Source organism: Scyliorhinus canicula, chromosome 13 (assembly GCF_902713615.1).
Source record: "Scyliorhinus canicula chromosome 13, sScyCan1.1, whole genome shotgun sequence".
NCBI lineage: Eukaryota > Metazoa > Chordata > Chondrichthyes > Carcharhiniformes > Scyliorhinidae > Scyliorhinus > Scyliorhinus canicula.
In genome coordinates this window covers 28,119,280-28,249,161 of record NC_052158.1, presented here as the reverse complement: position 1 = coordinate 28,249,161, position 129,882 = coordinate 28,119,280, and the positions used below count along the sequence as shown (strand labels likewise).

The 129,882-nt window shown below is 46.5% G+C and overlaps 1 protein-coding gene across 3 annotated transcripts; it reads left to right on the top strand.

Moving 5' to 3' along the window:
- Positions 1-28,860: 28,860 nt before the first annotated feature.
- Positions 28,861-128,184, top strand: abcf1 (ATP-binding cassette, sub-family F (GCN20), member 1). 3 transcript variants are annotated; one of them, XM_038816629.1, is made up of 29 exons: positions 28,861-29,089; positions 34,011-34,051; positions 36,583-36,651; positions 39,579-39,717; positions 40,313-40,315; positions 41,770-41,801; positions 45,832-45,945; positions 51,730-51,807; positions 56,649-56,723; positions 59,825-59,902; positions 62,202-62,291; positions 75,536-75,631; positions 80,113-80,226; positions 82,922-83,044; positions 84,932-85,032; positions 86,775-86,860; positions 87,602-87,741; positions 93,034-93,182; positions 93,893-93,976; positions 95,767-95,891; positions 98,672-98,784; positions 104,615-104,786; positions 107,694-107,768; positions 114,367-114,437; positions 120,254-120,286; positions 122,062-122,230; positions 123,294-123,358; positions 124,475-124,547; positions 127,200-128,184. In XM_038816629.1, the coding sequence occupies exons 1-29, from the start codon at positions 28,999-29,001 to the stop codon at positions 127,364-127,366; spliced, it is 2,766 nt and encodes a 921-aa protein (XP_038672557.1). In that variant the 5' UTR covers positions 28,861-28,998; the 3' UTR covers positions 127,367-128,184. The 3 variants fall into 3 exon arrangements, with proteins under 3 accessions (XP_038672557.1, XP_038672558.1, XP_038672559.1); XM_038816630.1 differs by lacking the exon at positions 40,313-40,315; XM_038816631.1 differs by lacking the exon at positions 56,649-56,723.
- The last annotated feature ends 1,698 nt before the right edge of the window (positions 128,185-129,882 follow it).

Below are 129,882 nucleotides of genomic sequence, written 5' to 3'. Positions count from 1 at the left end.
GCAGTGCATCTTGTAGGTGGTACACAAGGCTGCTGTTGTTCAGTGGTGGAGGGTGTGAATGTTTGTGGAAGTGGGAGCAATAAAGCGGACTGCTTTGTCCTGCATGGTGTCAAGCTTCTTGAGCGTTGTTGGATCTGCAGTCATCCAGGCAAGTGGAGAGTATTCCAGGGGAGGAAGTGGCATAGTGGTATTGTCACTGGACTAGTAAAGCAGAGCCCCCAGAGTAATGCAAAGGATACCCAGGTTCAAATCCAACCACTGCAGATGGTGAAATTTGAATTAAATAAAATTCTAGTATTAAAGGTGGAACGGTAGTTAGCACAGTTGCATTGAGGTACAGACCATCTGACATACCGAGCGCATCTGGTGAAGACCTCCCGCCCCTTTGAATACCTCAGCATGGACTTCAAAGGGCCCCTCCCCTCCACCGACTGAAACAGGTACTTCCTGAACGTGGTCGGTGAATACTCCAGATTCCCCTTCGCCATCCCATGCCCCGATATGACGTCCGCCACGGTCATTAAAGCGCTCAACACCATCTTCGCCCTGTTCGGTTTCCCCGCTTACGTCCACAGTGATGAGCTGCATCAGTTCCTGCTCAGCAAGGGCATTGCCTCGAGCAGGACGACCAGCTGCAACCCCCAGGGAAACAGACAGGTGGAGAGGGAGAATGGGATGGTCTGGCCCTGCGGTCTAAAAATCTCCCGGTTTCCCACTGGCAGGAGGTCCTCCCCGATGCGCTCCACACCATCCGATCACTACTCTGCACCGCGACTAATGAAACCCCCCATGAACGTCTCCTTGCCTTCCTTTGGAAGTGCCCCCCCCCCCCCCCCCCCCCCCCCGGGTTTCACTCCCAACGTGGCTGGCAGCTCCAGGACCCGTGCCGATCCACAAGACAGACCCGTTGGTCTAGAGGGTACAACTGCTGCATGCAAACCCGCAGTACGCCTACGTGGTGTAGCCCAACGCCCGCCAGGACACGGTCTCCCTCAGGGACCTGGCACCAGCTGGATCCCCACACCACCCCCCCCCTCCGATTGCCCCGGCACCACCCACCCTCCCCCCAGCACACCTCACTACAGCCCCCGCCCCAGGATGATCCGTCCTCCCACTGGTTCCACCCGGGGATGAAGATGAGGACAACACGCTCCCGGAGTCACAGGCGACCAAGCCGGCGCCTGCATCACCACCGGGACCGAGGCGCTCACAGCGGAGGATCAAGGCACCCGACCGGCTAAATTTTTTAAATTTTCACCAGACTTTAAACCTTAAATTCTCACAAACCTGTAAATAGTTTTCCACCACCCTCGCTGGATTTTTTTTAACAGGGGGTGAATGTGGTAGTCACCACTGTTTGTATAATACTTGTCTTAGAGGTAATACGGTAAGGCTCCTGTACTACAGGTACGGGGGTAGATCCCTGCCTGCTGGCTCCGCCCAGTAAGCGGAGTATAAATGTGTGTGCACACCGAGCTGCTCCCATTTCTGGTAGCAGCTGCAGGAGGTAACACATCTCTGCTTAATAAAGCCTCGATTACTCTCGTCTCGTCGCGTCGTAATTGATAGTGCATCACTGGGGCCGGGATTGAACGTGGGTCGTCGATGCCTTGAGGAAGTGTTAACCACTGCGCCTTCGTGCAGCCCTCACAGTGTTCTTTCTAAGGGCCAGTGCAGACTTGAGGGGCCGAATGGCCTCCTTCTGAACTGTCAATTTTTTATACATATATGTCTAATAATGACCATGAAACCAATGTCGATTGTCGTAAAATCCTATCTGGTTCATAAATGTCCTTTAGGGAAGGAAATTTGCCATCTTACCTGGTCTGGTCTGCATGTGACTCCAGGCCCACAGCAATGTGGTTGACTCTTAACTAACCCTTCAAGGGAAATTCGGGGGTAAATAAATGTTGCCACAGCCCGTGACGCCCACAGCCCATGAATGAATAAAGAAAAAAATTACAATCCAGACTTATGCCTTGTAGATGGTTGACAGGCTTTGGGGGGGGTCAGGGGGTGAGTTACTCAAATCAGCATTCCTAGCCTTTTAACTGTCCTGGTAGCCACAGTATTAATATGGCTAGTCCAGCTCATTTTCTGATCAACCCCTATGATGTTGATTGTGGAGAATTCAGCAATGGTAATGCCATTGAATGGCATTACTATCGGCCCATGTCAAGGAGGAGTGGTTAGATCCTCTCTTGTAGGAGATGGTCATTGCCTGGCACTTGTGCGGCACAAATGTAACTTGCTATTTGTCAGTCCAAGCTTGGATATTGTCCAAGCATTCGGACATAAGTACTTTTGAAGTGCAGTCGCTGTTGTAATCTAGGAAATGCAGCTCCTACAAGGCGCAATGTGAAGATAATCTGCTTCCAGTTGTGTTACTGAAGCTCTTATGAGTGCAAGAGGAATTTGTATGGCCACTTGAGAGAGAGAGAGAGAGCTGTCACATCAAAAGCTACCATCTTTGACTTTGCAGTACTGACGTTGGGCGCTATTCCAAGAGAATCAAGTACAGAGGAGGCCATTCAGCCCATCAGCTCCAAGGCAAATCTCTGAAAGAACAACTTAGGTCGTCAGTCCCACTCCATTGTTCTTGCCCCTATTTTCCTTTAGGTACTTATTCAATCCCCATTTGAAAAGCTTAATTGAATCTGCTGCCACTACGTTCTCAGGGAGTGTTTCCCTGATTTAAACCCTTGCTGCATTAAAAAACGGTCTTCACTACATTCACTCCTTGTAAAATAAACATTTTTGTGCTGGGGAGGGGGTTGGGGCTCCCTTCGCGGGGATGCCATCTGCTGGTCTCCTCTTCCCACTCCCTAAAAAAAGTTCTTCCTCATTGTGGTAAACCACTGTTGCACCTATATTAGGTGATGTATGGTGGGACCTGTACTACAGGTACGACGGTAGTCCCTGCCTGCTGGCTCCGCCCAGTAGGCGGAGTATAAATATGTGTGTCCTCCGTGCAGCAGCATTTAGCCAGCTGCTGTGGGAGGCCATACATCTTAGAGCAATAAAGCCCCAGTTGTATTCAACTCTCATCTTCGTGCAATTGATTGTGCATCACTCATGTCGACTTTGGTTCCATTAACAGTCACCTTCAGTTTGTATCCTCCAGGGCAGCACGGTGGCGCAGTGGGTTAGCACTGCAGCCTCACGGCGCTGAGGACCCAGGTTCGATCCCGGCTCTGGGTCACTGTCCGTGTGGAGTTTGCACATTCTCCCTGTGTTTGCGTGGGTTTTGCCCTCAGAACCCAAAAATGTGCAAGCTAGGTGGATTGGCCACGCTAAATTGCCCCTTAATTCAAAAAATTGATTGGGTACTCCTGCCAATGGTAACAAGACCCGGTTTGATTCCCAGCTTGGGTCACTGTCTGTGTGGAGTCTGGGCCGGGATTCCCCCCTACCTGGTAGGGCGGGGGGTCCCGCCGTGTTGGAGTGGCATGAACCACTCTGGCGCGGGGCCACTCCAAAGGTGTGGAAGTCTCACATTGAGGGGCTAAGCCCATGCCGGAGTGGTTCCCACTCTGCCGGCTGGCTTGAACGGCCTTTGGCGCCATGCCAGCCAGGGCCGAAAGGACTTTGCCTCCTCCATGGTGAAGACCATGGCAAAGGCGGAAGAAAAAGACTTCCCCCATGGCACAGGCCTGCCCGCCGATCGGGCCAGTGGGGGCACCCCCCGGGGTCAGATCACCCCGCGCCCCCTCCAGGACCCCGGCGCCCGCCCGCTCTGCCTGCTCCCGCCGGTAAGGTAGGTGGTTTAATCCATGCCGGCGGGAGAGGCTTGTTAGCAGCGGGATTTCGGCCCATCGCGGGCCGGAGAATCAGCGCGGGGGTCCGCCGACCGGCGAGGTGCGATTCCCGCCCCCGCTGAATCTCAGGTGGCGGAGAATTTGGGACACGGCGGGGGCGGGATTGACGCCGGCCCCGGGCAATTCTCCGACCCGGCGTGGGGTTGGAGAATCCCACCCTGCATGATCTTCCTGAGTCTGTGTGGGTTTCCTCTGGGAGCTCCGGTTTCCTCTCATAAGTCCCGAATGACGTGCTGTTAGGTAATTTCAACATTCTAAATTCTGTGTCCCCGAATGTGGCAATTAGGGGCTTTTCACAGTAACTTCATTGCAGTGTTTATGTAAGCCTTCTTGTGACAATAATAAAGATTATTATTATTATTACTTTGGCTCCACATTTCTTACTATTATGGCAGTGTGGCTCCGTGAAAGGGGCACAGCCCCCCATGACAGTCTCTGGGCCTATTGCACGGGAACATGTGGACTCGGACCAATAGGGAGAAAGCACGAGGCCCTGGGAGCAGGCAGCCCAGCCAGTGTGCACCCCAGAGCCAGAGAGTTAAGACCTAAGTATTGTTGTTGTGTGCCAGTACATAGTTGCCGTTGCCTGTTGTTAATAAACCCCCTTGTTCATTACTGGAAGTCTCCAGTTTATTGTCTCGAGCCATTACATTGCCGATGAGGTAAACCAAATCGATTGCTAGTCCTCTTCAAGGGATGATGTGGGGATCAAGGGAGGAAGGAAGAAGCCTCCAGAATAAATGAAAAATTGGGAAGCATTGACAGTAGCATCAAAACAGCGAGAGAAAATGCCAAAGATCGGGAAGTTAGACCAGTTCGCCCAGTAGGCCGAAGGCTGCAGCCAATACGTCGAATGGCTCCAGTACTTTTTCACAGCAAATTAAAGAACAGGGGAGCACAAAGAGAAGGCTATACTGTTGACAGTTTGTAGGCCACAGATCTATAATCTAATAAGGAGTTTAATGTTTCCACGGGCTCCTTACATCAAAAAATTTGACCAGTTGGTGCCACTGGCTAAGAAGTATTTTAACCCAGGCCCTTGATCATCCTACAGCAGTACAAATTATTTTTAAAAAATAAAAATTTAGAGTACCCAATTTATTTTTCCAATTAAGGAGCAATTTAGCGTGGCCAATCCACCTACCCTGCACATCTTTGGGTTGTGGGGGCAAAACCCACGCAAACACGGGGCGAATGTGCAAACTCCACACAGTGACCCAGGGCCGGGATTGAACTTGCCGCCGTGAGGCAGCAGTGTTAACCACTACGCCACCGTTCTGCTCCCAGCAGTACAAATTCAACACCGCTGTCAGGGACCCAGGAGAGTTCATCGCCCCCTTCATTGCCAGGTTTTGCCAAATGGCTGAGAATTGAGAGTTCAGTACAGCGCTCAGTAATATGCTGTATGACTGTTCCGTGTGCGGAATTAACAACCTAAGCACACAAAAAAACTCCTGGCTGAAAGGAAGATTACATTAAACAAGTCAATCGAGATAGCTCAGGCGGGCAGCACGGTGGCGCAGTGGGTTAGCCCTGTAGCCTCGCGGCGCCAAGGTCCCAGGTTCGATCCCGGCTCTGGGTCACTGTCCGTGTGGAGTTTGCACATTCTCCCCGTGTTTGCATGGGTTTCGCCCCCACGACCCAAAGATGTGCAGGCTAGGTGGATTGGCCACGCTAAATTGCCCCTTAATTGGAAAAAATGAATTGGGTACTCTAAAATTAATTTTAAAAAAAAGAGATAGCTCAGGCAGGCAAATGCGCCGAGAAAGGCACAATGGAGCTCCAAAGTTTGCCAGAAGGGGAAGTAACCCAGTTGAGGGGTGCTTTGGCGATGAGGTGCGTGGCCTTGCCGATAGGTAAAGAAGAATAGCGGCCACGGTCCTTGGGGCAGGATCCTAGTCAGCGGTCGAGGAAGAAAACGGCCAAAGAGAGATGAGGATTGCTACTGATGTGGGGGTAACCAACCCAGGAGTCATGCCATTGTCGAGAGTTTGTCTGTTCTCGATGCAATGCAAAGGGCCACATCCTGGCAAGTTGCCGCTCCAGACAGAGTGCGACAATTATGGAAACAGCAGCAGCAGCAAATCATGACACTGGTGAAGCAAGTAGAGAGGAATACTGATGAGGAAGACAAAATGGACCGAGGAAACGCCAGCCCAGTGAATAAAACATTCCCAATCGAGATAGATCTGCAGGTGAATGGAAGACCCCTGAAGATGGAGGTTGACACTGGGGCATCGGTCACTGTTGGAGACATTCGAGAAGAGGTTCAGTCATTGAATTTGAGCAACACGACGGCCAAGCTGTCAACCTACATGGAGAAACCCTGAAAATTTGGGGTGCCACCAGTAAGTACATCAATTTCTTACGTGAACAAGAAGCCCAACTCATCTTGATCATCATAGAGGAACATAGACCAAGCTTAATGGGATGGGTGGCTGCAGAAAATTAAGTTAAATTGGATGGAGATCTTCAAAATTTCAAGTAGTGTTTTCCACAATCATAGAATTTACAGTGCAGTAGGAGGCCATTCGGCCCACCGAGTCTGCACCGGCCCTTGGAAAGATCACCCCACCTAAACCCACACCTCCACCCTATCCCCGTAACCCCACCTAACCTTTTTTTTGGACACTAAGGGCAATTTAGCATAGCCAATTCACCTAACCCGCACATCTTTGGACTGTGGGAGCAAACCGGAGCACCCAGAGGAAACCCACGCAGACACGGGGAGAACGTGCAGACTCCACACAGACAGTGACCCAAGCCGGGAATCGAACCTGGGACCCTGGAGCTGTGAAGCAACTGTGCTAACCATTGTGCTATCATGCTGCAATGTCTTATGTAGTTACAGGGGTGTCTTCCAGAACATTTGACCAAATAAAGAGAATAAAGGCCAAGATTTATGTTGATCCGGATTCAATGCCACATTTTTCAGGGCCAAACCAATCCCTTATGCCCTATATTCAAAAAGTAGAAGCCGAACTCAAACACCTGGAGGAACTGGGAATTACCAAACAATACAATTTTCCAAGGGGGTATCCCCCATCTATCCCATAAAATGCAAGATGGATCAAAGAGGCCAATTGCCTTTGCCTCCAGAACCCCCTCAGAAGCTAAGTGCAAGTGTACCCAGATCGAAAAGGAAGGACTTTCTGCAAACAATGGCATTAAAAGTTCTATAAAAAGTCCACAGGTGAAGTTTTACAATAATAACCGACTACAAACCATTGTTGGGACTCTTCAGAGAAGATAAGCCGATAACCCCAATCGCCTCTGCCAGAGTACAACGATGGGCCTTGTTGCTTGGAGCCTTCAGTTATGCCTTTCAACACAGGCCAGGCATCCAAATCTCTAATGTGGGTGCACTAAATTGACTCCCCTGAGTTGACAAAAAGCCTGGCGCCACCTCCAGTACCCCAAGAAATTGTTTTGCCGCTGAACTTCCTTGACACCTTGCTGGTGTCATCAGGACACATACAAATTTTTTTTTTATTGTTATAAATTTAGAGTACCCAATTCTTTTTTTTTCCTAATCAAGGGGCAATTTAGCTTTGCCAATCCAGATATGCTGCACATATGTGCAGACACGGGGAGAATGTGCAAACGCCACACGGACAGTGACTCGGGGCCGGGATGGAACCCGGGCCCTCAGTGCCGAGGAAACATACTAGATAGGACCCAGTGAGATCCTTTCTTATCCAAGGTGAGGCGAGTGATATTAACCGGTTTGCATCATGATGAAACTAACCAGTTGAGGCCTTACCTCGTTCGCAATAATGAGCTCATTTATGAGGATGGAGTCATGCTCTGGGGTACTGGACTGGTAGTACCACCCCAAGTGAGGTACTCCCCTGTTGCAAAAATTGCACAGCGCCCTTCTGGATCAAACTGAAATGAAGATGCTCGCTCGCAGTTACATTTGGTGGCCAGGGATAGATAAAGACATTGAAAATGTGGTGCACCCTTACAACCTTTGCCAGACAGAGCAGTTGTTGCCCCCCCACAGCCAATCTCCACCCCTGGAGTGACCTGGTTGGCCATAGACCAGAGTGCACGTGTGCTCGTTGCAGGTCCATTTTGGGGCAAAATGTTCCTCCTCTTGGTAGATGCTGATTCAAAATGGTTGTCCATTCAAGAGATGGGAGTGACGATTTTGGCAACTACAGTAAAAACCATGCGCCAAATATGTGCCACCTGTGGCCTTCCCAAGACCATAGTGTCCGAGAACGGCACTCCTTTCATTCGTGAGGCATTTCTACCCTTTGTCCAAAGGAGTAGAATCTACCGTACCAAAACGGCCACTTATCACCCCGCATCAAACAGAAGTGCCATGAGGAAGCAATCAGACCGCCCAGTACCCCAAAGACTGGCCAGCTTTCTCTTGATTTATAATATGACCCCCCCCTCCCCCCACCATCCCGCTCCTCCCCATGGCTACCACAGGTGTCACATCGGCAGAATTAATTATGGGCCATCACCTCCGGATCTGCCTGCACTTAATTTCCCCAAATTTGGCAGTGAGGGTGGAGTCACGTCAGGCCTCCCAGAAAAGACTCGTGTTTCACAAAAAGGCGATAGTCGTTCCAAGTAGGCAACCTGGTTCTTGTCATGAATTTTGCATCAAGCTGCTCACAGCCAGTTGAGTACCAAGGATGCTTTCACGTGTGCCATGAAGGTCCTAGATATCAATTATCAGGGCAGAGATTAAACAGCTGAAGACTGGGGAGGTGTGTGCCACCACGATGACCAATGATTACAGTGGCTTGGGAATGAGCTGAAAACAACAACGATACACAATATATTCATCAGAGCGGAGGCAGGCCATTCAGCCCATTGAATCTGCTCCTCCATTCAATGAGATCATGGTTGATCTGATGTGATAACCGTCAACTCCACTTTCCTGCCTCATCCCCATAATCCTTGATTCCCTTTCTGATTAAAAATCTGTCTCTCTCAGCCTTGAACATACTTAATAACCCAGCCTCAACAGCTCTCTGCAGTAAAGAATTCCACAGATCCAATATCTGAAATTGAATTGTTTGGTGTATGTGTGTCATCTTTCATGAATGGAAGGATACGATGATGGCACGAATATGAGGTGGAAAGTTCACCTCAGGACCAAATGTGATACCAAGGTTTTGAAAAGTCTGGCTCGACTTCAGACTTATCTGCACATTGGTATCACGTTGATTTCTGTCACCCCCCCACATGACATCACACCCCTCCCGATGCTCCCTACCCTCACCCCACAGAACGAATGCGCAATCCACAAAAATACACAATCACGTGCTGTAGCGCTTTTAACTTGTTAAAAACTCACCTGTATGAATAATTGCTGAATAGAAATCCAGGCTTACCTATGAAGCTGTGACACTGGATTTCAAACAACACTCACCTGACTCTTCTCCTGCCCATTTTATCCCCCTCACGAACTCTCCCTCCCTCCAAAATGCAACCCAGCCCTCACACACTCTCCCTTATTGCAAGTCTGCGGCCCTTGCTAACCCCCCCCACACACTCTCCTCCCCGATTCCCCCCAACCTCACTCTTCACTCCACCCCCTCACCCCCATATCCTCCGAGTTCCAAAGACTCACGACCCTCTGAGAGAAATGAATCCCCTCATCTCGACCTTAAATGAGCGACCCTTTAAACATAGAACATACAGTGCAGAAGGAGGCCATTCGGCCCATCGAGTCTGCACCGACCCATTTAAGCCCTAACTTCCATCCTATCCCCATAACCTAATAACCCCTCCTAACCTTTTTGGTCACAAAGGGCAATTTATCATGGCCAATCCACCTATCCTGCACGTCTTTGGACTGTGGGAGGAAACCGGAGCACCCGGAGGAAACCCACGCAGACACGGGGAGAATGTGCAGACTCCGCACAGTGACCCAGCGGGGAATCGAACCTGGGACCCTGGCACTGTGAAGCCACAGTGCTATACACTTGTGCTACCGTGCTTTTAATTTAATTTAATGTAGCCAATCAACCTACCCTCCACGTCTTTGAGTTGTGGGTGAGAACCATTCAGACACGGGGAGAATGTACAAAATCCACACGGACAGTGACCCAGGGCCGGGCAGGTCCTTGGCACCGTGAAACAGCAGTGCTCACCACTGCGCCACCGTGCTGCCCCTGCGACCCCTTCTTTTTAAACAGTGACCTCCTACAAGAGAAAACACGGGCTGGATTCTCCGGTTCTCCCAGCAGCGTGTTTCTCTGTGGCGTGCTGCTTCCTGCTGCTTGTCAATGGTGTAGCCACCTAAGATGGACACTGGGCTAACAAAATGGAGAACTGCTAAGGCTGTAGGGAGAAAACAGTCTTAGCCAGGACAAGCAGTCTGCAAAGGCTAATTAGCATTCCACGTATCAAAACTAGTTTATGGCCAGGTGCAAGATCTCAACCAAAGGTGTAAATAGCAAAACGCTTTGCATAGTAATGAGGCAATCCAGATCTGGGCCCACACAATAGCAACATTTGAGTTTGAATGGATACTTTGAGTGGACGCCCAGACGAAACGGCACCAGAAGTATCCATCACAAAAGACCCTAGAGACCGCCCCACCCATCGAGAAGAAACCCTCAGATTGGGGGATTTGTAAGATATCGATTGGGAAATGACCCAATCGATACATGGCAGGTAGAGGCCCGCCCCGAAGAGGCACGGACATTGGGGGACCTATAAAGGTATATGGTTCTGTCCGTTGTGCTCCGGCTCCGTTGCTGTTTTGCTCCGGCCTCGCTGTCTGTTGTTGCTCCGGCTTGCTGTTCTGACTCCGACTCCAGCCTCCAGATCCTGTCTTCCATCACCAGCCGTTGAGCACCAGCCATCGTTCAGTAAGTGCCAAAACGACGCTCGCTACGTGAACCCGGCATTGCTTATACATTATCCGACTATTAGTGAACAGAAGGTGCAGTCCAGAAAGGAACAAAGGCCTTGTCCCCTGACCTTGCTGGTTCCTACTTAGATAAGTATTTAGTCGTTTAATAGTAGAAATAAGTATTAGTCTTTAGCGTATGCATGCGTATTTATTATATTTGTATAGTAAATATCAATCGTTTGAACTTACTAATCGGTGTATAGTTTTATTACTTTGAACCTGACCTTGAAATACTTGTGAGGTGTCTAAATACAGCACCTGGCGACTCCGAGCTGAAAATACATACACAGAGCTGTAGTAGTGTTAAGCACACGGCCTTTAAACGGAGGCGTGTTAATACACTCCAATAAACGCGTAATACACTCAAGTAAAACGTGCAACAATGGGATTTCCCATTGAAGCCACCCCATGTCGCTGGGAAACCCGAGGGTGGGGGGTGCACTGCCGGCGGGAAAAGTGAAAGCAACAGCCGGAGAATTCCAGCCATCCTCTCCACATCTATCCTGGCAACACTCCTCAGGGTCTTTTATGTTTCATTAAGTCTCCTCTTACTTGTGACAATAAGCGAATTTCATTTCATTTCATTTCATTTCTAAACTCCAGTGGATACAAAGCTAACAGCCCAACCTTTCCTCAAAAGATAACCCGCCCATTGCAGTTATCAGTCTATTAAACCTTCTCTGAACTGCACCCAAAGCATTTGCATGCTTCCTTAAATAAGGAGACGAATGCTGTGAACACTACTTCAGACGTGATCTCATCAAAGCCCTGTATAACTGAAGCATAACCTCCTTACTTTTGTTTTCAATTCCCCTTGCAATAAACAATAACATTCTATTAGCTTTCCTAAAGTTAAAGCTGTATCTATAAAAATGGAATTTCTAAATCACCCTCTTTCTTGATGGGGCCTGATTTTGTCTTGGTTGAGTTGGTACTATAGTTGGAGTGAAGGTCTTTCAGAAACAGAGGGTTCTCATGAAGCTGTGAAGCCTCTTGCAGATAAATAGCCAGGAGGTTGGTGCTCAGGTGGACTTGGAAGCTGAAACAACTACAGTACTTTGGCTGCATCGGAAGACCTCCAGCTATGATGATTCATCTGTTTCTAATGTTTACTGATGTTCCTTGCACATACAGACTTGCTCAGGCTCTGGTCAGACCCCATTTGGAGTATTGTGAGCAGTTTTGGGCCCCATATCTAAGGAAGGATGTGTTGGCCTTGGAAAGGGTCCAGAGGAGGTTCACAAGAATGATCCCTGGAATGAAGAACTTGTCGTATGAGGAACGTTTGGAGACTTTGGGTCTGTACTCGTTGGAGTTTAGAAGGATGAGAGGGGATCTTATTGAAACGTACAAGATACTGCGTGGCCTGGATAGAGTGGACGTGGAAAGGATGTTTCCACTTTTAAGAAAAGCTAGAACCAGACGACACAATCTCAGATTAAAGAGACGGGGTCTTTGAAACAGAAATGAGGAGGATTTTTTTCAGCCAGAGGGTGGTGAATCTGTGGAACACTTTGCCGCAGAAGGCTGTGGAGGCCATTTCACTGAGTGTCTTTAAGACAGAGATAGACAGATTCCTGATTAATAAGTGGATCAGGGGAGAAGGCAGGAGAACGGGGATGAGAAAATATCAGCCATGATTGAATGGTGGAGCAGACTCGATGGGCCAAGTGGCCTAATTCTGCTCCTATGTCTTCTGGTCTTATGGTAATACACTGCAGTCCCTGACAGTTCATTTCAATCACGTGAAATTCATGGTTAATACTTCTGGGGTCCAAGACCACCACCCTAGAATAGAAGTTGACAATGGTCATTCACCCTTGCCTCTGTCCTAACTTGAGCTGAAATATTCTCCTTTTAAAATAATATGGCACTCATAGGTCAACAGCCCAGAGATCCCAAATTCCTCAAACGCTGGTTCTTCCTTAAACAATTGGCTGTGAAATTCCCTTATTCAGGTCGATGTTTAAACATAGAACAGTACAGCACAGAACAGGCCCTTCGGCCCTCGATGTTGTGCCGAGCAATGATCACCCTACTCAAACCCACATATCCACCCTATACCCGTAACCCAACAACCCCCCCCTCCCCTTAACCTTACCTTTTAGGACACTACGGGCAATTTAGCATGGCCAATCCACCTAACCCGCACATCTTTGGACTGTGGGAGGAAACCGGAGCACCCGGAGGAAACCCACGCACACACGGGGAGGACGTGCAGACTCCGCACAGACAGTGACCCAGCCGGGAATCGAACCTGGGACCCTGGAGCTGTGAAGCATTTATGCTAACCACCATGCTACCCACATGGGTTTAACTAAATAGTAACCACAGAATCGCACATGGTCCACACTATAAATGTCCAAAGTCATCTGTTAAGTTTTTTATAAATTTAGAGTACCCAATTCATTGTTCCCAATTAAGGGGCAATGTTAGCGTGGCCAATCCACCTACCCTGCACATCTTTGGGTTGTGGGGGCAAAACCCATGAAAACACGGGGAGAATGTGCAAACTCCACATGGACAGTGAGCCAGGATTGAACCTGGGACCTGAGTGCTGTGAGGCAGCAATGCTGTCCAAGGAATTTGAATTAAGTTCGTGACACCACTGTGAACAAACTACTACTGGGGCGGAGAAACTACGACATCTTCTTCGCAGCCTTCAACACATCATCAATGAAGATGAACATCTTGCCAAGGTCATCCCCACACCCCCACTACTGGCCTTCAAACAACCGCGCAACCTCAAACAAACCATTGTTTGCAGCAAATTACCCAGCCTTCAGAACAGCGACCACAACATCACACAACCCTGCCAGGGCAATCTCTGCAAGACATGCCAGATCATCGACTTGGATGCCACCATTACACGTGGAAACACCACCCACCGGGTACGCGGCACATACTCATGCGACTCGACCAATGTAGTCTACCTCATACGCTGCAGGAAAGGATGCCCCGAAGCATGGTACATTGGCGAGACCATGCAGACACTGCGACAACGAATGAACGGGCACCGTGCGACAATCACCAGGCAGGAATGTTCCCTTCCAGTCGGGGAACACTTCAGCAGTCAAGGGCATTCAGCCTCTGATCTCCGGGTAAGCATTCTTCAAGGCGGCCTTCAGGACGCACGACAACGCAGAATTGTCGAGCAAAAACTTATAGCTAAGTTCCGCACGCATGAGTGCGGCCTCAACAGGGATCTTGGATTCATGTCGCATTACATTCATCCCCCACCATCTGGCCTGGGCTTGCAAAATTCCACCAACTGTTCTGGCTTGAGACAATTCACACCTCTTTAACCTGTGATTATCCCTCTCTCTGGATCTGTAATGATTTGATTACCTGCAAATTCTCGCATTCCAAGCATTGTCCGGCATCGCTGACTTTGTCTATATAAATGTTTCTGGATCATACCTCTCTAGTCACCTGAAGAAGGAGCTGCGCTCCGAAAGCTCGTGTTTGAAACAAACCTGCTGGACTTTAACCTGGTGTTGTAAGACTTCTTACTGTGCTCACCCCAGTCCAACGCCGGCATCTCCACAACAAACTACATGACAGAAACTGTTTTTTTTTAACACTTATTTTAATTAGTTGTAATAATATTCCAAATGGTGAGGCAGTCGGACACCGTGCTGTCCAGTCGCAGGCATTTTAACAGTTTGTGGACACTATCACAAAGTATGATCTTACAGCCCATAATATCCACTATTCTCATGCTTGTTTTGAGTGTGGCAATGTGAACAGGAAACAGGTAACAAGGTAATTTGCGGCATTGGGCTAAATTGAATTTGTGGCCAATTGCACATCTCTTCCAGTTTTCATTTTCACTAACTTCAATAATCAAAAAATTTAGGGGGCTGATGAATGGGTTGCTGATTCAATAATGCCCGTCATGCAATATCAGTAAAGGTCAAAATTACTCCATTATATTTGAAAAACTTTGGTTTCAGTTTAGCTGAGTTGGTTACCCTCTTGCCTTGGGGTCAGAGGGTCATGCTTCAAGCTCCCTTTCAGTGTCAGCAAAATGTTCCTGTTTGTCAGTCAGTACGGTACTGAGCGCGTATTTATTGCTTTTGTTTTGGCTGTGACCTGAATGCTCATCTGAAGTTGCAACATTGGCCATTGTTCCACTAGAACATTCCTCCCATGCTGACCACTGCTCTTTTTTAAAACATTTTTTCGAGGAGTCAATTATTCTTTTTCCCAATTAAGGGGCAATTTAGCGTCGCCAATCCACCTACCCTGCACATCTTTGGGTTGTGGGGGTGAGACCCACGCAGCCACGGGAGAATGTGCAAACTCCACAGGGATAGTGATCCGGGGCTGGGATCAAACCCGGGTCCTCAGTGCCGTGAGGCAACAGTGCTAATTACTGTGTCGCCCCTGACCACTTCTTTAGCCATTCATTGTGATGATGTTTGAGAGATTTGTGTGACAATTCAAGTACCTTTCATTTTTTACCTTCCGCCCCCAAGAACCTCACTACTTTGTCAATCAGCCTCCTACTGCCTCACCATTTGGAATATTATTACAACGAGTTAAAATAAGTGTTCAAAAAAAACCAGTTTCTGTCATGTAGTTTGTTCACAGTGGCATCATGAACTTAATTCAAATTCCTTGACACTCGAGGCCAATTCTGGAGATGGCAAAAATGTAAAAGAGCAAATAAGTGCTCATATTTCCCGGGATCCTTTGTAAGTGGCTATCCTAGATGGTTACATCCCGTCCTTTTGATCCTGAACGCGAAGCGTGGTGGATCACACTGTTGATCCTCATCCGTCCTTGGTGTGCCGGTTACCCTTGGTCAAGGACAGGTTCTACACTACTCTGTCCTATGTTTTTGGAGCACTTATCTAATTTTATCGACACATCATAAATTCAAAAACTCCAAGGGGCCATATAAAACATTTAATCATTACACATTTAACTTATTTACACAAGGGAACCTCTAAGTATCATTACCTAAGCTACTCTCATGCATCTGACAAATATCAAAAAGGGAATTATGTACAATACAAAATTTTTAAAGAAGGAAACAGCAGCATCACATCTCTACTTAATCTATTACAGTCATAGAAGAAGTACAATCTTTTTATTTTGTCAGTGAAAAAGGTTGAAAAGGTTTGTGGGGTTTGTTGGGTCCTAAGGAAAGGGGCTCGGAGTGTATATATCGGGGATCGGGAGGCTCTCTTCGCCATTTGTGGAGTCTCAGAGTCTGAACGACACAGTGTATTGCTATTACCAAAAGGACTTCTACTGTATAGGAGAGGGAATACCATTGTACAATGTTTTCGCACTATGTGTGGATATCAGTGTTTATTTTCATGTGGTGTCCGGGCTAGGGACCTCATATTGTATGGTCATGTCCGGGGCCGGTGTGGTGTGGGGTACAAAGGCTGTCAACGTGCGTAGTTGTCGGAGTCCAGCGGTGATCACAATGGAGGTCGTCAGTCCTGTCTTCATGTTGTCTTTTTGTTCTTCGTATATTCCTGAGGGTGCAAGCATAATATCTGTTATTACCGTTGGTTAACATCTCGTTTTGTTTGTCTTTCTCTCTTCAACTTCAATTACCCATTAGAATCGTCACCACGTGTGACTCCCTCATTGTTTTTGAAATAACCATTTTAGAGACAAGACATCTAAAAAAAAACTTCTGTTTAAGTGCAAGGAATCCCGCAGCTTGTGGTCGATGCAGTGAGTGGGCGGGCTATTTCTGTGTCCAGGGTCCAGAGGTAGTTCACGTTTAGCAGCAAATGTGTAACAACCAAGTGTGTCAAACATGTAAATAGCAGTTGGGGTAGCGACCAAAGAGTCGCGGAAGGTAAAGAGTTGAGTGTACAGGCTGTGGCAAAAGGCATTCTTTAAACCACACTAAAGAGCAGATAAGGGGAAATAAAGACCTACCAAGGACAGTAAGGAATGTAAAGAACTATTCCAGATTACTTGAAGTGATCGAAGCATGGGGTGCGTTTGGGCCGCGGCAGGGCAAGAATGGGTGGGATTTCCCAGGTAGGGCAGTGATCAGTGCCGTTGCTCCACTACCCGAGGTTGGCTGACCTAATGCATTGGGGGTCCTCAGGCGGGGCGGGGATTAGTGCCGTTACTACCTACCTGGGTGACCGAATGAGCGGAAAGAATTTGTGACATATGGGATCCAACAATTTGTTCCTTTAACGGTCATTGGGCAGTAAATGGCGTCAGAAGAGTAACCATGACTGTCTCAAGAAATTTTATAACTGGCTGACATTAAGTAAAACCATGTGAGATCGGAAGAATAAACTGTATCATATCTAGCTGACATTAATTAAAACCATGTAGCAATAAGAAAGAAAGACAGCTGGCAGGTTCCATCAGGAAATAGGACACCGTAATTCACAGGCGGTTCCTTTTTCTTATCATCTGGACATCTCAGGGTTCCGTATCAAAAAGCGTCGCAAAAGGGTTACTGTAACGGGAGTCAGACTCAGAGTCATCACCATCTCCCGGTTGCGAAACTAGCGTCTGTTGTTTCTGTGCCGTGGCCGCGTGGGCCGTTGTGGGATCTGAATTGTCATTCCTTACTAATCGACAAAAGGTTTTTAAAATAAATTTAGTGTACCCAATTCATTTTTTTTCCAATTAAGGGGCAATTTAGCGTGTTAAATCCACCTACCTTGCACATGTTTGGGTTGTGGGGGCGAAACCCACGCAAACACAGGGAGAATATGCAAACTCCACATGGACAGTGACCCAGAGCAGGGATCGAACCTGGGACCTCGGTGCCGTGAGGCAACAGGGCTAACCCACTGTGCCATCATGCTGCCCTAATCGACAAGAGTTGTCGTGGTCCCAATGGGGGGGTTCATTTGTCATGAGGGGCGGTAGCTGCAAAGGGCAAATTTCCATTGTTGGGCGGTGGCGGTGGCTCTGGCTGTGGCAGTGAAAGGGGGTACAGGAGGCCAAACATGTCCTGATCGTGGTTCCAGGGCCTGTCGCTGTCGTCCAAATCAAGCTCAAGATGGAAAGTCGTACCTGTGGGCGGAGACAAGGTTGTGTCTGTGGGCGTGGATGTGCTGTCCTGGCTTGGGGGGAGGGGGGGGGGGGGGGGAAGCTGGTCTAAGTTGTCGATGGGTGGGGCGGAATCGTCTGCCATTGCTAGGGAGACGTGGTGGGAGTGGCTACATTGGGTTCCATAAACTATAAGCTGGTTGATATGGAACCATTGGGTTACGTTATTTTGTACACAGGGGCTCACTTTATCTGAAATGGAGTTCATCAAGGATCGTTCTACAGCACTTTCCAAACCTACGACCTCTACCACCTAGAAGGACAAGGGCAGTGAATTCTTGGGGACACCACCACCTGCAAATTCCCCCTCCAAGCCACTCAGTACCCTGACTGGAAAATATATCGCTGCTCCTTCACTGTCGCTGGCCGAAATCCTAGAACTCCCTCCCCAATAGCACTGTGGGTGTATCTAAACCACGATGTAGCCATCTGGGATGGCCACTTACAAAGGATCCCGGGAAATATGGCCATCTGCAAAGGACCATGGAAAATATGGTCAACCCAGGGCTCAGACGCTCAGAGCTTATGTATATTGGCAACTCAGATAATTAGACGCTATCGAAACCCCCAGCTACTTTGCATTCTAATGGCCCATTTCCCCAGAACAAAAGATCTGTACTCAGGTAACAGATACAGAAACAGACTCATCGGCGCCACTTCCTTTGCTCAGGGTGCCTGTGCTCTAGGGTGCTGACCTTAATTTACTGAGGCAGGGTCCTGAGTAGTCCTGACTGGGTTCATATTTGCTTCTGCCTTCTCCTGATCTGCCTTACTATGTAGGGATTGTTCCCAAGCTTTGGAGAGTCTCTTTAAAACCCAAACTTCATTATGTGTGGCGTCTGCGGGCTCGTAATTTACACAGGCTTTTTGACCTGCTTCTGTGGGGTGGGAGACTAAAGTACGAGACCATTTAGTTGTGTTGTCGTTATCTAAGTTTGTGCAGTTAAATTCCCCAAATACCGCTTTAAAATGGATCCAAAGGCGTCCTGCGTATGCAGCCAGATGCTCTCCCTTCTTTTGTCTACATCGGTTCAAACCTACGGGATCTCCTCTGTTCTATCCAGTTGCGTCTAAAATAGCTGTCTTCATCTCCTGGAGGCTTCCTCCTCCTACATTCTGGGGTTCTAGTAAAGCTGAGCTAACGGACGGGTAAAGGCTCATGACTATAAGCTTAACTTCTTCCAGCTCGTCCAGGCCGTACATAACTGTTTGCTGTCGTACTCTCTCAAATAAATTATGTGGATCTGCTGTGGGTTCAAATGGTTCAATTTTGGCACAGGCATCTCTCAATTGGGTGATGGTTAGTGGGGTGGTGTAAACGAAATTGGGCTCCTCGCGATCCTGTGGTGACTGGATTCATATGGGGGTGTGTGCTGCCTGTGCAGTCTGTGGTGCAGGTGCTTTCCTTTTCGGGGCCTGGAGGGCTCTATTCTGAATTCTGTATCCTCCACATCTCTATGGGCGGTTTCATTTAGTTCTTGCAACCGGGGCCATTCTGCTGATCTAAATTCAGCCCAAAGGTATCTCTGAAGCCATTTTGCACTGAGAGCAGTGACTGTAACTTTGCTATTTGTTGCCTACATTTGGTGTGATCTACTTACTGTGTCTTTGTTCTGTTGTGGAACTATGGAGTGCTCGTAAAGCTGCCTTCAAATCTGCGCATTGTTTCTTCAGCTGTTCTATCTGCTGTTCCGTCTCTTCTCGTACCAAAATTGCCCGCTGTGTATCTTGGTAGGCCTTATCGTACTGGGTCTGAAAGCTGCTAAGGTAAACTATACAAGATTGGTGTGTCATTTGACATCAGCCATCTCTTTATCTTTAGCTGCCAACTGTTCCAGGAGTTGCTCATTAATTTTCTCACATTCACTAATGTTTCCCTCACTCTTCTCTTTCTCTTTTTTTTTTGTTCCCTATTTTTAAAAAAAAAATATTTTTTTGAAATAATTTTTATTCAAGTTTTCAACAACAAATGTTATCACAACAGAGAAAAACAGTAACCCCTCCCCTCCAATACAAAAACAATAAATTAACAAGAAAAAGAAATAAGCATAAAACCATGAGAACAAACTCCCATAACGAACCCGTAGCCGCGCCCCCCCCCCCCCCCCCCCCCCCGGCTACCTTCCCCCGATTCCCGTCCATTTTCCCCTGATTCTTGGCCACCTGGATATTCTTCCTCTTGTTCGTTGGCCACAAACAGGTCCCGGAACAGTTGCATGAATGGCTCCCACGTTCTGTGGAAGCCGTCGTCTGACCCTCGGATTCTCCTCTTTCTCAACTACCTGTCTGCAGAGCGTCCTCACGACCTCCTCTGTGCCTCGCAATTGTGCCAAACAGGACACGATTGCCATCGGCTTACGAACTTTCATTGCATTCTTTTTATGTACCTTTGTTAGGTTGTCCCACCAGGTTTGTCCTATGCTTCCTGGACCTGACTGCTCATTTGAACAAAACTCGGACGAAAGGGGCCATCCTTTCCCCTTTAAGTACTTTCTCAATTCCTCTTCCCATATGGGGCACTGCTCTGCTCTACTGGTCGCTGCGACCTCGGGTTCCTGCGGGTTTGTTAGGCGTCCATTGCCTTTGCTGCCATTGCTTCTATGACTCTTTTCCTACCGTTAATTTGGGACAGGGGGAATAAGGCGGCGATCCGAACAGTGGGTATGGCCGAGGCTATTTTCCGGTTCACAATACTCCCGAACAACAGAATCTAACGAGTTTACCTTATATCCCTGTTTGTACGCATGCAGGTACAACACTTCCGAATCTTGGAGATTTGATCGATACGGGTCTTACACTTGTGGTTTCTTTCACTTTTCTCTATTGGGTTTCTAATGCAAAGTTTTGTGGGTTCTCTCGGAGTGACAAAATTACTTCTAGGTCGAGTCCCATCAGATGTCACCAATAATGTTGCCAATTGGCACCGGAGACGTCAATAATGTTGCTCTTTTTAAAAAAAAATGTTGCTCTTTTTAACTGGATACTGATAGTTATTAATGATGATATTGCTTTTCAGAGTCGCCAGGTATCAAATGATTCCACCACAAGGTTTTACTGGATATCGATCAAAGACCAAACAATCAGTTAGTTAGTTCAAGTTCAATGATAGTTTATTTACACACTTTGACATGCAACATAAAACACGACAAGCTAAATTACACCTAACACTACAACAACCTGTACTTAACTTCAGGCACCCGGCTTTATGCAGAGGAACAAGGCCTTTGTTCGGATCTTGCGTGGCTGGGTCTGGAAAAGTGACTTCGTTTCTGCTGGGCTTATCCGTCTGGTAGCGATCGTTGGTCTTGAACTTGTCTTCTGGTCTTCTGAGGAACAATTCCGGCAACAGTCACAATTACAAGACAAGACCAGAGAATGGCGGGGTTTAATGTGGGTCCCCACAGCATTAATCTGGGTCTCTGGTTTATTAACCGAGTGACAATACTCACTGCAACACTGCCTCCCTTATGTACACATCCCAATCTAAAACTGAATTTCAAAACTGAAAATTCAACAACTGACTGCATCAGCTCTGCTTCTTCCCATTAACTACTTCATCCTACTAAACTAAATATAATACCTCTAATTATGAGCTTGACAATGAGTCATATGAAACGTTAGCTCTTTTCTCTCCCTATTGATGCTGCCAGACCCGCTTTGCTTTTCCAGCATTTTCTCTTTTGGTTCAGATTCCAGCATCCACAGTAATTTGCTTTTATCTCTAATTATCTGCCAGGGAACCCTCTTTATATAAACAAAATTCCATTAGCCCAACTTAGACAATACTTTAATTGCACCACTATCTCCAATAAGCCTTTCAAACCAGGATTTAAAAACAAACATGGCTGCAGCAGTCACGTACTAACTCAGGCTTTTAACCCTTTCTGCACCAACTATATATAATACAATATATCTGAAATTCCTACATTCACAGACCCCAAACGTCCTTTGTTTGCCCTTTCAACTCTTGCTTTCAATTTCACACATCCCTCCCTAGGCTGGCTGCAATGTTCCAACGATGAACAATGAGCGGCACCTCACCTCCAATTTGGTATGTTGCAGCCTTCTGGACTCACAATTGAGTTCAATGACTTAAGACAGTAACCTCCCCTCTATCTTAAACCATCTTTTGAAGTTTTCAGCTCCCTGGCCTGCCCCAACACAACCCAACCCCTCCCACCATGGCTACCTGACCCTTGCTGTTCAGTTACTCCCATTAACATATTCTGCTGCCTTAACTTTTGCCACTATTGATCCCTTAAACCTAAATGATCCCAGACTCCTTGATATGCCATCAATAAACACACAACGAGTGATGAACGTAACTGAGGCTTTAATACATTAAACAGCAAGCCTCCTGGCCTCTGGTCCTGAACTGGGTCGGAGGCGGAGACTTGCCACCTTTATACATGAGCCAGAGGGGAGGAGCCACAGGCGGAGCCAGCCGGGACAAGACCAGGCATGTACAGCACAACACAACACAACGCAACACAATACAATACAGTGGTTTACCACATTCACCCCCTGTTTAAAAAGAGAGTCAGACGGGGGTGAAATGGTCTTAAAGGTCAAGTCTGTCGGGGGCCTTGACCTTCCGAGACCTGCGCGTCCGGGAGCGTGTTGTCCTCCTCTTCACCCAGTTGTTGAGTCGGTGAAGGGGGTGGGGGCATGTATGGGCGGAGGTGGTGGTGATTGTCGCCGGTGGGCCTGCGGGTGCTAGTTCGTGAGGTAGGTGGGCAGGGATGGGGGAAGACGGTGTAGGGTGGGAGGTGGTGGTGATAGTCGCTGGCGAACCTGCAGGTGCCAAATCACGAAGGGAAACTGTGTCCTGTTGCCCGACCTGATGTGCCACGTAGGCATATTGTGGATTGCATGGAGGAGCAGGACCTTTTCGCGAGGGGGTCGGAATTATGGCTCCTCGCATGCTTCCGGAGGAGGACGGGCCCTGGGACTGCCAGCCAGGATGGGAGCAAGACCCCGGAGGTGGATTTCCTGGGGAAAGCAAACATACGCTTGTGCGGAGTCTCGTTGGTGGCTGTACACAGGAGCGACCGGATGGAGTGGAGCGCGTTGGAGAGGACCTCCTGCCAGCGGGCGACCGGGAGACTTCTAGACCGTAGGGCCAGGAGGATGGCCTTCCAGACCGTCGCGTTCTTCCTCTCCACCTGTCCGTTTCCCCGGGGGTCAAAGCTGGTCGTCCTGCTGGAGGCGATGCCCTTGCTGAGCAGGAACTGATGCAACTTGTCGCTCATGAAGGAGGACCCCCGATCACTATGGATGTAGGCGGGGCACCCGAACAGGGTGACAAGGCTGTGCAGGGCCTTGATGATGGAGGCAGAGATCATGTCAGGGCATGGGATGGCAAAGGGGAATCTTGAGTACTCAACAATGTTGAGGATCATTCATTTCCCACTTGTACATAGTTATGCGTGCATATACAGCCACATTCCAAAATTTATTTTAAAAGGGGGAGATGTCATAATATCCACTCATGTATATCATGAGATGCAGGCCGGCAATGATTGACACACAGGATAACCAATGAACACACACGACACATAACAACCAATCACCAGACAGGACACCACCAATATAAAGCCCACAGGGCATTAAGGATCTCCCTCTCTCACAGGAAACGGCTAGGGAGATAGTTACAGTGCACAGGCCAATGAACATCATCACCATGTGGTAGAGAGCTAGTCTGGTCAAGCCAGTAGGAGGTTATCAGTTACGTTAATGGAGTGTCAACCCACAGCAGATTATGTACAGCAATCAGCAGGTTCAATAAAACAGTGTTGGACCATCTCCTGTGTCGGAAGCCTGTTTCCCGTTTTACTGTATCCAGTTGCAGTCGATGTTAGACCAACACAGATAACGCATCATGGTACCAGGGAGCTATCAACTCTAATGAACCTACCTCGAGTGAATCTGCAACGACCAGCACACAGCCATCCAGCGGTATGGAAACGATCCGAAACTCCGGATCTACGGCAACCTCGGCGCCAACTGGAAAGTCTTCAAACAGAAGTTCCTCCTATATATCGAGGCCTCCGACCTCGAGGCAGCATTGGATGCCCCAAAGATTTTGCTGTTCCTGTCGACTGTGGGGGATCACACTATCCACATCTATAACTCGCTCACGGTTGCTGATGGCAAAGACAAGACGAAGTTCAAGACCGTTCTGCTGAAATTCAACAACCACTGCGACATTGATGTGAATGAGAGCTTTGAATGTTACATCTTCCAACAGAAGCTTCAGGGTAAGGAAGGACCTTTTCAGTCCTTCTTGACCCATCTCCGTATCCTAGCGCAGTCATGTATTAATGACTCGACGGCTGATACCATGATCCGGGATCCGGGATCAGATCGTTTTCGGGGTCCAGTCTGACTCCCTGTGGGAGCAGCTCCTCAAAATCAAACAGTTGATCCTCTCCGTCGCCATCGAAACGTGCGTTGTCCATGAGCATGCCAGGAATCGTTACTCCCGCATCAGGGTGGCAGAAAATGCAAAGCTAGCCTCCGATGAGGCCGAAAGGGTGCAGGCCATCGCAAAAATGCAAGGCCTGAGCATCGAGGAGAGTGGCCGTTTCGCGCGCTTTTCCCAGGTCCCTACGCATGCACGCCACGACCGGGTGGACAACGAGGCCGAAGACTCCGATGCGCATGTGCGAACGTTGGCCGACCGCACTGCGCATGCTCGATTTCGCACAGAACGCGCTGATGTCAGCGCCATGACGTGTCCAAATTGTGGGTCCGCCCATTTAAAGCGACAATGCCCAGCCAAAGGAAGGCGATGTCTACAGTGTGGAAAGCCTGAGCATTACGTGGCCTTATGCAGGTCCGCTCCTTCGACCAACAGCCAGCGATCCCAGCTGCAGAGCAGACGTGTCCACTGCGTACAACAAGGCATGCACGATTTGGATCTCGACAGCCCAATGGACTCCGATGCTGACTGCCTCAAGTCTCCATACAGGGTGGGCATAATCACCACGCGCGAGCTGGCTTCCACCGTGCCTACAAACCGCCTTTCAATCCTCACTGTGGATCCTGACGACGAGTGGTGTGCTGTCATCACGGTTAACCAGTCTCGCATCCGATTTAAATTGGACACTGGCGCATCTGCCAACCTCATATCACAGTCGGACCTTGACAGTATCTGAGACCAACCTAGCATTCTTCCACTAGCCTGCCAGCTCCTTGACTACAATGGCAATGCCATAGCTGCCAGTGGATCGTGTCAGCTAGGTGTATCTCACAAGGCAATCAAAGCGATGTTACGATTCGAGATCATCCAGCCTGACAATGCATCACTGCTCGGTGCTCGCGCATGCAAACTCCTAAATCTGGTCCAGCACGTCCATGCCATGTCCTCGACACCGGCGACTCCCTCGCACAATGTAAATCTCCAGGCTGAGTGAGATGACATTCTCACGTAATACCACAACGTGTTTAATGGAATGGGCACACTCCCATATTATTACAAGATATTGCTCAAACCGAATGCCATCCCAGTCATCCATGTACGATGCCGGGTGCCTGCTCCTCTCAAGGATCGTCTGAAAACGCAGCTACGAGAGCTCCAAGACCAGGGTATCATCTCAAAGGTCACGGAACCAACAGACTGGGTCAGCTTCATAGTCTGCGTCAAGAAGCCCTCTGGTGAACTCCGCATTTGCATTGATCCCAAAGACCTGAGTCGCAACATCATGTGTGAGCACTACCTGATCCCAAAGGGTGAAGAGTTAACCTGTGAGATGGCTCATGCCAAATTCTTTACCAGGCTGGATGTCTCCCGTGGGTTCTGGCAGATACAGCTGGACGAGTTCAGTCGGAAGCTGTGCACGTTTAACACTCCGTTCGGTAGGTATTGCTACAACCGCATGCCTTTTGATATTATATCAGCTTCCAAAGTATTTCATCGCATAATGGAGCAAATGATGGAGGTATCGAGGGGGTGCGAGTCTATGTGGACGACGTGATCATCTGGTCCACGACGCCCGAGGATCACATCGCTCACCTCAAACAAGTTTTCCAGATGATTCATGAAAACGCCCTCCAGCTCAACAGGGCCAAATGCTCATTTGGTAGGTCTGCTATCAAGTTTCTGGGTGACCACATTTCACAGCAGGGTGTGCAACCTGGTGCTGACAAGGTGCTGGCAATCAATGCCATGAAGACCCCAGAGGACAAAAAAGCGGTCCTCTGTTTCCTCGGGATGGTGAATTTTCTCGGGAAATTCATTCCCAACATGGCATCCCACACCATAGCCCTCCGACATCTCGTAAAAAAGTCGACAGTGTTCCAGTGGCTCCCCGCACATCAAGTGGTGTGGCTTGAGCTGAAGGCGAAGCTCACCACAGCCCCAGTCCTGCATTCTTTGACCCAATCAAGGATACCAAGATATCCACAGACGCAAGCCAGGACGGCATTGGGGCGGTGCTCCTCCAGCGAGACGACTCCTCGTCCTGGGCTCCAGTGGCATACGCCTTAAGGGCCATGACTCCGACTGAACAACGGTATGCCCAGATCGAAAAGGAGTGCTTGGGTCTCCTGACAGGAATAGTCAAGTTTCATGACTACGTACATGGCCTGCCAAAGTTCATGGTGGAAACAGACCACAGGTCTTAAGTCCACATAATCCAAAAGGATTTAAAGTACATGACACCTTGGCTGCAGCAAATTCTTCTTCGTCTCCGCCGATATGACTTCGAACTCGTCTACACACCGGGTAAGGAGCTGATCGTCGCGGATGCCCTATCCCATTCCGTCACCATGCCGTGTGAACAGGGTGACTTAATTCGCCATATTGAAGCACAGGTGCAGCTGTGTGCCAGCAACCTCCCAGCCACTGATGAACGAGTTATACAAATACGCGAAGAAACTGCCAAAGATCCCCACTGCAGCGCGTGATGAAGCACCTCGCCCATGGCTGGCAAAAGGAGCCGTGTCCCCAGTTCTTCAACGTTAAGGATGAGCTGACGGTTGTTGAGGGGATCTTTCTTAAACTAGATAGAATCGTCATTCCCCAAAGCATGCAAAACAAGGTACTCAGACAGATCCACGAGGGTCACCTGGGGGTCGAGAAATGTCGACGCAGGGCTCAGCAGGCAGTTTACTGGCCTGACATCAGCCAGGACATTTCCAACACAGTCCTCAACTGCATAACATGCCAGAAGTTTCAATCAGCTCAGCCCAAGGAAACGCTGCAACAGCACAAGATCGTGACCTCTCCATGGTCCAAGGTGGGGATAAACCTCTTTCACGCCAATGGGTGTGATTATGTGCTCCTGGTCGACGACTTCTCCAGCTACCCGGAAGTGGTGAAACTGTTGGACCTCACATCCAAGTCTGTCATCAAAGCCTGCAAAGAGACGTTTGACAGGCATGGGATACCACTCACGGTAATGAGTGACAATGGTCCATGTTTCTACAGCCAAGAATGGTCCGACTTTGCACGATCCCACCACTTTAGTCATTTCACATCCAGTCCCCATTACCCGCAATCAAACGGGAAGGCCGAGAAAGGGGTCCATATTGTCAAGCGGTTGCTGTGCAAAGCTGCAGACTCAGCCTCGGATTTCAACCTGGCGCTATTGGCATACAGGGCAACCCCTCTGTCGACTGGTTTGTCTCCGGCGCAGTTGCTCATGAACCGCAACCTGAGGACGACTGTTCCAGCCATCTATGTTCCAGACCTTGACCATATTACGGTGCTGCAGAAGGTGCAGCGATCCAGGGGCCAGCGAAAGATGACGTATGATGTTCATGCCAGGATCCAGACAATGTTGTTCGTGTTCAGCTGCCTGAGGGAGGTTGGTCAGCCCCAGCTGTTGTCGTCAGACAGGCTTTCGTTGGGTCACATTGGGTCACATGTCTTTCGTTGTCCAAATGGCTGATGGCTCAATTTTATGGTGCAACAGGAAGGCACTGCGTAAAGTTCCCTGCCCATCACCCGACCGCATTTCTCCGCATGTCATCATGCCTCTTCCGGACGTCTTGCACCACGAGGCCACCAATCCGGCTGCGATCCCACCTGTCCACAAGGCCACTGAGATGGCAGCCATCCCGCCTGTCCAGGTGCCGGTGTCCCCCTCCACCTCTGCGGCGATCGACAAGAATTCATCGCCCACCACAAAGACTGAATCTATAGACTTAGATTTTGTTAATTTTGTTCAGTTTGCTCTGTATCTGCACAATAGACACCTTCCCAGTGTACGTATGATCATTCATTCCCCACTTGTACATAGTTATACATGCATATACAGCCACATTCCAAAATTTATTTTAAAAGGGGGCGATGTCATAATATCAACTCATGTATATCATGAGATGCAGGCCGGCAATGATTGACACACAGGATAACCAATGAACACACATGACACATAACAACCAATCACCAGACAGGACACCACCACTATAAAGCCCACAGGGCATTAAGGATCTCCCTCTCTCACACAACACGGCTAGGGAGATAGTCACAGTACACAGGCCAATGAACATCATCACCATGTGGTAGAGAGCTCGTCTGGTCAAGCCAGTAGGAGGTTATCAGTTACGTTAATAGAGTGTCAACCCACAGCAGATTATGTACAGCAATCAGCAGGTTCAATAAAACAGTGTTGGACCATCTCCTGTGTCGGAAGACTGTTTCTCGTTTTACTGTATCCCGTTGCAGTCGATGTTAGACCAACACAGATAACACATCACACCTGACAATAAACAAATCCAAATGGCACCATTAAAGCTCCTCTTTGTCTTATGTCCATCACAATTTGTCAATCTTTCCTTTGCCCCTCCTCTGTCCCCTTTCCAAATCTACCATTCTTTACATTCTGCCTCTTCAATTCCGTAAAAGGGTCATTTAGACATCAGACATTCAATCTCTCTGTTTTTATTTCAGATTTCCAGCAACCGCGTTATTTTGCTTTTATTTGTCCAGTGCGCAGCCGCCTCACGCCTTTGGATCGTTAATACGCATGCGCAGTGCCGCTTGCTCCGCTCGTCCACCTTGCTCCGGTGCGCAGCCGCCTTGCGTTTTGGAGGTCGACCTGATTGCGCTTGCGCGGGTGCTTGGTTTCCCTCCGTGCTCTTCCCCTTCCCCACGTTAAGCCCCGCCCCTCCCACGTGAAGCTGGTTCAGGGAGAGAAAGCATCCGGGTCCTTGGTCTCTCAGCGGCGGGGTGGGCAGCACGAGAGCCTTGCAGAAGCCGCCGGAACTTTCCAGAGAGAGAGACAGGTGGCAATGCCCCGAGCCAGAGCAAAGGCCGCGGAGGCCGGCAACGGGGAGGAGTGGGTGGACGGAGAGGAGCCGATGGCCCAACCGACCCAGGAGGGTGAGACACAGTCTTGAACCGGGGATTTACAGACCTGGGGTGGGGGAAGGGTATATCTCTTTACACATTCCTGATCCCCACAGCCAGCTGTTACCCCCAATAATACTGAGGATATAAATCCCAGATCCTGATCCCCACAGCCAGCTGTTACCCCCAATAATATTGAGGATATAAATCCCAGAGTCTGATCCCCACAGCCAGCTGTTACCCCCAATAATACTGAGGATATAAACCCCAGAGTTTGATCCCCACAGCCAGCTGTTACCCCCAATAATACTGAGGATATAAATCCCAGAGTTTGATCCCCACAGCCAGCTGTTGCCCCCAGTAATAACGAGGATATAAATCCCAGAGTGATCCCCACAGCCAGCTGTTATCCCCAATAATACTGATATAAACCCCAGAGTCTGATCCCCACAGCCAGCTGTTACCCCCAATAATACTGAGGATATTAATCCCAGAGCCTGATCCCCACAGCCAGCTGTTATCCCCAATAATACTGAGCATATAAACACCAGATCCTGATCCCCACAGCCAGCTGTTATCCCCAATAATACTGAGCATATAAACACCAGATCCTGATCCCCCACAGCCAGCTGTTACCCCCAATAATACTGAGCATATAACCCCCAGAGTGTGTTTCTCACAGCCGGCTGTTAACCCAATCGCAGTAAGGGATTGATTTTTTTTTCGTCCTGTAAGATGGCTTGCGCTGTAATGGTCAGCTCTGTGTTCAGCATCACCTGGTGTGTCATGGGAGCTCCACTCTGGCATGGTGGTCTCTGCAGAAGGGTTCGAGGGTACACGATTCACTGGCCTTTGTTTTCTCTCAGCCCCTTTCTTGGCTAGCTGCTAATTTCTTTCAATGCTCTTCCAGGCACTCCAGCTCCAGAGGTCATGGCTGTCTCCCACTTCTCGGTGTCAGCCATCTTAATATCTTGCTTGCCGGTGCCCTTGTAACGGGGTTATGGACGCCCAAGAGGTTGTGGCCCAGTGGCCAGTTAAGGCTGTGTATAAATGGCTGTCCTTCATCTGATGAACATGGCTAAGCAAGTGCAGCCATCATTGGCTGAGTAATGAGTGTGCACTGATGAAACTATCATGTTCCAACACGTAGGAGTTGGTGACCTTGTCCTGCCAAGAAATGCTGAGGGTTCATTTGACCTTCTGATGTTCAATGGAGGAAATCGCGGTTCATCCAGGACTGGATCTTGGACAAGCAGGGGGAAATGAGTGGTGGTGTCGAGGTGGAACTGGGTATCATCAGCGAATGTGTGTAAGCCTGATATCTCTAGATTTTGACAAGGTGCATGTTGTGGATAAGAAAGGGGAAGGGCCAGAAATGGATCTTCAGGGCAGCACGGTGGCCTAGTGGTTAGCACAACCGCCTCACGGCGTTGAGGTCCCAGGTTCGATCCCGGCTCTGGGTCACTGTCCGTGTGGAGTTTGCACGTTCTCCCCGTGTCTGCGTGGGTTTCGCCCCCACAACCCAAAAAATGTGCAGAGTAGGTGGATTGGCCACGCTAAATTGCCCCTTAATTGGAAAAAATAATTGGCTAATCTAAAATTAAAAAAAAAAAGAAATGGATCTTCGGGGCCTCAAGAGGTAATGGTGCAACGGGAGAAGCCATTGCTAAAGATACTGTGTTTACCATTAGGTAGGTAAGGAGGGGTCAATTTTAGATGACAAAGAACAACTTTGCAGGCAGCACGTTGGCCTAGTGGTTAGCACAACCGCCTTACGGCGCTGAGGTCCCAGGTTCGATCCCGGCTCTGGGTCACTGTCCGTGTGGAGTTTGCACATTCTCCCCGTGTCTGCGTGGGTTTCGCCCCCACAACCCAGAAATGTGCAGAGTAGGTGGATTGGCCACGCTAAATTGCCCCTTAATTGGAAAAAATAATTGGGTAATCTAAATTTTAAAAAAAAGAACAACTTTGCATTTCTCTTGCACCTTTCATAACTTCCAGGCATCCCAGAATGTTTCACAGCCAGTTAAGTATTTTTGAAGTGCATTTATTATGATTTTATTTTAAATATAATTTTTATTGGAATATTTTACAGAAAATATAAAACGTAACGACAAACAATGAAATGCAACAAAATAACCCATAATAACTGTAACACCCCCAGACCGTATCGACGCATGTATCCCATCCCCCACCCCCCCCAACCCCAATGAACAACAGAGGAAATTAAAAATAAATTTAAATTAAATAAACAAACATAGTCATTGTCTCCCCCCCCCGGGTTGCTGCTGCTACTGTCCCCGTACCCTATCGTTGAGCCAGAAAGTCGAGAAAAGGTTGCCACCGCCTAAAGAACCCTTGTACCGATCCTCTCGGGGCGAATTTGATCTTCTCTAGCTTAATGAAACCCGCCATGTCATTGATCCAGGTCTCCACGCTTGGGGGCCTCGCATCCTTCCATTGTAGCAAGATCCTTCGCCGGGCTACTAGGGACGCAAAGGCCAGCACACTGGCCTCTTTCGCCTCCTGCACTCCCGGCTCCACCCCAACCCCAAAAATCGCGAGTCCCCATCCTGGCTTGACCCTGGATCCCACCACCCTCGATACCGTCCTCGCCACCCCCTTCCAGAACTCCTCCAGTGCCGGGCATGCCCAGAACATATGGGCATGGTTCGCTGGACTCCCCGAGCACCTGACACACCTGTCTTTACCCCCAAAGAACCTACTCATCCTCGTCCCAGTCATGTGGGCCCGGTGCAGCACCTTGAATTGCATGAGGCTAAGCCGCGCACACGAGGAGGAAGAATTAACCCTCTCCAGGGCATCAGCCCATGTCCCATCTTAGATCTGTTCCCCCAGTTCCCCCTCCCACTTAGCTTTCAGCTCCTCTACTTACGCCTCCTCCTCCTGCATAACCTTGTAGGTATCAGATATCTTCCCCTCTCCGACCCAGATCCCCGAAAGCACCCTGTCGCTCACCCCCCTCGCGGGAAGCGAAGGGAATCCCTCCACCTGCCGCCTAGCAAATGCCTTTACCTGCAGATACCTGAGCATGTTCCCCGGGGGGAGCCCAAATTTCTCCTCCAACTCCCCCAGGCTCGCAAACCTCCCATCAATAAACAGGTCCCTCAGCTGTCTGATGCCCGCTCTGTACCAACCCTGAAATTCCCCCATCAATGTTCCCCGGGACGAACCTATGGTTCCCCCTTAATGGGGCCTCCATCGAGCCCCCCACTTCTCCCCTATGTCGCCTCCACTGCCCCCAAATCTGTGCATTTATTATGATGATGGTGCATGAAACATGGCAGCCAACCTGCACATACAACAAGCTCCCAAAAACAGCATTGCGATATTGACCAGATAATCTGTACTCCTGGTATTCTTTGAGGTATTAAAAATGACCAGGGCAACAAAAATAAAACTACAATAATAGCTTGTGTAATTGTGTAACTTTACTTGCATGTAGAGATGAGAGAAATTGGGATTGTTCTTCTGAGACCAAAGAATGAGAAGGGGAGGTTTGATACAAATTCAGAAGCATGAGTGATTTTGAATGTGTGAATCAAGCGAAACTGTTTCCCGTGGCATGAGGGTTGGTACCCAGTGGACACCAGAATTACAGTAATTGGCAATAGAGCTGGGATGAATTTTCTTCCACAGCGAATTGTGATCGGGTAAGCGCTGTTTGAAAGGGCAGTGGAAGCAGATTCCATTGCAACTTGTGAAGGGGAATTGGATAAACACTTAAAGGGAAAAAAATATATGGAGCTTTGGGGAAAGAGCAGGAGAGTGAGATTAAATGATTCCAAGAAAAATCCGGCACAGGGTTGAGAAGCCCCGTTCTTTTTAGTATCACCGATTTCTGGAGGTTGTTCATATTGTGCTGTTGCAAAATTTATACTTTTTGGAGACTGCAGGATCATTTGCGAAGTTAGATTGTGCTCATGGATTGAAGTGGTTATGCCGTTTCAAACTAACAGTGCAGTTAGACGGTCATAAAATCAAAACTAAATGCATAGAGCTTGTGCCCCCAGGTTGGTGCCTTAATGTTGGATTTCAGGTTTTTTTGTACATCAATAGATATATCGTAAATAAAATAATTCTGAAAATAAAAATGAGGCAGTCCACCCATGTAGAATAACACAGCAAATTTATTATCTTCTTTATGGGTAAGATTTGATTGCAACCAAAGCTACTGTTAATTGTATAAATTAAAGTGGTGTTACAGGCCACTGAGGGCAGTGGTGCTGGGTTGTCGAGTTAGGGGCTGCCCATTTGTACAGTCTCACTTTGTGAATATATCTGAAACCAAATAAAGATTGATTTCTTGTCTCCTCCATCGACTGGCTGCAAGTATGGGGCCAGATGCTATGAAATAACCTAATACTTTGGCCTCAATCTAAATAACTGCCCACTCGGTCTGCCTTCAGAGGGATTGCAGAGGTACATGTACAAAACACTCAAATATCCAATCCAGGACAAGGAGGCATTTGATTATCACAACCCTAAATTATGCGAGCTTGAAATGCCAGAGCATACAAGGCTGGAAAATAGGGTTAGAGCAGTTAAGTGCTTGATGGCTGGTGCAGACACGATGGGCCGACGAGCCCCTTTTATGCCATGAAACTCTATGACTCTGTGAAATTGGATATAGACTGTCAGTGTGAGTCAACTGACATAACAGTAAGACTGAATGTGGGCTACTTCCAAAAGCTATTAACTGCAGGCTTGAATTGTTAGTGTTTCCTCGTTTTTGTACAGTAGCATCAGCCTAGATTCTGTCCTGCAATGTTAATGCCGAAGTTCAAGGTGGGGCTTGGACCCGTAGCCATCTGACAAGGGTACTTGCAACTGAATCATGTTGATATCAACTTGTAGCTTCGGGCATCCTATTGCTATTTATTTTTTTTAAAGTTTGCTTTCTGATACTGAGATTTTAATTTTCTTCTCACAGTTCTGAAGAAAGGAAAAAAAGATAAGAAGGCCAAGAAATCGGTGTGTGGATATCTATATATCTTTTCTAAATAATTAGTTTTGTATTACCTTTCAAACACTACGCCAAGTTCTTCGAATAATTTCTACCCCTGGCAGGCCATTCGTTCGAATAATTAGTCTACCCCTGATTATGGCAGTGTGATCCACAGAATTTATGTGGAATGTGCCTCCTTCCCGTCACAGCCCATTTTGAGTGGCATGTTATAGGTCGGAGTTTATTTGTAACCTTGTGATTTCTACATACGAGGCCTGCATTTGCCCCAGTTTGTGTCTGTGTCGATACACACACACACACACCCATAGATGTGTTGCTGTTTCTGTGTTCCACTCTCAGGTTTGTACTTTCATAAGACCATAAGACATAGGAGCAGAATTAGGCCACGTTGATGGGTTTGAAATTGTCCCAGTGTTTTGCATTCAATTTCTTTCTTTTTGGTACTCTTCCCTTTCCCCCTGATGTGGTCACTATTCAAGTGTGAAACCTCAGCAGTATGCATTGCCAGTCTGTCTGACTGAAAAGTACCGCAGCCCAGGCAATAGTACGCCATTAAACAGGGGCCGGTTTAGCTCAGGTGGCTAGACAGCTAGTTTGTGATGTGGCACAGCATGGGTTCAATTCTGGTACTGGCTGAGATGCCTTCTCAACCTTGTCCCTTACCTGAGATATGGTGATCCTCAGGTTAAATCGCCACCAGTCAGCTCTCTCCCTCAAAGGGGAAAATAGCCTCTGGTCATCTGGGACTATGGTGACTTTACTTATTTAAGACATCCAACAGTGGTCTTCATTAAATAACGATCAGCAGGAACAACTTTTCCGAACACTTGCACTGAAGCCAGTTGTACCATCCTGCTGCCGGATTCCTTTTTTAAAATTAATTTAGAGTACCCAATTATTTTTTTCCCATTAAGGAGCAATTTAGCATGGCCAGTCTACCTACCCCTTACACCTTTGGGTTTGTGGGGGTGAGACCCATGCAGACACTGGGAGAATGTGCACACTCCGCAGTGAGCCAGGCCGGTATTGATCCTGGGTCCTCGGCGCCGTGAGGCAGTAGTGCTAACCACCGTGCCACCCTCTGCTGCCGAATTCTTACTGCTAACTCAGCTTGTGAGAATGTAACGGACTTTTTCATCTTCCTTCCTGCTCCTGGTAAGATGCGGCATGGTAGCACAGTGGTTAGCACTGGATAAAAGCAAATTACTGCGGATGCTGGAATCTAAAACGAAAGAGAAAATGCTGGAAAATCTCAACAAGTCTGGCAGCATCTGTAGGGAGAGAAAAGAGCTAACGTTTCAAGTCCGATGACTCTTTGTCAAAGCTTTGCTCTTTTCTCTCCTTACAGATGCTGCCAGATTTGCTGAGATTTTCCAGCATTTTCCCTTTTGTTTGTGGTTAGCACTATTGCCTCACAGCGCCAGGGTCCCAGGTTCGATTCTAGGCTTGGGTCACTCACTGTCTGCGTGGAGTCTCCACGTTCTCCCCGTGTCTGCGTGGGTTTCATCCGGGTGCACCGGTTTCCTTCCAGAAGTCCTGAAAGACGTGCTTGTTGGGTGAATTGTGAATTCTCCCTCTGTGTACTTGAACAGGTGCCGAAATGTGGCGACTGGGGGCTTTTCACAATAACTTCATTGCAGTGTAAATGTAAGCCTGCTTGTGACAATAAAGATTATTATTATTATATTATTATAAGATATATTATTATGTTGTAATTCCCGACCATATTATTAACTTGCCCCTGCAGTAGTATCAAAGAACAAAGAAGAACAAAGAAAATTACAGCACAGGAACAGGCCCTTCGGCCCTCCCAGCCTGCGCCGATCCAGATCCTTTATCTAAACCTGTTGCCTATTTTCCAAGGTCTACTTCTCTCTGTTCCCCACCCGTTCATATATCTGTCCAGATGCATCTTAAATTATGCTATCGTACCTGCCTCTACCACCTCTGCTGGCAAAACATTCCAGACACCCACCGCCCTCTGCGTAAAAAAATTTCCATGCACGTCTCCCTTAAACTTTTCCCCTCTCACCTTGAAATCGTGACCCCTTGTAATTGACACCTCCACTCTTGGAAAAAGCTTGTTGCTATCCACCCTATCCATACCTCTCATAATTTTGTAGACCTCAATTAGGTCTCCCCTCAACCTCCGTATTTCCAATGAAAACAATCCTAATCTACTCAACCTTTTTTTATAGCTAGCACCCTCCATACCAGGCAACATCCCGGTGAACCTCCTCTCCACCCTCTCCTCTGTATCGCTCTCAAAGTAAAGTTATTATTTCACTGACTGATGACACTCTCCCATGTTTGACTTCTGATCCTCTTTTAGCCTGTTCTGATGACTTGAGGCCACTGATAACTTTTAATACTGTTGTATTCTCTATTGTATTGAAAGGGCATGCTTTAAACACCTGATTTTTACTTTTAGGCCTAACAACCATGGAAGACCTCAGTCTTTACTGAAACAGCAAAACAGCCTTTTAGGATGAAATGAGCTTCACTATCCAATGATATTTTTATTTTCTTTCTCCAGTTCTTTGAGGAGCTGGCAGCTGATGATAAACAAGTGAAAGCAGAAGAGTCAATCATCATAGAGCAGCAGGTAAAAGAAACATTGCCATGGTTTTGCATTCACTTGGGGTTGAAGAAAGAGAATGGAGTGCGCAGCCTTGGTCAGTATCTGGATATCTAGGTACACTGACCGTTCATTCATGGAATGAGGTGATCCTTAGCAAAGCCAGCATTTATTGTCCATCCCTAATTAACCTAGAGTAAGTGGTGTAATTGCTGAACTGCTGCAATCTGTGGTGTAGGTACGTCCACAATGCTATTATGGAGGGAATCCCAGGATTTAGACCCAGTGACTGGGAAGGAACAATTTTATTTCAAAGTCATGATGGTGTACAACTTAAATGGGAATTAAAAAATTTTTTTTTTTTTTCAGAGTATCCAATTAATTTTTTCCAATTAAGGGACAATTTAGCGTGGCCAATCCACCTACCCTTCACATCTTTTTGGGTTGTGGGGGGGGGGTGAAACCCACGCAGACATGGGAAGAATGTTTAAATGGGAATTTGGTGGTGCTGTCCCCTTGTCCTGTTCTTGCTCTTCTAGTTGGGTGGTGATGTAGTGCATCATGTTCCAGCCACAGTGCATCGCTGGTGGAGGGAGTGAAGAATCCACAGAATCCCTAAAGTGCAGAAGGAGACCATTTGGCCCATCAAATCTGCACCAACCCTCTGAAAGAGCACCTTACCTAGGCCCCCGCCCCATCCCCGTAAACCCACCTAACCTGCACATCTGATTGTTTCAAGTGATGCATTGGGTCCCAGTCAAGCAAGCTTCCTTGTCCTCCATGATGTTGAGCCTCTGAATGTTGTTGGAGCTGCACTCATCCAGGTATGTGGATAGTATTCCATCAGACTCCTGAATTGTACATCCCGATGGTCAGGCTTTAGGGAGTCCAAGAGATGAGTCACTCACCATAATATGCAGCCTCTCATCTTGTCTTGTAGCTAATGTACTCATGTGGCTGGTCCAGTTACATTTTTGGTTGATGGTGACCCTCGGAAATTGGTGGAGGACTTAGTACTGTCAGTACTGTTGATTATCATGGGGAGGTGTTTAGACTCTCTTCTGTTGATGGTCACTGCCTGTCGCATTTAAATTGCCAGCCATCAGCCTGAGCATGAATGTTGTCCAGGTCTTACTGCATGCGGCCACAGACTCCTTCATTATCTGACGAGTTGCATGTGAAACTGAATACAGCAAGCATCAGTGAACAATATCTTAGGAGTCAATCGCTTCTTGGCCTTTTGGATAAGATCAAGCGTAGCACTTCTTGGCCTTTTGGCTAAGATGAGCGTGGGATCAGGTGTAATGCTTGGATCTGGTATGTCTCTCTTGCTTTGACCATGAATTGGATTCAATTTGAATTGGATTTTGGAGCAGGCAAGGAGCTGGATTAGGGGTTTGCCCCTGTCCACACTCTGAGCTCTGGCTTTGTAACTCTGATAAAATAATGGACAAAAAAAGTCAAAACAATATCTTGGGAGTCGCGAATGGCACTGGGCACAGCCAACATCCTCACTTCTTATGTTATGGCGGAGGAAAGCCCAAGTTTGAATGTTGTCCAGGTTTTGCTGCATGTGGACATCGACTGCTTCAGTATCTCAGGAGCTGCGAACATACTGAACACTAAACATCAGCAAAGTCCCCATTTCTTCTTTTTTTTTAAATAAATTTAGAGTACCCAATTTATTTTTTCAATTAAGGGGCAATTTAGCGTGGCCAATCCATCTACCCAGCACATCTTTTGGGTTGTGGGGGCAAAACCCATGCAACATGGGGAGAATGTGCAAACTCCACACGGACAGTCACCCAGAGCCGGGATCAAACCTGGGACTTCGGCGCCGTGAGGCAGCTGTGGTTTTTTATTTTGTTTTATAAATTTAGAGTACCCAATTAATTTTTTCCAATTAAGGGGCAATTTAGTGTGGCCAATCCACCTAACCTGCACATCTTTGGGTTGTGGGGGCGAAACCCACGCAAACACGGGGAGAATGTGCAAACTCTACACGGACAGTGACCCAGAGCCGTGATCGAGCCTGGGACCTCAGCGCCGTGAGGCAGCAATGCTAACCACTGCGCCACCGTGCTGCCCGAGGCAGCTGTGCTAACCACTATGTCACCGTGCTGCCCCGAAAGCCCCCATTTCTGACCTCGTGGAGGGAAAGTAATTAATGAAGGACCTGGAGATAGTGTGCCGAGGACACTAGCCGGAGAAATTTCTGCAACAAAGTCACGTGGCTGAGAATGATTCCCCCATGACTACCGCCATCTTCCTTTCCTCCCACCATGAGGACAGGCATCTTCCAGGTATGAATCCACCCAATGGAGAGTTTTCCCCAACTCCCTGTTGCCACAGTCATATTGTTCACCTTGATGAAAAGGCAGTCATTCCTGCTGCACCTCTGGAAGTCAGCTCTTTGGTCCATGTTTGGACTGAGACTATAATGAGGTTAAGCAGCTGAGTGAGTCCATGGAAACTGACTGTTCATATGTCCATGCTACCCATGCAATTATTGACATGCCGAGTCTGTCAATTCCTCACAAATAGATGTAGGATCAGCACTTCAAAAGTAATTCACTGTGTAAAGTGCTTTGGCATCAGCGGCTGGCACTGCTGCAATGACCTTTGAAAAGGAGGTGGGGTGGGATTAAATGCACAACAATGTCACTGCAAAACAGTCAATTAAAAAATAATATCTGCCACCTGCAGCTGCCCACGCGGCTTAAAGCGGCAAAATCCAGTGAATGAGTGAAGGAGAGCTAGACCATAGAAATTGTGTGTAAAATCATTTAACAACTGCGGCCGTAAGATGTGTTGACAGCGGAATTCAACAATAATATCCATTCTGGCTGAAAATAGTGGGGTCACTGTATATGCTCCCCTTAAATGCAAATACTACTTTCTTCGATGTAGAGTCATTCTGCTCTGATGATTTCTGCCCCATTGTTTTTGCACAGCAACAGAAGAAAAAGCGTGATAAGAAAAAAGAACGGAACAAGAAGAAAAAGGATGAGGATGTTGATACAGTGATTGAGAACCTGAGTAAGCTCTCGGTGCCGGCCAGTGATGAAGAGGAGGAGGAGGAGGAAGAAGAAGGTGAGCTGTTCCAAGAGCATGGTTTTGGGTGATTCGGCATGGGTTTCTGCAGCTTTCGAAGCTTTTCGCTGGTGTTGCCAAAACCCAGGGCAACAAAAGGAGGACTAAAATGACTAGGTTTTAAAAACTTCAGCACAAATGGCATTCAACCTGACATTGAGTGTTGCCACTTTAATGAATAATTGGAATGTTTGTCAATTGTTTAAATGAGTTCACTTGTGGGCAACACACTCAACGTAATTGTTTATGTTAACCGTTCAAAATTGAGTTAAGTGGAAGGAACATTTTGAGGTGCGGGTGACGCCATTTTCAGTTGATGAATAAAGAATTTTTGAAAGTTTATTTCAAAGTGTAAAAGTCTAGAGGCTGAGATATAAACTTTCCTGTAAGATACTTAGCATTTTTTTTCGAAGGAGAGCAAGCAGTGCTTTTCTGATATCATGCCCAACTTTGCCAAAAGAAAATCAAATGGTGATTCACCTAATTTGCTATTTGTGGGATATTGCTGTGTACAAAATGGCTGTAGTGTTTGCCGTTTCAAAGAACAATGCCTGCAATTTTAGGAAGCTTGGGAGGGTCCTTGAAGATTTACCAGAAGGTTCTAGGGCTGGAAGTTGGGCTGGCAAAGCTGGGGTTGTTCTCCTCTGAGCAAAGATGAAGGGGAGATTGGAGAGAGGGGGCACAGATCATGGCAGCTTTTGATAAGGTAGGCAATGAAAAGCAGTTCCCATTCGCTGATGGTACAAGGATTATGGAAAACAAATGTAAGGTTTTGGGCAGGAAGATGCTAGGGGATGAGAAGAAGAAATTTTAAGCAGCGAGAGGCAGTGATCTGGAACCTGCTGCCTGCAGGTGGTGCAGGTGGAGACAATGTGTGATTTCAAAAGGATTGGAATGGATTTGTTTATTGTCACGTGTACCGAGGTACAGTGAAAATTACTTTTCTGCGAGCAGATCATTAAGTACATGGAAAGAAAATAAAATAAATTACATAATAGGGCTACACAATGTAACTACATAGACACTGGCATCGGGTGAAGCATACAGGGGTGTAGTGTTAATCAGGTCAGTCCATAAGAGGGTTGTTTAGGAGTCTGGTCAAAGCGGGGAAGAAGCTAAGTTTGAGTCTGTTCATGCATGTTTTCAGACTGCTGTATCTCCTGCCCGATGGAAAAGGTTAGAAGACTGAGTAAGCCGGGTGGTAGGAAGTCTTTGATTATGCTGCCCACTTTGCCCAGGCGGCGGGAGATGTAGATTGAGTCAATGGATGGGAGGCAGGTTTGTGTGGTGCACTGGGCGGTGTTCACGACTCTCTTAAGTTTCCTGAGTCTTGGCCTGAGCAGTTGCCATACCAGGCTGTGATGCAGCCAGATAGGATGCTTTCTATGATGCATCACTAAACATTGGTAAGAGTTAATGTGGACATGCCGAATTTCCTTAAGAAAAATAAATGGGCACTTGAAGGACATAGACTTTCAGGGCTAAGGGGATGAAGTGAGAAGGGGAAAGCTGGCATAGTCGATGGACCGAGTGGCATCCTTCTGTGATGCACTATCTCTCTGGTCCTTTTACATGGAGAACAGCTAATCTTTAATGGTGTGAAGGATCAAATCCCCTCAGTTTCTTAACAATATGCCAAACATGTCTCACCACAGAAGGGTTTAGGCATATTGGGGAGAGAGTTAAGGTAGCATTCTAGGAATTGAGTGGGAGTTGAGGGGAGGAGTGGTAGGGGTAGGGAGGAGTGAAGACGCAGTTACAGGACTGGAATGTGATCCTGAACTGGATTTATGGCACAGACGCATTTTGAAGAAATTAAATTATTGTTTATTGCTCCGCTAGTCTCTGCAGCAGCTTTAATTTCTGATACTGCTGCCTTGTTTAATCAGTTCATCGGATTCCCATTGGTTACCTGCAATGCACATAGTCCTGTAATCAGCTGCTGGAGATTGCTTAACTCCTGCAGGGAAATGAGGCTGGGGATAAAATTCCCTTATTTATGTGCAAGGAAATCTAGCCTGATCCTAATTCATATTTTCCCTTCTTCTACAGTAATAAAACCAGGAAAGGGATGCAAAAAGATGGTAAGTGTGGTTGACTTGGAGCAGCTGCTTGTTTTCTCTTTAAAGTCCCACTTCTGTTGCAACAGAAGAATATTTAGAACATAGAACATACAATGCAGAAGGAGGCCATTCGGCCCATCGAGTCTGCACCGACCCACTTCAGCCCTCACTTCCACCCTATCCCCGTAACCCAATAACCATCCTAACCTTTTTGGTCACTAAGGGAAAATTATCATGGCCAATCCACCTAACCTGCACATCTTTGGACTGTGGGAGGAAACCGGAGCACCCGGAGGAAACCCATGCAGACACGGGGAGAATGTGCAGACTCCGCACAGACAGTGACCCAGCGGGGAATCGAACCTGGGACCCTGGCGCTGTGAAGCCACAGTGCTATCCACTTGTGCTACCGTGCTCTTCAAAGTGAACTCCCAACTTTTCTTTCAAACTTTAGTACAAATGTACGGAACGTTGGGTGCAATGGTCTGTTTTTGTGGTGTAATACTCTCTGATTCTAAGTTGGTAAATTGGAAGGCATGCCCTTTTCTCATGGTGGGAGGATTACACCACCTAAAGGTGAGACTGTGTTGGCTACAACATCTTACTGTTGTAAATCCTGGTAATTTATTTCATTGTTCACCATTAACAGATTTGGTAGAAGCTTGTAAACTTTCAGCTTCCAAGGCAGAAGACATCAGGAAAGAATACTTTTCTTCTTTATCTTTCTAACTTTAAATGGGACTGCTGTTGTTTTTATTCGTACATGAGATGTGAGCATTACTGACGAGGTCAGCGTTTGTTGTCCACCCATAATTGCCTTTGAGAAGATGGTGTTAAAAGCCTTCTTGAGCAGTCTGAGGGTTTGACCCAGCAACTGTGATGGAAAGACAGATCTATTTCCAATGGTTTGTGTGACTTGGGAGGGCAATGTGGAGTTGATGGTGTTCCGTTGGATCTGCTGTCTCATTACCGTTACGATGGTAGATGTCTTGGGTATAAAAATGTACTGTCAAAGCAGAGTTGGCAAATTGAAGCATACATCTTGTAGATGGTAAATGGTGCTGCCACTGGACGCCTGTGGTGCAGGGAGTGAATATTTAAGGTGATGGATGGTGTGCCAATCAAGGGGCCTGTTAATTATTCTGCTTTGCTTCATCAGTTGCTCGTGAACTTTGTGCCCTTTACATCTGACAATATTCACAACAGACGGACTTCTCATTTATTGGAAACACATGAATTGTAATTTTTTTTTTTTAAATAATTTTTATTGAAATTTTTCGATACAAACATTTACCCCTACTACATTTTAAATTATAACACAACAAATCCCCCCTGGAATATCCTCCCCACACCCCCCCCCCCGCGCGCACCCCCCCCCCCCCCCGCGCTACCAGTCTAGCAACCAAACCGTTTTTTCCCTTTCTGCCGATGGCCTCGGGCAGTCATTGCCCGCGACCCCCCGCTGACGTGCTCCCTTCGTTGCTCTCCCTTCCCCCCCCCCCTTTCTCCCCGGGTTGCTGCTGTTTCGGCCTCCAGTTCCTATCTCTGATCCAGAAAGTCAAGGAAGGGCTGCCACCGCCGGAAGAACCCCTGTACCGACCCTCTCAGGGCGAATTTGATTCTTTCCAATTGGATGAAGCTTGCCATGTCGTTTAACCAGGTGTTAACACTTGGTGGCCTTGTGTCCCTCCACTGAATCAAGATCCTTCTCCGAGCTACCAAGGACGCAAAGGCCAATATTCCGGCCTCCCCTGCCTCCTGTACTCCTGGCTCCACCCCAACCCCAAAAATCGCTAGCCCCCACCCTGGTTTGACCCTGGTTCCCACCACTCTCGATACCGTCCCCGCCACCCCCTCCCAGAACTCTTCCAGTGCCGGGCACATCCAGAACATATGTACATGGTTCGCAGGGCTTCCCGAACACCTAACACACCTGTCCTCACCCCCGAAGAACCGACTCATCCTAGTCCCCGTCATATGGGCTCTGTGCAGCACCTTAAATTGGATGAGGCCCAACCTTGCGCACGACGACGACGAATTGACCCTCTCTAAGGCATCCGCCCATGTCCCATCTTCTATCTGCTCTCCCAGCTCCGCTTCCCACTTGTCTTTCAGCTCCTCTATCGATACCTCCTCCACCTCCTGCATTATTTTATAGATGTCCGAGACCTTCCCTTCTCCGACCCAGACCCCTGACAGCACCCTATCACTCACCCCTCTATCGGGAAGCAAGGGAAATCCTTCCACCTGTCGTCTGGCAAATGCCTTCACCTGCAGGTATCTAAACGTGTTCCCCGGGGGGAGCTCAAATTTCTCCTCCAGCTCTCCCAGGCTCGCAAACCTCCCCTCTATGAACATGTCCCTCAGTTGCCTGATGCCCGCCCTGTGCCAGCTCTGGAATCCCCCGCCAGTGTTCCCCGGGACAAATCTGTGGTTCCCTCTCAGTGGCGCCGCCATCAGACCCCCCACTTCCCCCCGTGTCGCCTCCACTGCCCCCAGATTTTAAGGGTGGCCGCCACTACCGGACTCGTGGTATACCTTGTGGGGGGGAGCGGCCATGGTGCCGTTACTAGCGCCCCCAGGCTTGTATTGCCGCAGGACGCCCTCTCCATACGTTTCCAAGCTGCCCCCTCCCCCTCCATCACCCACTTGCGCACCATCGATGCGTTCGCCGCCCAGTAGTATCCGGAAAGATTGGGTAGCGCTAATCCTCCACTGTCCCTACTCCGTTCCAAGAAAATCCTTCTCACTCTAGGGGTGCCATGTGCCCACACATAGCCCATAATGCTGCTAGTTACCTTCTTGAAGAAGGCCCTGGGGAGAAAGATGGGCAAGCACTGGAACAGAAACAAGAACCTCGGGAGGACCGTCATTTTGACTGACTGCACCCTCCCTGCTAGCGACAGCGGTACCATGTCCCACCTCTTGAACTCCTCCTCCATCTGCTCCACCAGCCTTGAAAAGTTCAGCTTGTGGAGGGTCCCCCAGTTCCTTGCCACCTGCACCCCTAAGTACCTGAAGCTCTTTACTGCTCTCTTAAAGGGGAGCCGCCCAATTCCCTCCCCCTGATCTCCCGGGTGTATCACAAAGACCTCACTTTTACCCACATTTAATTTATATCCCGAAAAGTCCCCAAACTCCACTAGTATTTCCATTACCTCCGGCATTCCCCCTTCCGGGTCTGCCACATACAACAACAAATCATCCGCATAGAGTGATACCCGATGTTCCTCCCCTCCCCTTGTCAGTCCTCTCCACCCCCCTGAACCCCTCAGTGCCATCGCCAACGGTTCGATCGCTAATGCAAATAGTAAGGGGGATAGGGGGCATCCCTGCCTGGTACCTCGATGGAGCCCAAAATACTCTGACCTCCTCCCGTTTGTAACCACACTCGCCATCGGGGCCGAATACAGCAGCTTCACCCACTTGATAAATCCCTCCCCAAACCCAAACCGTTCCAGCGTCTCCCACAGGTATTCCCACTCCACCCTATCGAATGCCTTCTCTGCATCCAGTGCTACCACTATCTCAGCCTCCCCCTCCACTGCTGGCATCATAATCACATTCAACAGTCTCCGGACATTTGTGTTAAGTTGTCGTCCCTTTACGAACCCCGTCTGGTCCTCATGGATTACCCCTGGCACACAATCCTCTATTCTGGTTGCCAGGACCTTTGCCAACAGTTTGGCATCTACATTCAAGAGGGAGATAGGCCTGTAGGACCCGCACTGTACAGGGTCTTTGTCCCGCTTCAGGATCAAGGAGATCAGGGCCTGTGACATTGTCGGGGGCAGAACCCCCCCCTCTCGCGCCTCATTGAAGGCTCGCACCAGCACTGGACCCACCAAGTCCACATACTTCTTATAAAATTCCACCGGGAACCCATCCGGCCCCGGCGCCTTCCCCGCCTGCATCTGGCCTATCCCTTTAACTAGCTCCTGCAGCTCTCACATGAATTGTAATTGATGACTCAGATACTGTGCATCCAATATATGTTCTCTTTAAAATATTCAGGTCTTTTATTTTTTGTATGTTCATTTTTCCTTTGAAGGGTGGAAACGTCTTCGCAGCTCTCAGCCTTGAGCAGAGCGAAGACGAAGACAACAATGAAGACCATGAAGGGGAGAGACAGCCATCCAAAACAAACAAAAATCAGCAAAATAAGGTTAGTGTTAAAATTTGGGGAGAGTAATCAAATATGAAGAACTGTGTACTTGTCCTGGTTTGAACAATAAATCAAATCAAATCAAATGAAAGGGCACGTTGACTTCTGCATCATCTCGTATAGATCAGACTCTAATGTAATCCAAAAGTAGCTGCATGCTGCTTCCAGTTGTATCAAATATTCTTTTTACGAGCAGTACGGTGGCACAGTGGTTAGCCTATGGCGCTGAGGACCCGGGTTCGAATCCCAGCCCTGGGTCACTGTCCGTGTGGAGTTTGCACATTCTCCCCGTGTTTGCGTGGGTCTCACCCCCACAACCCTAAAGATGTGCAGGTTAGGTGGATTGGCCATGCTAAATTGCCCCTTAATTGGGGATAAAAAAGAATTGGGTACTCTAAATTTATTTTTAAAATGTTAATTTTTACAGTGGTTGTTTTCCATCGAGCCCCTTGTTCTGGGACATTGCCAGCATTGCAAACCAGCAACTTCACTCAGCAGTTGATTGCTGAGACCTGTGATTTCCGCCACCAGATGGTGCTAACAATCCACAGTTTGCTCTCAGAAATCGGGCACCGTGACAGAATAGCCATGAATGATTGAACCAGCCTGTTGTTGCTTTCTGCATCTTGTGGGCGACAGTCCTTGCTCAGTGAACTTTGGTCAGTTGTACCAAAGTCAGCCAGTTATTCAGCTGTTCTTGAAAGACAAATGTATTCATGGCAGCACAGTTAAGTAGAATATAGACCATAGAATTCCTGCAGTGCAGAAGGAGGCCATTCGGCCCATCGAGTCTGCATCAACCCTACCAAGAGCACCCTACCTGGCCCACTCCCCAGTCTATCTTCATCAACCCCATCACCCCACCTAGCCACATCTTTGTACTTATGAAGGAGAAATCCTGCTTGACAAATCTATTGGAATTCTTTGAAGATGGAACTAGTAGAGTTGACAAGGGGAGCCAGTCGATGTGGTCTATTTGGACTTTTGAGAAAGCGTTTGACAAAAATCCCACATAAGAGATTCTTGTGCAAGATTAAAGTGCATGGGATTGAGGGAAGTGTAGTGAGATAGATAGAAAACTGGGTGGCAGAAAGGAAACAAAGAGTAGGAGTTGATGGGTTCTTTTCAAATTGGCAGGCAGTAACTAGTGGGGTGCCACAGGGATTGGAGCTGGGACCCCCCAGCTATTCACAATATATATTAATGATTTGGATGAGTAATAAAATGTAACATCTCAAAGTTTTCAGATGATACCAAGTTGGGTGGGAGGGTGAACTGTGACAAGGATGCAGAGATCCTTCAGCATGATCTGGACAGGTTGGGTGAGCGGGCAAATCAATGGCCGATGCAGTATAATTTGGATAAGTGTGAGGTTATTTACTTTGGAAGCAAAAACAAGAAGGCAGATTACTACCTGAATGACTGTCAATTAGGAGAGGGGAGTGTGAAGCGGGACCTGGGTGTCCTTGTGCACCATTCGCTGAAGGTAAGCATGCAGGTGGTAAAGAAGACAAATGGTATGTTGGCTTTCATTGCGAGAGGTTTTGAGTACAGGAGCTGGGATGTGTTGCAATTATACAGGGCCTTGGTGAGGCCACACCTAGAATATTGTGTTCAGTTTTGGTCTCCTTTTCTGAGGAAGAATGTTCTTGCTCTCGAGGGTGGGTAGTGAAGGTTTACTAGGCTGATTCTGAGGATGGCGGGACTCATGTATGAGGAGAGGCTGACTAGGTTAGGATTGTTTTCGCTCGAGGTGCGGCAGTGGTGAGAAGGAGAAGGGGTAGAGTGGGTTAGTTGGAGGAGGAATCTTGTAAAGGGTCTAGTTTGAGGGCTATGGTGATGGCAGCATTGCCAATGGCTCAGAGTAGGTATCCAAGGAGCCTGGTGGTGCAGTCCGCAGTGAAGGTATGGAATCAGTTGAGGAGGCATTATAGGGTGGAAAAGATGTCGGTGCTGACGCCGCTCGGTGAGAATCATGAGTTTGAGCCGGGGGGGGGGAATGGATGGATAGTGTATATAGGAGGTGGAGGGAGGTGGGACTGGTCACGGTGAGGGAGCTGTATTTGGAGGAAGGGTTCACCAGTCTGGAGGAGCTAAGGGAGAGGGTAGAGTTGCCGAGGGGGAGTGAATTTGGGTATCTGCAGGTTAGGGACTTTGCATGAAAGGTCTGGAGGGGGTTCCCTCGGTTGCCCGGATACACCCTGCTGGAGCAACTGCTGCTTCCGGATGTGGAAGGGGAGGGAAGAATTGGGGATATATACAAGTGGCTGGGGAGCAGGGAGGCAAGCAGGTGGTGAAGCTCAAGGAGAAATGGGAAGCGGAGTTGGGAGGGGAGATCAATTGGGGAGCATGGAGTGAGGCACTGCGTAGGGTAAATGGGACCTCTTGTGCAAGGATGAGCCTGATGCAGTTTAAGGTGGTGCACAGGGTGCATATGACTCGGGCGGGAATGAGTGGGTTCTTTGAGGGGGTATCAGATGGGGGTGGTGGGGGGGGGGGGGGGGGGGGGGGGGGGGGGGGCAGTGAATCACATGTTTTGTGGTTGCGAAAAATTGGGAAGATTCCGGGCGGGAATGTTCACGGTCTTAGCCAGGAGAGTGGAGGAGGTGGTGGACCTGGACTTTCGTGGCGATATTTGGAGTTTCAGAGAGAGAACTCATGGAGAGGAGGAAGGCCGATGTCTTGGCCTTCGCCTCTCTGATTCAATAGTGGCGAATTTTGCTGGAGAGGCGGTCGGCATCGTCACCGGGGGTAGCGGCTTGATTGGGTGATCTGTACGACTTCCTGCGATTAGAGAAGATAATGTATCAGTTAATGGGCTCTTCAGGGGGGGTTTGAGGAAAGGTGGTGGATGTTTGTGACCGTGTTTGAGGGGCTGTTCGTCGCGGGGGAGGGGGGGAGGTGAAAAAGAGGAAAAATCTGTACAGACTCTGTTGATTGTTGGGAAGTATGTTTCCTAGGATGTTTGTTATCTGTAACCTGTTTTGATACATGTTTGTAATAAAATACATTTCATGAAAAAAAAAAGGATTGTTTTCGCTGGATTTCAGATGAATGAGGGGGGAATCTCATAGAGACTTATAAAATTCTATCAAGACTAGATAGGGTGGCTGCAGGGAGGATGTTCCTGATGGTGGGTGTGTCCAGAACCAAGGGTCACAGTCTGACAATTCAAAGAACAAAGAAAATTACAGGACAGGAACAGGCCCTTCGGCCCTCCCAGCCTGCGCCGATCCAGATCCTTTATCTAAACCTGTCTCCTATTTTCCAAGGTCTACTTCCCTCTGTTCCCGCCCGTTCATATACCTGTCTAGATGCCTCTTAAATTATGCTATTATGCCCGCCTCTACCACCTCCGCTGGTAAAGCGTTCCAGGCACCCACCACCCTCTGCGTAAAAACTTTCCACGCACATCTCCCTTAAACTTTCCCCCAATTCAGAGTAAACCATTTCGTAAGAGATGAGGAGACATTTCTTCACCCAAAGAGTGCAAACTCCACACAGTTAGTCACCCAATGCTGGAATTGAACCCAGTTCCTGGCGCTGTGTGACCGTGCTGACCATAAAACGATCCTGCACCCATCAGGTCACAGAATTGAAACTGGAATGCAATATGAGCTGGAAATAAGTATTAATGTCTTGGAGAAAACCAAGATATTTACTATCAAGTATCAAGGAAGGGAAAGTTCATTTCCATGAGGGAATCCATTCCTAGAGCACCCTCAACCTGTTTGAAGGCGTTAAAAGTTCCGAATGCATTTTCGTTGGCCATCAAGCCCATGGGTGGGATTCGAACCCAGAGTTTCTGGTTCAGAGGCAGGGTCGCTACCCAATACTATAACACAAACTCATCATTTGGTTTAACCAGTCTACCGATATTCATACTCCCCCACCATCTCTTCACATTCCATCTGCCTCATTGTGACCTTTCAGCATATCCCTTATGTACTTGTCTAGCTCTCTTCTGAAAGCATCCAAGCTATTTTCCCCGACCACTTGCTGTGCCAGCAAGCTTCACATTCTAGCTACTCTTTGGGTAAAGAAATTTCTCCTCATTTCCCTCTTGGATTTACTTGTAACCAGTAACTAATTTATTGTCCACCAGTCTGTTCAGTTATTTCGTTATGCACAAGAACATGAGTGGTGATGGATGGCGAATCATGTTCACGTGTTTTGGGGTTGCGAGACGTTGGAGAGCTTCTGGGAGGCGTTGTTTGGGACCTTATCGAGGTTAGTGGGGGCCGGAGTGAAGCCAGACCCCCTGGTGGCGATCTTTGGGGTTTCGGAGCTCCTGAAGGGGAAGGGGACCAATGTCGCAGCCTTCGCCTCTCTGATTGCCCGGTGACGGATTCTTTTGAATTGGAGATCAGATATGCCACCAGGGCTTGTGGCTTGACTGGGAGACCTGTGCGAGTTACTCTGGTTGGAGAAGATTAAGTTTACCGTAAGGGGGTCAGAAGAGGGCTTCTCAGTATGGGGGAGACCGTTCATGATGATATTTGAGGAGCTGTTCATTGCCGGGGGGGATTAAAAGGGGAACAATGTACAAACTTTACCCGGTTTTGCTGGAATGTGGTTTTGTTGTTGTTTACGTTGGAATAAAATATCTTTTTTTTAATAAATTTAGATTAGCCAATTATTTTTTCCAATTAAGGGGCAATTTAGCGTGGCCAATCCACCTACTCTGCACATTTTTGGGTTGTGGGGGCGAAACCCACGCAGACACGGGGAGAACGTGCAAACTCCACACGGACAGTGACCCAGAGCCGGGATCGAACCTGGGACCTCAGCGGCGTGAGGCGGTTGTGCTAACCACTAGGCCACCGTGCTGCCCATATCTTTTTTTTTCAAACACGCAAGATGATAGATTCCAGTTCCCGAGCATCAGTTCTCAGTACAGATGATGCAGGCGCACAAATGTCAGGGCCGGAATGACGAGTCCCACGCAGTATTGATACTTAACTTTCTCTCGTCCCTCTCTCTCTGTCACCACACCTGATTCCTTGATGACAATGCAATTCTCCAGCATGGCCTGTTGTTTAGCTGCATCTTGTCAGCTTATGGAATCAAATGTTGCAACTCTTCATGACCCCCTTGCAAATGTCTTGCTGAACTTTGGTTGTCCAGCAGTCTTGAATTCTCTGTAACTTCATCTTCCATCTATTGGTATCTATTAGCTGTGGTAGTTTAGCTTCAAGCATTTGTGGCAGCAACTAACTCCCCACATCAGAATGCAGTAAAGACAGCGGACATGGAATGAGTTTAGCTACCTCACAAAAGCAAAAAAATTGCATATTCTTGGAATCTGAAATCAAAAAAAAATTCTGGAAGCACTCAGCAGCTCAGGCAGCATCTGTGGAGAGCGAAACCGAGTTAAGGTTACAGGTCTCAGACCTTTCATTGAACTGGAAAAAACTGAGAAATCTAATAGAATTTGAACAAGTGATGGGGCAGGATGGGAAGAAGAATGAAAGGGGCGGTCTGGGATAGAATCCCAAAAGCAGGTGTCTTGGCCAATATTTATCCTTCAACATCGCTGAAGAGAAACTTACTCATGACAATTAGCCGGGGATGGGACTGTGGAACAGAAACTTTGAAATGGGGCATGCACTGTTGAAAGTCAATCCACCTCTGCCAAATATGATTTTTTTTTTAAATGGAGAGAATTTAGATGGAGAGTTAATTGGGCTTTTCTTTTGCAAACTGCTTTTATACAAATGTGTTGATCTCTTTCTGCCCCTTACTCTTTTCCTTTCCTTTCCTGGCTTCTTTCTTCCTCGACAGATTGCATTGGACGAGCGTGTGGATAGCCAGAAACCAATCAAAAAGAAAAAGAGTGAAAATTCTGAGGGTAAACCACAGGTAACACTGCACAAGAAGCATGCATTTGGCACGTTGCCCACTGTAGCATCGGCGGGATCCCTAGACTCTTTGCTTTTATCTTTATCTGTCTTCACCCCACCACTATCACCCACCTTCCAGTGAGGGAAATTATTTAGGCACAGGTTAGGTGAGCATGTGCCAGGTCTGTAAACCAAGGCAGATGGAGCACTTTGAACTGCATCATTTTATAAAGAGAATAATAATTTGGCTAAATATTCTTGGTTCATTTTAAATAGGTCATTCTTGTCCATGGACAGAAGTCTTTGGTTAGCAATGCCCTCCCTTTTGGATTTTCTGGCGATGCTCTGTTTTCAATGATTTTTTTTTTTCTTTTTTTTTATAAATTTAGAATACCCAATTCATTTTTTCCAATTAAGGGGCAATTTTAGCGTGGCCAATCCACCTAGCTTGCACATTTTTGGGTTGTGGGGGCGAAACCCACGCAAACACGGGGAGAATGTGCAAACTCCACACGGACAGTGACCCACAGCCGGGATCGAACTTGGGACCTCGGCGCCGTGAAGCCGCAGTGCTAACCCACTGCGCCACCGTGCTGCCCCTGTTGTCAATGATGTGGGGATGAGCAGTAACTGTAATACCTTTACAATTTGCCCAAACAAGCTACAGGCTGGGTAGATCCATTTCCTCCATTGAAGAGTCAGTTTCCTGAGAGTTCACCCAATTTTGATAGCTGCTTTCACCAGAGTGGCAAGCAGGCAGGGAGAAGCTCTTTGAGATTCTCGGTACAACTTATAATGTAAAATGCAGGTAGTCTGTCCTTTCCTTTCCCTTAATCAAAGGGCAGTGGTGTTTCTAATCATTGAATGCATGAGCACTTGAAACAGCTTGCGTTTTGGCATGTCTAACTGCTAAAGCAAGTGTAGCTTGGAGAGATTGTAAAGGCCCTTTTGTAGATCCTCTTGTAGATTTTTAATAAATGAATTAGCTTTTAAAATTATGCAAAACCAACTTAACACACACGATTCTGCTATTCAAATTATTTTAACAAGCAAATGGTTTGAGGTTTCTTATGGTTTTGAAAACCCCAAAATAAAATAATTTGCCGGTTTATGGGCAAAATCTATTGTTCCATTGAATACTCATTTTTTCTAGTATGTACCTATAAAATAACCGTGGATTAGAATTTAAATGCTCTTGCTACCAGTAAGTTTGGCATGGGGTATCAAACGGTGGTATCTGGCCAGTCAGTTAGTGGAGGAGGAAAAGGTGAGGAATTGGGCAGTAAGGTACCTTGGGGCACAAGTTCCTTTTATTCGCTGGAAGTAATGAATGGGGTCATCGGCTCATGGCATGTAAAGTAAAAAAAAAAGGAAACGTTAAATCTGAAGCAGAAAATATTGGTTGTGGACGTCTGGTGAAGGGGATGTGCTGAGAAGTCGCACATCAGGAGGCTCTCCTCCCCTTGAAACTGGAAAATAGGGACTTTTTGCTTGAAAAATGGCTGCAAACGATACAAATCATCCTCTCACCACTAACAAAATGAATAAAGAAGGAAAGATGCCGAGCAACAGCCAGTCCAGAGGACAAGTGGAGACCAGGAGTGGGACGAGCCTGGACAAACAACAATTGGCTCAGACGACCAGCGCACGAGGTGGCGAAATTCTGACTTTGCCAGAGCGAGAGGAACCGACCTGCCGCACGAAAAGGCCCGCCTTCACCAGGGGATGGATAGAGGAGGCTCCTCTCAAGAAGTTAAAGGAGCACCGAGATAAGTTGAAATCGGACATACCAGCTGCGGTGAAGGGTGCAGTGGCTGAAGCTCTGGCGAATATGCAGGTGGCCTTGGACAAAGTCGAAAAGCGACTGGAGGCTCAGGAGGCAACGATGAAAGATCTGGAAAGTGCTGCTACGGACCACGACGACTGGATTGTCTCCCTGGGAAAGGAGGTGGTAAAGCTGGTCATGAAACAAGGCAACCTGAGAGGAAAGGTTGAGGATCAGGTGAAGCAGTCGAGGTGACAGAAACTACGAATTGTGAGCCTACCGGAGGGAATCAAAAGTAGGAACCCCACAGACTATGTGGCCCAATTGTTGGGTAACCTAGCAGGAAGGGACAGTTTGCCCAACCCACCCAAAATTGACATATAACGGACATGGCAGGGTAATCAGGTGAATAAACGTTGGGGGGGGGGGGGGGGGGGGTTAGCTATGAGATGGAGGGGGTGGGGGGGGAACACAACATAAGGGAGAAATAGGTGAAGAAAAATGGAGGGCATTAGACAGGCTACAACAGGCCACACGTGGCGACTTGGAACAAAATGGCGCTGCAAGCAACCATTTGGGAAGGTCCCTGGACAAAGGGAAGCCCCGAAGTGCAGGGGGGCACTCGCATGGCGAACTCGCAGTTGGCAGCCATGTTGGATGCCTCCTGGTCAAGGGGAAACTCTGGAGCGCAGGGGCCCGACCTCATGGGACGAACAATGACTGTGGTCATTTTGAACGGCCCCCGAACAAAGGGAAACCCCGCAGTGCAGGGACAGGGCACCAGTCGTCCTCGGTAACGTGTAAGCTCCCAACTGTGACGACACAGAGTTTGTAAAGAAGACCATGGCGGAAATCTCCGACGTAGAGACGCACTGACTGATCATATGGGTGGGGGGGACTTGAACTGTGTACAGGACCCACAGACAGACAGGCCGAATCCCCAAACGGGAAAGACCTACATATCGAAGGAACTCAGCCTATTCATGGAACAGATGGAGGCGGTGGACTCATGGCAATTCACCCACCTTGGGGAGAAGGAGTTCTCCTTCATCTCCCAAGTACATAACGTCTATTCACGGATTGACTTCTTTGTAGTGGGAAAATCGGTGCTTCTGGGGCTAGTAAGAGTGGAATGCTCTGCAATCGTAATCTCTGACCACATTCCACATTATATGGATGTGAGGTTAGAGACGGGCCATGCCCAATGTCCCCCATGGAGGTTGGACACAGCCCTCCTGGCTGACCAGGCTTTCTGCGAGAAAATATCACAGGCCGTAGACGAGTATATTACTAATAATCAGAACGGGAAGTCTCACCCTCCATATTCTGGGAGGCGCTGATCACGGGAGAAATTCTCGCTTTTAAAGCACAAAGGGATAGGGAAGAGTGGGCAGCTAGGCAACAGCTAGTCGACTCTACACTGAAAGTCGGCTGATACTACAAGGCTCCGACCGAAGAGCACCTAGCAGAGAGGAAAAAGCTACAGATGGACTTTAATCTGCTCTCCACGAGGAAAGCAGTGCATCAACTCCGCCAGACACGGGAGACCCCATCTGAACACTGAGACAAGGCTAGCCACCTGCCGGCTCACCGGCTGAGAAAGCAGGCAGCCACGAGGGAAATAACGCAGATCAGGGATAGCGGAGGCAAACTAGTAGAGGATCCAGACAAAGTCAGCAAGCTGTCCGATCTGTCAGGATTTCTTCAAATGGAAATTAAATTCGCCACCCAAGACCCGGGAGAAGGATTCCACAAAACGTGGGAGCCATTCACTCGGTTGTTCCAAGACCTGTTGCCAACAACTAGGAAACCGAAGTGGGCCGGGGGGGGGGGGGGGGGGGGGGGGGGGAGAGAAAGAAAGAAAGAGAGAGAGAAAGAGAAGAAGAGGGAGGGGGGGTCAGGGGAACAAGGAATTCAACCACATTCAACCAACAAAAGAACCAGGAGACACAAATGGAGGGGTGCAGAGGCAACAACAACTTGAATCAAAGGAAAGAAAAGCAAAGGGAAATCGGTGGGAAGTGAAATGCAGGGGTCCACAATCGCCACTGCAAACACTGTAAGGAAGGAATAAAAGAAAAGGGAAGAGGAAACTGATGTAGCTGTGTAAATAGACAAAACCGATCTGTGTGTAAATAGTTCTAGTTTTACTTTTTTATTCTCTTGTTTAACTCCCGCTGTTTGTTTATATTTATATTTGTTTTGTATACCAAAAACGAAATAAACATTTATAAAAAAAGAAAATATTGGTTGTGCACTGCAGGTCAATCAACATCTGTAAAGAGAAGTTTCAGGTTTTAACTTTTTTTCAGAATTGAAAGTGATTTATTGGAGTTGAGTAGAATTGGAGGAAGGGAAAGAAACTAGACATCAATCACAGAGATAATCAACCCCTCTTCCAAGTACGATGGGCAATTGCAATATTCACATGACCATTATAGGGCAGCACAGAAGCACATTGGTTAGCACTGTTGCTTCACAGCGCCAGAGACCCGGGTTCAATTCTCGGCTTGAGTCACTGTCTGTACGGAGTCTGCATGTTCTCTCTGTGTCTGCATGGGTTTCCTCCAGGTGTTCCAGTTTCCTCCCACAGTTCCCTGAAAGATGTGATATTAGGTAAATTAGACATTCTGAATTCTCCCTCTGTGTACCTGACCAGGCGCCGGAATGTGGCGATGAGGGGATTTTCACAATAACTTCATTGCAGTGTTAATGTAGCCTACTTGCGACAATAATAAAAATTGTTATTATTACTTACCCAAATTTGTTCTGTATCTGTGATGCATTGGTAGCCAAGGTAGAAGTGTGCTCCAACCAACATCAGCCTCATAAACTAAGGGGGTAAAATCAACCAGAATTGTTCCTCTGATGTGATCCTTTGACTTCTGCCGTCAGGTTTACACAAATTTAATATTGACTGGAGGGGTGGAGGATTGAGCTTGGCTGTCCTGTAAAATGGTGTGCCTGCGTCTTCAATGGAGTGGGGTATTGATTATTAATTTAGCTAGGGGTAGGTGCCAGTAATAGTTCCAAATGTTGAGATTCATCAATGTCATTTGGGTTAATGGTAATTGTATTGCATTTCTGCTCCTTAGCCTATACCTGAGGAAGATGATAAGCCAAATAAAAAAGGAAATAAAAACGAAAGAGGAAAAGCGAAAGAGCAAAAGGTACAGTTCTCTTAATTATCTGTTGGCATGACTGATTTAGAACTGTGGCTACTAACAGTTATTTAGTACTGACAAGTAGCAAATTACCATTACCTCTCCTGTGATGAAGTCTAAATATAAAGATTGTGAAGATGTTCAAAAAGAGCATGAATGAGGTGACACCAGTATGTCTGTGTGCTGATGTTCATTGAGTAATTGAATGCTAGGATGAAATATTTAGGGCCTCGCTTTTCCACCCCTGGATTAGGGAGCATGGGGATTGCCCTATTTTATTTGTCAAATGGCTTTAGAATCTTGTGGTTCATTAAATTGCCTGTCTCCTCAAGGTATTATGTCTTTGCTGTTCAGTCCAATTTGTATAAATCCTACCAATCACCTATTGTGATTATAAAAAAAAAAAAAATTTAGAGTGCCCAATTCATTATTTCCAATTAAGGGGCAATTTAGCATGACCAATCCACCTACCCTGCACATCTTTGGGTTATAGGAGCGAAACCCACGCAAGCACAGAGAGAATGTGCAAACTTCACACGGACAGTGGCCCAGAACCGGGATCGAACCTGGGACCTCGGTGCTATGAGGCAACAGGGCTAACCCACTGCGCCACTGTGCTGCCCTCCATATTGTGATTTTGATCATTTATTTTGTCTTATGGAAAGGATTTTTGGTGATATGTTGGAAAACCATGATGGGCTTAAAGAAATGAAGGCTGATGTCACTTGCACACAAAAATTAGTTCTGAATGGATCAGTCATTGAAAATGTCTATTAAAGGGCAGTTTGTGAAATGCTACAATTCCTCACATATCTCAGTCTGAGGGTGCATTTGTTCATCTCAGACTTCTTATCTGTTGTGACCAGCAGGAGGTATTTTCTTATTTTGTGTTTCATAAATAATTGGGACTAACCCCATTCAAACATGACGGGAGAATCCCCGAGAGGGCAGATCACCAGTTTTACTGACAGACTTGCTTGTGAATTGAGGGGCAGGCAACGGTTAGCACTGCTGCCTCACAGAGGCAAGGCCCCAGGTTCGATCCCGGCCCTGGGTCACTGTCTGTGTAGAGTTTGAATATTCTCCCCGTGTCTGTGTGGGTTTCACTCCCACAACAAAAGATGTGCAGGGTAGGTGGATTGGCCATGCTAAATTGCCCCTTTAATTGGGAAAAATAAATTGGATACTTTAAATTTATTTTTAAAAAGGCTTACTGATTACTCAGAGTATGAGGAAATTGCAGGGATAATGAAAATATAAACAGAAATGCTGGAAATACTCCTTTGGTCTGGCAGCTTCTGGAGAGGGAGATGTATAATTAATGTTTCCGGTTGATTGACTTTCATCAGATTTGGAAAAAGTTAGTGATGAAGCAGGTTTCTCCAGTAGTTTCCAGTTCTGATAAAAGGTTATTGACTTGAAACATCAACTCTGTTTCTCTTTCCACAGATGCCGTCAGACCTGCTATTTTCGGTTCATGTTGCTGCAATCAACAATTGCTTTAATCATGATTCCCAAGCCAGAGCTGGGTTAGAATCTGAAAGCTTATCAGGAAACATTAAGTGATTCAATTAATAGGAATAGTAAAGCTTTCAAGAAGAGAGTTGTATTTTATTGAATAATTATAGGATTTGATTACAATATTGCTCAGTATGGCCATTTGCTATTGGGAAATGAAAAATGAAAATCGCTTATTGTCACGAGTAGGCTTCAATGAAGTTACTGTGAAAAGCCCCTAGTCGCCACATTCCGGCGCCTGTCCAGGGAGGCTGGTACGGGAATCGAACCGTGCTGCTGGCCTGCTTGGTCTGCTTTAAAAGCCAGTGATTTAGCCGAGTGAGCTAAACCAGCCCCTTCAAGTAAAACAGCGTAATAGCTCATACCTGGCCTGTCTCACTAAAGGGTTCTATAGTGATTCTGAATCATGCTCATTTTGTTAAGAATTAATCTTGGCACTGTTCAAAAACTGAAACTAGTTGGACTAAGTGCTCCTTCTGTTATTTTGCTCCCTGTTTAATGCAATGTCAGTGGCACTCAATTATGAGTTGTATGATCTCATTCCAATTTGCTTTAAAAAAAAGTTAAGATGTGTGCAAAATGCAACATCCGGTTCAGACCTCATGGATCCCATTGTTAACCCTATAATGAGTTCTGCATTGTATGATCAGAAATTTGGTCTGTACCGATACAAATCACTGAAGTGATCAGGGTCACTATACCCAAGAGAATATCAAAGGTACAGCTGAAATTTATGCCGTTCTCTTTGTGCCACATTCACCGTGTTTCCATTCAGCTATTTAATAGATAGAACATAGAACAGTACAGCACAGAACAGGCCCTTCGGCCCTCAATGTTGTGCCGAGCCATGATCACCCTACTCAAACCCACGTATCCACCCTATACCCATAACCCAACAACCCCCCCTCCTTAACCTTACTTTTATTAGGACACTACGGGCAATTTAGCATGGCCAATCCACCTAACCCGCACATCTTTGGACTGTGGGAGGAAACCGGAGCACCCGGAGGAAACCCACGCACACGGGGAGGACGTGCAGACTCCACACAGACAGTGATCCAGCCGGGAATCGAACCTGGGACCCTGGAGCTGTGAAGCATTTATGCTAACCACCATGCTACCCTGCTGCCCTTAGTTGTAGTTTATAGCTGATAGTTTCCTTCAGGCTCTGCCGTGATAGCTTAACTGCTCCCAAGAGTGGTTCTCAGAAGGCCACCTGCTAACATTGAAATGCCCAAGGGACCTTGCATCCTAACTGCCAAAGGCTTCTGCCAGTTACCTGTGAAGAAATAATAAAATTGTGGTAAGCAGTTTGTTACCATAATTGCGACACTAACTTTCAGTTGGCAGTGGCTCTAGTCTACGGAAATGAGCAAGCATTCCAATTTGTTTTCCACAAGAGGTAAGTTCCAGAATTGGCCAGGCTCCTCTGATTCCTCATTTGTTAGCTGATCCTTTGACTGCATTTCATGGGAGGAAATAATCTAACTTATTTTGTACCATAAATCGACTGGACCGATGTCAAATAAATGTAAGGCACATGTGAATTGATGAGAAATTTAGTTGGATATCAATGTTTTCTGCTGCAGGTAGAATCTGAAGATGACGGCGAAGCTAAGTTGAGTAAGAAGAGCAAAAAGATGGAGAAATCAAAAGCAAAGCAAAAGGTAGACAGACCAAGCTAAAATTTTGTAAACCTATTGTTCAGCTTTCAGGTACACATATGATCAACAAGTTATTAATAAATCTAATGTTACACAGGAACAGGAGTAAACAAGCTATTCCCCGAAGCCTGTTTCACCATTCAGTTAGAATACAAACTAGTCATGATCACACAGGTGGTCCATTCCTGTTGTACATGGTATAAGGATGCATGCTGGAGCACACATTTTATTAATCTGCCTTGGAAAAACTCAATTGACTGTGTCCACGGTCCTTCTGGGGAGAGTTCCAGGTTTCCACTGTCCTTTGTGTGTAGAAGTCCTTCTTTATTTCACATCTATGTGACTCAACTCTAGTTTTAAGATTATGCCTCCTTGTTTTGGATTCCCTGACCAGAAGAAATAGTAATTACCTTACTGTACTGAACTGTTGTTCAGATCACCAATGACAAATGCAGACAAAGTTTATGCAGCCTGATCTTTAAAATATTTTTCTTCTCCAGCTTTTCCACATTTTCTTCAAAATTTACACCCACCGACAAACAATAAACTGTAACAAATACAATCCCCTTATCAACAACAGCAATCCCATCCTCCCAGCAACCCCCAAACAACAGCCCACATGTCAACATAAACATCAAATTAGAAAACAAAAAAGAATCAGGAATCACTCATAGTCACCATTAACATACAGTCCCCAAACCCCCCCCCCAATGTTTGATGTCATCCAGTTCCTGAAAGTGCACAATGAAAATGAAAAATGAAAATCGCTTTATTGTCACAAGTAGGCTTCAATGAAGTTACTGTGAAAAACCCCTAGTCGCCACATTCAGGCGCCTGTCCGGGGAGGCTGGTACGGGAATCGAACCGTGCTGCTGGCCTGCTTGGTCTGCTTTAAAAGCCAGCGATTTAGCCCAGTGTGCTAAACCAGCCCCTGAATAACTCCCACGAATTGTAAACCGTCTCCATCCTTCCCCTCACTTCAAACTTAACCTTCTCAAGAGTTAAGAATTACAGCAGGTACCCCCGCCACATCAGGGCACAGGGTGGAGCGGTTGATCTCCACCCCAACAGGAACCGCCTTCAGGCGATCAACTGCCATCTGCCTCCGCACCCGCTTCCAAACCCCAGATGGTCAGATACCCCAAATGTGGCCTCCCGAGGGCCCGGGTCCAGTTTCACGTGCACCACCTTGGAGATTGCCCTAAAAACTTCCTTCCAGTAATCCTCCAGCTTTGGACAGGACCAAAACATATGAATGTGGTTTGCGGCTTTTGATGCATTTCATTGCACGCTTGTGCTGTTGGCTTAACAGTTTTTTTTATGTAACTAGCACAAACGTAATGATTAACTTTGAGACTGCTGCAGTTATACTCAACCTAGTTTAAACACTCAGGTCTGAAAGTTGAGGTGTAGCTCCAGAGTTGAATGGGATCCCACTTTTTAAAAAAAATTTAGATTAGCCAATTATTTTTTCCAATTAAGGGGCAATTTAGCGTGGCCAATCCACCTACTCTGCACATTTTTGGGTTGTGGGGGCGAAACCCACGCAGACACGGGGAGAACGTGCAAACTCCACACGGACAGTGACCCAGAGCCGGGATCGAACCTGGGACCTCAGCGCCGTGAGGCGGTTGTGCTAACCACTAGGCCACCGTGCTGCCCTGGGATCCCACTTTTTTAACTAAAGTTGTGTCCTGACTCTGGTTGAAGCCCAAGCTCATTACTTTCTAATAATTGCATGTTTCAGGCACTCTGATGCATTCACTAAATCTGTAAAGGTTTAAATTGTATTAAAGGGTTTACAGTAATTGTAAATCATGCTTGTTTTGCTGAGAATTGAACTTGATAACCTGATCAGAACCTGCAGACAAATTGGACTAAGTGGCCTGATTACACACCTTCCTGTTTAATGCATTGTCAGTGGTGCTCATTTATAAGTTGTACGATCTCATCCCAACCAATGGCAGCAAAGAATAGCAGTTTTATGAGTCCCTGTTTTGTTAAAAGCAGTGTCCTAATGCCGCGACAGACAACATTTTTATGACAAGCATGCTATCCAACCAGATTTTCACTCCAGTCAGTGCATAGATTTGTTGCCGTGAAGCCCACGCCCGTAAACACTTGTTGAGCCACCTGTAGATACTGAAACAAGGCACCAGCTTAAATGTGAGGGAGGTGGTCAGAGAGCGTCCCACGCCCCTAAAGGCAGAATAAAAATAGCAGGTCACCCTAAAAACAACTTTCTCCTTTTCTGTTGAATGCAAAACTGCTAAATGCACTTTCTGGCTTGATTTTATCACAGGCGGTCTCTGACGATGAAGAAGAAGCGAAGGAGCAGGAGGGAAAGCGGCCGACCAAAGGAAAAAGCACAAAAGCAAAAGGAAAGCCGAAGGTAGAAGATTTGGAAAACAGTGCCTGCAGTGAATCAGGGTGATTTAGATAGGCCGGTATTCGCCATTTATATGATGGCCATTACTAGGGACAGAAGATGGGATGATTTGGCACCCACTCTCCATTCCCAGTCCATGCCTTTGTTCTATCAACATTGGGAGCAAACTGAAAATTCTGAAGACCCATTATTTCTTCCGTTGCCGTTTACATAGCTTTCTATTTTTTCATTCTTGAGATAAGAGTGTCTCTGGCATTTGATCTGATGATGGACAGTATTTCTTAATCCAGTGTTCTTCAAACTTTTTACCAACCGGCCAACCTTCGGGGCCCAAACCAGCCGACCTTCGTGACCCACGCCGGCCAACCTGCGCGACCCACCATTTTCCCTTACCTTTGTTGCTGACAAAAATAAGAGGAAATGGTTTCGGGTCCCTTTGGCCCTCGTTCACGTTCCTCCAATGGAACCTGTTGGATGAAGGTGAAGCCTTCCAGTGTCGGAATGTATGGAGTCTCCATCTGTCCAAAGTTCTGCATTTTTTTTCCCGGTAAAATTTTGTCAAATAAACCTCACCCGAACTTGCAAAAGAAAAAGAAAATGAATAAAATAAATGAAGAAAATAAAAATTAAATGAATAAAATGAATAAACCCCCCCCCCCCCCCGAACTTGTAAAACAAAAAGCTGCGACCATAAAAAAAAAGCAGCCGCACTGCGCATGTGTGCCCGATCATCGGCGCGCATACGCATAGTTTTGCGCATGTGCACCGATGATCTGGCACGCATGTGCAGTCCTGCCGCTTTTAAAAAATATGTTTGCAGCCATTTTGAAGGCCGCTTGCAGCCGGCGTTTTTAACAGCCGGCTACTGCGGCTGTTGCGCGCAGATTTGCGCAATCGGGAGCGCCGCAACGGATGGCTCCGCGAACCTCCTGACACCCGCCCGCGACCCACCCACGGGTCGCACCCCCGTGTTTTGACAATGTCTGCCTTAGACGGATCCACCTGGCTGAAATGTGCCCATTGTCCCTCCCCACTCCTTAACTGAAATTGCAGAAAGCATTTAAAAACGTTGTCAACTAAACTTAATGTAAAAGCAGCACTTCCACTTAAAGCCTACTCAAATCCTTTTTTGGCCAAAAATCCTGGTGCTTAGCACTGCTGTCTCACGTCGCCGAGGTTCACCTGAGGAAGGAGCAGTGCTCCTAAAGCTAGTGTTTGAAACAAACATGTTGGACTTTAACCTGGTGTTGTAAGACTTCTGACAAATAGGATATATTAAAATAAACTTATTATTAACAGTCTTAAAATAACTTTAACATTGTAAAGAAAATAGCTTACAATTACCAGTTAAACAAGGCTTAGCAATGACAATGAAACACTAAATCCTGTTGCACGTTTTACTATGGGCGTAAAACGCGTTTATTGGAGTGTATTAACACGCCTCCGAGTTCGACGTGTGCTTAACACTGCTAGGCTCTGTTCTATGTAATTATTTAGCTCTGGAGTCGCCAGTTGCCGTATAGGCAACGTCACAAGTATTCCAAGGTCAAGTTCAAAGTAATAAAGACGATACACCGATTAGTAAAGTTCAAACGATCAATATTTATTATACAGTTAATAATAAATACTCATGCACACACTAAGAGACTAAGCTACAACTAAACATAAGCAAACAGAATGCTTATCTAACAGGAACAGGCAAGGTCAGAGAACGAGGCCTTCGTCCTGGTTTTGTCTGCAGCCTTCAGCAAGCGTTCTGATACTTGGGAGTCTAGTGGGCTTGGATCGCGTAGCGAGCGTTGAACTTACGGTTTCGGCGGCTGGTGCTCAACGGCTGGAGTCAGGATGCCAGGTGTCAGTCGGAGCCGGAGCACGGGTTTAACAGACCGGACAACACGAGGTCCCTATCTTTTATAGGGGTTCCGTTGTCCTTCCCTCTTCTCGGGCGGGCTCTACCTATTGGATCAATTTCTTATCGATACTGGATTAATTCCCCAATGCGAGGGGGTCTCCGTGATGGAGGGGGCGTTTCTTATGTCCTTTTGTTTGGAGGTTTCTGGTGCCTCGATGTCTGGGTCTTGATTAGAATGTGTCCATTCAGAACCAAATGTATCTATTGTGTGGGTGTTCAAGTCTGATGGCCTCATTAGCATGCAAAGCGTTTTGCCATTTGCACCTAGCTAAGGTCTTTTCACCTGAGCCCAAACTGGTTTCTGCTGCTGCAGAATGCAAACTGCTCTTTGCAGACTGCTGTTCTGGCTAAACTGTCTGTTTCCCAGCAGTCTTCCATTTTAGTTTGGCTCAGTGTCCATTTTGCGTGGCCAGCATGGCTACATTCCCTCCTTGTGATCCTCACAATCATACTATTGTGAAGGATCACCTATGTACTTTGCCTTCCTTGTGTTCTGACCTCTTGCCAGTTCCTGTTCTACTCTGTTCTAAACTATGGGAAGAAGAGAAAAAAAATTTTAACTAACATTTCTACTTGGCCCTATGTCAAAAGGGACATGCATTACTACAATTGGGAACCTCTACCTATCACTATTAACCTTAACCTTAACTTAAACATTTAATCACTCTAAAATCTTAACCATTCACACCACAACATCACACTTCCCAACTCGGCAGTCGAGTATGGAACAATATAATACATGGCTGAATTTTATTTACAGAGTGTTGTAATCAGTGAGGGGTTGAGGGGTTTGGTGGAATCCGAAGATGGGGGATTGCACTCTATAGATGGGTGAGGTGCTGGAACGAGAGGCTCTCCTCTTCCATTTCCTCAACCTGAGGGTCTGCACTAGGATGATGAGGATCGCGATCACCAACAGTGATTCGATTATGTAGGACATGGAGTACCACGTCATGAATTTAGTACACCAGGTCTGAACCTCGCTGATCAGAGCTGAGCACTGGGGGTTTGTTGTACTAACATTTACGGTGGGGGTTGTGGGGGAAACGTGTCTTGTTTCCACACATATACATATGACATTAAACAGTAATAAGTGGGCTTCCATCATCTTTTGTTGTTCTTCTTCTTTCTCTTCCTTCTTCCTCCGGTATTGACAATCCTGGCTTCGACCTCTGTCTCGTCCTTTGAAACCTTTGGGATCAAGCACAGTATCTGTCAATACACAGTTTAAGACCTTTACTTGTTAGTGCATCTGTCTTTCAAATCCCAATTGACCCTTTAAAATGACTGGCTAAGTCACACCCTGTGACTCCCCTCATCATTTTTTTTTTCAAAAAGCGAATTTAAAGACCAGCATACACCTAACAATCCTTCCTTCTGCGAGCCGTCTCGCAGGCTTTGCTGATTTACCATCCGAATGTTCCCGGATGTAAATAGCATGTGGGATGGCGGCCGAAGGGCTACCTAACGTAAAATGAAACAAACTTGGAAATAAACATCCGAATGAGTTGCGTATGGGCCGCGACGGGTATGAGTTGGATGGGATCCCCGGGTAGGGCGTGCTGTGCCATACCCGAGCTTGGCTGACCAAGGGTTGGTTCTCAGACAGGGCGGGTCCTCAGTGCCGTTTGTCCACTGCCTGAGTAACCTGGAAAGAAACGGGTACGAATGTGTTGACCATGACTTGCAGCCTCTATTTCGCCGAATAGAGGGGCACCTAAAAAAACCAAGGGAGCCAAGATGCTCCAACTGAGGACATCACTGAAGTTCTCAGAGATATCTGCAGATAAACTATTTGGCGTGTGGCCTTACAACTTTGGAAAAGATCTCCAATCAAACCGAAGTTCTCAAAGGTATCTGCGGACAAGCTAACGTGTATGTGAGGTGGTCACAATCTTTTCAGCTGAAAAGAAGATGTCCATCCTCCAGCTGAACAATGTACATTCCTGAAAACAAACAAACATAAAACGAAGACAAACATACGTGCAGGTTCCATCAGAAAGGACATCGTTTCCCTCAAACGATTCCTATCTTACATCATCTGGACACCTCACTTTGATTCTGCCTCTGTGAACAGGGTCACAAAGGGGTTGCCGTGTCGGGAGTCAGACACCGTGTCGTCCTGCTCTCCCGGATCCCACACCCTTGTGTGGATCAGGCATGAAACTTTGGAGTTGTGTGACCGGGGGTCACTCTCGTCATTGCGGACAAGTCTGTAGGAATTGTCCCTGTGCCATTGTGTAGCGTCGAGTGTGTTGTCGGGGTAGTCGGGGTCGGGTGGTGGTTCTGGATATTTGAGGTAGGTGACTTCCATGGGGTCACTGGAGTCGGGGTCGTAGTTGGTGCAGTGTGGGCTGTATGGCTGTGTGCTGTCGCTGTCTTCAGAGTCAGTGTCAGTCCTGCTGTCTGTGCTGTGGCAGCTTGTGGGCGTGTCGGGGCGTGGTCTGTTGTGGTCTGTGGGCGGAGTCGTGGGCGAGTCCGTTGATGAACTGGTCTGTGAGGGGGATGGTGGAAAAGTGTCTCTGGTGGGCGGGGTGAAGTGTTCTGCTGCATCCAGCAGGACATGGTGAGCATGGTTGGCCTGTGTTCCATATGCCTTTAACTGGTTTATATGGAACCACGCGGTCTTCCCATTAGGATACTTTATCCTGTAAACGGAGGGGCTAATTTTGTCCGAAATTGAGTAGGAATATTTTGGAGCCAAAAAACTGCTGGGGTTATAAACAGATAACATTACCTGTTGCCCAACCTGGAATTCTGTGGTGTGTACGGTCTTATTGAAACAGGCAGTCCGTTGCTGTCGGCGTTTCCCTAGCTGGACTGCGGCTGCGAGCTGTGCAGACCTCACAGTCTCAACTAGATCTTTAACTGCCTTTTCATGTGTGAGGGCCGTCACTTCGGGGCTTGTCATGTCCAGTCCTAAAAGGAATTCTGTACCTTTCATAGGGCGTCCGGTCATGAGTGTGTGTGGTGTGTATCCTGTAGATGTGGAGACAGTGTTCCTTATGAACATAAGTGCAAAGGGGAGCACTGAATCCCATGTGGAATTATTCTCTTGAACCATTTTCCTAAGGGTAGTTTTTAGGGTCCGATTCATGCGCTCCACAATCCCGCTGGACTGTGGATGATACGCAATATGGAAGTTCTGTTTGATTCCGAATATTGTCAGGACGTTCCTCATGACCCGTCCTGTAAAGTGAGATCCCTGGTCCGAATCGATACTTCGGGGTAAACCCCATCTCGTGAAGATGTGGTGGGTCAGGATCTTTGCAGCTGTCTTAGCTGTGTTTGTTCGTGAGGGAAATGCCTCTACCCATTTGGTAAAGGTATCTATCACCACCAGAACGTATTTATAGCCATTCCGACAAGGGGGCAATGGACCTATAAAATCGATCTGGAGGTTTGTCCAAGGGCCGTTAACTGGGCGAGTATGCCGAAGTTGTGCTTTCTTAGAATACCGCTCCGGGTTATTCTGAGCACAAATCAGGCAATTCTCTATGTAGTGCGTTACATCATTCCTGAGATTAGGCCACCAACAGAGTTGCCTGAGATGCCTCGTTGTTGCATCAATTCCCTGATGCCCGTGTCCGTCATGGAACAAGGCAATCATCTGATTCCTGTCCTGCTGTGGGACCACATAAAGTTGGTCCTTAATGATCACACCCTCATGTGTGGTCAGTGTGTGTTTAAAGTGCTCGTAAGCAGGCACAAAGTTTCCCTTGAAAACCTCCCTGAGGTCTCCGTCCTGTTTCTGTGCTGCCACGAGATCTTTAATATCAGTCTGTGAGACTTGGACTGCGCTCACAGGGGCGCTAGCTGGTGCGCTAGCTGGGGGGGTCCATAAGTGTCCTCTCCTGGAACCTGCCTTAGCCAACGCGTCGGCCTTTACATTCCCAGGGGGTGATGACCTATGGTGGCTTCGAACTTTTATAATGCCGAAGGTCCTGTCCTTCGCTTTCTCTAGGATATGCTGGAGTAAGGGGGCTGATGGAAGGGGTTTTCCGTCTGCGGAGACAAAACCTCGTGTCCTCCACAGGGGCAGAAAATCTGTTAGGCTATTGCAGACATATAAGCTGTCTGAATATATGTCTGCTGGGCTGGGGAAAGAATCGGGGTGGTCCACTATGTACGCTATGGCTGCTAGCTCTGCTGCCTGCGCGCCTAAGTGACCTGGTAACTTAAGAGCTATCTCTTCGAGAGCGCGCCCCTGCGCGTCCTCTACATAGATGCCGCATCCTGTGATACGCTCACCATTTAAAACTGGAGGAACCGTCTACATAAATCCTCAAGGGTCCACACGTGTCTGTGGGCTGGGGGCTTTGTTTTGGGTTCCCTATCTTCCTGGGGGGTGTTTTTGCTAAAAAGGGTCCTGTGTTATGCAGGGGAGCTACAATTTCACAGTCATGGGGCTGTCCGGGGTATTGGAGGTTGTCTGCTAAGTATGTGTGTGTGCGTGTCCGTTTTACAGTAATGTCCCGTCCTTGTAAAAGTAGGGTCCACCTAGCTGCCCTAATCTGGCTAACTGAACCGTCCTTCAGTCGACCGTCTAGTAGTAGCTGTGTGGGTGTATGTTCGGTTAGAATGGTGATGGGGTTTAGTCCGGTGATGTATGAGAAATACTGTACTGCCCAGAAGACAGCAAGGAGGTGCCTCTCACAGGCCGAAAATCCTTGTTCTACTGGGTCTAACAGTCGGGAGGCATAAGCCACTGGTCTTAGCTGCTCGTGCCGTTCCTGAAGCAACACGGCCGAGAGGGTCAGATCGGTGCTCGCTACCTCGATTGCGTACGGGGAAAGTTGGTCGGGGACTAGCAGCGCGGGTGCTGCACTAAGGGCTCGTTTCAACTCTTCCACAGCGCCTGTATGCTGCGGAAGCCATTCCCAGGGGGCTCCTTTCTTAAGGAGGTCTGAAAGTGGGGCGGCTTTTGTCGCGAATCCGTCGATGTGGTTCCGACAATAGCCAACCAGTCCTAAAAACGACCGGAGGGCTGAAACATTCTGGGGAAGGGGCAATTTGACAATCGAATCAATTCTTTTGAATTCGATCTCGCGTTTGCCGTGCGTGATGACTGTTCCCAAATACATCACTTTACTTTCCAATATTTGGGCCTTTTTCGGGTTAACTTTACAGCCAATTTCAGTTAAGAGTTCCAGGAGTTCGGCCAGAAGCGAAATGTGCTCTGCCTTTGTGTCTGTCTGCAGTAGTAGGTCGTCTACATACTGTACCAGACATTCGGGTCGGGAAAATTTTTCTAATCCACTTGCCAGCTGTCGGTGGAAAATGGAGGGGGAATTGTGGAATCCTTGTGGGAGGCATGTCCACGTGTACTGCTGCGTTTTAAAAGTGAATGCGAATTTGTATTGGCACGCTTTTGCCAATGGTATTGACCAGAATCCATTACTGATGTCCAATACCGTGAAGTACTTGGCGTTGAGACCCTGCTTGAGCATGGTCTCGGGACTAGTAGCTACCGTTGGGGCTACTGCGGGGGTTACTTTGTTGAGTTCCCGATAATCGATGGTCAGACGCCATGATCCATCGGGCTTCCTCACTGGCCAAATAGGGGCATTGTTGGTGGAGGCTACCGTTCTCAGTACACCTTGGTCCAACAAGCTGCCTATAACTTTTTCTATTTCCACCTCTGCCTCGAGGGGAAATCTATATTGCTTTTGCGGTCGGGGGTCCTGTCCGGTAACATGAACTTGTCCAGTCATTCTACCACAGTCATGACGGTGACTTGCAAATGCTGTCCTGTGTTTGTTCAGTAGGGCCTTAATTTGTCGGTCGGTGTGGAGTGTAGTCAGGTCGAATGAGTACTCTCCCACTGCGCTAATCCGATTAGCGTAGTCTCCTACTGTGAGGGTGGCTGGGGCTCTGTCTGATCTCGCCATTCGCCAGACACACTGGTTCACTGGGTCGAACGACAAGCTGTGAGCGTTCATAAAATCTATCCCCAGGATGTGCTCTGCTGTCCGGGGAAGATTTACTAGAACTACGGGGTGCCTTGTGCTAATGTTCCCTAGCTGGATCGCTACGGGTGCTGTGATATGTCCCTGCTGCGAGTGTCCGGTGAACCCGCTAAGTGTGATGGTGGAGGTGGTCGGCCACGTGTCTGCGTGTGCCGTGGTTGTGGAGTTAATGGTGGTGCGGGATCCTCCTGTGTCCCACAGTAACTCTATGGGCTTCCCTTTGACTTTCGCCGTGACTACGGGCCTCCCTGATGAGTCCCATAGTGTGTCACAGACCCAAGTGGGGGAGCCCGAACACCGTCAGTTCGTCTCGTCCACATTGGTGGGTCCTGACTGTACTGCTACATTGTGGATGGGTTTTGCTTTGTTGCGGTTCAGAGTGCCTGTCTGCTGGCCTCTCTGAGATCGCTGGGGTGCATTACACTCTTTTGCCCAATGCCCTAACTGTCCACAGTTATAGCATTCCTGTCCGTTCTGTTGAGGGCTGCTCTTGCCTTCATTTACCCATGCGGGCTTCTGGTGCTCTCTGACTGCTTGGATATCTGCAGCAGCCTGAGCCTCCTCTGGGGATCTAACCTTTCCTTTTGCCTGAAGCGATTGCTCCCAAGCGCGGGACAATCTTTTCAGGACCCATTTTTCGTTATGGGCCTCTTCTGAGGGGTCATAACTATTGCAAGCGCTCTGTCCTGCTTCTGTTGCGTGTGAGATAATTGTGCGCGTCCACTTAACCATGTTTTCACGGGTTAAATGCGCTCTATCTAGCTGTCCGAAAACTGCGCTGAAATGAATCCACAGCCTTCCTGCGAATGCTGTGGGGTGTTCGGATCTCTTCTGCCTGCACTTATTCAATCCTTCTACGGGGTCACCTCTATTGTACCCGATGGCATCTAAAATGGCAGTGTGCATCTCCTCTAGGCTGCCTCCTGCCACGTTCTGTGGGTCGGGGAGGGCTGCCACTACACTCTGGTCTAAGCTCAACACGGTGAGCTTAACCTGCTCTCTCTCATCCAGGCCGTACATGGTAGCCTGCTGTTTTACTTTTGCGAAGAACTGGTGGGGGTCTGCGGTGGGGAGGAACGGAGTGATCTTTTCACAAGCGTCCCTTAGCTGGGTTACTGTTAAAGGGGTGGTGTAAGTTATGTCTGGGGCGCCTTCTGATTCGGCTTTCCTCTGTGTGGTTACGGGATTCATGGGTGCGGTTATGATCTGAGCTGTGGGGGGTTGGGGTGCCTGTCGTTTCTGCTGAGCTGCTGGCGCACATGTTCCCTGAACATAACGCTGCGCTGTCTCGCTTAATTCCTGCCAATCTGGGGCATTTTCCCCATCTAACTGAGCTCCAAAGGTGCTTTGGAAGCCATTCTGCACCGAAAGCAGAGATTGCAGTTCCGCAATCTGTTTCCTGCATTTCGCGTGGTCAACTGTGCTTTGTCTTTGTTCGGTTGTTGCAGCATGGAGTGCTCTCAAAGCTGCTTTGAGATCGGAACATTGCCTCTGCAATGCCTCCACCTGCTTTTCCGATTCCTGTCTTATCAGAACGGCACGTTGCACGTCCTGATAGGCTTTCTCATACTGGGTCTGGGAACTGTTCAGATGAGCTAGACAAGACTGGTGAGCCCTCTTGGCATCATCCACCTCTCTATCCTTCTCTGCCAACTTCCCTTTTAATTCCAGGTTTTCTTTCTCGATGTCCCTGACATCGACCTTACTCATTCGGTTCCTTTCCTCTAAATCTGCCCGGAGCGTCCTGATGACCTCCTCTGCGCCTCGCAACTGTGCCAAGCAGGACACAATCGCCATCGGCTTGCGTGCTTTACCTAAACTCTTTTTGTGTATTTGAGAGAGGTTCTCCCACCAAGTATGACCTATACTTCCGGGACCTGTCTCCTCATTTGCACAAAACTCTTTCCAAAGGGGCCATCCCTTTCCCTGCAGATATTTGCGGAGTTCCAGCTCCCACGTGGGACACTGGCCTACTCTGCTACTGCTGCTGGTCGCTGCGACCACAAACTTTGCTGGATCCATCAGACGTTCCATTGCCTGCATGGCCATTTCCTCTGACTCTCTTTTTATAATTTGGAACAGGGGGTTGCTGGGGTGGTGTTTCGAGAAAAGGGTACGGCTTACACTATTTTCCGTTAACAAAACTACCGAAAGTTTGTCGCAACAAAAAGCTTTCAGTTTTACCTTACAGCCCTGTTAGTACGCATGCACTAAACACACTTCCGAATTTCGCTTATTATTTTGAACACCTTGAATACTTGTGATCTCTTTCTTTCTCTGCAATTTGGAGTTCTAATTCAAATTTCAGGGTCCTGGACACTGTGGTGTTTCCACTTACAACAGGGTCCCGGCGGATGTCGCCACTAAATGTTGCACGTTTTACTATGGGCGTAAAACGCGTTTATTGGAGTGTATTAACACGCCTCCGAGTTCGACGTGTGCTTAACACTGCTAGGCTCTGTTCTATGTAATTATTTAGCTCTGGAGTCGCCAGTTGCCGTATAGGCAACGTCACAAGTATTCCAAGGTCAAGTTCAAAGTAATAAAGACGATACACCGATTAGTAAAGTTCAAACGATCAATATTTATTATACAGTTAATAATAAATACTCATGCACACACTAAGAGACTAAGCTACAACTAAACATAAGCAAACAGAATACTTATCTAACAGGAACAGGCAAGGTCAGAGAACGAGGCCTTCGTCCTGGTTTTGTCTGCAGCCTTCAGCAAGCGTTCTGGTACTTGGGAGTCTAGTGGGCTTGGATCGCGTAGCGAGCGTTGAACTTACGGTTTCGGCGGCTGGTGCTCAACGGCTGGAGTCAGGATGCCAGGTGTCAGTCGGAGCCGGAGCACGGGTTTAACAGACCGGACAACACGAGGTCCCTATCTTTTATAGGGGTTCCGTTGTCCTTCCCTCTTCTCGGGCGGGCTCTACCTATTGGATCAATTTCTTATCGATACTGGATTAATTCCCCAATGCGAGGGGGTCTCCGTGATGGAGGGGGCGTTTCTTATGTCCTTTTGTTTGGAGGTTTCTGGTGCCTCGATGTCTGGGTCTTGATTAGAATGTGTCCATTCAGAACCAAATGTATCTATTGTGTGGGTGTTCAAGTCTGATGGCCTCATTAGCATGCAAAGCGTTTTGCCATTTGCACCTAGCTAAGGTCTTTTCACCTGAGCCCAAACTGGTTTCTGCTGCTGCAGAATGCAAACTGCTCTTTGCAGACTGCTGTTCTGGCTAAACTGTCTGTTTCCCAGCAGTCTTCCATTTTAGTTTGGCTCAGTGTCCATTTTGCGTGGCCAGCATGGCTACAATCCTAACTGCTATCTTTTATTTCCACTCGAGCAAAATCCATCTCGGGTCAAAATCCACTTTTAAACAGTTAGTCATCCCAGGAGTACTTGCTGTAAAGTGATGTCTTGGATAAACTGCTTTGAGAGAGAGATCCTTCAGGAACCAGCTTGCAGATTCTTGCCTTGGTCAAACTACTGTTTACCCTCTCATCCTTATCAGAAACTGCTGTTCTATTCACAAGCAAAATCTTTTTGACTGAACGGCTTTGAGAGAACTGCGAGCCTTCACCGACAGATCAAAAACTGAATTGAAACTCAACATCTGACTGCCTCAGCCTCTCCCATTAACTACATTATATTACTGAAGCGAAACACAAACCTCTAATTATCACCTCCCCAGAGAACTTAAACAAAATTCCATTAACCTAACTTTTATGATGCTTTAATTATCTCTTGTAGCCAAAGTGCCTGCTTGTCTTGTAAGCAAGGATTTAAAAAAAAAAATCTACTGCAGGAGTCATACACACGCTAACTCAGGCTTTGAGACCCTACTGCACCAAATACATATAATACAATATGTATCTGAAATTCCTACATTCATCACAATAGTGTAACCTGTGGGAAATTTTTCTTTTAATTTTTTATTTCAAGTCTTTTTACATGTAGACACTAAATATCAGAAGAACAGCACATCCCCTAATCAAACAACCACAGAACCCCAAACTCCCCTGATACCCACACCCCACCGTCCCCATTTTAACCCCTTACTTGTGGGGAAAGTTGACAATTGGAGAGAAGGTCAAGCTGATGCAGCAAATGAAACACCGGAACCTGAAGCTGAAAGTGGACCCCATGGAAGAGTGGGAGATACCACCATCGTGTTTGTCCCCCATTTTGAGAACCAAGGAGAACATCTGGAACAGTTCAACAAACATGCATCCTCACCAGCATGGAAGAAGTTGAGAATGGCTGCTGATGCAGACATCGAAGAATCTGTTGCTAACATGGCCGAAGGCAACCCGAAAACAGAACGTGCCCATTCATGTTTGTAGGCATATCGCATATATGTGGCGAATTAGGCCTCTGTGGTTATCACAAAATTCTACTTTATCCGAAATTCAAGGTGGTTTTCCTGGGATTTGACTTATCAAGAGTTTGCTGTAATTTGCCAATATCCGGTGGTCAGCATGTGGTTCTTGACAAATTTGTGTATTTCCAAATAGAGCATGATCAGTACTTGGTACAATTGAGGGAATCTAACTCTACAATCTGTTGATATATAGCTCCGGTATATGATTTTGTATTGAAATACATCATTGAACATGGAGCACTACAAACCACAAGTCCAGGTTCAATTTCCAGTATGTTAATTTTTACCAGGACATTGCAGGTATGCATGATGCCCTGGGTGAGGAAAAGGAAAAGAGTACCCAATTCATTTTTCCAATTAAGGGGCAATTTAGCGTGGCCAATCCACCTAACCTGCACATCTTTGGGTTATGGGGGCAAAACCCTCGCAAACACGGGGAGAATGTGCAAACTCCACACAGACAGTGACCCAGAGCCGGGATCGAACCTGAGACCGTGGCGCTTTGATGCAGCAGTACTAACCACTGCACCACCGTGCTGCCCTGGGTTTACCACTTCTGTTGAAAAATGCATGTGTGTACATCTCCAGAGAACCCAAGATTTAAATTTGACCATGCGTTCTTAAACAGTGTGCCAACTGATTGTCCAGTTGCGGCATGAGGAATGACAGCCAGGGTATTGTACATTGAGAATGGATATTGTCCAAGGAATAGGATCCTAGAATTAGCATGTTGATGAGAGGAATGGTTTTTTTCCCTCATCATTGACAGGAACGATGTTTGAGCTATTAATTATCACGACTAGAACCCAAAGAAAATGTCAGTGTCTTGCAGTTACTCCCCTGGTGTCCACTTGAATGAAAGAAAGATTGCCTGGTGGGGGTCATGAGAACGTCAGCCAAGCTGCTTGTTGTATTGATTGAAAAAACATGTGAAGCAATTTGACGGCAAAATTTAGTTAACTTGTGTTTTTCCAAACAGCCTGTAAATACCTTTGCTACCCTAGAAATGGAGGAGGAGATGGAGGACGAGGAGGAGCTGGAGGATGAGTGGGCTAAAGATGAAGCAAAAATCAGGGTGAGCACCAACAAATTTATTTTTGACAACCCTCTGAAGACAGTCTTAGAAAATGTAGATGGACCTGGCTAGGGAGAGTTAAGTTTTCCAATAATGAGTTTGCATATTACCGGGAGTTGGTAACCAGGGCTGGTGTTGTTTTGTCTGTGAATGAAAGCTGTTGAGCACGGTCCCTTTTGACCATCCTGATTTCTTCCTGCTTGTATGTAGTTTCCATTTGGTTAACATCAGTTTGATTTCATCGAACTAGATCATTTCTAGCTGCAGCAACAAGTTTGTGCTGCAAAGTTGGGTAGACGGGTAGTGGAATGGGTGCAACCAGCTGGTTGGAAAAGATGGTGGGACTTGTGGAATAGCCAATTTCAAGGAAGTGTTTGAAGGTGGGTGAGATTTAGCAAGAGCATAAGAAATCCTGCTGCCTGCCACATCTGCACCAATAGAAAGGGAGTGGGAAAATGCTCTGAGAAGGTAAAGTTGGAACAAGTGGCGATAAATGGCTAGTAAGGTGGGTAGGGGGCACGGGGCGAAGGGAAGAGGTTGTGCATTCAATTATCTGATGTATTAACTTTTTGGAGTGTAAAGTTCTATTCCAGATATTTTACATTTTACGTTTTTTAAAATTTAAAGTGCCCAATTCTTTTTCTTTTCCCAATTAAGGGCCAATTAAACTGGCCAATCCACCTACCTGCACATCTTTGGGACGGGGTAGAACCCGTGTCCTCGCGCAGTGAGGCAGCAGTGTTAACCTCTGCACCACCTCTGCTATTTTACATTTGAAAATTGCTATTTCTACTTTCACCAGCCAGCTAATGTAAGGAGTTAGAGTTTTTATGGGTCAAATGATATTCAATGTGATGAAAGGTGGTATTTAGTCACCCCTTATTGGTAGCCTCCTTAATCCTAATTGACGAGCTTGTCTGGATCAGTAACATGACATAAAGAGGCAACAGATGGTGGAGTGATAATGTTACTGGACTTGTAATCCAGAGACCCAGGTTAATGCTCTGGGGACCTGTTCAAATCCCACCACAGCAGAAAGTGGAATTTAAATCCAATTAATTAAATCTAGAATTTAAAACCTTGTCTCAGTAATGAAACTACCAAATTGTTACCTCATGTCCTTTAGGGATGGACTCTTAATTACCCTCTGATAGGATGAATTAAACTGCTGATTTGGACAAACTGCTATAGAAAAGTCAAAAATGAATCAAACCAGAACCACCACTTGCTATTGATCCAGGTGCCAGAGATGACAACAGCACACCCTGCCCAGTCATCCCTTATAAACATTACTCACATCTCTGGAGTTGTTACAAAATTAGGAGAGCTGTCCCACAGGTTATTCAAGAAACATTCTGACGTAGTCATACTGAGAGAACTCATGCTGTAATAACTTTGGCACATTGCTTCTTAAAGGCGCCAGACACCACACATACCTTGTGCCCAATGTCTCAAATACCTCCATTACCACTGTCAGAGGCAGCAGTGTACAGTCAGGTGGGAGTTTCCCTGCGAGTGCTAAACATGGACTTTGGGCTCCAAGAAGTCTCATGTCATCTGGTCACACTTGTACAATGAAGCCTCCCTGCTGATTGCCGCCTACTGCCCTCCTTCAGCTGATGATTTAGTATTTCCCCATGTTGGACACCACTTAAAAGAAGCACCGAGAGCATGTGAAGTATTCTAGGTGTGGGTTTCATTGTCTATTACCGAGAGTGCCTTGGTGGCACTATGACTCGCCAAGCTCTGAAGGACAGATCTGCCATAGGTAGTGAGGGAACCAACGAGGGAAAATCCGATTTGACCCCACCCTACAACTCCTTCCTGGCCATTCTACCTGTTGCAACAGATCCATAACAGTATTGGTCGCATGACCACACAGTCTTTGTGGAGAAGGAAGTTCTGTCTTCACACTGAGGATAACTGTCCATCATGTTGTGTGGCACTGTCACTGTGCTAAATAGAATAGATTCAGAATTGACCTAGCAACTCAAAGCTGGACACGTTTGTGGTACTATAGGCCATCAGCAACAGCAGCATTTTATTCAATCACAACCTGTAACCTCATGGTGCAGCATATTTCTCACTCTACCATTACCATCAAGCCACAGGATTAATCCTGGTTCAATGAGTGCAAGAGAGCACGCCAGGAGCAGCACCAGGCATTCCTAAAAATGAGATGCCAACCTGGTGAAGTTATAACACAAGACCTATATGCATGCTAAACAGCAGAAGCTGCATGGGATACAGTGCTAACGATTCCCACAACCAACAGGTCAGATCAAAACTATGCTTGCTGCCACATCTAGTCCAGTCCTTAATGGTGGAGGGTTGACAGATATCCCCATCTTCAATGATTGGGAAACCCAGCATATCAGTGCAAATCATATCATCGCCTGAAACATTTGGAACCATCCTAGCTAGAAGTGTAAAATGGATGATCTACCTTGGCAACCTCCTGAGGACCCAAGCATCACAGATGAAAATCATTCACATTGGCAACCTCCTGTAGATCCAAGCATCATAGATGAAAATCATCCACCTCAGCAACTTCCTGTGGACCCAAGCATCACAGGTGAAAATCTTCAGTCACTTGGTGAAATATCTTTTTTTTAAATTTTGAGTATCCCAAATTCTTTTCCCAATTAAGGGCCAATTTGGCATGACCAATCCACCTACTCTGCAGATCTATTTGTGTTGGGGTGAGACCCACGCAGACAAGGGGAAACTCCACACGGTTCAATCCTGGGTCCTTGGCACCATGAGGCAGCAGTGCCACTGTGCCGCCACTTGGTGCAATATCAAGGAATGGCTGAAGGCACTGGATACGGCAAAAGATATGGGCCTGCCAGTAGTCCTAAAGACTGCCTCGAGCCAAGCTGCTCCAGTGCAGCCACAACACTGACATCTATCCAACAATGTGGAAAGTTGCTCAGGTTTGTCCTGTGGGGGAAAACCAATCCAGTCTGTTGCCACCCCATCTGTCTTGTCTCGCTCATCAGCACAGTCGATAGTGCTATTTCGTAGCACTTCCACAGCATTAGCATTAACCTGGTCGTCATGCATGCTCAGTTTGGGTTCCACCTGGGCCACTCTGGCTCCTGACCTCATTGGAAATTTTGGGCAAACACGGTGAAAAGAGCTGAATTCAAGAGGTGATGTGAGAGTGACTGCCATTAACATCAAGGCAGAAATTGACCAAGAGTGACATCAAGGAGCCCTAACAAAATCAGAAGTCAGTGGGAATCAGGAGAAAAGCTCCCCAGCAGTTTGGAGTCATACCTACCACAAGGGAACATAGGAAACCAATCATCTCCAGCCGCAAAACATTGCTAAGAGTTCCTCTGGCGACTGTCCTAGGTCCCAACAATCTTCAGCTGATTCATCAATAACCATCTCTCCATCAAAGGATCAGAAGTGGGAATGCTTACTGATAATTGCAGAGTGTTTAGTGCCATCCAAAACTCCACCAATACTGAAGCAGTCCATGTCTATATGCAGCAAGACCTATACAAGGTTCAGGCTTGAACTAATATGTGGTGCAAATATTACTTGCCACTTATTTGCCAGGCAGTGATCATCTCCAATAAGAGAGAATCTAACCATCTCCCCATGATATTCAATGGCATTGCCATTACCATTGCTGAATTTCCCTGCCATCAACATCATGAGGTCGCAGCTCCAGCACCATTCAAGAATCATAGAATTGAATCACAGAAACGTGACAAAATCCAGGGCAAAGCCTGCTTAAGTGCCAACCCATCCTCCACCAGCACACATTGACAGCTGCTTGTGCCATATTCAAGATGCACTGCAGAAATTCACCAAGGCTCCTTTGACAGCATCTTCTAAACCCGTGACCTCTACCACCTAGCAGAGCAAGTGCAGCAGACACAAGGGAATGCCACCACCAGCAAATTCCCTTCAAGCCACAAACCATCTTGACGTCGACCCATATTTCTATTCCTTCTTTGTTGCTGGATGAAAGTTCTGGCACACCCTTCCTAACAATACTGTGGATATATCACATTGACTGCAGTAGTTCAAGAAGGCGACTCACCACCACCTTCCCTAGGATACTTGTGCAGGTGTGCTGTGTGGTTTATGTAGTTGAACTCCAAGCACCCTACATATTTGGGAATTTCTAGGCCTCAACCCTGCCCAATGCACCTAAGCAAACTTTGGTTCATACTTAAGGGAGGAATTGTGTACTTCAGAATCGAGTAGACAGAAACTGGGGATCTCTCAGCAGATAGAGGTTTTCTGCTTGTGTCAGAGTCAGTGACCAAAAAATGTTGTCTCCAGGTTTGGACAAGCAGGGTGTTTTCACCTTTGTTTGGTCTGAGCACAGACAGAGGGTGATGAATTTTGATTTTCGCACTTTGATTTTTGTACTATGTGAGATTGTTTTAAACTCAACTCAAACCTCATCTGCTGAAACAAGAGGGATTAATGTTTTTTTGTACTCCCTAATAATGCAGAGCGAAGACGGTGAAGATGAAATTGAAGTGGATGAAAAGGCAGAGAAGGAGAAGGCAGCAGATGACCAGTTTGCTAATATGAGCAAAAAAGAGAAAAAGAAACTCAAGAAACAGGTAAGAACTACAAAAATAAGTTTAAGGCTTTCAGCAAAATCTGAAATCAAGCTGCACTGCTGAAGTGAAGGAGAGGGATTATTCTGGTCCAGTGGCACCATTTTGTTGTCCACGGGGTGGTGCTTTTGTAAATTTGTTGTGCTCCTGTCAACTGCAAGACTGAATTCTTTGGTACGTGATATTTATGATCTAAAAGTAAAACCAAGGCTTGCTTTTACTCTGGGAGGTAACGTGCTTCTTCACACCTTTTCTTGTGTGCTCTAACGTTATCTGGCTCTACATCGTCATGTTTGACTCTCCGTTTCATTCTCTAATTTAATAAAGGCAGCAGCGGTTATTCAAATCACCTCCTGGCTGTGATGATCTGTAATGGTACTTATAGGTCTCGGGCTAACCAGGAATCGTGTTGCATTATTGTTGACACTTCAAACTAGAGTCTTCTCCAGTAGCTTTCCCCTGGGATGTTTTGCTAAACTTTGATAGGCTTTTTGGTTAAACTTTTCCGTTTAAATACAAGGATGGTGCCACCTTCCATGGACACATACTCTGTATCTGTGGGATCTTCCTGATGTGTTCTGCTAAATGTTATGATTGTTATCATGACCAGTGTTCCCTGTAAGCTGCAATCTACAAGTATGTGCGGCCACCTGGAAGAGACTATTTAGGCCAATCACATAATTCCCATAACTATTCAGTGTGCACCACTATGCAAAAAAATTGAAAGATGTTTAGGTTAATAATCCGGTGTGAATGGTTTGATGCTCCCAGAAATGGAGCTGTCAGATCAGAAGTTCACTATGTAGACGATTGTACTTTGCTGGCTGCAGTCGTAATTTGTGTGTTCCTCATGTTCTACTTGTGGAGCAAGTGACCATATCTTTCCTGGCACGTCTCCAAGTGATTGAGGCTGGTCCGCACTTTCCATGGAAGTTTGAAATCTGGGACTGCACACCAGACGGAAACAGTTACCAGGTTGCAATTGGTGAAGCTTGCGATCAGCCTGGAGGTGGTAATCTCAGCAGTTTGTAAGGTATGGACGGTGTTCCTGCCTGGGCTGGAGCGTGTTCCCGCCGGAGCTGTGTGACTTCAGACGGGTGCATGGGTCTTTTTGTTTTTGGAGGATCCCTATCAATGGGAGTATTTTGTTAACTGTCAGCCCATGGTGCTTTTCACCCGGTCACTCATTCTCCCATTCACTCGTGCTTTAATTTTAAAAACCGAGCCTCCGAGTAGAATACAGTTCTGTAAAAAGGGGGTGTGCCTTCGCTGCTTTTTTAAAAATATAAATTTAGAGTATTCCAATTCTTTTTTTTTCCAATTAAGAAGCAATTTAGTGTGGCCAATCCACCTACCCTGCACATCTTTGAGTTGTTGCGGTGAGACCCACGCAGACATGGGGAGAATGTGCAAACTCCACATGGATAGTGACCCAGGGCCAGGATGGAACCCGGGTTATCTGCGCTGTGAGACAGCAGTGTTAACCACTGCACCACCGTGCTGCCGCTTCCATTGATCCTCTTCACGAGCCTCTGCATGAATTTCTTTGTTGAGGGGGTTGGCCTGGATGCTGCATTGGAAGTCTGTCCTTTTCAAATGTAACCGGCAAAGTGCACCATTTTCTGTCTGACCGATGTCTGACGGTGGGATTGGGCCATGGGGTGTGTATCATTCTGCTGGTAAGATTGAGCATGCCCGTTAAGGTTACAGTCACGTTAAATGAACAAAATCTCCAACTTTCTGAATTGGAATCGAGCAGCTTAGGTTGAGAGCCATGCTTTCCTGCTTTCACCTTCCTTGTGTATATTTGCTATATGACATGTGCTTCATGTCACAATTTTTAGTTGTACTTAATCAACATTTACTGTTACAATTTCTAAGTCATTCTTTCCCATCAGTCCTGCTGACCCTAACTTTCACACTCAAGGCAGTATGTGGAATGAGTCTCCCAATTAATTACCTTGTCATCTTGCATGTAGAAAAAGGAACACATTCAACACACCATGGGCTTTTACGGGATAATGTATCTACACATGTTGAGTATCCTTTATCCATGAATCTGAAAACGGCCAGAAACTGCACAAACCTCATTGGCTTTGAGCGTGGGAAGTCTGGATATTTGCACGGTTTACCTTGCGAGTTTTGTAATGAACATGTTGGGAAAAAAAGCTTATTACAAGTATTCTATTTATTCAGTTATAATCTTGCTTTTCTAGCCATTTTATTTACTTTAGACCATAACTATCCTAGACTTCGGCTGTTGTCATAAGTTTATACGGGGTTTCCGAAAACCAAAATGATCTGAAATGCAATTGGTCCCAAGGGTTTTGGATAAAGGGTATTCAACCTGTCATACTTTTTAAAAATGTAAATATACAAATATGGTTGAAATACAATTTTGTGGTCTTTTGGGTTGCCAATGATTGTGAATGTTTGATAGTGTATGATGCATTTGCAGAGGCCTATTTACACCCTATGTGTTTTCCATAAGATCCCTTTAAGACATGGTGTTGCTGACTCTCCGGCTTTTCAACGGCTCACCTTCACTCAGTAAACAGTGGTCGCCGTATTTCAAGTTAAAAGTGGCAATTTCACAGCTCAGGTTGAACCAACAAAAATGCCATTTTAAGAGACTGAATGTTGGCAAGTAGGCTGTTTAATTTGTGCTTATTTCTTTTTCTTTTCAAATTCTCCCCAGATAGAATTTCAGCGCCAAGTAGACTCACTGAAAGCTTCGAACGACGCTGAGGGCGACTTCTCTGTGTCGCAGGCCGAACAGTCATCACGACAAGCCATGTTAGAGAATGCATCAGATATCAAGGTGCTTATTGCGGAGTCCTGATTGGGCGGGTTAGTTCGGGTTTTCACCATGTGAAAGTCACAATGGTAGTTAGAAAATTTGAGTTGGGCAGCACGGTGGCACAGTGGTTAGCATTGCTGCCTACGGCGCTGAGGACCCGGGTTCGAATCCCGGCCCTGGGTCACTGTCCGTGAGGAGTTTGCACATTCTCCCCGTGTCTGCGTGGGTTTCGCCCCCACAACCCAAAGATGTGCAGGGTAGGTGGATTGGCCGCGCTAAATTGCCCCTTAATTGGAAAAAATAATTGGGTACACTAAATTTATTTAAAAAAAAGAAAATTTGAGTTGGTGTCAGGTGGTACTGGGTTGTGTCCCAGATTTCCGCATCAATGATGGCGTGCTGACCAGAATAAATTGGCCTTGAAAGTCTTAATTTGCCACATCTTGTGCTTCTCAAACATTTGACCACACTTGTATACTGAAGTGCAGTGACTTTGGTTGGTTAACATCACACGGTAAATACAACACTTTGTGACAATGCCACAATCCCGGAGTACTGCACTGAAGTGCTACGCTGCCTTGTGCACTCAAATTCCTTGTTTGAGCCTCAGACCACATGCCTCCTACCTAGTGACAGGAGCATTACAAACTGAGCCAAGCTGATGCGAACATTGCAGGAGTCGACAATGTGACCAAGAATGGAGAAGGAAAACTGAGCAATTCCTTTTTTTTGTATGTCTGTTCCAGCAGTTTTTCTGCCCTGAGGAAGCCAAGTGCAAATCTCCTTTTATAATGGGCCGCACAGTAGCCTGCCATGTGCACAAAAGTACAACTTTTTCAGCTGCCAATCATAAAAAGCAATTGTTGTAGTGTGAGATTTCCATTCCGCTCCAAAATTGTCGTGTTGTGTTGTTGCCTGAATGTAAATCTAAAATTTTGGGTTCAGGGGTTCACAGGAATGCTCCACTGCTTGGATAGTTCTTTTTTCTCTCCTAAATTGTTACCCTTTCCCAGTTTTCTTCCTGCCTCTCAAGCCAGCCTCGTATGGATCAAACAGACCAGGAAGGAATGTCTCCAATCAGTAGGTGTAAATTGAACATTGAGGCACATTGCTCAAGTACCCTAATCCTCACAGTTTATCATCTAACTGCATTACTTTTGATACTGATGAGTTTAGATGGTTTGGGTTGGCAGCTATCTCTCTCTCTAATTTAGGATTGCACGTCATTTCAGCCGGTGCAGCGGTAACCGCAACCTGACTGTACTCCCACTCAACTGGGCAGTTGTATTTGGCTGTGATTCCTCCCTGTAACAATCTTTATTCGTGTCACAAGTAGGCTTACATTAACACTGCAATAACGTTACTGTGAAATCCCCTAGTCGCCATATTAAGGCACCTGTTTGGGTACACTTGAGGGAGAATTCAGAATATACAATTCACCTTATAAGCATGTCTTTCGGGGCTTGAGGGAGGAAACTGGAGCATCCGGAGGAAGCCCATGCTAACACGGGGAGAACCTGCAGACTCCGCGCAGACAGTAACCCAAGCCGGGAATCGAACCAGAGTTCCTGGTCCTGTGAAGTGCTAACCACTGTGCTATCGTATAGCTTACTGATGTCTGCGTAAAAGATGACTATTTCAGCAAGATCCTGCAGACCTCTGGGCATCTGTTTAGTGTCTTTCAGGAGCTGAAATGATAAAGTTTGAAAATAGAACAAAATTACCAGCCAACTAAAAAATGTCAATAGTGATTGTTTCCACCCAGCTGAAACTTGAGGAAGGGTGTATAATTGATGTAAAGTTTAGTGTGAAGCATGAATGCTTTTTGACATTACTGCAATCGTTGCAGTTTTACTCGTTTTCTGCTCGGAGCTGCATTTTTAAATTGAACATTTCACTTTTTTTTAGCTGGAGAGGTTCAGCATCTCGGCTCATGGGAAGGAGCTTTTCATCAATGCTGATCTGTACATTGTGGCTGGGAGGAGATACGGACTGGTCGGACCAAATGGGTAAGTTGGAAAATTTGGTTATTTTTGTTTTTGTCCTACTTTAAAGATCTTGACCCTTCATCAGCCTTTTTTAGTTTAATTTTTAAAAATTTATTTACAGGATGTGGGCGTCGCTGGCTCGGCCAACATTTTTTGCCCATCTCTAGTTGCCCTTCAGAAAGTGGTAGTGAGCTGCCATCATGAACCCGATGTTCTGCTGATGTTTTAATTTTTAAAAAAAATTTGGAGTACCCAATCATTTTTTCCCCAATTACCGGGCAATTTAGCTTGGCCAATCCACCTACCCTGCACATCTTTGGGTTGTGGGGGTCAAAACCCACGCTGCCACAGAGTGACCCGGGTCCTCGTTGCCAAAGGCAGCAGTGCTAACCACTGTGCCACCGTGCCACCCTACTCGGCTGATGTTTTAAAAAAAATTTAGATTAGCCAATTATTTTTTCCAATTTAAGGGGCAATTTAGCGTGGCCAATCCACCTATCCAGCAAATTTTTTGGGTTGTGGGGGTGAAACCCACGCAAACACAGGGAGAACGTGCTAAATCCACACGGACAGTGACCCAGGGCCAGGATTCGAACCCGGGTCCTCAGCGCCGTGAGGCAGCAATGCTAACCACTGTGCCACCGTGCTGCCCTCACGGCTGATGTTTACCTCTTACAACAAGAGTGAAGTAGTCTGCGACTAGCAGATTCTAGTGTACAAGGAAAGTATCTCCAATGGGGCAGGCGCATCTTAAAAGTATGAATATAATCTCAGAGAATGAAGGGAAAGACATGCTGAATGCACACTGTGAATGGAAAAGTCTTGCTACAAACCGATCTTCCCTCAGCTATGGTGCTGTACTGCACTGAACTTCCAAAGTAAAAGAAAAGGCTGTTTTAACCTAAGCCACTCCGAATATACAAAAATATTAATGTGAATGACAGACAAGTAATGATCCTCTGGTCTGTCTGCCCCGATTCACATCATTGCGATACCTCTGTGCATCACGATAGGGGCAGCATGGTAGCACAGTGGTTAACACCGTTGCTTTACAGCGCCAGGGACCTTGGTTCGCTTCCATGCTTGGGTCACTGTCTGTGCGGAGCCTGCACGTTCTCCGCGTCTACGTGGGTTTCCTCCGGGTGCTCCCGTTTCCTCCCACAAGTCCCGAAGGACGTGGTTGTTAGGTCAATTGGACATTCTGAACTCTCCCTCAGTGGACCCGAACAGTAGTGTGGCGACTAGGGGGATTTTCACAATAACCACTGCAGTGTTAATGTAAGCCTACTTGTGACACTGATAAAGATTTTTATTATTATACTCCTCCTGCATCCAGTGATCCCTCTAAGGTGCGTGGTCTCATAACAATCCGAAATGTGCTGCAAATTGGTCAATCAGGCCATACATAAAGCAGTGTTTCCCTTTAAGTTAGAGGTAACATCGGGCGGCACAGTGGTTAGCACTGTTGCTTCAAAGTTCCAGGGTCCCAGGTTTGATTCCTGGCTTGGGCCACTGCCTGTTCATAGTCTGCATGCTCACGCTGTGTCTGCATAGGTTTCCTCTGGATGTTCCGGTTACCTCCTCCAAGTCCCGAAAGACATTCTGTTAAGAAATTTGGACATTCTGAATTCTCCCCCCGTGTACCCGAACAGGCGCCGGAATGTGACAACTGGGGCTTTTCACAGTAACTTCATTGCAATGTTAATGTAAGCCTACTTGTGACAATAAACATTATTATATAATATTGTGCCTTCTGTTTGCAGCAAGGGTAAGACCACACTACTGAAGCACATCCAGAATCGGGTGCTGAATATACCTCCCAACATAGATGTGCTGCTCTGTGAACAAGGTAAATCAAATTTGACGGGCCAATTCCATTTCAGTGGTAGTATTGCAAATATTATGGGAGAGAGCAATTGGTCTTGTTCTCAATTGCCATTAGATACTACTTCTCGAAAGTGCACTTGAGTGCTGTGCATGATATGATCAGGTCGTCATGACTATTAGCATCTGGGGGCGGCACGTGGCGCAGTGGTTAGCATGGGACTACAGACCCAGTTTCGAATCCAGGCCCTGGGTCACTGTCTGTGTGGAGTTTGCACATTCTGCCCGTGTCTGCATGGGTTTCACCCCCACAACCCAAAAATGTGCTGGTTAGGTGGATTGGCCCCGCTAGATTGCCCCTTAATTGGAAAAAAAGATAATTGGATACTCTAAAAAAATTTTTTTAAATGACTTATAAGCATCCCTTTCCAAACAGCTTTGGTCCCATTGTAGATTGTTTTCATCTACCTCTGTATTAACCACCTTTGATATTTTGGTGTGCCCCTCACAAACTTTGCTATCAGAGCCCTTTTTCTAGATCATTTAATATGCTGAGCCTTCCATATGAGAGTCCTGACTCATCACTCCACTCTATACAGAATACGTGTCATTTAAACATAAGTTTGGCAATAGCGTGTTCTGTTAGAAGGAGGAATAGATTTGATGTGCAGCTAGGAAGGAGAGGTGAGATACATATCTGTATAAGTCGTGTATTATTGAAAATGATCCAATGAGCTAATGACTATTCCGGGGCCCCTCTCCTCAGAGGTAAGGGCTGATGACACAGCGGCAGTCGATGCTGTTCTGAAAGCTGATATTAAGCGACTAAAGCTATTGGAAGAAGAGCGACAACTCCAGGCTCTGTTGGAGAAGGGAGATGACCGAGCTGGCGAAAGACTGCAAAAGGTGAGCATTCAGGTTTCAGTAATCTATGCTAATCTCTTCATTGTCTTCAAACTGATGTAACAAATTATCATCGAACTGCTGCAACGTGCATCAAACTGCAGTCCAGTCAATGTTGCTGTTTGTCTTTCACACAAGCAGTAAAAAGAACATGTTGCAAAAATCTGTCGGTGATGCTGTGGTACATACAATTAAATATAATGTGGAGCACAAGTCCATTCAATCCATTGGTTCTTTTCGTTTTTGATGCTTCACATGAGCTACTCCCACCTATACCTCACCTAACCCTATGATTGGCATCCTCTTTTTCTTCCACATGTGCTTATCTAGTTTCCCATTAAATAGATCAATGCTGTTCACCTCAATCACTCTTCATAGAATCACAAAATCCCTACAGTGCAGAAGGATGCCATTTGGCCCATCGAGTCTGCACCGACCCGCCGAAAGAGCACCCTACTTAAGCCCTATCCCCATAACCCCACCTAACCTATGGACACTAAGGGGCAATTTAGCATGGCCAATCCACCTAACCTCTTGGTAGCTGGTTCCACGTTCTAGCCACTCACTTGGTAAAGAAGTTTCTCATAAGCTCCCTATTAGATGTCCAGTAGAACAATAACAACTTGTATTTATAAAACGTCTTTATAGCCTATGAGTATAAGTCAATCTTTGAAGCCAAGAAAAATCCCTTCAAAAACAGGGGCTAACTTGAATGCTGAGTATAAAAGTGTAACACCAGTGTGTGTGGTCGCTATTTTGAAATGTCATCTGTCTGCGATGCAAAAATGTGGGGATGTGTTAAAGTAACTTCACAATGCACCCCATTTCACCTGCTTGCTTCATTACACCCAATTATAAGGTACCAGTAAGTAAAACATGTACTTGTGGGAAGCAAAATTGAACTTGACTACTAATGCAAGTGTAGCATGTTGAGGCCGAAAAGAGAGTTTGACTTAATGTTGTGTATGTGCACAAAAAAAATGATTTTGTTTGGGGGGCCCGGATAAATAGGGCCAACCTAAACACTCAGATTTATAGCAATAAAATATCCCAAGGTGCTTCACAGAGATATCGTGAAACAAAATATGACATTGAGCCGCATAGTAAGATATTAAGGCAGATGACTAAAAGCTGGATGAAATAGGAAGATTTTGAGGAGTGTCTTAAAGCAGGAAATCAAGGAAGGCTTTTAGTGAGGGACTTGCAAAGCTTGGACTGCTGAAGGCACAGCTAACAATGGTGGAACAATTTAAATCAGGAATCTCAACAGGGAAAAATTAGAAGAGTGCCGATATCTCAGTGGGTGCACATTTTTGGACTGTGGGAGGAAACCGGAGCACCCGGGAGAAACCCACGCAGACACGCGGAGAACATGCAGACTCCGAACAGACAGTGACCCAAGCAGGGAATCGAACCTGGGACCCTGGAGCTGTGAAGCAACTGTGCTAATGGGTGTGTGAGATCTGGTGCAAGTTGGGACATGGATAACAAAGTTTTGGATGACCTGAAGTGTACGGAGAGTAGAATCTGTGAGGCCCGCCTGCAGTGTGAGAGGCAAAGGCATGGATTCAGAAACGGAAGAGCTGAGGCAGGCCCAGAGTGGGGTGATGGAAGTAAGTGCCCTTCATGACAGCAAATATGTGGTTGAAAGCTGAGTTGAGAGTCAAGTATTTTTTTAAAAAAAATGTATTTATTCAAAATTTTTCAATAAGTTTACAAAACCCTCCAAAAAGGAAAATAATACAAAGAAAGAAGGGCAACATGCCAACAGAACAACTTAACCCTCTAAACGATAAACAGTTTAGCAAAATAAACCCCCCCACCCCCCTACCGAGAATTTGATTTTCTCCATTTGGAGAGATTCCGAGAGGTCGGACAGCCAGTCTGCAGCTTTGGGTGGTGCTGCTGACCGCCAGCCAAACAGGATTCTACGGCGGGCAATTAGGGAGGCAAAGGCGTCCGCCCTCTTCCACAGGAATAGATCTGGCTGGTCTGAAACCCCGAAGACCGCCACTTTCGGTCATGGCTCCACCCTCTTCCCCCACCACTTTGGACATGGCCTCGAAGAAGGCTGGTTGAGAGTCAAGTATGATAGCAAGGTTGCAAGCATCTGGTTTGATTTCAGACATCTGCCAGATGGCAAGGGAGTCGAGTTTGTGCCAGGCACCAAAGATAATGGTTTCAGTCTTCAAAAATATTTAATTGGAGGAAATGTCTGCTCATTCAATACCGGATGTCAGATAAGCAGCCTGAAAATTTTGAGACAGTGAAGGTTAGTGAGATAGAGCTAGGTACTGTCAGCAGACATGTGGAAACTAATACTGTGTTTTTTGGGATGGTGTCGCTGAGGGACAGTATGCACTAGAGAAATAGCATGGGTGGGAGGAATCAAGAATCGATCCTTGGGGGGGCCACCAGAGGTAATGGTGTTGGTTAGCCATTGAAATTCTCTGGCTGATTAGATAGATAAGAATGGAACCAATGAGTGTCGGACCCACCAAACTAGATTTTGGAGGAGGATGATAAGATCCAACTATGTCAGAGGTTACAATCAGGGTGTGGGCAGTCATATAGGATATAATTTGTGACTTTGTTGTGCTGATTCAGTACTGTGGCAGGGTCTATCCTCCTAAACTGCTTTGTAATCTTTATCAGCTCTATCAGATTGTCCACCAGTCTTGACTTTAAAAGAGAAAGACAATTTTACACTGCTGCAATGTCCTGGAGTGGACTTCAGCCAACACTCTCCTCTAAATTTTATATCCACATTTGAGAGTCAGTTTATTAGCCTGTGGTTCAAAAATACCTCTGACTTTTTTGAATTTAGAGTTTTTTTCCAATTAAGGGGCAATTTAGCGTGGCCAATCCAACTAATCTACACATCTTTGGGCTGTGGGGGTGAAACCCACGCAGACACGGGGAGAATGTGCAAACTCCACACAGACCAGTGATCCGGGGCCAGGTTCGATCCCGGATCCTCGATGCTGTAGACAGCAGTGCTAACGGCTGCTCCATCGTGCTGCCCTAAACTCTCTCTATGACTTGAGCACATAATGACAAATTGGCAATCCAGTACACAGTACAGTAGTGAAGGACCTGCTGCATTGTTGTGATGCCATCCTTTGATGAAATTTTAAATCTGTATTAATGATAGTTTAGATTAACTAAAGGCTCACCATCATTCTGAGGGATTGTAATCAGTGGTTGAGGGTGGAGGGGTGGGGAAAGTGTCTTGACTTACCAAATATCTTTGTGTGATATTAGTTTTCTTTAACTGGTTTATTTTTGTCTGTGGTCACTTGATTTTTAAATGGTTTTATTGAATTGATTGTTTTGAATGGAGAGGAATATTGGTGGGCGAAATGCCATTTTACTGTAATGGAGTGGAGGATTCTGAGAGTGACCAGATAAATCTTTTGAGGGAGCAGCGTACAATTTTGTGGATTGAAGTTCAATGGGATATTTTATATCCAAATTGCCCATTCAACTTCTCCATGGCTAGAAGTTTCCAATTGCATATTGTTATGACCGAATTAGAGGAGTTTTGTGGATTATCCAACTCCACTCCTCCGCAGATCCTACCATGAGTTTGAAAGTTTAAGTTACTCACAAAATGGCCAATTGTTTACCTTCACTACCAGTGCCAAGAATAAACTTTAGGTGATTGATCTATTCTGAAACAAACTTTTTTAACAAGTTGCAAAAGCTGATTGACACACAATTGTAAACTCGAAGAATAATATCTACCTCTTAAACCTTTCCCAGCACACACAGGCACAAACAAACAAAGGACACACAAAAGAGGCTCTGTAGATGAGCATTTGAAAAACATTTTATTTTAAAAAAGGATAAAGTTAGCAGGGTTCGACACCGTCGACCAGGAGGCCCCTTGTGTGAAAACAGGCTACTGGTCCCAGTAGGTATCCAGAGGTTCTCCCCAACGGACCTTTGGCGTGGAGGGCTTTGTAGAGCCGGATCAATTATTTTTGTCTCAGCGTTGCAAGTTTCCAAATGCAGGCAAGTTACACTCATGAGGATTCTCTGGCCACAAGTTGATAACCACACGGGATTTCAGACAAGACGGGGAGAGTGTCGGTCCATGGCTTATTCCCCCAAAAAAGACAGAGTTCAAAAACAAGTTTTAAAACTTTAAAGCCTGCCTCTGTCATGTGATTGCCATAGGTCACTATCTTTGGCGTTTTTTCAGTCCCCCCCCCAATCAATTAAAGTGATTGCAGTTCAAGACAGACAAGTAGTTCTTTCCCCTCAAGTACTACGTCTATCAGGTGATTTGTTGAAAAGTCCAACGGTGAACTTCAGAAAATGTTGTGGAACAAAACTCTAGGTCAACATCTGAAGGTCCAAATAATGCAATGTCCTTCCAAATTGTTAAAGGAAAATCTAGGTTGTCAAGGTATGGAGTAGCATCGTACCATATTTTTTTCAAAGTGTCAGGCTCAGACTGAATGCTAGAGTATAGCTTTCCAGTTTCACAAACTAGCTTTCACCCCAGATCTTGAGATTCTTTAAAAGAAAAAATATAAATGGGCATGGTTTGCACTGTCATTCTGTCCAGCCGTGGCCTGATAGAGCCGGCACCTGGTTCCACTGAGATCGGGACACCATCTTTAAAGTGTGCCCTGATCGGGGCAGCACGGTGGCACAGTAGTTAGCCCTGCTGTCTCATGGCACCGAGTTCCCAGGTTCAATCCTGGCTCTGGGTCACTGTCCGTGTGGAGTTTGCACGTTCTCCCCGTGTTTGCGTGGGTTTCGCCCCCACACACCAAAGATGTGCAGGGTAAGTGGATTGGCCACGCTAAGTTGCCCCTTAATTGGAAAAAATGAATTGGGTACTCTAAAATTTTTATTTTTTTTAAAGTGTGCCCTGATCAGAACTGACGTTCCCCCTCCTCACCACCCCACCGGAAGTGTCACTGGCTTTCTTCCCTCCCCTCACTGCTGCTATACTTAGCTTTGCGCCCCGGGAGTGATCCCTTCGACTGAATCTCTATTTACTAAGCAGCTGTACATCAGCGAGTTAATAAGATAAGGTTCTTGCCCTTTTTGGGCGTAAGCGTCGTAATATTACCTGTGAGGGGCGGGGAAAATTTGGAAACGCAATCTCTCTCTGGTCACGTTTCCCAATTCTCTCCAGATTTTCCGCCCACGTCACTGTTCGCTCTGACAACAATTGCCGGCTGAAAATTTCCCCGTTGATTTTCCCAACAGTAAATGGCATACTGCGTCTATTGAGAAGCTGACGTTGCTATAAGTGACCCTTTTACCTTTCTGTAGGTATATGAGGAACTGCGTGCTACAGGTGCTGCTGCTGCAGAAGCGAAAGCCCGTCGTATCCTTGCAGGTCTGGGCTTCACTCCTGAAATGCAGAATCGACCTACCAAGAAATTCTCTGGAGGCTGGAGAATGAGAGTGTCACTGGCGAGGTAAGCACAGGATGGCTGGGGGAGGAATAGCAGAGGTTTGCTCTCTGGCCATGGAATGAATGGTACATGCTGCGAAAGATGAGAAGCTGGGCATCTCTCTGGATTGGGGAGAAGAACCTTCTATTTAGGTGAGACTTATAGGAGAATAGAGAACGATTACCTGACGAGAGCCTGATGAGGGCAGAAAGGAGCTAAGTACTGCTTTTGGTTTATGTGGGTTTTTTTTAAAGAGTAAGTATGGACTCTAAAAGGATGGCAGATTTCCTTCCTTAAAGAGCATTAACAAACTGGACAATCGGCAGTGGTTTCATGGTCATCATTTAACGTTTAATGCAAAGAGTTTTCATTGAATTCAAATTTCACCATCTGGGTGGGATCCAAAGCCAGGTCCCTAGAGCGTTACCCTGGTCTCTGGATTACTAGTCCAGTGGCAATACCACAACACCACCCTGTGGATGGGAGCAGTATGAGGATATAGGTCACCTCTGGAATGGTGAGGATGGGCGCAGCAGGTAGACAACGACTGCCTCAGGATAGTGGAGGGTTTCGGCATTTATTTGTCTACAGAGTTCATTGAACAGCTGAACCAAAAACTCTTAATTTTACAGCTTATTGGTTTGAATGAAAAGAAAGCAGAGTCCATTAACACCGTTTGCCTCATTGATTGTCTTTGTGCTCAATTCCTTATTACATTCTCTTGTACTTTACAGAGCCCTGTTCATGGAGCCCACGTTACTGATGTTGGACGAGCCCACAAACCATCTGGATCTTAATGCAGTCATTTGGCTGAACAAGTAGGTGCGATTTCGATAATGTGGGTTCACAATCTGGCGTGCTCAGCTCTGTTTAAAAATTTCAAAATTCACAAATCCCTCCGATCTCAGATCAGCTGTCCATGAATTTTGTGTGGGAGGGAAGCAATCAATCCAATAGCTATGAGTACAAGAGCAGATAAACCTGCCCATTGACATTTTTGGGCTGCGACCAAATTCCAGAGAGCTGAACCCCAATCTCTCCAAATGACACTTGACTGTCATGCTGCTTGGTTTACGTCTGTTGCAGGCTGAGGGCAGAAGCTGGCTCTAGGGTTATCGGTCATTTTTATGGCCGTTGGCATGCGAATTGACTTCACACCAGTGCAAAGCGGCAGTGGTACTACATCCTTTCAATGTCAGCTGAGCTCCTGCAGACAAAGTGATTAAAAGATGACATTGAAGTCAACCTCCTAAATGGAGCTGAAAGCAAATTACTGCGGATGCTGGAATCTGAAACATAAACAGAGAATACTGTTCAATCTCAGCAGGTCTGACAGCATTTGTGGAGAGAGAAAGCTTGACAAAGAAACCGAAAGAGAAAACGCTGGAAAATCTGAACAGGTCTGGCAGCATCTGTAGGCAGAGAAAAGAGCTCCCGTTTCGAGTCCAGATGATCCTGGTTTTAGTTTCTCTGCTGTTTGGCCGTACACCTTTTATTCTCTCTGGGGACTGCCATTAGCACTTTTTCCCTTTGGTTTCTGTGGCCATGACATCTTTCATTCCCTCACCCCACAGTATAAATATCTCCCACTTTCTATGCCTTTCAGCTTTGACAAAGGGTCATCTAGACTCGAAACGTTAGCTCTTTTCTCTGCCTACAGATGCTGCCAGACCTGCTGAGATTTTTCTGCATTTTCTCTCTTGGTTTCTGAGTCCAGTGTCTGCAGTAATTTGCTTTTGTTAAGCTTGACAAAGAATAACCCAGACACGAACAGTCCAAAGATGTGCGGGTTAGGTGGATTGGCCATGCTAAATTGCCCGTAGTGTCCTAAAAAGTAAAGTTAAGGGGGGGTTGTTGGGTTACGGGTATAGGGTGGATACGTGGGTTTGAGTAGGGTGATCATTGCTCGGCACAACATCGAGGGCCGAAGGGCCTGTTCTGTGCTGTACTGTTCTATGTTCTCTTTCCCCCGATGGTGTCAGACTTACTGAGATTGTCCAGCATTTTCTGTTTTTATTACAACTGGAGCTGTTTCTTTCTGATAGAAGTAGAGAATTTGATCCTGGGCCTATATAGCTATTCAAAACTGTTATTAAGTTTTAATTGCCGGTGCACAGAGCATGCATTGTTGAAATAGCTCGATTTACAATTCACGTGGAGGATTCCTTCTGGTGGCCGCAATCACCAGCCTTTTTTACTCTGATACTGAAGTAAGCTGGTGATTTGCAGAGCAAAACAAAATTGGTCAAGAGCAGCTAATCTCTATCAAGCCGATTCCAATAGTACTCCCACATAATCACCGTTGCATAAAACAACTCTGAAATTGGCTATTTTTTAATAATTTAAGTTACAGTAAAATATTAGCGAGTGCCTAAATGTGTAGGACTGGCAAATCTCTCTCCTCCACTGCTCTTCCCCATACCAAAAGCACAAAAAACAATTGTAACACTTGTGCTGAAGATCCGGTCTTGAGCCTGGCAGTTGGGAGAGGGGCTGGTTTGTCTGACTCAGTAATGGACTGGATAGTGCATTTCTCCACACAGCCCATCTGAACTGCCTCTGATTATTTGCTTTTGAGCTGCACTAACTGGCTGCCTCTCATTATCAGCTACCTGCAAACCTGGAAGAAGACTCTGTTGATTGTATCCCACGACCAAGGCTTCCTGGATGACGTCTGCACAGATGTCATTCACCTGGATGCACAGAAACTCTTTTACTACAGGGGGAATTACAGTAAGTGGAGCTAGAACAAGAATGGTGCTGAATATTGGAGATACAAGGTATGAGGAATGGTTAAGATTGCCTTCTTTGAAATGGAGGAGACTCAAAACAATCTAATTGGAGTTTCACAAAATTATGAAGGTGCTGTGCCTAAACCACAGTGTGTCTTAACCCGTATACTGTGGACAAATGACTAATTCTGTTTCATATAATGATTCAATATTTATTCGCTTTCACATAATTGTTACTGTTAATTGATCGATCACACACACACACACACACACAGTTAAGTCAAACTACAAAGCTAGTATGCACAAGACTGTAACTTAACTTCAGAGTGACTAGCAAGTACCAGACAGATATTGGCCTTTATCCGTACCAGAATCTTGTAGTCCTCAGTGTTCAGCCCTTGGTCTGGTCTGTTCCTGGCTCTGGTCTTCCTTCAGTTGGTTGGGTGATGGTCTTTCTTTTTGGCGGGTGAATGGTCACCGTTGTTGGTTGCTGCTGCATAGAGAGATTCTAAGGTGATGCAGCACCTTTTAACCTGCTTGGATTTTGTCCCCTTTGGTGGGCGGTCTCTGGGACATTGTCAATTAATTGATCAAGGCTCGATCACCCTGATCGAGCAAGTCTAATCAGGGGCTGCCACATCGATTTTGGGGTGGGGACTCAGTGGCCATGCCTGCAAGTGTTGGGGGCAGCTGGGCACTTCCAAGTAAGATTTAGGTGCCGATTTGTCTGGTAAACAAGTGTGATTGACAGGACAGTTCCTTGGGTGGCCTGGAGATGGCCTTTTCCCTGTGTATTGTAGAGTTGAGCTGCAATTTATTTCTTAAGTGTTTATTTGAGCTGCAGCCTGCTTGTCCCTGAACTTGACCACTTTTCCCAGCATCCTTTGCCAGATGCCATTTTGGGTCGCCACAAAGGAATTTCATTAAAATAAACAAATGCTATTGACTCATGTGACGGGAGATTCAGATTCCAGTCACTGCAGGTTAAGAGTAAAGAGCCTACAAGCGAGAGGAAACTAAAAAAACTTCTTCATCTCACTAAAAAATGTGACAAAATTGCAGATGTGATTGTTAGTAACCTGAAAACAACTGCACAGCACTGACGAACTGAAACAAAACGGATAATACTGGAAAGATCAAAGAGCGTTTCAACTTTTTCTCTCCCCAGCAGTGCTGTATTTCTGGTATTTTCTGTTTGTCTGTTCAACCTTCAACAACAAACTGAATAATTCTCCCTTTGGAGTTGGTTACTAAGGAAGGGCATTGACGCAGGCAGTATAAATACGTTTTTATGGAGTGGAGGTGGGGCACAATTCATTAGCCATTTGCCAAAGTGGTTCGGCAATGGATGAGAACAGGATCGGGATGGGTACAGCCAAACATTCTGCTTATGTTCACTATTGCGACAAAAGAAATAGACAAAGACCTAAAGGCTCAACTAACTTGTCCCATACAGTTGTGAAGCCATGTGCAATACATACACCTCTTTCAACTGCAAAGGTGAAAAAAGCAGACATAAATCAAGGCTAACTTATTGAGGGGGCAAAGAGACCCCCTTAGGCAATTTAAATAGATGCAACTGCATTGGTGCTGATTTATGTTACAGGTTACCCATGATTAGATCTATACTTTTAGGGATCATTTCTACAGTTTTTTTTAACTTGAGAAATGTGTACGAGGTCCAGCCAGAGCATAGCTTGTAAATGAGAGCCTTGGTCCTCCCTGGACTATTTGGTTGAAATTCAGTCTACATAAATACAGCCCAGTCACCTCATTATTTAACAAAACTCAACCACATCATCCCCAAAGCTTTGAAGAATAAACCAAACTCATTGAGCTTATTTTGTAATTAAGGCATTTTAAAACAAGATTAAATTTCAAGACCCCCTCTACGCTCTTTGTAAAGTGTTAATACACCCACTGTGCAAGTGGAAGGACAGGGGAGAACCACATTGTTGAGAGATCAATGCACAAGGTTTTAACCATATTCAGGAGGTGCCTAATGTGGATTACTTAACTCGTACACACCCATAACTACTGCAAATCATCTGTCGCGTGCACTTCTGGCTAAAGTTTTTGTAGTAACAAATGGGACAAAAGAGGATGCAATGCACTGAACACAGTACATGAAGCAACAGAGTTTTATTCTAAGTGAACCATCACTACACACTTGAAAAGTACTGGGGTGGCACGGTGGTGCTGTGGTTAGCACTGCTGCCACATGGCATCGAGGCCCTGGGTTCAATCCCGGCACCGGGTCACTGTCTGTGTGGAGTTTCCACATTCTCCCCGTGTCTGCGTGGGTCTCGGTTCCACAACCCAAAGATGTGCAGGGTAGGTGGATTGGCTACGCTAAATTGGCCCTTATTGGAAACAAAAGAATTGGGTACTCTAAATTCATTTTTAAAAATCACTTGGAAAAAAACTGTTTCCTCCCCACTCTCACTAGCTACCTCCAGCCCTACAATGTAGCTTGTGTACCTCTAATTCTGGCCTCTGGCACATTTCAATTTTTTTTCTCTGCCTCGGGATCATGCCTTCAACTGTCTGAGCGTTAAGCTCTGCATTCCTTCCCTAAATTTATCAAGCTCTCCTACCTCTTTCCTTTAAGCCCCTTCTTAAAACTTACCTCTTTGATAACCTGCCTTCATATCTTATTTGGCTTAGTGTCAAATTTTGACTAATTTTGACTACCTTCTTGTGCAGTATGTATGTGTTTACGTGGATTATTTGTAGAGTGCGACGGCTCTTTTGATTCTCTATTATTTGTGCTTGGTCCAGACACCTTTAAGAAGATGTACCAGCAGAAACAGAAGGAACTGCTGAAACTCTACGAGAAACAGGAGAAGAGACTTAAAGATCTAAAGGCAGGCGGCAAGTCAACCAAACAAGCGGTACGTGAGTCAGACAATGTGTTGCATGCAGATTGGCTGATCTCAGTCTAATTTGCAACATCCAATTTGTGATGGGGTAATTAAACGGATCATTCCACGCCAATGCTATTTAAAATTAAATTGTTAATGTGTTACCTGGTATTGAATTTACTTAAACTGTTGATGCTTGTGAGGGCTGTGAGTAAGATTGTCTCCATGGGTTCTCTGATGTTTACCCTGTTACTGCCCACGCACCCCACCGTGCTGCCTTGTTGACTTCCAGTCCAGCAATGCTTTATTTAAAATTCACATCCCTGTGTTCTGCCCTTCCCTATTTCTGTAGCCTCCAATGTTTTGGACCCGATGGGGTGAATGTGGTGTTTAGGGCTTTCTACAGTATGTTGTATGAGTCGGAACCACCGGCCGGGGTGGAGGGGATGAGGCCGTTTTTGGAGGGTTGTAGATCCTAAGGGTGGAAGAGGAACTGGTGGAGGAATCGGGTGCTCCCATTGGGCTGGTAGAAGTGGTGGAGAGGCTGGAGGCGATGCAGTCAGGGAAGGCCCAGGCCCGGATGGATAGCCAGTAGATTTTTACAAAAAGTTCTCTTGAATTCTGGGGCATTGTTGGTGAGGGTGTTTAACGAGGCGAGGGAGCGGGGGTGGTGCTTCCCCTGATGCTGTCGCAGGCCTCGATCTCTCTGATTTTGAAGCAGGATAAGGATCCGGAGCAGTGTGGGTCATATAGGCCAATCTCACATTTAAATGTGGATGCCAAGTTACTGGCCAAGATCTTGCCGTCGAGAATTAGACCATAAGACATAGGAGCAGAATTAGGCCACTTGGCCCATCGGGTCTGCTCCGCCATTCAATCGTGGCTGATATTTTCTCATCCCCATTCTCCTGCCTTCTCCTCATAACTCCTGATAATTGAGGACTGTGAGCCTGGGGTGATAGGAAAGGACCATATGGGGTACATGAAGGGGAGGCTTCTGGCAGCTAATATCAGAAGGTTGCTAAACGTAATAATGATGTTCCACGAGGGATGAGAGATGGAGGTGGTGGTCGCCATGGATGCGGAGAAGGCATTTGATCGGGTGGAGTGGGACTATTTGTGGGAGGTCTTGGGATGGTGTGGGTTTGGGCAAGGTTTTGTGGATTGAGTCTGGCTGCTGTATCGGTGACCAGTGGTGAGTGTGCGGACGAACTGGGTGAGCTCAGATTATTTTAGGCTGCATCAGGGGACGAGGCAGGGATGTCCACTCTCCCCACTGTTTTTTGACCTGGCTATAGAGCCGATGGCGTTGGGAGCGTCGAGGGACTGGCAGGGGCTAGTACGGGTGGGGGGTGGAGCACAGGGTCTCTCTTTACATGGACGATCTATTACTGTATGTTTCGGACCGGTTGAGTGGGATTGGGGGGGATTATGGAGATCCAAGATAACTTCAGCCGTTTTGGGGGTACAAAGTGAACATGGGTAAAAGTGAGGTCTTTCCGATCAAGGCAGGGTGGCAGGAGAAGAGATTGGGAGAGTTGCTGTTCAAGGTGGTGGGGTGAGCTTTCGGTATTTGGGCATTCAGGTGGCGCAGGCATTGGAGGCAGCTGCACAAGCCATAGTTGGTGGAGCAGATGAAGGGGGACTTTAGAAGGTGGGATGTCATTGGCAGGGAGGGTTCAGACAGTGAAGGTGACGGGGTCGAGAGGGGTGGGGGCTGGCTCTCCTGAATTTTATAAATTACTACCTGGCGCGCGAACATATTGATATTCAGGAAATGGATAGTGGAAATGGAGAAGTCGGTGTGGGAGCCGATGGAGTTAGCCTCATGTAAGGAAATGAGTTAAGGGGCACTGCTAACGGCGCCTTTGCTATTCTTGCCGACCAAGTACTCCACAAGCCCGGGAGCAATAACAGCTCTTGAGGGTGTGGGGACAGTGGCGGCAGCACATGGAGCTGGATAGGACGTTGGTGTGGGCACCGACATGCGGTAATCACCTGTTTGTTCGGGGGGGGGTGTGCTGGGCTGGATGTGGGGTGGCAGTGGGTGAGGATCAAGCGGTTTGGGGATCTGTTTCTAGATGGGGGATTTGCGTGATTGGAAGAGTTGGAGGAGGAGCTTGAGATGCCCGGTGGGAATGGGTTTCGTTGCTCGCAGGTGAGGGACTTTGTGCGGAGGCACATATCGACTTTTCCGCACCTATCGCCCAGGGGCTACAGGGTAAGGTAGTGTCGAAGGGGGAGCGAGGCACAGTGGGCTAAACAGCTGGCTTGTAATGCAGAACAAGGCAACATCGTAGGCCCAATTCCCGTACCGGCCTCCCCGACCAGGCTCCTGAATGTGACGACTAGGGGCTTTTCACCGTAACTTCATTGAAGCCTACTTGTGACAATAAGTGATTATTATTATTTTTATTATTATTATCGGAAATCTATAAAGAGCTTATGGGTTGGGAGGGAGCCCCGAAAGGGGAGGTGAAGCGGGAGTGGGAGGAAGAGTTGGAGGCTGGGTTATGGGAGGACGCCCTGAGGCAAGTCAATGTGCCATGCTTAGCCTGATACAATTTAAGGTGCACAGGGCGCACATGACTGTGGTCCAGGTGAGCAGGTTCTTTGAAGGGGTGGAGGATAGGTGTGGGCGGTGTGCGGGTGTGTCTGCGAATCCTGTCCATATATTTTGGGCATGTCCGAAGCTTGAGGGATTCTGGCGGGGGGTTTGCTGACGTCATGTCGGAGGAACTGAAAGTAAGGGTGGTTCCGAGTCCAGGAGATGGCGATTTTCGGTGTGTCCGAAGAACCGGGAGTCTAGTGGAGAGAGAGAGACCAATGTCTTGGCCTTTGCCTCCTTGGAGCCCCCCGAAGTTGGGGATGTGGGTTAGTGATGCGATGACGGGGGGAGGTGTGGGGTTGGGGGGTGGTTTAAAAAGGGGAGGCACGGGGAGTTTAAGAAGTTGGGGGAAGAGTGGTGGGAATTGGGGTTGGGGAGTTGTTTATGTATTTCATAGAATTTACTGTGTAAATTCGGCCCATCGAGTCCACACCGGCCCCCATAAAGACTAGCCCACCTAAGCCCACATTTCCAACCGCTCCCCGTAACCCAGCCCAACCTTCCTGGACACATAAGGGCAATTTAGCATTGCCAATGGACCTAACCTGTACATCTTTGGACTGTGGGAGGAAACCGGAGCACCCGGAGGAGACTCCGCACAGACATCGAACCTGGGACCCTGGAGCTGTGAAGCAACCGTGCTAACCAGTGTGCTGCCCATGTTGGCTGGGTTTTGTTATTTGTTTGGTGTGTGGTTGCTTATTTTGTTAAAATTTATAGTATAAATGTCTTCATAAAATATTTTCCAAAAAAACGAAAATGCATGACTTTGCCCCCAGTCCTAGTGACCAGGTTTGTGCTGTCCACCTGTCTGGCCTTTGTTGAGTTGAACCATAATTTACTCTACATGAGCCTGAGAAAGATCCAGCACCAGTTGGAAATATCTCTGTTTTCCGTAATTCTATTCCCCTCATTTTGTTGAACCAGATGACAAACTTCAGTTTCCCACCAGCTGCAGAAGCTAGAAATCTTTTTTCCATGTGAAAGACGCTTTCTAAATCGAAGTGGTTCAAAAGTGCAGCGCACCACCAGTTGCTCAAAGGCACTGAGGGCTGGACAATAAATGCTGACCCAGCCATCAGTGCCCATGTTCACATAATGGATGTTAAAAAAACATGTGATGTATAATTGGATAGAAATAGATCAACAAACTTACATAGAATCCCCGCAGTGCAGAAGGAGGCCATTCAGCCCATCGAGTCCGCACTGACCCTCTGAAAGAGTGCTCTACCCCACTCCCCACCTGATCCCCGTAACACCGCAATCCCACCTAACTGCGCATCAGGGCAGCATAGTGATTAGCACAATTGCTTCATATCACCAGGGTCCCAGGTTTGATTCCCAGCTTGGGTCACTCTGTGAGGATTCTGCACATTCTCCCCGTGTGTGCGTGGGTTTCCTCCGGGTGCTCCGGTTTCCTCCCACAGTCCAAAGATGTGCAGGTTAGGTGGATTGGCCATGCTAAATTGCCCTTAGTGTCCAAAGTTGCCCTTAGTGTTGGGTGGGGTTGCTGGGTTACAAGGATAAGGTGGAGGTGTGGGTTTCGATGGCGTGCTCTTTCCAAGAGCCGGTGCAGACTTGATAGGCCGAATGGCCTCCTGCAGTGTAAATTCTATGATTTGGCACCATGGGGCAAATTTTACATGGCCAATCCACCTGACTTGCACATCTTTTGACTGCGGAAGGAAACTGGAGCACCCAGAGGAAATTCGCGCAGACGGGGAGAAAGTTCAAATTCCACACAATCACCCAAGGCGGGAATTGAACCTGAATTCCTGGCGCTGTGAGGCAGCAATGCTGAGTACTGGGCCACAGTGCTGCCCTAATCATGTATTTGACTTTTGAAATCATTGGCCGAGGTTAAATGACTGCAAAAATAGTCCGTCAGTACATCTGGGCGGGGACTGCACAATGTCACTTGAGAAGCACTGATCTTGGTGATTTGTGTTTCTCCAGAAATCATGAGTAGTATTCAAATAACAGTTTTTTTGTGGAAATGTATTGTTTCAAATTGTCGCATCATTGACTGTGTACAACTAACTCTAGAAGGGATATAACACAGAATATTAGGGAAAGCACCAGTGTATATGCATTCAGCTATCCACTGAAAATGGAGCCAAATCTTGTCCCCATCTGATTGTTATGGGAGTGTCCTTTTACGAAATGTTTTTGTCTTGTCACATGACTTCAGTGATGTCATTGTGTGGGTGAAGCTGGGCTGTGGCTCTGAGAGTTTTACTTCCGTTTTGAGTTTGAACTGGTTTGCGCAGCACAGATTGAAAAAAAGAAGTGTGTCTCTATCTTTATTTTAAAAGCTGTTTCCAGACTGCTTGATAGCTTGAAAAGAGATAATTGTTTTCTGGAAAAGAAATTCAAACCTGTTTTGGAAAGGGCATCTAAACCAGGTCTTGAGTGCTTTGTGCTGGGCCACACCTTTGAAAAAGGTTTTCTGGTTTATGGGATCATTATTAAATTGGAACAGTTAAAGGGGGAAATTTATTAAGGGTTATACATAGAGTACTGTAGCTGAGTGGGGTATTTATGTCGGTGGTTGATAAAAATGTTAAATAAATTTGTAGAATAAACTTTGTTTTTGATGAAAAGTGCTTAAGGCCTCTGCTGAATAACACCTGAAAGGTAGGCAGGCCGTTGTGCTCATCGCAACCAAAATAAATAAACAGTTGTAGGTCAGGTGAACTGCATGATATACTTTGGAGATTTCTAAACCCTGGCCCATAACATGATGCAAGTGTGATCTGGTAGGAATCACTGTGACGTAGAGTTGAAACACATTGATTTACTTACTACTTTTCCCCTAGCCGAATGGTTACAATGGCCGACTGGACTGACCAGTCCATTAAGTTTGCTGATCAGGTAATGAATCAAAACTGATACGTTCACAGTCTGTTTGACATGGCTGCTCACTGGAAAACGGGGATATGGGAAGTACAGCTGTATTTAAATGTAGCCTTTGAGGTATGAGAGGTAGAGCAGTAGACCATTCAACCTCTTCATGTCTCATCTGATATTCTATTGGAGCATGGCTGAATGTACAATTCTAACACATTGGTGCTTTCTACCCATTTTCAATTGGGCAATTCCACCACTGAAGGGGCGAACATTAAAACTAGTCAAATCATCTTTTCCTTTTCACCTCAGTCAGTATACAGAAGGTTCACTGTTTATTTCAGCTGCTGCGGCTGTTTTTCTGCTCTTCCTCCTCCTCCTCCAACCAAATTCTTCTGTCTTTAGGAGAAACAGACAAAGGAGGCGCTGACACGCAAGCAGCAGAAAGGTCGGAAAAAGAACCAAGATGAGGAGTCAAATGAAGCTCCTGAACTTCTGAAAAGACCTCGGGAATATACGGTGAAGTTTACATTCCCAAATCCGCCTCCGCTGAGCCCTCCAATCCTGGGGCTGCATGGTAAGAGTTTGAGTGGGTGAAAAATGTCCCACCTGTGTTTTTCTTTTATTTTGAAAATGTGCCAAACAGCTGTTTCCTCTTGTATTCTCCTTTCATTGTCATCGACGGGTTCCCTTCCCTCAATCTCTACCTATAGGACACCAGCTGAGTTTAAGACATGGTCTGGGATTTAAATCCAATTTTTGGGCCTCTTACACTGATTATGTAGTTTTCAGGTGGAAGAGGGATGGTAAGTGTGGTTAGCCTTGCTTGGGCTGCCAACTGCTCAGATTATCTCAAAGCATTTCGCTGTCAGTTAATTTGAGTCACTGCTATTTTGTAGATATAAGCTGAAGTCAGTTGGCACACAGTAGGTTCCCCAAAAAATGAATTACGTGAGCGATGAGGCATTTTGATTTTGGGCATTGGTGGATGGAGCAGGAAACAATGGGGCACCAAGATAATGCTCTCCTCTTTAAATGCTGCCAATGAATCTGTTAGGTCCCTCCGAATGGGTGTACATTCATAGGGAAAATGACACTTCCAAAAATATAGAATTCCACAGTTGTGCACTCATAGACATAGAACAGTACAGCACAGAACAGGCCCTTCGGCCCTCGATGTTGTGCTGAGCAATGATCACCCTACTTAAACCCACGTAACCCGTATACACGTAACCCAACAATCCCCCCATTAACCTTACACTACGGGCAATTTAGCATGGTCAATCCACCTAACCCGCACATCTTTGGACTGTGGGAGGAAACCGGAGCACCCGGAGGAAACCCACGCACACACAGGGAGGACGTGCAGACTCCACACAGACAGTGACCCAGCCGGGAATCGAACCTGGGACCCTGGAGCTGTGAAGCATTGATGCTAACCACCATGCTACCGTGAGGCACTCAAACTGTGGTCTTGCGATTATGGCCCTGTTTTCGTGGTCAGCCGTGGTGCCTACCACTGACTTTTGAAGAAAGCTGCCTGCAAAGATCAAGTGATCTCTTTGGCGTAGCTTTTGCCCTTTCAGATATTAATTCTAAACCGGCACTATCAAGGTGGTCTGCAGCTGTGATGCTGTCATGTGGAGTAAATATTTAATCACAATGTAGAATTTGCACAAACAGCGAAAGTCACCTTTCATAAACACCATAAACATTTAATCAATTATTGTATCAGACTATAGCATTTAATCAACATGGAAGAGTTTGACACTACACAGGTAAAACATCTCCGGGACTTTTAACAGTGCCTGTACAGTCTTAAGAGGTAATTCAGCAATTTGTAAAGACTGCCATCTGTAGGGGCACAAGCAGCACATTCAATGGAGGCCAGTGAATCATTGGCAACAGTTTCTGGATTTCCACATAAAAATGTGCATGTGCAGATGCCAGAGGCTGCTGCTGGTTTCCCAGTTGTAATGGTGGTGACCACTTGATTGTTTCACCGTTGTTGCAGCTGAAACACCTGGGCCATTGTGATCATGTCCTGGAATGTGGCCTGCACTTGTGACCTTCCACCTCGGGAGAAAATGCTATCAACTGAGTCAAGTTGGCATAAAATACAAAGCATAGCATGCTCTGGCTTGCAGCAATTCTCTTTAAAGGAAAAGAGTGTCAACGGTAGCAGTAAATTGGCATTTCGTGACTATCTTAATAATGTGCAGACATTAACAGTTTGGGGGCTATATATCCCAGTGAGCTCATTCTTCGTACTCGAACGCACCCAGCATAACATCTGATAGTCTTCAATTTCCTAAAGTCTTAACTCTGGTTGCCACACTACTTGAAGTATGTGGATGTAGAGACTTTGGGGAGAGTGCAGAAGAGCTTTACTTGGATGTTGCCTGGTCTGGAGGGTATTAGCTATGAGGAGAGGTTGGATAAACTTGGATTGTTTTCACCGGAATGACGGAGGTGGAGGGGGCGACCTGATAGAAGTTTACAAAATTATGGGTGACGTGGACAAGAGTGGATAGTCAGAAGCTTTTTCCCCACAGTGGAAAACTCAGTTACATGGGGACATCGGTGCGAGGGGTGTTGTTTAGAGGAGATGTCGAAGACACATTTTTTAAACAGACGTGGTGAGTGCCTGGAACTTACTACTGGGGAGGTGGTGGAAGGAAGTATAATAGCGACATTTAAGAGGCATCTTGATAAAAACATGAATAGGGTGGAAGTACAGGGGTACGGACCTTGGAAGTGTAAAATAATTTTGTTTAGACAAGCATCATGATCGGTGAAGGCTTGGAGAGTCAACAGGCCTGTACCTCTTGGATTTGTTTATTGTCATCTGTATCCAGGTACAGTGAAAAGTATTTTTCTGCGAGCAACTCAACAGGTGATTAAGTGCACGAAAAGAAAAGGAAATAGAAGAAAATACATGATAGGGCAACACAAGGTACACAATGTAACGAGATAACACCGGCATTGGGTGAAGCACAGGGGTGTAGTGTTGTGCTGTACTGTTGTTTGTTCTCATGATTTTGCCCTAAATGTTCAATTTCTCTTCGTAGAATCACAGGAGTGCAGAAGGAGGCCATTCGGCCTATCGAGTGTGCTGACCCTCTGAAATAAAAATCCTAACTAGACCCACTCCCCTGCCCTATCCCCGTAACCCCACCTAACTGCACATCTTTGCACACTAAGGGGCAATATTTTAGCATGGCCAATCCACATAACTTGCACATCTTGGGACTTAACCTATCTGCTACTTAGCTTAAGCATCTTCTTTCAGATGTCAAGTTTGAACGCAGAAAAATATTAAAATATTTCCTTTACCTTTTGCTCTTCTTGCTTTCCCCTTCACTCACTCCGTGTTTGTGTCTATGCCTATGGATTTTATCCCACATACACTGGTTTCTTTGTCAGCTGTGTAACATAGTTAGATTTGAATGTACTGATGCATTATTTCTGTCTGAAATTCCAGCTGTTGATTTTGCCTATGAAACCCAGAAGCCGATTTTCAAGAACCTGGATTTTGGCATTGATATGGATTCCAGAAGTGAGTATCCTTTTAATTTTCTAAACTGCGAGGGTGGTGCAGTGGTTAGCACTGCTGCCTCACGGTGCTGTAGACCCGGGTTCGATCCTGACCTCGGGTCACTGTCTGTGTGGAGTTTACACATTTTCCAAGTGTCTACATGGGTCTCACCCCCACAACCCAAAGATGTGCAGGGAAGGTGGATTGGCCACGCTAAATTGCCTTTTAATTCGAAAAAGAAATTCTAGACTACTGATGGTGGGATTCGGTAAGAGTGTTTTGAAGAATATATTTGTGTATGAAAGTAATTCATTTTAGGGCATACTAGCTGTGGGGCATGATGGAGTTTCGAACCGTAAATTGTTCAGCCAATATGGAGGATTTTGCCCAGTGTTGGGATGTACTACTGCACTGCATATTCGTGCGTTGTTTAGAACAGCTCAGAGTTTCCTAGTAATTACATCACGTCAGTTTAACTCAGTACATACAAAAAGTGTCAGGTAATTGCAAAGTAGTGTTGTAACTAACGAAATTGGCAGGTTTTTAAAGAAATTTAGGGTACCCAATTATTTTTTTGTCAATTAAGGGGAAATGAACGTGGCCAAACTTCCTTTTAAAAAAAAAAATCTAGAGTACCCAATTCATTTTTTCCAATTAAGGGGCAATTTAGCTTGTTCAATTCACCAGCCTTGCACATCTTTGGGTTGTGGGGGCCAAACTCAAGCAAACACGGGGAGAATGTGCAAACTCCACACTGACAGTGACCCAGAGCCGGGATCGAACCTGGGGCCTCGGCGCCGTGAGACTGCAGTGCTATCACTGCGCCACGGTGCTGCCCTTTAGCCAATCCTCCTAATCTACACATCTTGGGGTTGTGGGGGTGAAACCCACGCAGGCACGGGGAGAATGTGCAAACTCCACAGACAGTGACCCGGGGCCAGGACTGAACTTGGCAGGTTTGTGTACAAAGTATTGAAATGAGTAACAGGTTGCATCTCGTTCAGAATTTCAGATAGTTTTTATATTGAAAAACAAATATACTGGATTTGTATATGGGCTGGATTCTAATATGAGTTCAGATGGTTTATATATCAAATAATGGATACCTGGAATTGAGTTACAGACTGGAATCTAATCAAGGGGATCAGATTGTTCATATATAGAATAATGGATACCTGGGAGTGAATTACAGACTGCTATCTAATCGCTACTTGAAGGGTTCAGTTGGTTTATATATCGAATAATGGATACCTGGGAATGAGTTACAGTTTGAAATCTAATCGAGGGATTCTGATGATTTATATATAGAATAATGGATACCTGGGAGTAAGTTACAGACCGGAATCTAATTGAGGGGTTCAGATGGTTTATATATAGAATAATGGATACCTGGGAGTGAGTTACAGACTGGAATCTAATCGAGGTGTGCAGGTGGTTTATATATAGAATAATGGATACCTGGGAGTGAATTACAGACTGGAATCTAATCGAGGGGTTCAGATGGTTTATATATAGAATAATGGATACCTGGGAGTGAGTTACAGACTGGAATCTAATCGAGGTGTGCAGGTGGTTTATATATAGAATAATGGATATCTGGGAGTGAGTTACAGACTGGAATCTAATCGAGGGGTTCAGATGGTTTATATATAGAATAATGGATACCTGGGAGTGAGTTACAGACTGGAATCTAATCGAGGGGTTCAGATGGTTTATATATAGAAAAAGGAATATCCAGAGCGAGTTGCAGACTGGAATCTGATCAAGTTTAAATTATGCTCATGTTTTTTGAGTTACTGTTGGAATTCTGCCTTGATATTGCTACATAATATTTAAATATATCTGTGATAATTGTTACCTAATCTAAAATTTTAGATGTATTCAGCAGTGCTGTTTGTTACCGTTTCAACTTTGGATGTTTCCTAATATCAAATCTGTTGAATGGAAGGGAAAAACGGGCTCTTCCCTGTGCTGTACAGAATGTTCCCCATAATATAATCAAGCAAAGTCAGCATGATTTCATCAAGGGGATATCATGCCTGACAAATTTATTAGATTTCTTTGAGGTGGTAACAAGCAGGAGATGCGATGGGGAACCGGAAGTTGGGATACACTTTGATTTCCAAAAAGAATCCGATGAGATAGCACACAAAAGGATAAGAGGCCATGGTATTGGGGGAAGTATATTAGCATGGAGAGAGGATTAGCTAGCTGATAAAAGACCGAGTTGAGATAAGAAAGCATTTTCAGGATGGGAATCTGTAACCAGTGGAGTGCCACAGGGATTTGTTCTACGCCACAATTATTTACAATATATATAAATGACTTGGTCGGGGGAAGTGAATGCGTTGTTGTCAAGTTTGCAGGTGACACAAAGATAAGTGGAAAAGCAAGTAGTGAGGATCACACACAGTCCACAGAGGGATGTCGACAGGTTAGGTGAGTGGGCAAAAACCTGTTAGATGAAATATCGAGGAAAATGTGAAATTGTGCACTTTGGTAGGGAGAATAAAGGAGCTGAATATTATTTAAATGGAGAAAAGCTGCAGAAAACCGTAGCACAGAGGGAGTCGGCAGTCTTCGTACATGAATAACAAAAAGCTAGCATGGAAGTTTAGCACGTAATTGGGAAGATGCATGGAATGTTCGCCTTTATTTCAAAGGGAATGGCGTATAAAAATAGGGACGTCCTGCTGGAACTATATGCGGCACTAGTTAGACAACACGTGGAATACTGTGAACAGTTTTGGTCCCCTTATCTAAGGAAAGATATACTGGCATTGGAGGCAGTGCAGAGGAGGTCCACCTGGTTGTTCCCGCGTATGGAGGAATTTTCTGAGGAGAGGTTCCATGTATTCAAAGAATAAAGAACAATGCAGCACAGAAACAGGCCCTTCGGCCCTCCAAACCTGCACCGGTCATGATACCACCCTTGGCCAAAACCCTTAGCACGTCCTAGTGCCATATCCCTCTATAACTGTCCTTTCCATGTATTTGTCAAGATGCCTTTTGAATGCCGTTAATGTATCTGCTTCCACAGCCTCCCCTGGCAGTGCATTCCAGGCACTCGCCATCCTCTGTGTAAAAACAAAAACCTCGCACATCTCCTCTAAGCTTTGCCCCACGGACCTTAAACCTATGCACCCTGGTGACTGACCCCTCCACCCTGCGAGAGTGCCTGCCCATCCACTCTATCCATGTCTCTCATAATCTTGTTGACCTCTATCAAGTCACCCCTCAACCTCCATTGTTCTAATGAAAACAGTGAGTCTATTCACCCTCTCTGCATAGCTAACACCCTCCAGACCAGGCAACATCCTGGTAAACCTCCTCTGTACCGTCTCCAAATCCTCCAAATCCTTCTGGTAGTGTGGCGACCAGAATTGTGCGCAATATTCCAAGTGTGGCCGTACCAAGGTTCCATACAACTGTAGCATGACATGCCAGATTTTACACGATACCCCGTCCAATGAAGGCAAGCATTCCATATGCTTTCTTGACTACCGTGTCCATTTGTGTTGCCACTTTCAAAGATATGTGTGCCTGTGCGCCCAGATTTCTCTGACTTTCTATATTCCTGAGAGTTTTGCCATTTACTGTATATTTCCCCTCTGTTAGACCTACCAAAATGCATTTCCTCACATTTGTCCAGTTTAAACTCCATTTGCCACTTTTCTGCCCAAGTCTCCAACCTAACTATGTCCTGCTGTACCTCTGACAATCCTCAACTCTATCTGCCACTCCGCCAACCTTGGTGTCATCCGTGAACTTACTAATCATACCAGCTACATTTTCCTCCAAATTGTTTGCGTACTACAAACAACAGGCCCCAGCACCGATCCCCATGGAACACCACTAGTCACAAACTTCCATTCAGAAAAACGCCCTTCCACTACCCTCTGCCTTCTATGACCAAGCCAGTTCTCTGTCCATCTTGCCAGCTCACATCTGATCCCCTGTGACTTCACCTTTTGTACCAGTCTGCCATGAAGCACCTTGTCAAAGGCTTTACTTAAGTCCATGTAAACAACATCCACCGCCCTCCCCATATCAATCATCTTTGTCACCTCCTCAAAAAAAACTTGATCAGGTTAGTGAAGCGCAAACTCTCCTTCACAAAACCATGCTGCCTATCGCTAATGAGTCCATTTGTTTCCAAATGGGTATAAATCCTGTCCCTGAGAATTCTCTTCAATAATTTACCTACTACTAACGTGAGGCTCACTGGCCGATAGTTTCCTGGATTATCCCTGCTACCTTTCTTAACCAGCGGTACCACATTAGCTATTTTCCAGTCCTCTGGGATTTTAGCTGTAGCCAATGAGGATACAAAGATGTAGTCATGGCCCCAGCAATTTCCTCCCTTGCTTCCCTCCGTGTTCTGGGGTAAATAACATCCGGCCCAGGAGACTTATCTACCTTAATGCCTTTTAAATTACCCACCTCCTTGTTGGTGTCAACATGATCCAAACTATTCACACATCCTACCCAAGAATCATCTTCCACAAAGTCTGTTTCTTTGATGAACACTGATGCAAAGTACTCATTTAGTATCTCGCCCATTTCTTCTGGCTCAACACATAGATTACCCCCGCTGTCCTAAAGTGGTCCAATCCTTTCCCTGGCCACCCTCTTGCTTTTTACATATGAATAAAAAGCTTTGGAATTCACCTTAATCCTACTTGCCAAGGACTTTTCATGACCCCTCCAAGCCCTCCTAATTTCCAGCTTAAGTACCTTCCTGCTTTCTGTGAACTCCTCGGGGTTTCGACTGTCCCCACCCTTCTAGACCGTACAAAAGCCTCCTTTTTCTTTTTGACGAGGTTCACATTATCCCTCGTTATCCAAGGTTCTCTAAACTTCCCATACTTCCTCCGTTCTCTCAGGAATGTGATTTTCCTGAATCCTAATCAACTCGCTTGAAAGACTCCCACATGCCCGATGTTGATTTACTATCCAACAGCTGCACCCAATCCAAATTCTTCAATTCCTGTCTAATGTTATCGTAACTTTCCTTTCCTCAGTTTAGCACCTTAACCCGAGGGTTACCATCATCCCTATCTAAAAGTACTCTAAAACTTCTGGAATTGTGGTCACTACTCCCAAAATGTTCCCCTTCTGAATCCTCAACCACCGGTCCAGGCTTATTCCCCAATACATATCCAGTACTGCCCCTTACCTAGTTGGACTATCTACATATTGCATCAAGAAGCCTTCCTGGTACTAACCTTACAAACTCTGTCCCATCCAAGCCCCTAGCACTGAGTCCCAGTCTATATAGGGATGTTAAAATCCTGTACCACAAGAACCTGTTACTTTTGCACCTATACAAAATATCTCTACCTATCAGCTCCTCTATCTCTCGCTGGCAGTTGAGAGGCCTGTAATAAACCCCCAACATTCTGATTGCCCCCTTCCTGATCCTGAGCACTACCCAGATTGCCTCATTGTATGAGCCCTCCAAGGTGTCCTCCCGCAGTACGGCTATAATATTTTCTTTAACTAGTAATGCTACTTCCCCCACCCCTTTTGCATCCCCCTCTTTATCTCCTGAAGCATCTATAACCTCCAACGTTCAGCTGCCAATCCTGGTCTTTCTTTAACCACATTTCTGTGATAGCCACAACATCATAGTTCCAAGTACTAATCAGTGCTCTGGCGTTGAAGCAAATAAACTTCAGACCACTGCGTTTAAGCAGACACGGTGATGTTGTTGTTCTCTTATTTTTGTTCTCTATTTCCCCTTCAGTATTTTCACCTTCTAAGCTAACGCTATGGTTCCCACCCTCCTGCCATACTAGTTTAAATCCTATATTTATATGCAACCTGTCCTTGTACAGGTCCCACTTGCCCCAGAAGAGATCCCAATGGTCCAGAAATCTGAAACCCTCCCTCTTACACCACCAGTTTAGCCACATACTTAGCTGCACTATCCTCATTTCTAGCCTCACTGGCATGTGGCACAGGGAGTAATCCTGAGATTACAACCCTAGAGTTGCTTTTTAGCTTACTGCCTAACTCCCTGAACTCCTGCTCCAGGACCTCATCACTCTTCCTGCCTTTGTCACTCGTACCTATGTGTACTATGACCTCTGGCTGTTCACCCTCCCGCTTCAGGATGTCCTGTGTTCGTTCAGAGACATCCTTAACCCTAGCACCAAAGAGGCAACATGCCATCCTGGAGTTTAGAAGAACGAGAGATGACCTTATTGAGACAAACCGAATTCTCGAGGGCTTGGCACGGTAGATGCTGGGATGTTGTTGCTCCTTGTAGGAGAGTCGAGGACCAAAGGCATATTCTCAGAGTAAGGGGGGTCACCCTTTTAAGATGGGGGTCAGGAGGAATTTCTTCTGAGGGTAGTGAATCTGTGGAATTGTTTACCGCAGAGCTGTAGAGGCTGGGTCGTTAAGTAGGTTTAAGACTGAGATAGACAGATTTTTAATCAGTAAGGATTTTGGGGATACAGTGTGAAAGTGGAGTTGAGGATTATATCAGGTCAGCCATGATCTCATTGAATGGCAAAGCAGACCTGATAGGCCGAGTGGCCTACTCCTATGTCTTTGATCTTGTAGTAGAAAACCTCTGGTAACTGTTTCTTCTGTTCTGCCATCCTCTCAGTCTGTATCGTTGGACCCAATGGAGTGGGGAAGAGTACATTGCTGCTGCTGCTCACTGGAAAGCTGACCCCTGTAAGTCGCATCACACCATCTGCTCTGTCCGCATTCACTCAGTTCCCAGTTAAATCCTAAATTCTCTTAAATTGTATTCATTCTCGGGTGTGAGTTGTGCTGGTAAAACGAGCAGTTATTGCTCATTCCCAGTTGCACTGATTCGGTGGTTGTGCGCTGCCTTCTTGAATTGCTGAAAGCAACTTGATGCAAATGAGTGGCTCCTGCACTTGTCTACCTCAGAGGACCATCAACAGTCAACCATTTAGATGTAGAAGTGGAGTACACGTTTAGCTTGGACTTGGTAATGACTGCAGGCTTCATTCCCAGAAGAACATTAGTAAACTAGTTGGGTTTTCACATCAATCCAGCAGCTTCTTGGTCATTTTACTGATACCTGCTTGTTGTCATATTCTGGTTTTTTAAAATGCTGGATGGGTGGCACAGAGTCCTGTACACTTCAGCGCCAGGAACCCGGGTTCAATTCTGCCCTTGGGTACAGTGACCTATTAAGTTTCATCTTTGTGAAGGAAAGAAATATCAGTTTTATCTTTGTCTGTTACGGAAAGAATTATTGGCCTGGGCGCCAGAAATATTCCCTGCTCTTCTGGTAGAAATCTTCACTCTCTGGAACTAATGGAACAAGCAGGTGATTTAACCCATCAGTACGAAATACAGAGCTAGTTCAGTATATATTGACATTTCGAAGTGCAACCTGGAGCTTATTTATAGAGTTGGAGCGAAAGATGGGCAAGATTTCCATTGGTTGCTGTATTTTGTGCTTATTTTTGCCCTGTGAAACACACAAATGTTTAAAATACGTCTGTTTGCGCCAGAAATCACTTACAACTCTAGTTTTTCATTCTCATCTCTTTTGTTTCCACTCTTTCCCCAAACACTTGATCAACGAACACCTTGCAAATAAATCTGCTGCTTTTAAGCGATCCTTCCAACTAGTTCAGATCATAGAATTTACAGTGCAGAAAGAGGATATTCAGCCCATCGAGTCTGCACCGGCTCTTGGAAAAAGCACCCTACTTAAGCCCACGCCTCCACCCTACCCCCGTAACCCAGTAACCCCACGTAACCTTTTTTGATACGGGCAATTTAGCATGGCCAATCCACCTAACCTGCACATCTTTGGACTGTGGGAGGAAACCAGAGCAACCGAAGGAAACCCACGCAGACACGGGGAGAATGTGCAGACTCCGCACAGACAGTGACCAAGCTGGGAATCGAACCTGCGACCTTGCAGCTGTCCGTGCTGCCCTTAATATCAGCTGTTCTTAAGGATTTGAATCTGTGTGACCTGCATTTTCACCACACTCTGCCCATCTCAGTATTACTCTTTTTTTTTTACTGTCATGCAGGTAGCATGTATTAGGAAAGGAGAAGCCTTGTGTGAACGTGAGCATCAACAAAGATCAATTGGCACGGTGGCCTAGTGGTTAGCACAACCGCCTCACGGCGCTGAGGTCCCAGGTTCGATCCCGGCTCTGGGTCACTGTCCGTGTGGAGTTTGCACATTCTCCCCGTGTCTGCGTGGGTTTCGCCCCCACAACCCAAAAATGTGCAGAGTAGGTGGATTGGCCACGCTAAATTGCCCCTTAATTGGAAAAAATAATTGGGTAATCTAAATTTATAAAAAAAACAAAACAACAAAAAACAAAGATCAATTGGGCCAAGCAGCCTGTTTTTGTGGCAGTTCTGTGTCGTGTGATGTTTTTTTTAAAAAAAATGCATTTTATTACAAACGTGTCAAAAAAGTTACAGCACATAAACACCCCGGGAAACATGCTTCCCAACAATCAATTATACAGTTTGTAAAATTTTTCCCCTTTTCCACCCTTCTCTCTCCCCTGTACTCCACGATGAACAATTCCTCAAACACGGTCACGACCATCCCCACCTTGTCTCAAATCCCTCTGCCGAGCCCTTAGCTCATACTTTATCTTTTCCAGGCGCAGGAAGTCGTACAGGTCACCCAACCCGGGCGTGACCCACGATGGCGATGCCAACTGCCACTCTAGTAAGATTTGGGGCAGCAGGGTAGCATGGTGGTTAGCATAAATGCTTCACAGCTCCAGGGTCCCAGGTTCGATTCCCGGCTGGGTCACTGTCTGTGTGGAGTCTGCACGTCCTCCCCCCCTGTGTGCGTGGGTTTCCTCCGGGTGCTCCGGTTTCCTCCCACAGTCCAAAGATGTGCGGTCCCTGAACCTATCCCTAGCAACCTTAAATGGCATCCCTCCTAAATTGTCTCACCGTTCCAACTCATTCACCGGAATACCGCTTTTCCCTACATTCAGCTTATACCCCGAAACCTCCCCAGCAGGCCCATGATCCTTCCCATACTCCCCAGCAGGTCCAAAACATACAACAATAGTTAGTCGGCATAAAGCAACACCCAATTGTCCCTCTGCCCCCTCATTATCCCCCGCCACTCCGCCAACCCCCTAAGAGCCATCGCCAAAGGCTCTATGGCCAATGCAAACAACAACGGCAACAGTGGGCACCCCTGCCTTGTTCCCTGTGTAATTCGAAGCTCTGAGTTCATATCATTCGTTCGCACACTAGCCCTTGGTACCACATATAGCAAACGTATGTTACAAACCTTTCCGGAACCTCAAACAAGTACTACCACTCCATCCGGTTCAATGCCTTCTCCGCGTCCATAGACACGAATATCTCCGGTACCAGGGCTCCCGACAGATTCATGACTATATTCAACAACCATCTCATATTGCTCGAGAGCTGCCTACCTCTCACGAAACCTGTTTGATGCCCCCCCCGGGTCCTCCTTATACAATCCCTGGTAATACTCCCTGAATGCCTCATTTATCTTCCCAGGCTCCGATACCACATCCCCAGGCCCAGACCGCATCGTCAATATTTCCCTGGACGCAGCCTGCCTCCGCAGCTGGTGTGCGAGCATGCGACTCGCCTTCTCCCCATACTCATACTGCACCCCTCTTGCCCTACGTAGCTGTCCTACTACCCTCCCCGATGTCAGCCTATCAAATTGGCCCTGCAATCTTTTCTTCCTCACCAATCCCCGGTGGGTACCCTCGAATAATCCCTATCCACCTCCACTGTCTCGCTCATTAGGCGGTCATATTCCTCCCTCCTTTCCCTATCAGCGTGAGCCTTGAACGAGATAAACCCCCAGTCCACTGCCTTCAGTGCTTCCCAGAAAATGGCTGTCACCTCCCCATTTTCGTTCAACTCTACATGAGCCTTATTCGCTCTCCACACCTTGTCACAAAAGCCCCCGTCCGCCAACAACTCCAAATCAAACTTCCACCCTGGCCTCTGCCCTCGTCCCAGTCTGAGCCAAATCTCCAGCCAATGGGGCGCATGGTCCAAAATATCCCTGTGTACTCTGCCCCATCCACCCCGACCAAAATCTCTCGGCTCACCACAAATAATCAACCCTCATATACACCTTATAAACGTGTGAATAAAAGGAATACTCCCTTCCCTCCCGGGTTCTTAAAGTGCCATGATCCACCATACCCGTCCTTTCCATAAACCCACCCAGCTCCTTTTCCATTCGTACTCGCCCAATAGCCCTAGCGCCTCACCTATCCACCTTCAATTCGAGGACACGGTTTAAAATCTCCTCCCGTAATCAACTGGTGCGTGGCCAAGTCCAGGATTGCTGCCAGCAACCCTCTCAAAAAACCCACATCATCCCAATTTGGTGCATACATGTTTACCAACACCACCGGTGTCTCTTCCAATACACCACTCACAATCACATATCTCCCACCCGGACCCCTCACTTCCTTCGCACTCACAAATCCCATTTTCTTGCTCATTAAAATTGCAGAATTGAATCCTGAGTGGAAAACCTGCCCAACCCACCCTTTCCTTAACCTAACCTCGTCCTTCACGTGGAGATGTGTCTCCTGCAGAAAGACCACCTCCGCTTTCAAGCTCCTGAGATGCGCACCCATGATCTTCTAACTAGTCCATTAAGTCTCCCCCGACGTTCCACATCACCAACCTTACTGGAGGTTTACGCCTCCATTCCCTTCTATCGTCCGTCAGGGTGGCACAGTGGTTAGCACTGCCGCCTCACTGCGCCAGAGTCCCGGATTTAATTCCGGCCTCGGGTGACTGTGTGGAGTTTACACTTTTTTCCCATGTCTGCGTGGGTTTCCTCCGGGTGCTCTTGTTTCCTCCTACAGTCGAAAGATGTGCCAGTTAGGTGGATTGGCCATGCTAAATTGCCCCTTTGTGTCCAAAATGTTAGGTGGGGTTACGGGGATAGGGTAGAGGCATGGGTTTAAGTAGAGCGCTCTTTCCAAGGGTCGGTGCAGAGACAATCGGCCGAATAACCTCCTTCTGTACTGTTGATTCTATGATCCTCCCACTTAACTCCAGCCCTATAATTCCACCCTGTACCTAGCCCATCCTGGATGGTACCCCACTTCAACCGTATTCCCAACCATTACAAAATGCCAGCACCCCAGTTCCTCAGCAGTGTTCACTCAGTTCTCCCCCAATTTATGCTCCTTGATGAAGTCCTCAGCCGCTTCTGTGGTCTCGAAGTAGTATTCCTGGTCTTTAAGCCCAATTTCGCCGGGTAGAGCACCCCAAATCTGATCCGCCACCGGTACAGCACCATCTTGGTCTTGTTGAACCCTGCCGCCATTTTGCCAACTCTGCTCCAATGTGCTGATATATTCAGAACTGGTTCCCTTCCCAGTCACAGGTGCGCTTCTCCCTGGTCCAACGCAAAATCTCTTTCTCCACAAATTTTGAAATTTTGGAGTCTCACAATCACTGCCCGCGGCGACTCCCCAGCTATAGGCTTCTGCCTCAAAGACTTGCGTGCTATGTCTACTTCAGGGGCCTTGTCCTTCACCCTCTCTGCCACCAGCATCTTCAAGATATGCCTTGTTGCACTCACATCTTCCACTCCTTCAGGCAGGCCCACATTCACAGGTTCTGCCTTCTTGAGATGTTCTCTTGCTCCTCCACCTTTGGACAAATACATAGAACATACAGTGCAGAAGGAGGCCGTTCGGCCCATCGAGTCTGCACCAACCCACTTAAGCCTGTCCCCGTGACCCAATAATCCTTTCCTTTTTAGACACGAAAGGCAATTTATCATGGTCAATCCACCTAACCTGCACGTCTTTGGACTGAGAGGAAACCAGAGCATCCGGAGGAAACCCATGCAGGCACAGCGAGAACGTGCAGACTCCGCACAGACAGCGGGGAATTGAACCTGGAACCTTGGCGGTCCTGACCACTATGCTACCTCAATGTTTTGCAAAGATCTCCTATGAACCCCTCCAGTGCCACCACTCGATCGCTGTGGTCCAAGGTCACTCCTCGGACCTGCGACCCCTGTACCTCCAACACTTCTCCACCTGCTTCATCGAGCTCTTCAGGGGTGTGACAATGTCTTCTGTGGCCTTTGAGCGATCCTCCCGCATCTCCTTCCCCTGCTAGCGGAATTCCTCCTTAATAAAAGCCATCAACTGCTCCATCTGGGGCTTTCCACCTTGCACCAGGCCTTCCCACTCCGCCATCCTTCCACCAGCTACTGCGCTCCAGGTTTCCTCCAACTATTTGGCCAGGTCTCTCACCGTCTTCTGCCAGGTTTGGTAACCAGCGGACATATTGCACCCAGGGAAAACTACCCCGACCTTCAGCCACACCTTTCACCCAATATCTGGTAAAAAGAGCTCTTTCCTATGCCTTCGAGCAGGAGCTGCCCTGTGTGTGACCACTCACACCATAGCCGCTACCAGAAGTTCTGTGTTGTATTAATGTTTTTCATGTGACCTCAAATAGACTATAATTCCTCCTTTCTTTGATTTCAGACTGTTGGTGAACAGAGGAAGAACCACAGGCTGGTGAGTATCTCTGGGAGCGCCATTAGTCTATACTTGGGAAGCAATGACAGCTGTCCTTGCATTGAAATACCGCACCAAATTGTTCATTGTATTGGGTTTGGGCACTTTTCTTTCTCTCCATGGCAGCCAAATGTATGGGTTGGGGCAGCACGGTGGCGCAGTGGGTTAGCCCTGCTGCCTCACGGCGCCGAGGTCCCAAGTTCGATCCCGGCCCTGGGTCACTGTTCGTGTGGAGCTTGCACATTCTCCCCTTGTTTGCGTGGGTTTCGCCCCCACAATGCAAAGGTGTGCAGGGTAGGTGGATTGGCCTCGATAAATTGGCCCTTAATCGGAAAAAATTAATTGGGTGCTCTAAATTTATTTTTAATAAGTGTGGGTTGGAACCAAAGTTTGCCGGTCCTTCTGCAGCACCCAGCCGCATTATACCAATTCAGACTCCTCTCTTTCTACAGGGAAGGATCCGGATCCTCCCTGCAGCAGCATTGCTAAGATTAGGCTGGGCTGCTAAGATTAGAGGTGTGCTGTTGAAATAAATCCAGAAAATTCCATAAATATATCAAGTGGCATCAGAATTTCTTTTTCGCTCTTGGGATGTGGGTGTCGCTAGCTGAGCCAGCATTTGTTGCCCATCCCTAGTTGCCCTTGAACTGAGTAGCTTGCTAGGTCATTTCACCGGAGGGCAGTTAAGAGTCAACCGCATCGCTGTGTGGGTCTGGAGTTGCATTATAGACCAGACTGGGTAAGGACAGCAGATTTTCTTCCCTGAAGGACATAGTGAACCTGATGAGTTTTTACGACAGTCGACGTTGGTTTCATGGTCATCATGGGACTTTTAATTCCAGATTTAAAAAAAATTAAATTCAAATTTCACTATCTGCCGTGGTGGGATTCGAACCAGGACCCCAGAGCATTGCCCTGGATGTCTGGATTGCTATTCCAGTGACAATACCTCTACGCCACTGCAGATGAAGAGCAGGTTAAAGTTTTGGGTCTACATTCTTTATCCAAACTGGAATTAAGTACATCCAGTAATGCAACTGAACAAAAGGGAAGGGGATCAATAAGTAAGGGTCAAGATGCACATGCTAACTCATTGGTATTCACTGCATGGTCCTCAGATTGCATGTGGCCAGCGCAAGTCTTTTCTCTGTTTGGCATTATCATGTCTCCCCAGGCTGATTTTTTTAACCATATTATGATGATGAGTTGGGCTGCAACCCCATGAGCATTTGGAGACACGAGTTCCTCCTCCTGTGAGGCAACAGTGCTGACTGTGAAGCAAAGACTCCAGTGGGACAGCCCTGGGATTGGTTTCAGGTCTCCTTGACACATGCTTGCAGATTTTCTTTTTCTTGAATCCGCAGACATGGCCGATGAGACCCCAGCATTGCTTCCATCAGAATCTGTAAAATGATTGTGGAAAACCCCATTACTCACTGCTCTCATTCCCACCCACCTCCGCCCTTCAGAACTCCTTCCCAAACTTGCTATTTTTCTCATAAATATCACTGTGTTAGCTCCTATCAGAGGCCGTTTAATGGGTTTTACGTGCTGACGGTTACTTCTTTGAGTGCACATCTGGTGACTCGTGGTGTGGTGCTAGTGCTGCAACACCTGACAGCGTCACATATCTGCACTGACTTTCTTCTGGTTAGAGTTCATTACATTCCCTTGAATTGTACTTGTTTGATGCCAACATATGGGGATATCTTTTGTACATAACTGCAAAATGATTTTTCACAGTGAAATATTTTTTACAATCCCCACCCACACAGAAAATAGGGTACTTCAACCAACAGTATGCAGACCAGCTCAACATGGAGGAGACAGCGACAGAGTACCTCATGAGAAACTTCAACCTGCCATACCAGGATGGAAGGAAATGTCTTGGACGCTTTGGCCTGGAGAGCCACGCCCATACCATCCAAATCAGCAAACTCTCAGGTACTGAGTGGGTAGGGTCAGATTGGGTGGGGGAGAGGAGATTGATGCTTGGAGGAGGAAATAAAGGGTCAATTATTTCTTACCAGTTCACTGACTGATTGATAGTGGCAACAAAAACACTGGTTGTTCCAAATCATAGTTATAAAATTATTTAAATCAGACATTTTATGCAAGCATAAATTGGTGGTGCTAACTGGAATTGGCACGTGTGCTGCTTTCAACATTTACCTCACAAAGCAGTAAAAGTAAGTTAACAAAACATAATACGATGCAAGATGTCCAGTAACAGGTAGAAATCTGCCTAGAGACAACAGTGGCCAGTATTCAAAAGGCCGCAATCAGATGCTTCCCCTCCAGTAACGAGTTTCGAAGGCAAATTAGATCATCAGCTGGAATGGCTTATGAGTGGAAACAGTTTACATAAACGATTGGGAAGATCAATGAGGTATACATATATTAATGAAGTTGGTGAAGCACGCAACCAAATATATAGACGGTATAATCAAAGGAGAACAAAGATAATTGGCCGATCGCTCAGAAGGCAGGTCAAAGATCATAGATATATTTTGGAATAAGCGGTATGTTCTGCATGTGTGTGTTACTTAGTCTACCTTTATTGTCGTAGACTAGCCCTGTTCGTATGTATTTGTCTTTACTTTGATAAATAGTTTTTAATAATTGTTACAAGATGGCTCGGCTGCTTATTCTCACTGGGGTTTCACTTGTCTCCTCACACAATCTATCCCCACCCCTGATGAACCAGTGTTCCGAGTTGGGAAACCGTCACAGATAACATCGGAGTGCTTTGTGACGCAGTACCGGGCCGGTTTACAACCTATACTCCCACCTTTCTTGAAAACACTGCTGATTTCTGGGCTGAACTCCAGGTCTGCAGTCACTCACCCAAGTGACCGTTGATCATATTCGAGTCCAGATCGCCTATCATCAGTTAGTGGGTGGAGCTGTGCTGCTGATGCATAGCATTTTCTGAACTTTGAACTTGCCTGTTTCCTTGTGCTCTGTGCAGTCATGTTGCTCATGTCACTATTTCTGTTGCCTGCAGGTGGCCAGAAAGCAAGAGTTGTGTTTGCCGAGTTAGCCTGCCGACAGCCTGATGTACTCATTCTGGTGAGTAACACAGCCATCCAAATCAATGTGACTCAATCTCGGGTGTATTTTCTAACCTCCCCTGAAAGTGGTGTTATCATTCCCCATATAACAGCTACCCCTCGGGTACCTCACCCTCATACTTCATGTGTGAGTACGGGAAGGCATCAGTCATGGGGAGCTTTGTGAGCATGCCTGATTTTGTTCTTGCCATATGATTATGTCAGAGCCCACTTTGTCCCTTACCCAGGAGCATTGAAAACAATTACAGCACTCCTACTGTAACCTTGGACTGACAGCTAACTGAGCAGAGAATGATACCTTTGAGTCTTTATCGCTCAATAGGGACAGTTACTCAGGGAGCCTGTACTTTTGGGCTGAGTGTGATCAGGAAGAGATAGTAACTGAACTATTGAGTGGTTTGACTCCACCATTGGAGGAAAGTGGAAACACTCGATTGTATTATCTTGTGGTTGAAACATGCAGTCGAGTTGAGAGCCATCAGTTGTAGTGATGGCTGTCAGGTGGAGAATTAGGGTGAAGATGCAGATCCTTGCCAGCCATGTCACAAAAGCTTCCCACATGATATGTGCAGTGGAGAGACCCAATAGCAGAACTTTAATTTGCTCTTAAAGGTGGAATCCTCCAAAATGTGGACCTCCCTTACCCTCCAGCTCTGTGAACTGGGCTTCCCCCTCAGGACTGTGCTCAGAATTTTACTGCAGTGTTGCAGGCCACACACAGGTTAGGGAAGGGGCTGCACTAGGGAAGGGCCTTGCCTACACTCCACATTGAAAGGTCTTCAGCTGTGAAGCAAGTTAAAGTAACTGCATTGTGAAAGTTGGATATCATCGTGACCAGAGATTGGGCGTTGACTATTTCCTTGGGCTGTCCCCACCTTGATCTCGAGCTGGTGTTTGGAAAGTTCAGTGGCATTTTGTAATATTTAGTTAAACTGGAACCAAATGGTTCCTACTACTTTCCACCCCTGCTCTCTCCTCCTCCACCGCAAAGAAAATTTGGAGATCTGTGTTGAACTTTTTCTATCTGAGGAGCGCTAACAAAAAGTCAGAAATTTTCCTTGCTTTCAGAGTTTACATTTTAAGGAAATGTTCACAGATCCGTTTTCAATTTCAGGATGAACCTACAAACAACCTTGACATTGAATCCATTGATGCTTTGGCTGACGCGATTAATGTTTATAAAGGAGGTGAGTGCTGTGTGGGTGGGAGGTCACGGGGAGGAGGGGGATGTAATCTCATGTGTTTGTTTGTGTTTCTACCTCCCTGCTCTAGAAACTACCTGATGTTGACTCCCTGGGTGAGGAAAGTCTTCCTTGAGATACCGAAGTATGATGTAGCACAGGAGAGGCCATTTGGCCCATTCTGTTAGAGCTATGTAATTGGTCCCACTTCCATTTAGCCCTGTACATTTTGTCCCTTCAAAAATTTACCAGGCCATGTTTGTAAGTTATCAATTAATCTATTTCCTTTTATCCTTTTTGATACAGTGCATTTAGAACATAGAACATAGAACAGCACAGAACAGGCCCTTCGGCCCTCAATGTTGTGCCGAGCCATGATCACCCTACTCAAACCCACATATCCACCCTATACCCGTAACCCAACAACCCCCCCCCCCCCCTAACCTTACATTTATTAGGACACTACGGGCAATTTAGCATGGCCAATCCACCTAACCCGCACATCTTTGGACTGTGGGAGGAAACCGGAGCACCCGGAGGAAACCCACGCACACAGGGGGAGGACGTGCAGACTCCACACAGACAGTGACCCAGCCGGGAATCGAACCTGGGACCCTGGAGCTGTGAAGCATTTATGCTAACCACCATGCTACCCTGCTGCCCCTTTGATTGGATTTTGCTGCATTTTTAAACAAAAACACTCCGGCAACATTTTCTCTTTGATTACTTTGATCATTTTGAACAAATCTCATCTATACTTTCTCTATTCTAAATGCAGCAATTCCAGCTTCTCCTGTTTCTTCATTAGTCCTTCATCCCTGGCACCGTTCTGGTCTATCTATTCTTCATCCTCTAAGGGACTTGCAACTTCCTAAAGTGGTGCCACTTAGTGTGCTGTCGATCCAAAGAGTCACTGAATGTTGGCAGTTTGTTCACGTGTGGGAACTGTCACTTCTGAAGCAATCTTTTCTTCCCCGAACGTCCAGATTCATTTTCCAGCAGAGATCAGTATATAGCAATCAGTGGCAGACATTTTCCCTTTGTTTCTTTCTGTATCCCCACCACCCCTGCCCTTCCACTGCCTTCAAAAATGAAATGGTTACTTTCCATTGGTGAACTTAAGTTTTGAATATCAGACAAGCCAGATTCATTCCTTGCCACTCACAGGAGTTGGTAGATCAGAACGGGGAAATCCTAGCTCTTTCACCCCCTTCCCTGTACACTTCCACACCTTTGCCAATGTAAAGGACATTGCTCGTGTTAATTCAACACAGGCTCCAGTCTGGGTGCGTTGGTAACTGTGCCTCTGCCACTCCTGCCGGCTGGGTACTCCTCGAGCCCCGTGGTGGTTGCGGCCCTGAGAGTTTGGGGGCCAGTGGAGGCGGCATGTGGGAGCATCGGTCTAGGCCCCAATTTGTGATAATCACCGGTTTGCCCCGGGGAGTATGGATAGGGGGTTCCGGGTATGGCGGAGAGCGGGGATTGAGAGGATGGGGGATGTGTTCATAGAGGGTAGCTTTCCGAGTATGGGGGCGCTAGACAAAAAGTTTGGGCTGGCGAGGGGAAACAAATTCAGATATCTGCAGGTGCGGGTCTTACCTTGTAAACAGGTGGCAACCTTCCCGCTCCTACCGCTGAGGGGGATTCAGGATAGGATCGTTTCCAGAGGGTGGGTAGGGGAGGGGAGTGTTTCGGACATCTATAAGGAGCTTATGGGGTCGGAGGAGATGCAGACCAAGGAGCTGAAGCGCAAGTGGGAGGATGGTCTGTGGGCAGACGCGTTGAGTAGAGTCAACACGTCCGCAACATGTGCCAGGCTCAGCCTGATACAATTTAAGGTTGTGCACCGGGCTCACATGACAGTGGCCCGGATGAGCAGATTCTTTGGGTTGGAGGACAGGTGTGCAAAATGTGCAGGAGGACCGGCGAACCATGTCCACATGTTTTGGACATGTCCAAAGTTTCGGGGTTTTGCGGACGTCATGTCCAAGGTTTTATAAACAAGGGTGGCTCTGGGTCCAGAGGTGGCGATTTTGTGGTGTCGGAATATCCGGGAATCTAGGAGGAGAAAGAGGCAGACGTTCTGGCCTTTGCTTCTCTGGTAGCCCGGAGATGGATACTATTAGCTTGGAGGGACCCAAAGTCGGAGACCTGGCTACCGGACATGGCTGGCTTTCTCTGCATGGAGAAAATTAAGTTTGTCTTGAGAGGGTCACTGTTAAAGTTCACCTGGAGGTGGCAACCGTTCGTCGACTTCCTTGCGGAAAATTAATTGTCAGCAGATGGGGGGGGGGGGGGGGGGGGGGGTTGTGGAATAGTTTAGGTTAGAGTTGGGGTGAATAAGGGTGGGACCTGTATGTAAGGTAAAGGGTTTTTGCACTATGTTTATGGCTTCATGTATATTGTCTATTTTGTTGTCGTTTCTATACCGAAAATACCTCAATAAAATGTTTATTCAAAAAAAAATTCAGCACGGGCTAATGCCAATACACGACATTTCTGCATAATGCACAATATGTTAATAATGTCTGGTGCTGTGTTAGTTCAACCTAGACTGATACATCGCCATAGTGCAGGACGACTAGCACAATCCCAGCACAGACTCTTACTGTGATGCATGACCTGTGCTGTAATATTTCTTCCCTTCTCCTTGAATAGCTGTAATCATCGTGAGCCATGATGCCCGGCTGATCACTGAGACGAACTGCCAGCTCTGGGTAGTGGAGGAGCAGTCAGTAGACCAGATTGATGGCAACTTTGACGATTACAAGCGTGAGGTGCTGGAGGCGCTGGGAGAAACCATTAACCGCAAGCAGAAGGATTGAAACCGCAGGCCTGCAGACTCGCATCCTTCCGGCCACCTCGGCAATATTATAAACTCACTACAGCCAGATGTGAAGAAGCCTCACATTGAGAGATGCAGAAATTATTTATGACAATCTGCAGCCTTCTACTTGATGTTGTCTTTAATACTTTTTAAAAAATGCCAAACGGAACTATTTTCAATTTATGATCCACAAGTGTTCACTTCTCTTTGGGGTGGCAGAGTGCCCTCTGAGTAATAAAATATGGTAAAATGCTGAAAATATGATATTAAAATAATGCTGGGCATGGACAGGTCAGTCAGCATCCAGGTGAGGCGAGACAGATGCAACATTCTGGATGGGCTCTTCAGAACCGAATTCGAAGTACTTGCCCCTGCTGTCCAAACACTGATGGGCCTGCTGTACTTTGCCTGGTATTTGGGTGTATCAATTTGTGGGGGGAGAGAGAACCGGGGAGAGCCTTTTGTATTTCAGGTCAGAGATGGGTGTCTTGCTTGGGTCTTTTTCATTCAAGAGTGACAGCATCTAACTCTGCTGTTCCTTGACAGATCAGTCTGATCTTTATTTGCTGCATTTCACTTGAGGGCGATTTGGAGGGAGATGAATGGGACCCAAAGATGCATTGACACACCGTCTATGTTAAACTAACATCCGCTTGGTGGCAGAGTTGACCTCCCTCCCAGGCCACAGGATGGATCTGAAATTAATTGACCGGAAAATAAAGCTGCCTCAAAAACCTCTTCAGAGATAACAGCAGCAGCAACACTGTCTGGTGGTTTGCCAATGCTGTCAAGTTGTAACATTTCACCAGTTAAAAATTAGATTCTGGATGTAACAATTCCTGATCTATCAGAGTGGTTTCATAAGGGAACACAAGGAAATTAGCCAGAAATGTGACATTGCTTCTCCATAGCATCACTCAAACCTATTTTTCACCCACATTTACCCGAAAAGAAAATCCAGCACTGGAAATTAAGTTTAGTTGCTGTTAACCACTCCTGGGAATGGGAGAGATGGAATTACAGGCTGCTACCCAGCCAGAGCAGTGAGTGAGTCACACACAGTTGTGACTTATGGGTGTAAAGCTAAATGCAAAGACTGGAACTGGATTTTTAAAACCTATTTTGTAAGCATTTATGATTTTAATATGGAACATGTGCGATTCCTGCCGCCTTCGCTTGTTTACTGCAATTCAAGCCAGCTCAAGCATACCTGTCCCTGGAATTTAGAATGCTTGCAAGAGACCTGAAAGTGTTTTATGTTGAATGAGATCATGTTAAATGAGATGCAGATAACGTGGCGTCTCACTATCATAGCAGCAAAGTGGCTTCAGAGTCTGTGCTGTATTTGTTTGCTCAATGACTCAAAAATTTGAACTGCCATAAAGGTAGGAATGTTGAAGCACACTTGACCAAGCTTTACTCTGCATCAAACCTATGCTCAAATTAGTCCCGGAAGCCTAAGATAAGCTGCTTTGTTCTGCATTTAACCCACTTTGTGCCTTCCCTAAATTGCTGCTGCCAGTGGTAAGGCAGGGGAGAAGTGGAGCAAATGAGTCTGAAGCAGTGAAAAATGTTCCAGTCTCTTCCAACACCGATCACTCATACTGTCACAAACTCTTATTTGTTCATCAGTGATGGAATATGACTTGCAATTACAATTCCCATGTCAGGTTATGTTTACCTGTGCTGCACAAGTGTATGGGATAAGCCCTGTGGAGCGGCTCAAATATATCTGATGGGCTGACTAAATGTTGCAGCAGTTTGATCCAACAGTGTTTTTAAATCCGCTCCAGACCCTTGGGTCAAGTTTGGGATTGCATGGTGGACGTGTGATTTTTTTTTTTCCCTTTACCAAGGAATGTTCTACTTTGCATTTGCACTAATCCTGTGGCAAGTAGAAATAACCATTTGGTCCATTTGCTTCACAGGATTGTTTTTTTAATTGAATGGCAAACAAAAACCACCATCTAAGCATACAAATAAAATTATTTTACACAAAAAGACTTCCTTTGAAAGATGCTGCCATCTGTTTTATATTGAGTATTTAATAATTAGAATAGGAGATTCAATACAAAGAAGTGGATTTTATTAATTGAATTGGTAAAATTATTAGGGCATGTGCTGGTTAAATGAATTATGCTTAGCCAGAGTTTACATGGTAGTGACTGACTGATATTGTGCCCCTCTGCTTTACCTCTCCTAGCTGCTCATTGTCCGAGGTATTCTTGTTGAGGAAAGCCACGGGTTAAGAGTACAAGACAGTCCTTTGGGCTATGTTGCATGCTAGATTTAGTGATAGTTTTTATTCAGAACAGGAAAATGGAGCTCAAAAACCACATGCACATCTTTGGAAAAGCTCAAGGCAGGACTAGAACAGGTATGATGTGGAGATGTCAGCATTGAACTGGGGTGAGCACAGTTAAGTCTTACAACACCAGCTCTAAGTCCAACAGGTTTGTTTCAAACAGGTAGTTCAACTTGAATTTCCTCTACATCCAAAGTACAGCACGTGTA

What these genes read in the sequence shown, in the direction of transcription:
- abcf1 (XM_038816629.1), top strand. Translation starts at nt 28,999, where the DNA reads ATGCCCCGAGCCAGAGCAAAGGCCGCGGAGGCCGGCAACGGGGAGGAG. An exon ending in ACAAAAATCAGCAAAATAAG is followed by an intron (nt 45,946 to 51,729) that starts GTTAGTGTTAAA and finishes CTTCCTCGACAG; the next exon opens with ATTGCATTGGACGAGCGTGT. An exon ending in CTGGCGAAAGACTGCAAAAG is followed by an intron (nt 87,742 to 93,033) that starts GTGAGCATTCAG and finishes ACCTTTCTGTAG; the next exon opens with GTATATGAGGAACTGCGTGC.